General features: G+C 34.9%; 4 protein-coding genes across 15 annotated transcripts; 3 read left to right on the top strand and 1 right to left on the bottom strand.

Moving 5' to 3' along the window:
* Positions 1-6867: 6867 nt before the first annotated feature.
* LOC140800467 (vacuolar cation/proton exchanger 3-like) lies at positions 6868-28609 on the top strand. Of its 5 annotated transcripts, none has more exons than XM_073155281.1 (13): positions 6957-7217; positions 11845-11960; positions 14230-14487; positions 14957-15024; positions 15107-15135; positions 15285-15481; positions 15589-15801; positions 16704-16838; positions 22363-22479; positions 22571-22624; positions 24395-24511; positions 27773-27866; positions 28055-28609. In XM_073155281.1, exons 3-13 carry the CDS (start codon positions 14230-14232, stop codon positions 28063-28065), a joined length of 1293 nt encoding a protein of 430 aa, XP_073011382.1. In that variant the 5' UTR covers positions 6957-7217; positions 11845-11960; the 3' UTR covers positions 28066-28609. The 5 variants fall into 5 exon arrangements, 3 of the variants coding, with proteins under 3 accessions (XP_073011380.1, XP_073011382.1, XP_073011379.1); XM_073155278.1 differs by having other exon boundaries at positions 11845-11969; XR_012111197.1 differs by lacking the exon at positions 11845-11960 and having other exon boundaries at positions 6868-7217; positions 22363-22487; positions 28055-28452.
* Positions 28610-42809: 14200 nt separating this feature from the next.
* On the top strand, positions 42810-46426 carry LOC140800464 (uncharacterized). 2 transcript variants are annotated; one of them, XM_073155272.1, is made up of 5 exons: positions 42810-43050; positions 43261-43383; positions 44002-44104; positions 44294-44674; positions 46092-46426. In XM_073155272.1, the coding sequence occupies exons 1-4, from the start codon at positions 42956-42958 to the stop codon at positions 44663-44665; spliced, it is 693 nt and encodes a 230-aa protein (XP_073011373.1). In that variant the 5' UTR covers positions 42810-42955; the 3' UTR covers positions 44666-44674; positions 46092-46426. The 2 variants fall into 2 exon arrangements, with proteins under 2 accessions (XP_073011373.1, XP_073011374.1); XM_073155273.1 differs by lacking the exon at positions 43261-43383.
* Positions 46427-47389: 963 nt separating this feature from the next.
* LOC140800465 (uncharacterized) lies at positions 47390-50104 on the bottom strand. Of its 3 annotated transcripts, none has more exons than XM_073155276.1 (3): positions 50041-50104; positions 49544-49769; positions 47390-47918 (listed from the first exon to the last, which is right to left on the bottom strand). In XM_073155276.1, the coding sequence occupies exons 2-3, from the start codon at positions 49760-49762 to the stop codon at positions 47805-47807; spliced, it is 333 nt and encodes a 110-aa protein (XP_073011377.1). In that variant the 5' UTR covers positions 49763-49769; positions 50041-50104; the 3' UTR covers positions 47390-47804. The 3 variants fall into 3 exon arrangements, with proteins under 3 accessions (XP_073011377.1, XP_073011378.1, XP_073011376.1); XM_073155277.1 differs by lacking the exon at positions 50041-50104 and adding an exon at positions 49880-49949; XM_073155275.1 differs by lacking the exon at positions 50041-50104 and having other exon boundaries at positions 49544-49967.
* Positions 50105-67138: 17034 nt separating this feature from the next.
* Positions 67139-106627, top strand: LOC140799921 (DNA-directed RNA polymerase V subunit 1). 5 transcript variants are annotated; one of them, XM_073154472.1, is made up of 19 exons: positions 67139-67309; positions 67459-67579; positions 71464-71590; positions 71694-71809; positions 81663-81719; positions 82816-82983; positions 87920-88078; positions 88159-88314; positions 88449-90185; positions 90309-90484; positions 90898-90973; positions 92491-92618; positions 97089-97258; positions 101726-102000; positions 102527-102700; positions 102798-102938; positions 103083-104479; positions 105917-106025; positions 106184-106627. In XM_073154472.1, exons 2-19 carry the CDS (start codon positions 67496-67498, stop codon positions 106415-106417), a joined length of 5484 nt encoding a protein of 1827 aa, XP_073010573.1. In that variant the 5' UTR covers positions 67139-67309; positions 67459-67495; the 3' UTR covers positions 106418-106627. The 5 variants fall into 5 exon arrangements, with proteins under 5 accessions (XP_073010573.1, XP_073010574.1, XP_073010575.1 ...); XM_073154473.1 differs by lacking the exons at positions 67139-67309; positions 67459-67579 and having other exon boundaries at positions 71464-71618; positions 71714-71809; XM_073154474.1 differs by lacking the exons at positions 67139-67309; positions 67459-67579; positions 71464-71590 and adding an exon at positions 82677-82750 and having other exon boundaries at positions 71732-71809; positions 82816-82948.
* The last annotated feature ends 15269 nt before the right edge of the window (positions 106628-121896 follow it).

Raw genomic sequence — 121896 nt, 5'->3', positions numbered from 1 at the left:
CGAATCTGAAAATTATATTCGACTCGTATATGAATCCGTATCCGAGTTTTTTTTTTCAAAGATTATATCCGTATCCGAATCCATATCCAAATCTGATATGAATTTTTTATCCGAATCCAATCCAAATTGGGTCAGATAGCGGGTCAGGTCGAAGTTAATCTGACCCGTTTTCACCCCTAGTGCCAATGCATGCCATTGCAAGCATACAGAGGTACAACTCTTCCTAAAGCTGGCATATTATGGAAAGAAACTATTAACAAAATTGTTTTTAGTCAATCATGTCATAAACTACGACATGAGTACGAACTTAATCAAAGTATTTATCAAACTCTCTATCTAGATTTCTCGCGATTATAGGCTTGACATTATAAGGTTTTTGTGGCATAATTTCCCGTCCCATTTTGATGTGTACCCATTTATTGCGTACATGAGCAATATAGAGTCCCTTCCAAATTGACCTACAACCTGCATCATTGAAAACATCGGCAAGAAAGCAGAGTTTGTCGCCATCCAAGTCCGAGAGTTCATAAGTTAGTTGAAAGCATCCTTTTACTTGCCCTTCTTTATTTACCTCACGTTCATGCTGGATCTTCTCCAATTTATATTTGAACAGCTCATGTATTGGTTTAGAGTTACTTGGAAGGCCCTGTCCCACAGAAGAGGATGAACCTCTAACTACCCTTACTTGATCCAGTGCTTCATCTCTTAGTACTAGAGGAAATATGGAGACTATCATTATCTTCCAAATTTATAACTTTCAACGAAGGCGTATCCGAAGACCAGGTGCTTTCATTCAATGAAATATGTTAATTAGATGCAAAAGCATAATGGCTTATGGCGGTATCATTACCCACAAGGAAATCAACTTCTTCGAAGTGTATAAAGCCCTTCTCTCAACATTTGGTGGATTTTATCTAATTATTGGGAAAAAAATGTAATCAAATACAAGCTTATATTATAATCACACACATATATAGAGTAAATAATAAGATAAAATATATGGTATATTCTATACATTTATCATCATATCTCAATCTTCCTTAGACGATGCAATAGGGACATGGTTGATGTGATCCCAACCCTATCCACTTCTCTGTAAAAGGGCCTTGTAATTTCGGTGATTTTACGAAGGCTTTTCCATCTATTTTTTAAATACTCTACATTTAATTCCTTACCGGCCCTTTCAACATATCTTTTTGTTATTTCCTTCTAATCATTGGTGTAGATCCCTGCATCATGTTGTAGACAAAGTTGGTCTAATGAAATTGAATCTTGCTTAGTAGGCCAGTTGTCAATCCTTTAGTGATGGTAGGGATAGAAAAAAAGGGATAAGTGGGTCGTCCCTAAGGGTTTAGGATAGTAGACCGGTCAATGGGGGTTAGAAGCAACATAGTCGGAATGGTAGGGCTGCTACCGAAGGAGGGGGAACAAGAAAGAATTTAATTCATTCGATAAAACCCTAATGAGGCGCCTTTCACATATTTAGAGGCTAGCATATCCACTAAACAATTGAAAAAACTAGACCTAATACAAGTTTCCTCACTGGGCACGTTCAAATACATTGACTGATTTGAGAATTTTTAAAGTACAGTGAAGTAAAATAATTTTGAACATAAGTATATGAGTAAAATATATTTAATAAGAGTTTTTACATGCGAAATATTAAAATATTCTACCTTGAAGACCATCCATAGAAGGCTTTCATTGAGAATTTGAATTACAGGGCTTGAATTAAGGCTACTTAGGTATTGAGAGTGATTTATACAGTAAGTTTATTTTTAGTAACTTTTGAAGTATGGTTATCTAAATCTAAAACTCTAGTTAACTAGTTGAGATGTGCAACTATAGTAATAGTAAGATTGTATGATGGTAACAAAAGTGGTTAAATAAATAGTTTTGCTAAAAGATGAGGCTTTTAATAAAAGAAAAATATAAGGTAGGGTTTGAACCAAAATAAGTCTATTATGTAGAGTCATTTTTGAGAAGTTTTCTAAAAATTATACATGAGATTTTAAATAATAAAGAGTCTAAATAAAAAAAATAAAAAAAATTAATTTGAACTCGAAACTGACTTCAATTCTAATTAAGAAAAATCTAATACAAGATTAATGGGAATGATTTAGTCAAAACTAATGCTAAAAATTAATTACTAGAATTGATAATCATAGTTGCTGAAATTTAAAATTGTGCCGGTACTAGACAATTAAAATCAAATCGAATGCTAAAGGAAAAAAAAAGTTTCAAAATATTATTAAAAATTTAGATTGAATGCCAACAACATTGCTAAAAATTAGAATCTAAATGATTTATTTAGAATTTGAAAACATTCAATCTTAACATTGATAAGAAATTAGAATCCGAATAATGCTAAACTTACAATGTCTCAAAATTTCTATGAATAAACTTAATTGTTGTGCATTGAGCTAAAACAAATTGAAGTCTAAAATTCTAAAGAATCACACCACAAATATAGAAGAAATATCAAAAACTAAACAAAAATATACCCTAAGAAACATATTGCCCATCCTCTTACAAATCTATTTATTTATACATTTCTCAGATCATGCTGCTAGCGAAGATCTCGCTTAATTTTCATTGGAAATCTTTTGATCGTTAGCAATTTTTCTATTGTTTGATAAGTTATTGCTAAAAATCTATTGCTTGATGAAGAGATTTATTTATTATTAGAAATTTGCATGTGAAGATGGATGATTTGTTGTTGAAATTTTACATGTGAAGAAAGGTAATTTGCTGTTGAAATTCTACAGCTTGATAAAGATTTCTTATAAAAAAAATCTATAGCTTAATCAAGATTTGTTTGCTGAAATTGCTCTCAAAAATCTCCGCCACAGTTGGAAAAGACATAGTGGACATCGCTGGAAATCAGCTAGGTGGTCGAGTGAAAAAAATATTCATTTGGATTGAGTAAGAAAGAATGTGAATAGTGATTGGGTTTGATTATTTGAGAAGAAGGCAGATGATGGTTGCGATTCTAAGGACGAATAGGAAAACATATCTAATCCATCATGTATCTCATGCAGCTCATAGCGTATTTCATATATCTTTTAATTCAAGTAAAATATTTAATTTTACATATAAAATAGGGTAATTTATATATTACATAGGTGATGGATGACATTTTTTTTCAAATTAGAGCGTATCTTTCGTATACACAATGCGTATAAATTACATAAGTGATACGTATTTTTTTTAATCTCGATACTCATTTTTTTTAAAATTAGAGCGTATATTTTGTATAGTCGATACATATAAATTACATTAGTGATGCGTGATGTTTTTAGGACATGGCAGTCTTTTTGAAATTTGTCAAGGCTAAATCAATAAAATGACCCAAAATTGTAATTTGATAAATTAGGGATCTATTTCTACCAAATAGAAAAATGATGGGTTTTTTGCTACAAATTGCCTAAGAAAATGACACTAAAAAGACATATTATATTCTAACATAGACACTTTTTCTTTTATTATATATATAGTTTATATAAAATTTCATTCTCCCACCTCTCACGCTTTGATAATATTGAAACTAAGGCAACCACAGATTGTTCAGAAAAAAGTGTGATTGGTTTATTTTTCAATCGAATAAAAATAGGGTAACTTTGCAAAGTGCAAAACCACTAGGATTTTTTGTGTAAAATACTTAAAATCTGAACTTGACCTAGACAGTTTTTCTCAAAGTAATGCCTAACAAGTAATTTTAACATTACTTTTATCAAAATAACAGTTGATAAAAAATATTCTATTACTTTTAAAAATAAACAATAAGATATCTAAAATACTCTTTATTTAATCTTAAGATCTGGTTCTCATTTTATTTTACATCAATGTTAAAAACCTTATTCAAGAGTATTAAAGCATTGTATATTCATATTAAATTAACTTGTATGTCTAGTAACTATTCATTGCGAAAACTAATGGCATAGTGATTTTTAAAATACTAAAAGTAAACGTAAGAGTCAAATGATAATTATTTGCACAATAGGATAAATGATAACACATGCAAAATAAAGATGTTTTTCATTATTAAGTTTTCAAATAATGGATTGTATAGCTAAGGCAATCCTATCACAAAAATAAACCACATGAGTCAAAGATTCAATGCTTGAGTGTGACATATCACCTATTTTGTACCACATTAAATGGAAAACAACTCTCTTTCGAAGCACAAATATAAGTAAGAATAGATTAATCAAAAAATGGTACTATTGGATGATTTTGCAATGAAAAATATAAATAGAGAGAATATGCAATATGAAAAGTAACTTAGGGGCTTTGTTTGGTTAAAGAACAAGGGACCTTTAATCATATATTAGGAATCCATAATCTGTAGCTAAAAACCATCAAATCTAGTATAACTAATACTATGACTAGCCTTCTTTTGATATTATTAATACTATAAATACTAGACCTCTTGTCCTTGTTTCATATTCCAATTTATAGTTGGGATAAGGGAGAGGACCTTCTATCCTAGAATCACAACTAAACACAAAAAAATATAGCTCTCCTCTAAATCATAAATAAATAAATAAAAGTATAACACTATTTACGAATTATTTTATGCCTCGTTTACTTTACTGATGCAATCTAGGTCAAATCGGATCACATCATGGAGACATTAGGCTCAATGAATTGAGTCTAATTATCTTATTTGCTTATTTGGTTTAGTTAGATCCTTAGTATGTTAGAATTTTATTTAATTAGTTAAATCTAGCTCTATGCAGTTTTGAGAGAATATTCTAAATAATATCAAATAAGATCGCCAACTTTCAGATTTACAACTTTAGTATTCATGATTTCTCCATACAGAATCTATCTATCGGAAAACGAAGGCTTAATTTGAGATAGATAAGGAAAACTAATTTAGTTAAATTGTTTAGGACTATTTAGATTTAATCTCTATAAATAAGGTCTTATGACGTGTATCTTAGGTATGCTTGGAATGAAAAATTTATTGGCTTTTGCAATTGCATCTCTCTCAACTAGGCCGTGGGCCTCTACATCTCCCTCCTCCATCTTCACCAATCAGCGTCATCTCTTCTATTGACACGGTCTCATTTAGCTTCTAATCTCCCTCTTCCGCCGATCTCCCTAATCCCATAGAACAGGCCTGCTTCTCCCCCTTCGTCTCTCTATCTTAACCGTCTCTACCTTCCGTACGATTTTTATCTTTATCTACTATTTTTATATTTACCGATTATCACAGTTATGGGCCAATCATAGTTTTCAACCATCTATTGCATCCGCATCTACAAGCCATCACCACCATTATCCCTACCGGTGCCACCCCATCACTACCGGCCTACCACTATCATACCTCACCTTGGAGTCTGTGTCTCCACCCACGGATCCCAAATCCCATGCAAACCTGAATCTCATAGGTCTGACCCTTTGACCTTTGTTTACCTTTTCAAAGATATCTTCCAATTTACTTATCCGATTTATGTAAAACTAAATTCTTTGGAAAGTTCTCTTCCAAAGCTACCTCGTATTAAAATTTGACATTGATCTAATAGCTAGATCCTCCAAGATATCTTTCAAAAGTTTGGGTAAAAAATTTGTCCAGCTACGAATCAGATCAAGTCGGTTCATAACAAAAAAAAATTTGATGGTTTTGGACAGATTTGAGGATGTAATTTTCAAAAGATATTGTGGAAGATCTAGCTATTAGATAGCCCTAGAAGAGAAATGTCAAACAAATCTTGTTTCATGTACATTGAATACGTAGATCGGAAGGTATCTTCAAAAAGGTAGATAAAAGGTCGGAGGGTCAGACCTATGAGATTCATGTCTATACAGGATTTGAGATTCGTGGGTGGAGGCACGGACTCCAAAGTGAGGTATGGTGGTGGTAGGTTGACAATGATGTGATGACATCAATAAAGATGATAGTGGTGATAGCTTGCGGATGTGATAGATGGTTAAAGATTATGATTGGCCTATAAGTGTGGTGGTAGCAGATAAAGATAAAAACCGTACGGTAGGTAGAAACAATTAAGATAGAGAGACGAAGGGGGAGAAGTAGGCCTGTCCCATGGGACTAGGGAGATCGGCGGAAGAGGGAGATTAGAAGGTACATGAGACCTTGCCAATAGAAGAGATGGCACTGGTTAGTGAAAAAGGGAGATGTAGAGACCTGCGGCCTAGTTGAGAGAGATGCAAGGGGCAAAAGCCAATAAATATTTCATTATAGCATACCTAAGATACAAGCCGCAAGGCCTTATTTATATAGATTAAATCTAAACAACTTAATTAAACCAGTCTTCCTTATCTATCTCAAATTAATCTTTCATTTCGTAGCGCCGTAGATAGATTCCCAATATGGAGAAGTTGTAAATACCAAAGTTGTAGATTGTCGATCTTATCCAACTTGTTTGATATTATTCGGACATTTGCAGAATATTCTGCATCCCCATGATGTGATCCGGTCTGACCCAAATCGCATCATTTGCAAATGAGGTTAATACTAGAATAACTATTCTTATGCTTACCAGTATTCTGAAATAAATACATGAGAAATATTTTAATGTGATATAAAGTGAATGGAAAGATAAGGAAATATATTTTATTTTTTTATAAAATTATTATAAATATATTTTGATTCAATATAAAGTAGGTTGATGGGATAAATATCAAGGGTAAATTAGTAATTTGGTTAGTATATAATATAAAATATAATTTTAATAAATAATATTTGTATTTCATAATAAATTATTATGATATTTAGCTGGAATATTCCAGAATAAGTAAAAAATTATTCCGCTAAATTTTTCTAAAATCTAATATAAAAACTCAGATATGGAAATCTGATCAAATATAAGATATTATTCAAACCGACCGTGACCGCAAACGAACGACTCGGTCGACTCATTTCTCGACTCGCTCTGCAGCTTCGCGGAAGCTTCTTTCGATGTCTGGGGGCACGCCGTCTAATCTCCGTCAACTCCTAATCCGAGAGAGAGAGAGAGACAACGCGGACGGCGATTTGTGCGGGCGAATTGAAAGGTCGGAGCGGCGATAAAATAGCTGAGGAGACAACAACGACGAGTCTCCCGTTTCCATTTTAGAGATCTTTGGAGATTGGAAGTCGATTCTCTGCGATGATGCTTCCAAGATCGGATGCGACGAATCGGTTGTCTTTGTAAACGGTGAAAGAAGAGAGAGAGAGAGATTAGGATCGATCTTGTTCTCCGTGCTCGGTGCGTTGTTGGCTTTTGTCATTCTTCTTATCGTTTATTAGATTCCATCTGTTGTTCTGAATTTTGACATGCTGATAGATCTATGACTTGTCTATGATGTTAGTCGAATTGGATCCGCATTCATTAATGGTTAGGTAGCTCAATAGGTAATTAAAAAAGGTGGAGGATTAAGAAAAACAAATTGGGAATCAAGATGCTTGTTTTATATTATTCGATCAGTCTACCATGTGAATGATCTCTTGATAACTTCTTAAGACACATCTTGGGAAAGTTGGTTGCTGATGAGAGGAGCGCTGCTCAAAATGCAGTCTATGTGCTACTCATAGATGCGGCCATTTATTAGTTTGACACATTAGTATCAATCTTTCAAATTTACATTCCTTGTCAGAGTTTCATAATAAGTTCCTTGTAAAGAGAAATATTTTTGTCTTTGTGATCTTTCTATTTTCTTTCTTGCTTTGTATAAATTTATCAGCTCAGTACTTGGCATATGATGTCTGTCTTATGACTGCTTCAATATTTGAGCTTCCTTTTAGAACAGCAGAGAGGAGAAGAGCATACTGTGTCCTTGATGATGAGAATTTGCGGGCCACTTTCTAAGACTTAATATTCACATTTCCCATGCAGTATGTGCAGCAAAAGATATCAAATGGATCTACAAAAGCAATTAAAGCTCCTATATAACATTATCCAAGTTTTTGGCATTCTTAAGTTATCACTCTAATTTACAAATTTCATCATTTGCTTGAGTGCTTTATTTTATTTTTATGAAATAGTTGTTAGGCTTAGAACAACCTCAACCTCAGGTAATAAAGAAGAAAATACTTTCATCTCACATTTAATAATAGTAAATCCTATATAATATTATCCAAGACACGGTAATCACAGGTGTTCTAATTTTTTATTGTTAGTCAATTTGTGCTAGGATGATGATTGATGGCATAGAGAATATAAAGATATACACTGATGGTTGATGATCAAATGATCATAAATTTGGTGAGAGGTAGGTGTTTTTCCAAAGATTAATGGACTATTAGAAGATCTAAGTTAATATTATCAAAATAATTACAGGAAGCAACTTTTCGAGTATTAGGATAGGGATAGGCCATTTGAAAAATTGATATATAGGTTCATAACTCACTTCCCAATCTATTTGTTTATGAATGTCAAACTCCAATCTGTTGATATGTTTCATTAAAACTTTAGGATCATTAATGATATTTTCAAAGAATTGAATTCTTGAATTAAGGAAATACCTTGTTGGTATTATATTTTGAAATTTTTAAGCATTCAAACTTCAAAATACATATAAACTATGAAGCACGGACACTTCTCCCAGGGAGAGGTCGGACACCTCTCCCAGGGAGAGGTGTCCGTGTCAGACACGGACACGCGTGGGACACGTGTCCGACACGTGTCTAGAGTTTCCCGAAAAAAAAAATCGGACACTGTTGGTGGGACACAGGCGGGGACACGAGTGGTATTTTAGATATTGTTTAACGGGTCGGGTCGGGTTCCATCAAATGTTATTAACCCGAATCCAAACCCGATAATAAAACCTTACCTTCATTGTTGAGCGACGGAATCGTTCGATTCGATCGAAGCCTTAAAAGGCTAAAACCCTTGAGCAGCTGCCGAGCGACGATCCGAGGCGTGACGGGCTGCTGAGCGAGTGCGACGGCCGATGGAGCGAGTGCGGCGAGCTGAGCACGGCGAGGACGCAGGTTCTTCTCTCTCCCTGTCTCTGTCTCTGTCTCTCTCTCTGTCTCTTCCTCCCTCCATGCCCTCCCTGTCTCTATCTCTCTCTCCCTGTATCTTCCTCCCTCCCTTTCTCTCTCTTTCTCACATTCTCTGTCTCTTCCTCCCTCCCTCTTTCTCTCTCTCTCGCTGTCTCACTCTCTCACTCTCTCTCTCTCTCTCTGTCTCTTCCTCCCTCTCTCCTTTTCTCTCATTCTCTCTCTCTTTCTCTCAGTGTTTCACTCTCTCGCTATCTCTCTCTCTCTCTCTCTCTCTCTCTGTCTCTCCCTCCCTCCCTCCCTGCCCTCCCTGTCTCTGTCTCTCTCCCTGTATCTTCCTCCCTCCCTCACTCTCTCTCTCATTCTCTGTCTCTTCCTCTCTCTGTCTCTCTCTCTCTCTCTCTGTCTCTCTCTCTCTCTCTCTCGCTGTCTCACTCTCTCTCTGTCTCTTCCTCCCTCTCTCTCAATCTCTCATTCTCTCTCTCTCTCCGTCTCTTCCTCCCTCCCTCCCTCCCTCTCTCTTATTATCTCTCTCTGTTTCTATCTCTTCCTCCCTCTCTTTCTCTCATTCTCTCTCTGTCTCACTGTCTCTCTCTCTCATTCTCTCTCGTTATCTCTGTTATTAATTTGTTAAATTATATTAAAGCTTCTCTAATCTCTATCTGTTAAATTGTTAATCTGCTAATACATATCTCTTTACTAATGTAGTTTTATTGCGGTTGAAGAAAGGTGAATACTAAAAATAATTCTGATTCTAGTCAAAATATATCTTCTGTGGATGATAATGCTCCCTTGTGGAGATATGTTACTAAGATGGAGAAATTGGGAGAAGGTGGAGGAAATCATAATTTTAGATGCAATTATTGTCAACAAGTCTACAAGGGATCATATTATAGAGTAAAGGCTCATTTGCTGAAAATTAGTGGGCATGGAATTAGAGGTTGTCCAAAAGTGAGTAGTGAACATGTTATGGAAATGAAAAGGGTTGTTGATATGGCTGAGTTGAGAATTAAAAATTCGATGCCTAAACAAATTCCTTTGCCAAAATTTGGACAAGCGGCATCTTCTAGTAACTCAGTTGGAGATGTAGGTTTTGATATGGAAGGGACATTAAGAAAAAAAAGAGCAACAGGAATGACACCTATTGAGAAGTCATTTAATTCTGGTGCTCGCAATCAATTATATTGTGAGATTGCAAGAATGTTTTATTCAGCTGGGTTGCCTTTTCATTTGGCAAGAAACCCTCATTATGTTAAAGCCTTTCAATTTGCAGCAAATAATAATATTTCTGGATTTGTGCCCCCTGGCTATAATATGTTGAGAACTACACTACTTTAACAAGAGTGAGCAAATATTGAAATGTTGCTAAACCCTATTAGAAGCACATGGGGAGAGAAAGGGCTGAGTATTGTATGTGATGGTTGGAATGATGCACAAAAGAGACCGGTTATAAATTTTTTAGCGGTGACTGAGAGTGGGCCTATGTTCTTAAGAGCTGTGAATTGTGAAGGAGAATATAAAGACAAATTTTTTATCTCTAATTTGATCATTAAAATTATTGAAGAGGTTGGACCTCATAATGTAGTCCAACTGGTTACTGATAATGCACCTATTTGTAAGGCAGCAGGGATGCTTCTTGAAGCAAGGTTTTTTCACATTTTTTGGACTCCATGTGTTGTTCACACTCTCAACCTAGCTTTGAAGAACATATGTATAGCAAAAAACATAGAGGCAAATGAGATTGTGTTTGATGAGTGTAGCTAGATTTCAGTAATTGCAGGGGATGTAATGTGCATAAAAAATTTCATCATGCAGCATTCAATGAGGTTGGCTATTTTTAATGAATTTGTCAACGTAAAATTGCTTGCTATTGCGGAGACTCGCTTTGCTTCGGTGATTATAATGTTGAAAAGATTTAGAAAGATCAAGAAGGGTCTTCAATCAATGGTAATCAGTGATAAATGGAGTTCTTATAGGGAAGATGATATTGGCAAAGCACAGTTTATCAAAGATAAAGTCCTTGATGACATTTGGTGGGATAAAATTGAATATATATTTGCCTTCACAGAGCCTATATACAGTATGCTACGGGTTGCAGACACAAATAAATCATGCTTACATTTGATATATGAAATGTGGAATACAATGATTAAAAAGGTGAAGACAGTCATATTTATACATGAAAACAAGAAAGAAGACGAGGAATCTATTTTTTATTCAGTGGTGCACAAGATCCTAGTGGATAGATGGGATAAAAGCAATACACCATTACATTGCTTAGCACATTCTTTGAATCCAAGGTTAATTTAATTTCTATAGTCCTCTTTCGTATTATTAAAAATTTTATTGTTCTTTCATTGCTATTGTTTACTAGTTATATGATTATGTTAATAGGTATTATAGCTCATCATGGATTCAAGAGAACCCAAATCGTGTACCGCCGCATAAGGATTTGGAAATTTCTAATATGAGAAACAAATGCTTAAAAAAGTTATTTCCAAATGCAGAAGAACGAAAAATGGCATATCAAGAGTATACTAGTTTCTCCACATCAACCAAAAGTTTTGCTGAGTATGATTCAATAGCAGATAGAAATGAGTTTGATCCAAACATGTGGTGGGTTGCTCATGGTGCTTATGCTCCTATTCTTCAGAATTTAGCACTTAGGTTACTTGGGCAACCTTGCTCTTCTTTAGGTTGTGAGAGGAACTGGACCTATTCTTTCATCCATTCATTGAAAAGGAACAAGATAACTCCACAGAGAGTTGAAGATTTAGTATATGTGCATACTAATCTTCGCCTTCTATCAAGGAGGTCTCCAGATTATTTGAGAGAGGAGACTAAGATGTAGGATGTTGGAGGAGATTCTTATGATTCCTTTAATGGTGCAGGAATGCTGGAGTTTGCTGATCTCTCAATTGATGAACCAGATTTGAAGACTATAATGTTTGTTGATGAAGGCAATGAGGCAGTTGAAGATGAATGATCTACCTTATGTTGCTATTTTGTAATGATTGTTAGTTTTTAAACTTCTGTGGAACTCAGTTACTTGGACAGTTGGACATGTTTTACACTTTTGGGGCTTGTAATAATAATCTGATATCTTTTTAGAATTTTGAACGCTTTTGATTGTCTTTCAATTTTGTTATTATCTTTAAATTAGTTCTTACAGCTTGATGTGTACTTCTTAGTTCTTTGAATGATACTTCTTAGTTCTTATAGCTTGATGTATGTATTTAACACTATTAGATTGCAAACTTTTACTTTAGATGTATCAATTTTTTATATTTTATATTTATTTATTTATTTATTTCGCCGTGTCCTATATTTTCAAAATTTGCCGTGTCGCCGTGTCCGTATCGTGTCGTGTCCATGTCCATGCTTCATTGCATATAAAGATAGGTAAATTAGTAAATTAAAAACATACCTACTAGTAGCATTATATCTCGATGTTGCCATTTGTTTCACTTGGAATTCATCAACATCCGTCACTTTTTTTAACTTTTATCTACATGTTTACCTCCATGTATCACCATATTTATATCAAGATCTTTGACAATATTTGTCAACATGAAATCAAGACAATGTACAACACTTGGTATCTAATGTAAATATTGTTTATTTAACATAAATAATTATCCAACAGTCTTATAATTTACCCCAATATCAGTAACTACTTAGATTACTATTTTTTCATCTAATTTTTCTACTACTTCATCTATCAATCAAAAAATATAATTCATATTTTGTGTCGTCTACTCATCACGCATCAATGTACAACTAAATGCATCCCAATAATTTTTAAATGTCCTAATGTAGTGTAAAACTCAGCTACTTCCGCCTCAAAATATTTAGTGATAATATTATTTGAACTGGGAGCAGAACACCAAATTCTACTAATTGTCTAACATCCACTTTAATGTGATAATAATGACTATCAATTATATTAAAAGAATATGATTATAGAAGAAAATTTTAAAAATAACTCTACCAATGTGCTTCTTTGTATTTTTTATCCCTTTGAGAACTGTCTTAATAAAAGTATGCAATGTCCTTTTTTTTATATGCATCTATTGGTTCAATATTTTTAGACTCCTCTAGAACATTAGGATTTTAGAATTACTGTTCCCATATTGTCTTTCTCCCTACATGCGAGTTGATTTAGATCTATCAAAGCGACCACCACTTCTCATTTCCTCCTCCCTGTCCAAAAATAAATTATATACTCAAGGTCGCCGGAGGTCGAGGGAGTGGGATCTACATCGAAAGAGTTCATCAAATGTCAATGGAGGTCGGATTTGCATCAAAGAAGGAAAAAGTTGCTTGGGGGAGAGAGAGAGAGAAGTGGGATGGCTGGGCTCGAGGACATCAACTAATTAATGTCCTTAGGTCGGACACAAGTTGGATCCCTCACAGATTCGACCCGTTTAACTTAAAAATACTTGTATTGGATAGTTTCGGCTGAAATGACCGAAATTGACTTGATATGTACCGAGTATCAACCGACACTGCTGCGGTAAATACCACACCGAAACTAGTTCGATGACTAGTTTCGAGTTGGCATCATTTTGGTTGATCCGTATCAGGATCAGCTGAAAGTGGAATCCTTGACATGAAGGATAGGAAAAGGGATATGTGAAGAGAGGCTAATTTGCATGTTGTGATTAGTGGGAGATATTTTCCAAATTTTGGGGAAATAGGGTTTATTGAAAATTACTTGCTTTTTTGACACCAAGTTGGCGAACATAGAACTATTGAAACACCAAAGAACATAAGTAAGAAGGATTTTGTGTGTTCATCCATAATAATTTTAATATCCAGAGCAAAAAGGAAAATGGTAAGATAGTTAAATCGACAATATGGTATGCATATTCAATTTCTTATAATGCCAGAAAGGCACAAGGTCTGCCTGTATGAGAACAGATTAATATAACTATAATGACATCTTAGTGAACTCATATCCATTTACAGTAATATACAACAAAAAAAAAAACTGATATGGACATCCATCTTTTAGATGTATTATTTTCAAGTTTCTTGTTTTTTTTATCTCTGTGTATGTATTTGTGATTTACACAATTTGTAAGGATTGTCCCCCTTCTTCATCTCCCCCTATATCTTCCAGATAAACGAACACAAATACTTTGCATTTTATCTCCTGTAATGCATGCTGATGTTACATTTTAATTTTCCAGTTAGCGATAGTATCACTATATCAAATTTGATTTGTTTGCTTTGTTATGACTGAGTTTATGATGTCACTTTTGGATATGCAGATGGGACCCAGGGATGAAATGGACGAGTTTGAAATTGAGATGGAGACCCTTGTTAGTCCATCTATGTCCACAAAGGCACACAATTCTGAGATACCTCATTGTAGGCCACTTCCAAGTGCTGCTCAATCTTGGACCTTCTGGATAATAGTTGAAAGATTTTGCAGAAGTATTAGAATTGTTATATTTACGGCGAAGATTAACATATTACTACCTTTTGGACCTGCGGCAATCATTCTTCATTATCTTACCAGGAATCATGTATGATTTAATCGTGACAACTTCTTTTACGTGGTAGTTTTTAAAGTCATGGGATCTGAAAAATCCTTGGAATTCTTTCTAACTCTCTTTTCTGTATTGTTGCAAATGTTATTTCATAAGCAATCAACTGTAGCAAGTCCTTCATGATTTGTTCATCTATTACTTGGACCATTTGACTTTTCTGAAGAAGTTATTTTTAAGATTTTTCCAGAAAATATATTTCACATCCAGACGTGGAGATGTTTACTTATCAGTGGATTTGTTATTTTGGAACTCCAGTTGCATATTCAACATTGCAGATGTCTGCCTTTCATAGTGATGTGGTAGTGTGGGTCCCAGTTCACTAGAATGTCTGTTCAGCTAGTCTTAGGAATATAATATTATTTTGTATATGCATGTATGCTTTATCTTTTTTGTGAATACTGTCTCCAAAGCTCAGTTTATCATGTGTTATATCTAAAAATTGCAGGGCTTGGTTTTCTTCTTCAGCTTGATAGGCATAACTCCTTTGGCTGAGCGTTTGGGCTATGCAACTGAGTAAGTCTGGGTGATATTGATTTATCCTCTATCTGTTTTCCAGAAATGTGCTAAATAACTTGCTGACGCTTTTATTATGTAGGCAGCTTGCAGCATTCACTGGTCCGACAGGTTAGTTAACAACGTAAAAGTTAAAACAGTACCATTTTATGCATCAACATCTCATGGTGCATGCAGCTGTATATCTTCCTTTTCTTTTTCTTTTTCATCCTGTTTATCTATAGAAAGTTTAACCAGTAGTCATATATTTCTAATCACAGTTGGAGGCCTTTTGAATGCTACATTTGGGAATGCAACAGAAATGATAATAGCTATTTATGCATTGAAGAATGGAATGATTCGTGTAGTTCAGCAATCTTTATTGGGCTCTATATTGTCAAACATGCTTTTAGTTCTTGGATGTGCTTTCTTGGCGGGTGGTATCGTGCACTGCAAGAAAGATCAGGTCTTCAACAAGGTAATGGTTTTGAAAATCGTCAATTGATTGAAACTTGTAGTAGTCTCTGGTTTCTTGTAAACTAGTTGATATATGGATAAAACAAATGGAGCATTCATCTATAACAGGCAGCTGCTGGTGTAAACTCAAGCTTATTGCTGATGGCAGTTATGGGCCTAATGTTTCCAGCTGTGCTTCACTTTACACATTCAGAGGTGCACTATGGCAAGTCAGAGGTTTCTCTCTCACGATTTAGCAGTTGTATCATGCTTGTGGCTTATGCAAGCTACCTTGTTTTTCAACTGAAGAGCCATCGCAATCTTTACACTCCTCTAGATAATGTAAGTGGTTAGACATAATCTCAAGTTCGTGAGTTAAATATTCAATTTAGGACAGATATTAATGGGACAGAGATTGATTCCTTGCTAATCTCTTTCTTATTTAGTACTTTGTAGAACAGTGCATATTTTTTAATCAACAAGATTTTGGTGCCATTTGAGTACTTTTTAAGATTAAATATCAATATTAGAACCTTGTTGTTTTGTCATGGAAGGATATCACGAATTAAAATCTTTCTTAGCTTAAGCTTTTAGAAAATTTGGTAAGTTAATATGATATATGAACAGGAATTCCTGAGCTCAAATCCCATTAGGCCTATTTATTAGGTAAAATATAAAACCTCCACCTTTTAGTTCAAAATATACACCATGGGTCTATTAAGATGTGTTAGATAGCTAGTTGGCCAAAAACTCAAGCTTGTTAGGTAATAGACCGACAATTTATACCATGCCTTTAACAAAATATCTCAAGCCTGGATGTGAGAGAAAGCTTTAAAATATAAGGACTGAAACCGCCACTCTATATTAGCTTAAGCTTTTATATTAACTGGTGACCTATGTCAAAAGGAGGCTGTTAGTATAAATGGTAGTTTCAGTTTATTTTCTAATATGCCTGAGTATGGACTTCAAAGAAGCTTATGATCGTTCCTTCTTCCTTGAGAATAATGTGTCTTGTTTTGGAAGAAACAGAAGATACCAATGTAGTTATAGACATGATCAAGAATATCTATGGTGACTGGTGTCTTTGTAAAAAAATGCTTCCATAAACTTGGGTGCTTTTCATTTCTTTCCATGCAAGAAATTGTATTTTCTTCTTGAAGCTCTTTGGAAGAGGAATTGTGATATAGCTCCTTCATTCTTATTTTCATTCTTAGCTGTCTATTTTGATGCTATGGATATTATAGGAAGATGGGCATAATGAGGCTAACTCTGATGAAGAGGAAGCTCCAGAGATAGGTCAATGGGAATCAATATCATGGCTTGCTGTTTTGACCATATGGATCTCAGTCCTTTCCGAATACCTTGTGGATGCTATTCAGGTAGGTGAACTTTAGATTCACTTCTTTATTGTCGCTTTATACATATATGTATTGGCACATAAATCGCATAAATGCAATAGAAACTGAGATTCTGTCCTAACTGAAGGAGAATAGGTGAGAGTGGAAATTGTTATGTGAAAAGGACGATCTCATTTGAGCTGTTCTTTTGTTGGGTCCTATTTTGTGGAACTATGGGCAACTTATTTCTACATATGAATATAGGAATGTGTCATTACAACTTATCTTCATATTTTGGATTTCTCCATTGTTACGATCTAACCACATGGGTCGAGTCAAGTCAAGTTAGTTAGTTTGCTTTATCTTATTATTTTAAATTTTAAATAAATGGGATAATCCGTATGTGAATCCGATCTGCTAGAAATTTTTACTTGTATAAATAAAGAGCAGGCATGCGCTGATAATTATCATTAAATGAATTTGAGTTAGTCAAGTTAATATTTTTATTCTTATTTTTTACTGTAGCCGTTAGATCGTATTTATCTTTCTGGGAATAGATCATAGCCATAGAAGCATTCCAATCTTTCAAACCCTAACCATCTTCTTCTACCAGCAGCCACCCTACCTTACGGTCATTCACCACCACCTTTGGTCGTCCGTCACCGTCCAACGATCGCCGCAATATCAGATATTTACTATTCTGTCCTATTTCGACCTTTTCTCACTATATCATTTATAATTTTTTATCCAGATGTCGGATTCTCATGAAACCAGATCTATTAGAACCCTACTTTCGAGGCTACCTTCATATAAATTTTTACAATTTTCTTACATCTAGATCATTTCAGATCTTGTACTTAACATTGGTATTAGACTCAACGTTCCTCGGACAATAGTTATCACGCGATCCAAGACAAACTAGGAAGGAGCGACCATGGAGGACTAAGAACTTATCTCTGTTCCTGTGGGAGTTTCTCCGGTGCCCTTTCCACCACTAGAACTATCGGCGATGAGCCGTCAGTGTGCGCAAAAATATTTTTTAAAGAATTTTAAGCCGAGTCAAAAGAGATCCAAACCGCCCTCAAGGATGTGATCCAAGCCTTGGTGGAGGCCCTATTGGCCGCCCTCCACCGACCTGAGCCGCTAGCGCCGCTGGCCACGATAGAATCTAGCTAGACGTGGCTAGAAAACTCCACCCATGAGAGAGGTGGAGGGGAGCCCCAAACCGCAGCCTCGTCACCTCCAGCCGTGATGGAGGTCCCTCTACCACCATAGTCCCTGGCTGCCACCATAGCGACGTCGGAGAAGCTCCTAGCAGCGGCCCTGATGCCATCTTCCTCAGTCACGATGGAAGCTAGGGTCGAAAACCCTAGCTTTCCACCGGCAGCTATCCAGCCCGCTCCCGCCTCCTCCGCCACATTTGTTACCTTCCACAGGACACTAGCACTGGCCGAAAGACCGCCAGGGACGATAGTTAAGGCTACAGCGAACCTCCATCTAGTGGCTGCAGGTCCGACGCTTCCACGACCACCAACGGCCACAACTGGCTTCCTCAAGCCGACTGCCAGCTAGTGGTGGCCGCTGCAGCCGCCAGCGACCGTTGGGTGGCCGAACCCGACAACCACCATAACGGAAAGCTACCTTTACATCGGGGTGGCTCCGCCGCAACTTTCCACCGCTGCCACTCGCAAGCAGTGGGACCATGTGTCCTTTCCGCAGCTCGCAATCGTTCCGCCGTTGTGTGGACCTGTTGGATGGCAACTGCCACCAGCCATCTACCCTGCCCAGCCACCACCAAGGCTACAGCGGCTTGTGGCGGCGCCCCTAGGCCGAAATTCAATTTCAGCCCTAGGGTTAGGGCTAGGACAAGTTCATGAAGATGATGAAATACACGATTTTGAGGCAGGCCAGATATTCACGAATTGGTTCGACCACCCCGTGTGAACCAATTTGGCACCCATGAACATGACCCCGAGCATGAGTACGAGCTCGAGGACAAATGGTGGAATGACCCGGTGGGCCCGCGCCATCAAACTGAGCAGAACCCGTGTGCAACCCGCGGGCGACATAAGCCAGACTTGTGAGCCTATGTCTCACGTGACCAGCCTTGACCGCAAGGTCATTTGGCCTGCGATGACAGGTTACGTTTTGGGATCCAAGCTCGGACCGTCAAGCTTGATTTTCCAAAATTCTCTAGAGGCAACCCGCTAGACTAGGCCTATCTAGTGGAGCAGTTTTTCACGTACCATGGCATGCCAGACCACTAGAAGGTCCAGCTAGCCTTATTCCTCTTAGAGGGCATGGCAATTAGGTGGTACCGGTAAGCTGAGTGGACTCGACCATTCAAGTCTTGGCAAGACTTTGCAGATGCCTAGTACAAAGACTTTCAGACCATGTTGACTAAGCTGACTCAATCAACAACAATTCAAGCTTATCGAGAGGAGTTCGAGCGGATCTGCAATCGGGTCACTAACTGGTCTAACTTGGCCCTGAAGAGCACCTTAATTAGTGGGCTCAGGTCTGACATTCAGACTGAGGTTAAAGCTTTGAGGCCCACTACTTCTAACGAGGCCTTCTCCTTGGTTGTTTAGATGGAGTCCCAAGTTGGATCAGTTGAACTAGATTCACAAAGAGGAGAGAAGAAAGACAGCCTAAGCTCACGGCCCACTAGAGATGGCATCTGCCCCAACTCAACCTGCACCGACGGTTCAGCCTAATCAACAGATGATCTCACGCTGCTTTGTACCCAATGACTTAGAAGAGCGCGAAGAAAAGGCTTGTGTTTTTAACTGTGATGACCGATTTACTCCCGGTCATAAATGTAAGCGCCAACCCACGTCATGTTTCTAGGCAGACTCGAGGAAGATGAACCTAAATCCACTGATTGGCATGACAATTTGTACGAGTACAAAGACGTGAGAGACTAGTTATCTTGAGGATAAGGTGTTGGAAGCGTGGTGAATTATTACGATTCGACCACATGGGTTAAGTCAAGTCAAGTTAGTTAGTTAGTTTTATCTTATTGTTTTAAATTTCAAATAAATTAAATAATTCGCATGTGAATTCTATCTGTTAGGGATTTTTACTCCTATAAGTAGGAGTAAACATGTGTTGATAATTATCATTGAATGAATCTAAGTTTAACTAAGTTAATGTTTTCATTTTTATCTTTTATCGTAGCCGTTAGATCGCATTTATTTTTCTAGGAGTAGATTACAGCCAAAGAAGTATTCCGATCTTTCAAACTCTAGCTATTTTCCCTCACCAGCAACCACCCTACCTTACGACCATCCACCACCACCCTTGGTTGTCTACCACCACACTATGACTGCCGCAATGTCGAATTCTCGTGAAACTGGATTTATTAGAACCTTAACTTTTGAGGCTACCTCCATATAAATTTTTATAATTTTCTTACTTCTAGATCATTCCAGATCTAGTATGTAACACCCATCTTTTGTTCATTATTTCCTATTAAATTTAAATTTTAAGAATCCCATTCAAGCCATAATTGTTGGAGAACTCCTTAGGTGATTCACTTAAATGAATAAAGGTTTCATTGTCACGTGTCTGCATGTCCTTGCCATTTGCTTTGCAATGCTCAGATGCTGGGATCCCACAAGAGTTCTCTGGGGAAAGTTGCATTTCATTGCCATCTTCTTTGCAACTTATCTTTCCTTGGCACTAGAGAATGGTTATCCATGTAGGCTTATTATTTTATTTTAGGTCAATTTACATGTAATCTTGGTTAACTTAGGATGTGGGGTTGCATAATGTTGAGTTAGTCAAGTAGAAGTAGAAGCCAACTATGGAATACAAATGCTCTCGAGAGATTTGTTAAATTTCATGCTGACATGACTATCATCATATAACATGGTGGCTCTGCCATTCCGAAGAGTTCCTTTTTCTTTTTCCTAAAGCAGAGTTAAAGTGTTACACTATATAGGACTCAATCATTTTACTGTTTGGCGATAGAACCATTTTGCTTCAATTTCCAGAAGTCATGTGGACATCATTTTCAATTTGACCCAATTGAAGTTGTTTGAGTCATAGTTTCCAGTTTCGGCGTCTGGCCTGCAACAGCAGCTATGCTGCTAGCTGCAGCTATCAACTGCTGCTAACAGCAGCAGCCAGCTAGAGAGAGAGAGAGGGAGAAAGAGAGAGGGAAAAGGAAGAGAGTGAGGGAGAGAGAGGGAAAGATCAAAAAAAAAAGAGGGTGAGGGAGAGAGAGAGTGAAAGATAAAAAGAAAGAGAAAGTATGGGAGAGCATGGATACTTCAGACTAACAGTTAGAGAGATAGGAAAGAAGAGAGGGAGTAAGAGAGATTTTACTTTTTAGGCTTTATATGTGAGTAATTATTATTTCTTATTTTCTTATATTTTTTTCTAAATTTTTAAAAATTTCTTAACATTTTTAAATAATATTTAGAATTTTATATAATTAAAATAGTCCGATCCGATAGGCAGTCGATACGGCCAATACGTATTGTTTTTCTGACGACCGATCCCGATACCGATTTTCGGAACCTTGGTTTGAGTCGAATTGGGTCCAATCTTAGTCTAATTGATTTAATGAGACTCAATTTACTTTCACCTTTACTTTGCTGGTCAATTATAATTTAATTGATCAATTGGGTTAGTTACTTGATGGTTATGATAAGCCTATAGTGCAAGGGATGTCTGCATCAGAGTCCATTGTGCTTTTGATTACCTAAATTGAGTTAGTCAATTTAGATAAGACTTAGTCAATTAGAGTCTATTAGGAAATTAGGTCCAATTAGAATCATCTATAATCAATTTATTAACCTATCTAAGGGTAATTAGACGAGAAACATGGAGTATAGTGGGATAAAAGTTTGAATCAAAATCTTTTCTCTCTCTCGCCTTTAGTTTTCTCTCTATCTCTCTACTAAGGTTTCTCTCCCTCCCCCCACCCCATCTCAATCTTCTCATTTCTGACCTCTTCTCTTCTTTTTTTCCCTCTAAATCTCTCTTTCTTCTTTAACCTCTACTCTTCATTGTTTACTGTTTCTGTCTAGAAGATTCCGGCAGCAAAAAGATAATCTTTGGGTTGCCTGGACGTGAAGATGGTCACATGGCATTCAAAGCAGAAGCACTATTTTTTCATTGTCAATAAACCTAAAGTCTTATCCTTTCTACATATTTTCGGACTTTCCTGCTGTCCAAATATCTACTTTGAGAGTCGAGGGAACTTGTTCTTTATCTGAGTGGTTTCTCTCCTTCCATCTAATAGCATTCTTTAATTGATTGATTGGCATACCAGTTATTGCTAGTATTTTAGTTTAGTTACTTGTTTTGGGTCATTTGTTCTCCAAATCATTGCATTCGTACTATATTTTATTTAATAATATTCGTGAAGTTTTCATATGTCCAGATCCTGAGCATAATTTTATGTACTCCTATCTGCTTCGGTGTTCCTGTTTCAGGAACATTGAGGAATTTTACCTACGCTGTACATATTCTGCTATTCCTTCCTAAAAAAATTATTAAATTGCTTTGAATTGGTGCATTTTATTACTCACTATGTTCTTTGTTTCCCTTATAGGGAGCTTCAGAGTCGTTGAACCTTCCTGTGGCCTTCATCAGTGTAATTTTGCTTCCTATTGTTGGCAATGCAGCAGAACATGCAAGTGCAATAATGTTTGCTATTAAAGATAAACTTGTAAGTTTGTAAGTGCTATATGGTGCAGTACAGTTGTCTTCCTTTCTCTCTGCCTGTACAGTCATTTAACTAGACTTTCTCTCAATTTCAGGATATCTCTTTGGGAGTTGCAATTGGATCATCTACTCAAATATCAATGTTTGTGGTAATCCTTCAGCAAATTGTGTTGCTTGTTGTGTTAAAACTCTCTTAGCTATAGCTGCAGAGGATCTGCTACTCCTTTTGTATAAGAAGCTAGTCTATATCATATATGCAAATAAGTTGGTCTATATGATATATAGAATAATTTTATTTACATAAAGAATTTATAATGCAACTCTTTAGCTAAGCAGAATGAAATGAGATGAGAGTAGGGGTGTTTTACAGACAATGAAACACCTATAAGTTGATGATATAAAAAAACACCACTTGAAGAACGCAGTAAAAGATTATTTTTCAGTAGACTAAACCTTGAGTACATGTAAAAGAAGCTCTTTGTTTTAATTGAAGAAACTGTTTAGAGTTTGAGAATTGTTGAAGTTAAGGCTGAACTGAGAATGTCCATATTCATGAAATTCTAAAGAGCGGGATGCCAACTACACTTTTTTTAAAAGAAAAATTTTATAAAAAAAAGATATGAACGCTCTTTCTGTAGGGGTGCCTAGGAGATAAAGAGAAACTTGATTTGGCCCTTCTGTTAGAGTTGTGATATAACTCCGTATGCATTGCTCCGTTTGCTGCCATTATGACTTAAAGACCAATGGAGATGCAAAGACATTCAGTATGTCTTGCAATCTTGGAATTACTAATGTCAATTAATGATCGCTTACCTTTGATATTTGTCCTTTCAATTATTCCTTTTTCTTAAATGTTCTGTCTTTTATTATAAAGGCTTCAGGATCTTTCTAGAAGTATGAGACCACATAAAATAATGCCTACTACAATATTGCCATGTTAGTGCATCTGTCTTAACGATTTTCCTGGTTAATTTGAAAAGGGATAATTTGGTAATTGAGCAGACTTACTGAGTGGTGTCTATTGAAAGGACAATCTTCAACAAATGACATGTATGCTTTACTACATATAATGTAGGTTTATTGAAAGCTAATTATTTAATTATAATAAACAAATATTGGAGTGTGGACTATAAAATCTTTACAAGTCTTGCATTATTATGCTATAATTTTTCTTGCAAGTTCCAACTAGAAATGAGCGATAACCCAAATTAAATCACTCCTTGGTTTACTTCAATTTATATCTAGAGAGATATTTAAGAATTAGTGTTAAAGAATGAGCATTAGGCTTGTTGAAACTATTCAGAGGATCTACAAAACAAGAGATTGATTGAGTTCACAATTGACATGATTTCTTTCAAGATCTATTTTATGAACACATGATGCACTGAGTCATAACGAGTATCATTTGAGTTATATGCATATTATTAACTGTTTAACTTCACTATCTATATATACAAATCAATAGAGAAAGGACTAGAAAAGTCTGCCTGGTTCAATACAAGTGTAACGCTAGTTGAAAGATTTATAGTTTTTTGTCATGTTATTTGAAATGTATTCTTAATTTTGGATTACCTCAGGCATAAGCTAAATGTGACCTGTATAATCCTCAAAGATATCTGCTCAATAATATTGCAACAGAAGTTTGTGTTCTACTTAAAAAATTAATTTTATAATGATACTTGTTCATAAAAGAATAAAAGCTAATTTGAGGGAAAATGACTTTTCTGCAACTGTAAAAACCTTAAAATTTTAACTTAAAAAGGATTCCTAGAGATGAGAAGGCACAAAGACCAAGCTTCAGCGATATGATTGGAAATAGATTCTTCATTAGTTTAGCTATTGTTGGAAGATCTTTTGCTTCTTTGATCTTCATTTTCTTTTTTGTAGGGAAACTGACATTTGTTCATCTTTGTTTGCAGATTCCGTTCAGTGTAGTAGTTGGTTGGATAATGGGGAGAGGGATGGATTTGAATTTTCAATTATTTGAGACAGCTACTCTTTTTATAACAGTATTGGTTGTTGCATTTATGCTACAGGTATGCTGTCAAAGTTAATTTATTACAGAAGTCATATCTTTGTGTTTATCTTTGAAATTATTGTTGGTCATAGTTGACACTTAAATATGCCAAGTGATCTGGGTGCTGGGTTGAGATGATACCCATATATAGTGGTTGGAGTTCTTGTTTGTCTTTTCACTTCCGGATGTATTATCTCTATAAATAACAGCTGCTGTATACAGAAATATTGTTTGAGTAATTGATAAGTAACATCATGCAAAGCTTTGGCAAATTGAATTGTTTGCCAATTTAAGTTGGAGATAACAATTATTTCATTAGTATATGCATGTTTTGGTAGAGATATATTTACTGAGATAACTGTAGTCAGCATATTCTTAATGATTATTATGGTTGTCTAACAACAATTACTCCTTTAATCTTCTCCTTTTTGGTGACTCTTATTACTGCACATTTGTTTTTGCATCAAGTTAGCGGTTATCCAGAGTCAGTTTGTCCTTTGAATATTTTCATTATGTCTTTCCAAAATTTTCATTTGAGGTGGCCAAGTAATTATGCTTAGGTATTTAAGCACTAATAATATCCTTTCTTCCTTAAAGACTTATCGACTTGAAATATAAGAAAACATTGGGGAAAGCATATAGAATTGGCATACAATAACTAGAGGAGAATCAACAATATTTACTTATATAGAACCAAATAGATGGGAGAAACATCTAGATAGATTCAAAATTTTGGATAAAATCATGGTTCCTTTTATAGTCTATTTTGTTTTGTTTTTCCTTTTGATGCTCATCAAATAGTTCAACGACCCATGTTGTCCGCCAGGAAATATTTGGCATGGTCAATGATCTGAATTTGCTAACTTATTAAAGGCTCCATTTCATAGCTTACTTGATAAGAATTTTACTCTGCTCTCAAGCTACCTAATTCATGCTCTTTTATCTGGACCTGCAACTGACTGTTGACACATTTGACAAGAAGCATGCATGATAGAGTAACAACTAGGCAAATTATGAGTTAAATATGTAGAATTCTTACTCAATATGAGTATAACCTCTGGCTTACGAATTTGACCAAAACAAAAGCGTTAGCCTACATGTCTCATCCAATTTGCAGCTTCTAAGAGTCAATCAGCCAGTTGAGTTGGGTCAGTTTAAGCATGGACAAAGCAAACCCAGTATATATGGGTTTGGTAGACAAAATCATCAGACAGGTTATATGCCCATGGATGGTGAATGGAATCATCTGCATGAATTGTATGCTTTATGGTTACATTAGCTCTTGAGACACTGAGACTGCTATGGCAGTATCAACAGCAGCTAGTGAGATTGAGGTAATGCAATGATGGATTGGAAGATGGTTGTTGATGGGTTTGATTTGAGGTTAAGCAACACTTTTTCTTCCATACGTGTTATGCCAACTTTTAGTCTTTCGGTATCCTTGAGTGTGTCGTCATTATTGGAGATTTAGGATAGCAATAAAACAAAAGAGAGAATATAAGAGACTGAAAGTAAAAGGAAAGGAATAGATTTTTTTGAATTCTTAGTGCTAGAAGTTTAACTGAATAGAAAGGCAGTAAAGAGCATGAGAAGAGAAGAAAAAGATATATAGATGCTTATGATGAGGAATTAAGGATACTGTTCTTTTATTACTTCTGTATGTGTATTTGGTATAAATGATATAGAAACAATATAGAAAATGATGCTTAAGTACATTTTACAACATCAAACTACATATTAATTCTGCAGTTGCATTATCTCCGCCTGAGTGTCAGAGAATCCTTGACTACATCTCCCAGCCAATATCTTGACTAGGGGTGTCAAATAGGCCTATCAGTTTGCAAGCCGCTCAATCTGGGTTCATTTAGAGCTTGGCTCGAGATAGGCTCAAGGTCTTACTGAGCCAAGCTCGAGCTGACGTTGGCTTGATTGAGCTTGACTCGAATTGTTTCATATATGTTGCATATTTATACGTTATACATAATACACCCATTTCCTAGCATAGTTGGTTCAATGCTGCCTTAGTCCTTGATGACCTAAATACAGGGTTTGACCTGGGACTAAATCAGTAAAAGAGATCCAAAATTGCAATTTGATAATGCGAGCCTATTTCTTTTCATGCCAATTTAACAATATGCATCAACATCTATTTTTATTTCATAAAGATAGAAAGAGATGGAAATTTCAACATATACAAAGTAGGATGTTCCTTGTAAACTTAAAATAAGTTGAATTTTTACAAAACATACTGAATGTCTTTGCATATCCATTGGTCTTTAAGTCATAATGACAGCAAGCGGAGCAATGCATACGGAGTTATATCACAACTCTAACAGAAGGGCCAAAAAAGTCTCTTTATCTGCCAGGCTCCCCTACAGAAAGAGCGTTCATATCTTTTTTTTCACCAACCAGAGCCAAGCTCGAGCTGAGCTTTCCTTTTGCAGTCTCATCTTCGCCTCCGCCTCCAGCTTGTTGGCTAGATTGAGCTTGACTCGAATTGTTTCATATATGTTGCATATTTATACGTTATACGTAATACACCCATTTCCTAGCATAGTTGGTTCAATGCTGCCTTAGTCCTTGATGACCTAAATACAGGGTTTGACCTGGGACTAAATCAGTAAAAGAGATCCAAAATTGCAATTTGATCATGCGAGCCTATTTCTGCCAATTAGAAATTTTTTTTTTTTTTTTTTGCTGTAAATCGCCCACCAGTGTGTACTAATTTTTGTACCACTGTTTATTTTAGTTTTCATTCGCAGCTTTACACAATTTTTTCTAAAAATATCAAAATTATCTATGCACTAAATTTGATAAAATCTTCTTACATCAAAATTATCTATGCACTACATCCTAGCATGGTCCATTTTTCCATTTTTCCTAGCCTGAGGTATTATCTAATGTTTTTATTGTTGTAAGCTATGCTCAATGAGCCAATTTCGATCTGGCTTGGTTAGACTGAGTCAAGCTCAAACCCTGTCTTGGCCGGCTTGGTTCGAGCTTGGGCTTTGTGCTGATTACAGTTTCGAGCTGAGCTGACCCCGACTCAGCTTGCTCGAGCTTGATCCATTTATACCCCTAGTTCTTGATAAGATTAGCAGCAGTTTAATCTTCATGTCAGGCTCCACTACAATAACTTTGCCTTGAGGACCTTGCTTTATATATGTAATTTCTGGATCAAGCTTAATATTTGAAGTTATTATAAGCAGACTACGAGTTATCTATTGAAAGAAAAGTTGAATATTTCTGAGTTTGCCTTTGTGTTTTACTATTCTTCCAGGATGGCACTGCAAATTATTTGAAGGGACTAATGCTTATTCTATCCTACCTTATAGTTGCTGCCAGTTTCTTCGTTCATGTCGATCCTGCAGCTAGTAAGTGGAACAATATATTTTATGTCTATATATATGAGAACAATTTTGTAAGCTACCAAAATGGCCTTATTTTTTAGATCAATTCAGTTTGATTGTTATCATTCCATATTATAATTTTCGTTAGCAAAAGTGATTCAGGTATTCTTTTTTTCTTGAATGTGTACTCTCATTGACAACAATTTCAACAGGTGATGATTAATGACAGAGAAAGAGAAAGTCTCTCAGTGTCATCAATCCATGCAAAATATATGGCAACTATGCGGTGCTTCATCCACCGATGAGTCATATGTGACCTGCTATCCAGTTTGTTATTTGAGGATGCTGTTCATGTAGTTATTCTGTACAAACACAAGCAAAGCAAGGAGGCTGAAGATTATTTTAAGAAAAAGAAAAGAAATCATCAATTCATAGAAGTTCTTTCCAATAGGTTCAGGGTTCCATGTCCAGGAAAGTTTCATTTATTCTCACACATTTTAATGCTTTCAGAAAGTTGGTGGTTGTATACAGTCCAAACTGTAGATAGATTTATAGAGATAAAAGCCCAAGGAAATGAATATGATTATTACTTCTGGTATATTGTTCACCATCACCATGTCTAGTAGTGAAGTTGCTTACCCTGATATCTCTTTGTTGGAATTTTTGCACAGTATCTTTACCTCTGTGAATGCAAATCCACTCTGTTGTGAGTGAAGTTGTAAAAATTCAACTTATTTTCAAGTAATTTTTACATCGGTGAATGCAAATCCACTCTTTTGTGAGTTAAGTTGTAAAAATTCAACTTATTTTAAGTTTACAAGGAACATCCTGCTTTGTATATGTTAAAAGTTTCCTTCTCTTTCTGTCTTTATGAAATAAAAATAGATGTTGATGCATATTGTTAAATTGGCATGAAAAGAAAATGTAATGACAACAGGAAATTGGCATGACCATCAAGGGGGCAATTTACAGTAAAAAAAAATTCTTATTTTTAATAGGCAGAAATAGGTTTTTTTATTACCGAATTGTAAATTCAGATATTTTTTACTTAGACTTAATTATATTTTCTATAACTAAATTCAACCGTTTGATCTCGACGTGCATATCATTAAAAGTTAAAAGTATACTTTTGATATAAGTGATATTTATAAATTACATATATGATGTGTTGCCTTCGTTTTTTAAAAAAAATTTCGATACGTACATCATTAAAAATTATAGTTTATATTTTATATAAGTGATACCTATATATTATATAGGTTATGTGTTGCATTTTTAAAAAAAATTAAAGAATATATTTTATATAGGCGGGCTTATCAATTATATAGGTAATGTGACTTTTTTTTAATCTCAATACACATATTGTTAAAATTAAAGTTTACATTTTATATAAGCGATGTGTATAAATTATATAGGCGGTGCATAATATTTTGTTTAGGGCATGATAATTTTTTTTAAATTTATTAATGCTAAATCAGTAAAAAGGACCCGAAATTGCAATTTGATAATGTGAGCTGATTTTTGCCAATTAAAAAATTAAAATATTTTTTGGTGTAAATCGCCCACCAACATGAACTAATTTTTGTACGGCTGCTTATTTAGTTTTCATTTCTAGCTTTACTCAATTTTTTCTAAAAATATCAAAATTATCTATGCACTAAATTTGATAATATCTTCTTTATAACCTTTACAAAGTATTATTATATTTCTAGTTCTCTTTATCCGGCAATAACAAAGCTCAAATTCTCAAAAGCCATAATTTCTTCTCCACGTTACAATCTCATTCTCTCGGGTGATAAGGACATAGGGCCTCATAATGATCGATCTCCTTCATCGTCAGTCTCCTCTCTTTTCTTTCATTGTCAGCCTCCTCTCTTCTCCTTTATCGTCGATAATAAAATTAGGTAATAAATTATTCTATCTATTTAATTTTTTATAATATAATCTGGTACGTACTAAGTTTTATATTATCAATTTTGATTTGGATTAGTGTAAGTTTATGATGCCAAGTCAATCATTTTATGATCATATCCTCATCTAACTTAAAGATTAAATCATACATACATGTATACAGTTTACAATTAAAAAAAATAACCATAGACGGAATTTGCATACCCTTTATAAAAATGATCGAATGAGTATAAATAAAGCAATCTATTTTAGTCTTGCATATCATTCTAAATTTATTCTTTTGTTTCTTTTTGGTTAAATTTTATAATTCTATCAAATAATTAATATTACCTGACTATATCTATATAGAATTTGTTACAGTTTTACTCCCATCTTATCAATATTGACTGCTATTGATGAGCACTTTCTCTACAGAGTAGATTGGGTTATTTTCTTTATGGAGTATAAGAATTAAGTGCAAAATAGGACATCAATGTCGTCTATACAAGATGATATGGCTACACTTCGTGCAAAAATCACGTCAAAAATTATCATTAGAGTTGAAAAAAAAAGAAGCATTGTACGTTATCAAAAAACTAAAATAATCCAAGTGAAGTTACAATAACCTCAAATATAATTATCATACTAAGAGAGCTAATGCCTCACTTGTCAACACTTTAACGAATGAAGAGTATTGTAGTAATTAAGTGCGCAGACTGATATATTATAACGAAAGCTAATTTTACAAACAATGAAACATATAAGATCTGTATGACATATAAGATTTGTATGTCATATAAGATCTGTATCTGCTTAGAGAAGATAATCAACAATCAAAAAAAGTTCTCAATCAACATTAAACAATTCAGCGTCATGTAGGATACATTGGCCTAAAATTTTATTTGCCAACCACTTTGCTCATGCTCTCATGGTGACTATTATCTTCAAAAAGATAAAAGCCCAAACTATTATTCATGAGAAAGAACATACAGTTTCACCCACTAGTGGCTTATTGGAGAACATAGCTATGGTTAAGAACAGATTGCAAGTATATCCAATCAAAATAAAATATATGAGATGCAGTTAAAAAGACATTCTAGTGAGATTCATGTTTCAATTTGATCAAAGAAGAAGAAAAAATACAAGATAAGATCATGCATATGTGGACAGCAAACTAACAAGGAGCTGACAATATGGAAGAAATGAAGTTCCCTATGTAACAAGCTCCAAAACAAACTAGTGTGCAAAAAATATTAGTCATGTATGGATCATTAAGATAAATGTAGGCTAAAGTAATTAAACAGAGTAACAAGAAAATATTGTGACCTTTGTATCACGAGATTGTGTAACCTAACAAACTATCAAGGAAAGATAAATAAGATGTTTATATCTACTTTTTTACCAATTAATAATATGAGCTAAATGTTAAACATATACACCTCAAATTATGCCAAGCTGAAGGAACCAAAAAACAAAAACCTTATGATGATGCACACTATTAAGCAGGAAAGAGTAATCACGAGCGAGCTTCAATTTGTTGTGAGCTGCAATTTGATCCGATAGCGTAGCATTCTTGTGAAACTCTTCAACTATATAATCTCGGAAATGCCTTTTGCCTCCATCTCTACCTAAATGTTTATCCACAGCTTTTAGAAGTTGGCGATAAACATTCGCGATTCGCATGGTCTCAGACCCCATTTCTTTTCTGCTCAAAAACAACATTCCTTATCTTAGTATATCACACCATGTATAGCTTCGAACGGTGAACTTTGGAAAATTTCAAGAAATTTGGAAAATTTTGACAAATTCAATAACCCCTTCCAGGCAAGCTTCAGTTTCTCTATCACTCTACGATCATAAAAGTTAACCCTGACTAGGTCGTAACATTCACTGCGATTAAGTTTGAAAAAGTGAACTCTTTTTTATTGTGTAAAAGAGTAAAAGAAAACAACTGAAGTTACGAGCATTACTGTACCTGAAATTAATAATTATAGCAGTATACTTGAAGCCTGAGAAACTTCTTTGCACCGGAAGGATAGTTCCTCAATCACCAAAACCGAAGTAAAGAAACAAATAAGCAATGAGTATTCCAGTGATTGCAAGAAAAATTCTAAAAATTCAGAAAAAAAAAATAATAGGAAAAAAAAAACTCCCATCCCTCTCTCGACTGCTGTAGCAGTGAGGAGGAGAAAGTGAGAGAGAGAGAGAGAGAGAGAGACCTAATCTCACCGAAGATCGATATTGCCGAAAAACTACTCGCCGTCGGGCAGGGGAGTAGATGCGTCAGGAGAGCGACCATAGGGAGAGCGACCATAGGGAGAGCGACCATAGGGAGAGGACCCAAGGGAAGAACCAACCTAACCATAGGTTCAGATCCGGGTCGGATCCGACCTGGTAAAGAGCCAAATCTAAGGCTTCCCTTAGAAAGAAACAAAAGATTAGAATAAATTATTTACTTTGAATATCTTTATTTCATATTTTGAGGGAATTTGCAGCAAAACACTATTAGCTTTCTAATCCAAAGAAATAGCCCCCCCAACAAAAATTTATTGAATTGCAAATTTAGGCATTTTTTACTAATTTATTATTTTAATCTTGATGCGCATATTATTAAAGATTAGAGCGTATATTTTGCATAAGCGATGCGTATAAATTATATCGATGATGCGTGATATTTTTTTGAAATCTTAATGCGCACGTCGTTGAAAATTGCAACGTACATTTTGTATAAGCGATGCGTATATATTCCATAGGTGATACATGGCTTTTTTTTTAAGTAGAGAGTACCTTTTGTAAAGACGATGTATATAAATTATATAAGTGATACATGGCTTTTTTTTAATCTCAATACGTATTTTTTTAAAATTAGAGCGTACATTTTGCATAGTCGATGAGTATAAATTACATAGATGATGTATGACGTTTTTAGAACATCATAGTTTTTTTGAGATTTATCAGGACTAAATCAGTAAAAAAAAAGCTCAAAAGCGTAATTTGATAAATGTGGAGCTTATTTCTGCCAATTAGAAATCTGAATGGCTTTTTGCTAAAAATTGCCCATATTTTGGTTGGAATTAAAATTTTAGAATAACTCAACCACTTATTCTAAAATCTAAACACCCTTTTGCTCTCTTAGTAATATATTAAAACATAGTATAATATGGTTAGAATATATTTAATAATATATTAGAATATGTTTATAGCGAAAAAAAATTAATCTGGGGTTTCCATTTGTGATGCTATTTCTAGTATTTATGTTGTGTAAAATATCATCAATTAAATCAAATTATTTTGGGGCAAAATTATAAAGATAACTATGAGAAGATAATATAATATTTTAAAATAAAAGTGAAATGACAAATATCTATTTACATTTAACTAAATTTTGTCCGATATGGGTCGAGAATTTCTTACCCATCTTGATGTCCGGATAATATATGCGAACATGAATATAGTTTGAAGAATAATATATCTATCATATAGTTTAAGATATTATAAAGATAATAGTGATATAAAAGAATTGTTTATACTTTTATATAGTCAATCTATATTCTTATAGTTAATGATTATGCTCTAGATTTCAATTAGTATATTAGAATTTCTCGTGGATCCTAAAATAAAATAGATCTGCTCAATATTCAATGTATATCTAATAAAAATAATTTGAAAATTTTGTTAAAAATGTCATATTATCACACATACCCTAATATACTGGTTTTAATGTCTCAAAAATATCATGACATTAATTTTGTAAAGATAGTTATCATATAAATAAGGTAAAGTAACAATAGACGCAAAATGACTTTAATATCTTAAGAATGTGTTTCGAACCAGCTTGATCTGATTCGTAGTGGTTCTACACGGGAGTTGGGATCCGCGGGTGGAGGTATGGATTCATAGATATACGATGGAGGTGATGATGGAGTAGAGGCCGAGTAGTTGATGGAGGTGGCTCGACAATAAATGATGGTGGTGGTGGTTTGCAGATGCAGATGCGGATGCGATACATGGTTGAAGGCTATGATTGGCCTGCAACTATGGTAAAAACTGTATGGAAGGTAGAAATGGTTAAGATAAAGAGACGAAATGGAAAAAATAGGCCTGCCCTACAAGACTAGAGGGATCGGCGGCAGAGGGAGATTAGAAGTCAGACGAGACCATGCCAACGGAAGAGGTAGCGCTGGTTGGTGAAAAAAAAGATATGAACACTCTTTCTATAGGGGAGCCTGGGAGATAAATAGAAACTTTTTTTGGCTCTTCTGTTAGAGTTGTGATATAACTCCGTATGCATTGCTCCGCTTGCTGCCATTATGACTTAAAGACCAATGGAGATGCAAAGACATTCAGTATGTCTTGTAAAAATTTAACTTATTTTAAGTTTACAAGTAACATCCTATTTTGTATATCTTGAATGTTTCCATCTCTTTCTCCATCTTTATGAAATAAAAATAGATATTGATGCGCAGTTTAGATGAAAAGAAAATATAATGACAATAGTAAATTGGCATGACGCAAGGGACGATTTACAGTAAAAAGAATTTTAATTTTTTAATAGGTAGAAATAGGCTTTTCTATTATTGAATTGTAAATCCAGACATTATTTACTTAAACTCAATTATATTTTCTCTCACTCAATTCAACCGTTTAATCTCGATGTGCATAATGTTAAAAATTAAAGCGCACTATTAATATAAGTGATATTTAGCGATATTTATAAATTATATATATGATGCGTCGCCTTCTTTTTAAAAAAAAAATTTGATGCATACATTGTTGAAAATTGTAGTTTATATTTTGTATAGCCGTACGTATCTATTACATAAGTGATGTGTTGCATTTTTTTTTTTTAATTAGAACATACATTTTACATAGGTCGGCTTATAAACTATATAGGTAATGTGTGACCTTTTTTTTAATCTCGATATGCATATTATTAAAATTAGAGCTTATATTTTACATAAGCGATATGTATAAATTACATAGAAAATGCATGACATTTTGTTTAGGAGACAACAATTTTTTAAGGTTTGTTAATGCTAAATTAGTAAAAAAAATCCGAAATTGCAATTAGAAAATGCGGGCCTATTTCTGCTAATTAGAAAATTAAAATATTGTTTAATTTTTGTACCATGTAGTTTTCATTCGCAGCTTTACGCAATCTTTTCTAAAAATATCAAAATTATCTATGCACTAAATTTGATAATATCTTCTTACATTAAATACAATTAAATTTTATAACATTTACAAAATATAATTATATTTTTAGTTCTCTTTATTCAGCAGTAACAAGAAGCTCATTCTCAAAAGCCATAATTTCTTCTCCACATTACAATCTCATTCTCTCGGGTGATGAGAAGTTCAAGTATGTCCTACTAGGACCTCACAATGATCGATTTCCTTCATCGTCAGCCTCCTCTCTTCTCATTCATCGTCGATAACAAAATTAGTTCCAAATTGTTCTATCTATTCAATTTTTCATAATACAATCTGCTACGTACTAAGTTTGACATTATCAAGTTTGATTTGGATTAGTGTAACTTTGTGATGCCAAATCAATTATTTTATGATCATATCCTCATCTAACTTAAAGCTTGGGATAAATCATACGTACATGTATACGGTTTACAATTAAAAAAGACAACCATAGACGAAATTTGTATGCCCTTTTATGAAAATGATCAAATGAGCATAAATTAAGCTATCTGTTTTAGTTTTGCAAATCGTTCTAAATTTATTCTTTTATTTCTTTCTTTGGTTAAATTTAATAATTCTATCAATTAATTAATATTACCTGAATACTATATCTATATAAAATTTGTGTTACAGTTTTACTCCTATCTTATCAGATAAAACTTTGATGTGAAAAATAAACTAATAAAATAATTAGTTTACTTATCAATATTGCCTGCTATTGATGAGATCTTTATCTATAGAGTATATTCGGTTATTTTCTTTATAGAGTATATGAATTAAGTGCAAAGTAGGAATCGATATCATCTATACAAGATGATATGGCTACACTTTGTGCAAAAATCAAGACAAAAATTATCATTACAGTTGAAAGAAAAAGAAGCATTGTAAGTGATCAAGAAAAGAAAATAATCCAAGTGAAGCTACAACAATCTCAAATATAATTATCATGGTGAGACAGCTAAAGCCTCACTTGTCAGCACTTTAACGAATGAAGAATACTATAATAATTAAGCGCGCATACTGATATATTGTAACGAAAGCTAATTTTATGAACAATAAAATTATATGCGGGACAATCTGAAGTATATGAAACAATGATTGTGAAATGTTATTTTCTAAAATCAAGTCCATATATGCTATTTCCTAAAATACTTGCAAAACAAATATTCCTTAGATGTTATTTTTTTGAAATATTTGTGTACAGCGTTTAACAGCAAAGTATTTTGACACACAATCTATATAATTTTATTCACAGGTACAAATCCTTCCAAATTCTTTTTGGAGACCATCAAGAATCGCATTAATAGCTTTGCTATTCCATCCCAAAATATCATGATTAGTTTTGTCCCACTCTTTGATAGACTTGAAAATATTAGTTTCTCCAAATTTATCAAGAAAAATAATCATAAACAACTGAAAGTCAAACTCCTTTGTCAATAAATTTAAGAAAAGCTTTCATCTTAGCTTAACAATAAAAATAAGAAGCGTAACAATAAATAAGTCTTCTTTAGGTAAATTTATATCTCTATAATTTCTCTAAATTAAGAGTAACATGCTTTAATATCAATTGAGGTTTCAGGAGAGATATAGAAACCCAGATCAGCTAAGAGAAAGAGATATAAAAGTCAAAATCAAGCTAAACTAGAAAAGGTGAAAAAATTTAGAACCAAATCTAAATTGGTTTAGAAAACCGAATCCTATTAGGTTTAGAAAAACCGAATAAGAATCGAACTCTAAAAATTAAAATTAAAAGGAGATAAAAATTTGAATACTACTCTAACCCCGTCCAGCCGAGGTCCTAAAAACTTAACCATTAGTCTTATTTTCTTCTTCTTTTTGACTTGATTTATCTGCACAATCCATCTTTATGAAATAAAAAGAGACATTGATGCATAGTTTAGTTGAGAAAATATAATGACAATTTCAACTCCCATCTCAATAGGATATGGGCATGACCAGCAAGGGGCAATTTACAGTGAAAAAAGTTTTAGTTTTTAAATCGACTGAAATAGGCTTTTCTATTATCGAATTGTAAATTTAGATATTTTTACTAACTTAGACTTAATTATCTTTTATATAATTCAATCATATAATCTTAATGCGCACATTGTTAAAAATTAAAGTGTACCTTTTGTATAAATAGTATGTATAGATTATATATATAATACGTGGTCTTCTTTTTTTAATTTTGATGCGCACATCGTTAGAAATTGCAGCTTATATTTTGTATAGGTGGTGCGTATATATTACATAAGTGATGTGTTGTGTTTTTTTTTTAAATTAGAGCATACATTTTGCATAAACGAGCCTATAAATTATATAAGTGATGTGTGACTTTTTTTTTTAAATCTCAATATGCATATTGTTAAATTTTAGAGCTTATATTTTGCATAGGTGACGTATATATTTTACATAGATGATGCGTGACGTTTTCTAAGATGCTAAATAAATTACAGCTTGTTGAAAACATATTTCTTTTATTCTAAATCTCTTATATGTTATTAATGCTAAATAAGTTCTTCTTTCTTTTACATTAAATTTGTTGTTTAGAATTTAGATATTAGTTATTTTTCTTAAAAAGGATACATTTAATTATTTAAAATTCTTACTCCATATTTTCTAAAAATGAAGGAAGAACTTAATTTTTATGAAAATTGAATTGTTCATTCAAAGATAAAGATAATCTTCCGATCCACTAGTTATTGAATTCTTAGTAAATGTAGATAAAGAAGAGATTTATGTTATCTAATAGAAATGTAATTTAATTTGTCACGACAATTTCTCTAAATTTCTCAAGGAGAATAGTCATAAACAATTGAAAGTCCAACTCATTCATCAATAGGTTTAAGAAAACCTCTCATATTATCTTTTCAATAACAATGAGAAGCCTAATAGTAAATAAATCTTCTTAAGGTAAATATATATCTCTAGTATTTATCTAAATTAAGAATAACATATTTTAATACCAATTGAGGTTTCGCGAGAGATATAAAAACCTAAACCGACTAAGAGAAAGAGATATAAAAAGTCAAACTAGAAAAGTTAAAAAAAATTATACTAAATCTAAGTTAGTTTAGAAAATTGAATCCTATTAGGTTTAAAAAAATCAAACAAGAATCAAACTCTAAAAATCGAAATCAATTAAGAGATGAAAATCTGAATACTACCCTAACCCCATTCCTAAAAACTAAAGCTTTAATCTTCTTTTTTTGACTTGATTTATTCGTACAATCTGATATTTCATAAACTATGTGATCAGACCATACATCCGAATCTAACTCGTACAACTCAAATAAAAGTTGGCATTCCAAGAGCAACAGAAATTTAAAAATTAAATATTCCTTTCTAAATTCTTATATGTTAAGATGACATGAGCTAACTCAACCCAAAATTTTAAATAAATATTTTTTTATAAATGTCGAGAAACTAAAACCCTACCGCAAGGGAGGGGCAATTTGCAATAAAAAGTCATTCAGTTTTCTAATTTGCAGAAATAGGCCCCAATTTATCAAATTACAATTTTGGGCCTTTTTAACTGATTTAGTCCAAAAAAATTCCAAAAAGACTACTATGTCCTAAAAGTGTCACGCAATCACTTATATAATTCATACGCATCAACTATACAAAATGTACACTCTTTTTTATAAATATATATCAAAATTTAAAAAAAAATGTTATGCATCACCTATGTAATTTATACGCATCGCCTATACAAAAGGTACGCTCTAATTTCAAAAAAAAAATGTCACACATCACCTATGTAATATATACGCATCGCCTATGCAAAATATATGCTACAATTTTCAACGATGTGCGCATCGAAATTTAAAAAAAAAATACTACAATCACCTATGTAATTTATACGCATCATTTATATAAAAAGTACGCTCTAATATTAACAATGTGCACATTGAGATTAAAAGGGTAAATTAGTCTAAATCAGTAAAAAAAACTAGGAAAATTTGTATATAACACCCTGCCTTTTAGCTAAATTTGCATTTACACCCTACGTTTTCACTATTTGCATATCGAGCCCTATGATTCAATTAATATTTGCAAAAAACACCATGGGTTAGATTATAACTAACACCGTTTGGGCAGATGAGAATATTCCATCAAATTTACAATTAATTTTCTTAAATGATGAAAATACCCTTATACTTCTTCTTCTTCTTCTTCCTCCTCCATATTTCTACTTCTTCTCTCTTCCTCTCTTTTAGGGCAGAACCCTATAGTTTCTTCAGATCAAGAAAAGGTAGGATTTTCTCTTCTAACAACTCTCTCTTCTCCTCCTCTATCTTGGGTTTGATATTTTTTTAGATTTCGCTTTAGATTTGGAAAATGGCATAGTTTCGATTTTTGAAAATGGCACAGCTTGGGTTTTAGTTTTTACAACAATTTCAGTGATCAAATCCTAAACATACATCCTATTCGAAATGTTAAAGTATGGATTTCAGAAATGGCATAGCTATTAGCTAATTAATGAGCTCAAATTTACTTTTTATGTAGCTCCCAAAGGATTAATGTCATCATCAATGAGCTCAAATTTGAGTTGCAATGATGTGGGCGAAAATTTTAGTTGCCCTTGTGGTAGGGGTGTTTGCAAAATTCGAGTTTCTAATACGAAGAAGAACAAAAATAGAAGATTTTACTCTTGCCCTGGACATAAGGTATGATTTGCAATTTAATTAATATTCTACTGGTGTTTGATTGAAGTATTAACAGTCTCAATGCATGATGATCGTTGCGATTATTTCACATGGTGCGACGATGTCAATTTTCGCCCGATAGATCTGAAATACCAACTAACTAGAATTGAGTTGAAGATGGATATGCTAGAGAAGAAGATGGGATGGCTCTTTATGTGCATTTGCCTTGGTGTAATAGTATTAAGTGTATATGTGGCAATCTTAGTATAGATAATTGATGAGTGATGTATCAATGACAATCTTAGTGAAATTAAATGATGATTGTGTTATGTATCAATTTGAAAAATTTTGTGTTCTAAATAAAATTTGTAAATTGATAGTAGTTGTTGTTGTTGTAAAGCTAACTATTGATAGTAGTTGTTGTTGTTATAATTGATAGTAGTTTTCTGTAAAAACCTGAACTAAACAACTACTATCAAAACTAAACTAAACATACAAAACTAAACTGAACTTTACAACAAAACTAAACTGAACTTTATAATAACCAAACTAAACTTTACAACAACTAAACTTAAACTTTACAACAACTGTACAAAACTAAGTTTATAACAACTAAATATACAACAACTAAACATACAACAATTTGGATTTATAGATTATCCACATTTACAATAACTAAACATACAAAACGAAACTAAACTTTACAACAAGTAAATCTGAACTTTACAACAACTATACAAAGCTAAGTTTATAACAACCTGGATTTACAGATTACCCACATTTATAATAACTAAACATACAAAACTAAACTAAACTTTATAACAACTAAATCTAAACTTTACAACAACTGTACAAAGCTAAGTTTATAACAACCTGGATTTACAGATTATCCATATTTACAACTAAACATATAAAATTTGTAACCAACCAAGCTTCTGATACTATAAAAATTACACAACTTGTTATGCTAAAAGCTATTATAATCTGGTACTAAGCCATTGAATTAACAAAGCTTCTGATACAATTACTAAGCCATATATTTTCTCCAAAGCCATCTCTCTTCCCCTCCATACTTTCCAATACCCGAGCTCAACTTGATATGCATCCTTTAAACGAGCCTTGATAACTTTAGTAGAAATGTCTGGCTCAACCCTAATACAATCAATTATCTTGTTGCATATCCAACTAGCTTTGGCCATCTTATTTCCACAAATATTGACAACCTCACATGTATGCTCCCCTTTCACTGTTTTCACCTGGATTAGTGTGCCACCATGTATAGTTGAAGCATGCAATCTCTAAGAACACTCTTCTTTGGCACATTTAACAGTTACCCTATGCTTCTCATTATGAAGATAGATTGTTTGAAAATGGTGTTTGATTGCATAGTCTCTAAGGGCATCCCTAAACATGTAAACATTGTCAAACATGCTCCCTACTGCAAGTGATGAATCCTCCGCCTCTCGCTTATATGTGTGGATTCTAAATTGTTCAACATCATCCTCAGAAGATAAAATATTATCAACTTCTTGCTCATTTATAGCAGCATCTTCATCACTATCACTACTAGTAGAGCATTCTGAAGCACTTGTGGAAAATTCAACATCATCTCCCAAAATACCTGCAATATTTATTTCTCCAACATTATCTTCAACATTATCTCCAGCATCATCTCCAACATTATCTAGAGATATATTTGGATTGTTTGCCACTGACTTTGAAGGTCCTTCTCCTAAGGCTTTTGATGAATTTATGCCACGGATCTCAGTACCAACTACAAACATATCAATATGATCTTCAGATTTACATAAATCAATCATTCTAAGAACATCATGATCTGAAAATACAACATTATATACTTTCCTTGGACCCGGTCTCCTATAACATATACGTAAGGCAACTTGCCTATCCATCTTTGTTTGATCAAAAATATAATCCAACAGATCTATGAAATTTATGTAGTCTCGTTCTACAGTGAATGTCATTTGTCTCCCATTAACATATTTAGATTGTAAAATACTTCGATTTGTCTTCCATGATCCACCATAGTGGAGCCGTATTGTCGAAACATCATCCTCCATCTGAAATGAAACCCATGACCAAGAATAAACAAATCGTTTAATAGTAAGAGAATAATTTATTGTGTTGTGTTGGGACCACACATGAAATATAATTAACAAACTATACTTTATAGGGACCACAGAGAAATATTTAACAGAAACAAATATTTAATTGCTCTATGGAGATCATACAAGAAATATAATTAACAAACTTATGTAGAGGGACCACATAAGAAATACAATTAACAAACTATTTACTGTATATAAACTACAAAGATAACAGAAACAAATATTTAATTACTCTATGGGGATCATACAAGAAATATAATTAATAAAAGGATCATATAAGACCAAATGCTTTACAACTTGACGGCAAGAAATATATCATCCTTAAATGTAGTATGTAGGGACTATATAAGAAACATGACAGTATGAAAGATGCTTTACAACATTATTTTTCCCTATTTGAGCAGAATAAGACCAAATGATTTACAACATTACTTTTCCCAAATCTAATGGAAGATCTAGCGAGGAAGACAATAAACCCTCTCATTACTAACCTTCACCTCTGTGAAAAGATACGACTAGCCGGAGACTTAGCCAGGAGAGAGAGCGTCACCAACTTTAGTAGAGAGTGGCCAACTAGACAACCGATAAGAAGATAGCGCAACCTACTACAACTGAGAAGAGCAGCCGGAGATCCACCATTAACAATGATCCCATTGAGGGTTTTCTGAAATCTGAGATAGATTTGGGTATTCGTTGGGTTAAGCTTGGTTAGGTTAAGTTAGGTTAGGTTAGGTTAGGTTAGGCTGGGTTAGGTTGGGTTGGGTTGGGTAACTTAGACGAGGGTATTTTGGTAATCATATTAGTGTAGTTAATTTAACCGTGGGGTTTGGTTAAGTTAAGCTAACAGAACTAACAGCAGGGTGTTTTCTGCAAATATTAATTGAATCATAGGGCTCGATCTACAAATAGTGAAAATGTAGGGTGTAAATACAAATTTAGCTAAAAGACAGGGTGTTATATACAAATTTCCCAAAAAAACTAAGTTTGCTATTTGATAAATGGGGAGGCCTATTTCGCTAAAAGGTTTTTACTGCAAATTACCCCGCAAGGAAGATATTTTCTTTTTTTTTTCTTTTTTGCAACTTTTCCTTTATTCTATTCCTTTCGGATTGGATAACGGATTTCGAAACCAGACCCGCACCGCAAGCCCCCCTCTCTTCCTGCGAGCTGCGGCCGCTCCATCTCCTCCTCGTTCGCTCGCCTCTTCCTACTCTAGAGAGAGAGAGAGAGAGAGAGAGAGAGAGAGAGAGAGATGTCGTACATGCGAGGAGATCTGCTGACGAAGACGAGGAAGCTGGTGAAAGGCCTCGCGAAACCAACCCCAGTTTGGCTCAAAGCCATGGAAGAGTAATCCTTCTCTCCTTCTCGTTTCCTAAGCATCACAATCGATTTCCTTTAATTGGTCTCAATCAAAATGGAGTCTTGGTTAGTTACGCCCTCCCCTCGAGAATGAGTCTAGATTAAGTTGATTTATCCCTCGGTTGTAAGTTGTAAGTAGATTGTGGAGCGAAAGGTGCTTCCTTTATTTAGCTGTTCTTAGTTTGAATCATAAACCAGGGCGCCCCCTGTGACGTTTCCTCTCACGGATGGGAAGATCAAGAAGATTGAAATGCCAGAGGATGTCTATGTCAAGAGATTCTACAAGAAGCATCCGGATTCTCTCTACCACGATGCGGTCAAGTAAATCCTATTCCATGTTGTGTTCCCCACCCTTGTTTTGATAATTCAAATTATTTTTGTAGTTGATCATCTTGAAATTTTGATTGGGCAGCTCGATTGGTGAGTAGAACTTTTGTTTGATAATTGCGATGAAATGTGGAGCATTTTCAATGGAGAATGCACTGTTTTCTGGTTGTAAAAGCTATATGTTTTAGTTCTTTCTGGATCATTAAGCTTTGTGTGTGTGGACCAATCATTCACTATTTTTCCGCTCTGAACTCAGTCCAATCACTTGAGTTCTAAATGCATCTCATGACTCGCATTATAAGTTGTAGTCGTGTAGTCGACCTTCAGTGCCTCATTAGCCTTTCTAATGTAGAGGCATTTTTTTTACTTCATTCATTTTTGTAGCTTATGCACCAGAGAAAGGAGTTACTTAAGCCGATTAATTAATTAAAAAATTCATTGTTTTGATGGTTGGTTCAAATTTTTTTCTAGAAATGCAACTTTGATGATGCTAACCTTTCTCCTTTCACTTGTTTTTCATGTATTATTATTCTTTTGATCTTCTCATAATCGTTGCAACAACATATTTCTTCTCTGAGTGAACATACTAAGTTTTGTCTCCATCTTCAACAGGATAAGTGGATTTGATCCACCTCCTTCACGAGTTTTTGCATGGCGTGTATTGGAGCTAAAAGGGCAGGGAGTCAGGGAAGATGAAGCTATGGCTGTAGCTGATGTAAATACTTGCCATTAGAAGTTTTCAACAAAAAATAAATCATGATAAGAATGGATGATAGATAGTCTGTGCTTTTTCTCTATTTCTTATTAATGCATGAATCTCCTACCTGGATTATGCTTTTATCATTTAAATTTGAACATTTGCAGAAGATCTACTCCTTTATACGTTTATCCTTTTCCATTTTAGATGGAGTATCGAGCTGAGAAGAAGGAAAAGAAGAAGGCATACACAGAGTTGAAACAAATTGCACGCCTTCAAGGGAAGAAGCCACCTCCAAACCCATACCCAAGCGCCATTAAAGAAATACAAGCGGAGGAGAAGAAGTATGTTAGAGATCGTTTCTTTAATCCCAAAGTACTTGAGATTGTGGAAAAGATGAAAGAAGAAAAAGCTGTCGAGATGCAAGAGCAACAAAGAGGAGGAGGAGGTGGTGGTGGTGGTGGTGGCGGCGGCGGCCGTGGCGGCGGCGGCCGTGGCAATCAGTCTGGTGGTTGGGGCAATCAGCCTAGTGGTTGGGGCAATCAGTCTGGTGGTTGGGGTGGTCGTCAACGTTGGTGAAATCCCTCGGTACCTAAATCAAACTTATCATGCTCTTTCTTTGTGATTTGCTTGCTTACAAGTTGCTTAGCTGTCAAAATGAATGATGGAACACAGCAATGAAATATTTTCAAATGGTTTTAGTGTTTTTTTTCCTGTCTGTGTGCAATAAATATAGAATGTTTTGCATCATTTGGTATCAGAATTTAAAGATAACTTTCCAGTGGCATATGTAGCTCTGTGATACTTACTTTCCTCAAAGTCAAGCGGAAATTACTTTTTCTTTATCTTGGATTTCTCATTCTCAATTTTGTGGAATATTCGTTTCCACTTGTAGTTCCTTACTATCAGTAAATTTTCTTGTTTATTAGTAGCATATTTAAGCTTTGAAGTATTGAAATATAATACATGTACTTTAATCTGCTTGATCCTCTATTAGGAATGAGAGGGAGACTGATGTGAGGAGAAATGCATAGATGTTTTGGTCAAATATTTCTACCTGTTATGTATGAGTTGCATCACGACTATACTGCATGTATTATGATGACAATGCACAAGAAACTTATTTCTATTTCCTGGCGAGCATGATGGATGATACCATGGCCTTTTGGCAATCTTGATGTCATTCAGATATCAGAATATCCAAATAATCACATATTTTGAGACAATAAGAAAGGTTTTTGTGCCTGTGTCAAATGATTGCTAAAACATCTTGGGCAAGGCCGGAATCATACATCAAACTGATAGAGGTTCTTGCATTGGCAATCTGTTGTAAAGAGGGACCAAAAAAAATTCGGTCAAATTGTTTCCACATGTGTACATTTCTTCAGTGTGATTCACCAAAACTTGTAGTTGTTCAGAAGATTTGATATGATCACAGTTCTTGAATAGACTCTTGGAGAGGCATTCAGAAATATACCTTTTTAAGGTTTTCTGCTGCAAACTTGGTATCATACTTTAGCTTAATGGTATGTTCTCAGTCCAGCAATGTCCAAGCATTTAACAGAAGTCCTATAGGAAGCACAAGCAATGGACAGGAATAGTAAGAATTTAGGTGCATTGACCCTTTATTCTAAATCCATATGATGTAAGTATGTAACATTCTATATAACATATGATTAACAATTATTATGATTCAAAATGCCTTCTTATGACCACTAACCTTTCCATTTAGTTTTTACTCTTAGACATTTTTCACTAATCCCATAGCATCCGGCCCTCTTGTCCAAATAAATGGTGAACTTGTACCAACTTGGAAAAGGGAAAAAGAATGGAGAAGAAAAGAAAGTGAACCTTCGGTCATTATCTTTTATGTTGGATTTAGGATTATGAAATACGCATATTGCATGTGTCATTTGAGTCCTTTTTTTTTTCTTATATTATTTCACTTCTTAAGTGGATACCTCCATCATCTTGCTTTAATCCTATAAATCTCTGCTGATTGCAGGTCTTCAGAAGCTCTACTAAGCCAGGAACATCACCCATCAGCAGTTGGCCAATAGGGCTAGCAGCAGGCAGACCTTTCCAAGAATGCCGATAAATAAACATGACTAGTAACCAGGGTGCTCACTGCTCGCTGGATCTCTCAAGACTAGTTCGCAGAAGCAACTCGTTATTTGATCTTTCATTTGCAGATTTTGCTCCTATTTCTGTGATGGTATTTAGATGTCGATGTTCATTTTATAATCATATTTCATACTTTCTTTTTAAAATTCAAATCTCTATTAGAAGCTTGTGATACATCCTTGTTGATTTCTCAATGAACATTTCGATTTTGGAATATTTTCTGTTGTGGTTTCTATAGATAATGGCTGCAAGTTATGCCACAGTATGGACAAATCCTGCATGTTAGCCTAGTCTCCAGATGTTGTAGCTCCTTTTTTGGGCCAATATGTTTGGCTGCAGGATAACTTCTCGATTATAGATTTGAGAAAAACAAATAGAAAAAATTAAAAACTCTTAAATATTTATTAATCAATAAAAAAGAATTATAAGCTTTTATATAGGCAAAATAAAGTAAAAGATAAAAAGAAGAAAATAGTCATATAAAGCTAGTCAAAGCTCTCGTCAAGGTGTAGCTCTCTTATGCCCACGAGAATAAACATGACGAAGTGATGTCAATACTGGGTTTTTGATGGGCCAATTTTAAATTATGTACTTCAGCCTCCCCTTAAAGAGCTTAGGTGGTGGTTAGGGAGTGCATGACTGGTTTAATCTTTCACTTCTTGTTATGTGGTGGTGGAAATTGCTCAACTTGGAACCCTTCTAGATGGAATGATGTCGTGCTAGAGCTTAGAACATTCCACTCACAGACATCCCACCTACATGCCGAGGGTAGTTACTCTGTTTCAGGTTAGGGTCTCCTTCAACCCGGACATTTATATTATTCTTTTTGCACACTTCATAGTTTTATTACGAAATTCACACTTATTGAGCACTTAATTTTTTCTGTTTTACAGCTTTATTAGAAAATCTACCAAGTGTATTTTTACATGTTATTTAACACTTGTATTTTTACAAATTTTATAACTTTATTACGTAATTCACACAGTTATTAAACACTTAATTTTCTATCTCATAGTTTTATTACAAAGTTTGAGTGTCAGGAAAAAAAAAACTAAAACATGCATAACTCAAAAAAAAAAAATGCACTGTGTTTTTTGTGCAAATCACCCCTTCAAAAATATGAAACAAAAATAGGCAGCTTAAATTAAAAAACATTATTAATGAGTTGAATGCCCAAAGTCACTCAACATCCAGATCAAACATATTCCATATAATGATATAACGACCAATTGGTCAAAATATCATAGCATCCAATGTTACAAATCTCTATGCGATCAAACTACAAGATGAGGGGAAATCTATAACTGCCTGGCATCTATAAATCCTTTCATATGCAACTGAAGGTGGTGGTGAATACCAGAAGCGCATAAGATATCAAACATATAAGATCCATCTGAGCAGAGTTTCTGAGCTGAGTTTCTCGACGGACGTTTGTAAGCAAATAGTTTATTAGACAGAAAGAAAGAAAGAAGCCAAATACAATGCACACTCCTAGTTAACATAAAGATTGTAGGACATGTACAGTCCTGCCTTGAGCTTGCGAAAACATGTTAAAATTTCCGCTACCTTAGTTGTAAAGGGATATAGCCAATTATCAAGGTTGGTAAACATCAGGAAGCTTAAGGCCCACACTGGCAGCAGATTTGTTCAGTATCTTCTTCATTTCCTCAGATCTATCCACCGCTATATTGTATGAAAAAAGCAAATCCTGAAGAACAAAATTATTTGCTCATGAAAGTTAGTTTTCTTGGAATACATACAAAAGTAATGTACAGTAAAATCTACATAATATTATTAGCAGCAAATTGATCCATCCAACTCGTATGTCGCATGTGGACTGTCGATCAGATTAAAAAGAAAAAAAAAGTAAAATTGATGGTACAAATCCATGCAAAGATCTGTACTGTTCTAAATTAACAGGCTAGTATCAAATTAGAGATAAACCCCGAGAAGAAATTATTTCAACATCTGTACTGTTCTAAATTGACACAGCATCATTCGGTTGGAGAATTTAACGAGAATGCACTTAAACTGTGGTGAATCAAATTGAGCCCATTTATCAGGCAGAAAAATCCGTCTATCAGATACTAATTCTATTTACATGTGTCAGACAAGTATACAGACAATTTGGTACTGAACATTCAAAAAATCAAATATAACAACACTTCAGTTTTAAGGAATGTTCAGAAAAGAATAACATGGTTTACTGCAGAAAATTGTAAGATCACATATATAGCTTGTAGTAGATGCCATCACCGATCCAGTAAGTGGTCCATGCGGCAGTATGAGCAGCTCTATGCATAACAATGAAGGTAATGGAGCTTAGTAAAAGATATGTGCAACTAAATTCATGCCACGTCCTCTTAGAAACTTCTAGAAAGGGTACAAATTCAAAGGTACTAATATTTGTCTGGTAATTATAGGAGAAATGGAAAGTATCCCATAAGAGCCATTATATAATTAATGACTATCTTTAGCTTTGGCCTTAAGATAACTTTGATTCCAATGGGGTGAAGGAAGGGAGATAGCTCCTTACATATTCACAATTACATTAAAGGAATGGGGATCTCAATAACTCTGCTTCAATGTTGAGAATGCACCATCTAATAGATGGTGATATCCAAATGATATATAAGATTTGTATGACATATAAGATCTGTGCCTGCTTGGAGAAGATAATCAACAATCAAAAAAAGTTCTCAATCAACATTAAACAATTCCGCGTCATGTAGGATACATTGGCCTAACATTTTATTTGCCAGCCACTTTGCTCATGCTCTCATGCTGACTATTATCTTCAAAAAGATAAGAGCCCAAACTATTATTCATGAGAAAGAACATACAGTTTCACTCACTAATGGCTTTATTGGAGAACATAGCTATGGTTAAGAACAGATTACAAGTATATCTAATCAAAATAAAATATATGAGATGCAGTTAAAAGGACACTCTAGTAAGATTCATGTTTCAATTCGATCAAAGAAGAAGAAAAAATACAAGATAAGATCATGCATATGTGGACCGCAAACTAACAAGGAGCTGACAATATGGGAGAAATGAAGTTCCCTATGTAACAAGCTCCAAAACAAACTAGTGTGCAAAAAATATTAGTCATGTGTGGATCATTAAGATAAATGTAGGCTAAAGTAATTAAACAGAGTAACAAGAAAATATTGTGACCTTTGTATCACGAGATTGTGTAACCTAACAAACTATCAAGGAAAGATAAATAAGATGTTTATATCTACTTTTTTACCAATTAATAATATGAGCTAAATGTTAAACATATACACCTCAAATTATGCCAAGCTGAAGGAACCAAAAAACAAAAACCTTATGATGATGCACACTATTAAGCAGGAAAGTGTAATCACGAGCGAGCTTCAATTTGTTGTGAGCTGCAGTTTGATCCGATAGCGTAGCATTCTTGTGAAACTCTTCAACTATATAATCTCGGAAATGCCTTTTGCCTCCATCTCTACCTAAATGTTTATCCACAGCTTTTAGAAGTTGGCGATAAACATTCGCGATTCGCATGGTCTCAGATCCCATTTCTTTTCTGCTCAAAAACAACATTCCTTATCTTAGTATATCACACCATGTATAGCTTCGAACGGTGAACTTTGGAAAATTTCAAGAAATTTGGAAAATTTTGGCAAATTCAATAACCCCTTCCAGGCAAGCTTCAGTTTCTCTATCACTCTACGATCATAAAAGTTAACCCTGACTAGGTCGTAACATTCACCTGCGATTAAGTTTGAAAAAGTGAACTCTTTTTTATTGTGTAAAAGAGTAAAAGAAAACAACCGAAGTTACGAGCATTCTTGTACCTGAAATTAATAATTATAGCGGTATACTTGAAGCCCGAGAAACTTCTTTGCACCTTAGGAAGGATAGTTCCTCAATCACCGAAACCGAAGTAAAGAAACAAATAAGCAATGAGTATTCCGGTGATTGCAAGAAAAATTCTAAAAATTCAGAAAAAAAATAATAGGAAAAAAAAAACTCCCATCCCTCTCGACCGTCAGTAGTAGCGAGGAGGAGGAGAAAGTGAGAGAGAGAGAGAGAGAGAGACCTAATCTCACCGAAGATCGATATTGCCGAAAAACTACTCGCCGTCGGGCAGGGGAGTAGATGCGTCAGGAGAGCGACCATAGGGAGAGCGACCATAGGGAGAGGACCCAAGGGAAGAGAAAAGGCCAACCTAACCATAGGTTCAAATCCGGGTCGGATCCGACCCGGTAAAGAGCCAAATCTAAGGCTTCCCTTAGATAGGAACAAAATATTAGAATAAATTATTTACTTTGAATATTTTTATTTCATATTTTGAAGGAATTTGCAGCAAAACACTATTAGCTTTCTAATCCAAAGAAATAGCCCCCCCAACGAAAATTTATTGAATTGCAAATTTAGGCCTTTTTTACTAATTTATCATTTTAATCTCGATGCGCATATTATTAAATATTAGAGCGTATATTTTGCATAAGCGATGCGTATAAATTATATTGATGATGCGTGATATTTTTTTGAAATCTTAATGCGCACGTCGTTGAAAATTGCAACGTAAATTTTGTATAAGCGATGCGTCTATATTCCATAGGTGATACGTGGCTTCTTTTTTTTTAAACTAGAAAGTACCTTTTGTAAAAACGATGTATATAAATTACATAAGTGATACATGGCTTTTTTTTAATCTCAATACGTATTTTTTTAAAATTAGAGCATACATTTTGCATAGTCGATGAGTTTACATAGATGATATATGACGTTTTTAGAACATAATAGTTTTTTTGAGATTTGTCAGGACTAAATCAGTTAAAAAAAAAAGCTCAAAAGCGTAATTTGATCAATGTGGAGCTTATTTCTGCCAATTAGAAACCTGAATGGCTTTTTGTTAAAAATTGCCAATATTTTGGTTGGGATTAAAATTTTAGAATAACTCGACCAGTTATTCTAAAATCTAAACACCCTTTTGCTCTCTTAGTAATATATTAAAACACAGTATAATATGACTAGGATATATTTAATAATATATTAGAATATGTTTATAGCGAAAAAAAATTAATATGGGGTTTCCATTTGTGATGTTATTTGTAGTATTTATGTTGTGTAAAATATCATCAATTAAGTCAAATTATTTTGGGGCAAAATTATAAAGATAACTATGAGAAAATAATATAATATTTTAAAATAAAAGTGAAATGACAAATGTCTATTTACATTTAACTAATATAAAGGCAACAAGATCAACTTAATCATTATTATCCTTTGTTCCAATTATCACAATCAAATACTATTTACTTCATATTTTTATTCCATAGCGCATCATTGCCAAACACCATATTGAAACTAGAATAATTTTTTATTCCAGAATATGTCCTCATTTTATTCAATTCTAATTTTTTATTATTCTACAACACAATAGGCGACTTTAGGCCCTATTAGGGATGAAGGCATTACCTGATCCTAATTAAATTTTGTCCGATATGGGTCGAGAATTTCTTACCCGTCTTGATATCCGGATAATACATGTGAACATGAATATAGTTTGAAGAATAATATATGTATCATATAGTTTAAAATATTATAAAGATAATAGTGATATAAAAGAATTGTTTATACTTTTTTATAGTTAATCTATATTCTTATAGTTAATGATTATGCTCTAGATTTCAATAAGTATATTAGAATTTCTCGTGGATCCTAAAATAAAACAGATCTGCTCAATATTCAATGTATATCTAATAAAAATACTTTGGAAAATTTGTTAAAAATGTCATATTATCACACATACCCTAATATACTGTTTTTAATGTCTCAAAAATATCATGACATTAATTTTATAAAGATAGTTATCATATAAGTAAGGTAAAGTAACAATAGATGCAAAATGACTTTAATATCTTGAGAATGTGTTTCAAACCAGCTTGATCCGATTCGTAACGGTTCTGCACGGGAGTTGGGATCCGCGGGTGAAGGTATGGATTCATAAATATACGATGGAGGTGATGATGGAGTAGAGGCCGAGTAGTTGATGGAGGTGGCTCGGCAATAGATGATGGTGGTGGTGGTTTGTGGATGCAGATGCGGATGCGATATATGGTTGAAGGCTATGATTGGCATGCAACTATAGGAAAACTGTATGGAAGGTAAAAATGGTTAAGATAAAGAGACGAAATGGAAGAAGTAGGCATGCCTTACAAGACTAGAGGAACGGCGGCAGAGGGTGATTAGATGTCAGACGAGACCGTGCCAACGGAAGAGGTGGCGCTGATTGGTGAAAAAAAAGATATGAACGCTCTTTCTGTAGGGGAGCCTGGGAGATAAATAGAAACTTTTTTTGGCCCTTCTGTTAGAGTTGTGATATAACTCCGTATGCATTGCTCCGCTTGCTGCCATTATGACTTAAAGACTAATGGAGATACAAAGACATTCAGTATGTCTTGTAAAAATTCAACTTATTTTAAGTTTACAAGGAACATCCTACTTTGTATATGTTGAAAGTTTCCATCTCTTTCTCCATCTTTATGAAATAAAAATAGATATTGATGCACAGTTTAGATGAAAAGAAAATATAATGACAATAGTAAATTGGCATGACCGCAAGGGGCGATTTACAGTAAAAAGAATTTTAATTTTTTAATAGGTAGAAATAGGCTTTTCTATTATTGAATTGTAAATCCAGACATTTTTTACTTAGACTCAATTATATTTTCTCTCACTCAATTCAACCGTTTAATCTCGATGTGCATAATGTTAAAAATTAAAGCGCACTTTTAATATAAGTGATATTTAAACGATATTTATAAATTTTAAATTCTAATTCTATTTTTCTGGTAAAGACCATGTATTATTTCTTAAAATTAAAAATAAATCTAAAAATATCATGACTAAAATGTATTAGAACCTCAAGTCCTCAATGTATAAAGACAGATCTGGGTTAGATTCATATGAACATATCAACAGGAAATGGTCTGACTGCATTCTTTGGTAGCAATAGAGAAGGCAATAAAAAGTTTCTTACTTTACAAAATTGTAGCTTCTGAAATTTCTTTGGCAGCGAGGGGCTCGGGTGTCCGGCGGTGCGAGGGGCTCGGGTGTCCGGCGGTGCGAGGGGCTCGGGTGTCCGGCGGCGCGAGGGGCTCGGGTGTCCGGCGGCGGGACGCAAGGGGCTCGGGTGTCCGGCGGCGCGACGCAAGGGGCTCGGGTGTCCGGCGGCGCGAGGGGCTCGGGTGTCCGGCGGCGCGAGGGGCTCGGGTGTTCGGCGGCGCGACACAAGGAGCTCGGGTGTAGATGGGAAGGGGGCGACGGCGGGCTGGTGTGGGGATTGAGGAAATAAAGTTGGGAGTTGGGACTTTGGCCAAAGTTTTGGGTGACGAGTTTTGGGGTACGAGGGTATTTCGGTAAAATTAGAAATTTAGAATATATATGTGTGTGGTGGGTTGGCGGGTTCGTGGGTCGACCCGACCCGTTTACTTAAACGGTTTAAACGGGTCAAGCGGGTCAGAGTCATAAACCCAAACACGACCCGATTAATAATCGGGTTAGGCGGGTTGACTCATTTATGACCCGAACCTGATTAATCTAAACCCAAACCCGATTAACAGACGGATTATCGTGTCGAGTTATCGGATCGGGTCAAGTTTTACCACCCCTAAAATTATATATATGATGCGTCGCCTTCTTTTTAAAAAAAAAATTTGATGCGTACATTGTTGAAAATTACAGTTTATATTTTATATAACCGTACGTATATATTATATAAATGATATGTTGCGATTTTTTTTAAATTAGAGCATATATTTTACATAGGCGGGCTTATAAACTATATAGATAATGTGTGACATTTTTTTTTTAATCTCGATATGCATATTGTTAAAATTAGAGCTTATATTTTACATAAGCGATATGTATAAATTACATAGAAAATGTATGACGTTTTGTTTATGAGACAACAATTTTTTTAAGGTTTGTCGGTGTTAAATTAGTAAAAAGGATCCGAATTTGCAATTTGAAAATGCGGGCCTATTTCTGCTAATTAGAAAATTAAAATATTTTTTAATTTTTGTACCACTCCTTATTGTAGTTTTTATTCGCAGCTTTACGAAATCTTTTCTAAAAGTATCAAAAGTATTTATGCACTAAATTTGATAATATCTTCTTACATTAAATATAATTAAATTTTATAACCTTTACAAAGTATAATTATATTTCTAGTTCTCTTTATTCGACAGTAACAAGAAGCTCATTCTCAAAAGCCATAATTTCTTCTCCACGTTATAATCTCATTAGGAAGATCAAGTATATGTCCTACTAGGACCTCATAATGATCGATTTCCTTCATCGTCAGCCTCCTCTCTTCCCTTTCATCGTCGATAACAAAATTAGTTCTAAATTGTTCTATCTATTCAATTTTTCATAATACAATCTACTACGTACTAAGTTTGACATTATCAAGTTTGATTTGGATTAGTGTAAGTTTGTGATGCCAAGTCAATTATTTTATGATCATATCCTCATCTAACTTAAAGTTTGGGATAAAGCATACATACACGTATACGGTTTACAATTAAAAAAGACAACCATAGACGAAATTTGTATGCCCTTTTATGAAAATGATCAAATGAGCATAAATTAAGCTATCTGTTTTAGTTTTGCAAATCGTTCTAAATTTATTCTTTTATTTCTTTCTTTGATTAAATTTAATAATTTTATCAATTAATTAATATTACCTGAATACTATATCTATGGTTAAGAACAGATTGCAAGTATATCCAATCAAAAAAGTGTATGATATGTAGTTAAAAGGACACTCTAGTGAGATTCATATTTTAATTCGATCAAAGAAGAAGAAAAAATACAAGATAAGATCATGCATATGTGGACAGCAAACTAACAAGGAGCTGATAATATGGGAGAAATGAAGTTCCCTATATAACAAGTTCCAAAACAAACTAGTATGCAAAAAATATTAGTCATGTGTGGATCATTAAGATAAATGTAGGCTAAAGTAATTAAACAGAGTAACAAGAAAATATCGTGACCTTTGTATCACGAGATTGTGTAACCTAACAAACTATCAAGGAAAGATAAATAAGATGTTTATATCTACTTTTTACCAATTAATAATATGAGCTAAATGTTAAACATATACACCTCAAATTATGCCAAGATGAAGGAACCCAAAAACAAAAACCTTATGATGATGCACACTATTAAGCAAGAAAGTGTAATCACGAGTGAGCTTCAATTTGTTGTGAGCTGCAGTTTGATCCGATAGCGTAGCATTCTTGTGAAACTCTTCAACTATATAATCTCGGAAATGCCTTTTGCCTCCAACTCTACCTAAATGTTTATCCACAGCTTTTAGAAGTTGGCGATAAACATTCACGATTCGCATGGTCTCAGACCCCATTTCTTTTCTGCTCAAAAACAAAATTCCTTATCTTAGTATATCACACCATGTATAGCTTCGAACGGTGAACTTTGGAAATTTTCAAGAAATTTGGAAAATTTTGGCAAATTCAATAACCCCTTCCAGGCAAGCTTCAGTTTCTCTATCACTCTACGATCATAAAAGTTAACCCTGACTAGGTCGTAACATTCACTTTGCGATTAAGTTTGAAAAAGTGAACTCTTTTTTATTGTGTAAAAGAGTAAAAGAAAACAAGCGAAGTTACGAGCATTCTTTGTACCTGAAATTAATAATTATAGCGGTATACTTGAAGCCTAAGAAACTTCTTTGCTTAGGAAGGATAGTTCCTCAATCACCAGAAACCGAAGTAAAGAAACAAATAAGCAATGAGTATTCCAGTGATTGCAAGAAAAATTCTAAAAATTCAGAAAAAAAAATAATAGGAAAAAAAAAACTCCCATCCCTCTCTCGACGGCTGTAGCAGCGAGGAGGAGAAAGTGAGAGAGAGAGAGAGAGAGACCTAATCTCACCGAAGATCGATATTGCCGAAAAACTACTCGTCGTCGGGCAGGGGAGTAGATGCGTCAGGAGAGCGACCATAGGGAGAGCAACCATAGGGAGAGGACCCAAGGGAAGAGAAAAGGCCAACCTAACCATAGGTTCGGATCTGGGTCGGAACCGACCCGGTAAAGAGTCAAATCTAAGGCTTCCCTTAGATAGGAACAAAAGATTAGAATAAATTATTTACTTTGAATATCTTTATTTCATATTTTGAGGGAATTTGCACCAAAAGACTTAGTTTTCTAATCGAAAGAAATAGCCTCCCAACGAAAATTTATTGAATTGCAAATTTATGCCTTTTTTACTAATTTATTATTTTAATCTCGATGTGCATATTATTAAATATTAGAGCGTATATTTTGCATAAGCGATGCGTATAAATTATATTGATGATGCGTGATATTTTTTTGAAATCTTAATGCGCACGTCGTTGAAAATTGCAACGTAAATTTTGTATAAGCGATGCGTCTATATTCCATAGGTGATACGTGGCTCTTTTTTTTTTTAAACTAGAGAGTACCTTTTGTAAAAACGATGTATATAAATTACATAAGTGATACATGGCTTTTTTTTAATCTCAATACGTATTTTTTTTTAAATTAGAGCATACATTTTGCATAGTCGATGAGTTTACATAGATGATATATGACGTTTTTAGAACATAATAGTTTTTTTGAGATTTGTCAGGACTAAATCAGTAAAAAATAAAGCTCAAAAGCGTAATTTGATAAATGTGGAGCTTATTTCTGCCAATTAGAAACCTGAATGGCTTTTTGCTAAAAATTGCCAATATTTTGGTTAAGATTAAAATTTTAGAATAACTCGACCAATTATTCTAAAATCTAAACACCCTTTTGCTCTCTTAGTAACATATTAAAACACAATATAATATGACTAGAATATATTTAATAATATATTCGAATATGTTTATAGCGAAAAAAAATTAATATGGGGTTTCCATTTGTGATGCTATTTGTAGTATTTATGTTGTGTAAAATATCATCAATTAAGTCAAATTATTTTGGGACAAAATTATAAAGATAACTATGAGAAGATAATATAATATTTTAAAATAAAAGTGAAATGACAAATGTCTATTTACATTTAACTAATATAAGGCAACAAGATCAATTTAATCATTATTATCCTTTGTTCCAATTATCACAATCAAATACTATTTTACTTCATATTTTTATTCCATAGCGCATCACTCCTTCTATTACCAAACACCATATTGAAACTGAAATAATTTTTTATTCCAGAATATGTCCTCATTTTATTCAATTCTAATTTTTTTATTATTTTACAACACAATAGGCTGCTTTAGGCCCTATTAAGGATGGAGTCATTACTAGATCCTAACTAAAATTTGTCTGATATGGGTCTAGAATTTCTTACCCGTCTTGATATTCGGATAATATATGCGAACATGAATATAGTTTGAAGAATAATATATGTATCATATTGTTTAAAATACTATAAAGATAGTAGTGATATAAAAAAATTATTTATACTTTTATATAGTCAATCTATATTCTTATAGTTAATGATTATTCTCTAGATTTCAATAAGTATATTAGAATTTCTCGTGGATCCTAAAATAAAACAGATCTACTCAATATTCAATGTATATCTAATAAAAATACTTTGGAAAATGTGTTAAAAATGTCATATTATCACACATACCCTAATATACTGTTTTTAATGTCTCAAAAATATCATAACATTAATTTTATAAACATAGTTATCATATAAATAAGGTAAAGTAACAATAGACGCAAAATGACTTTAATATCTTGTGAATGTGTTTCGAACCAGTTTGATCTGATTCGTAGTGGTTCTGCACGGGAGTTGGGATCCACGGGTGGAGGTATGGATTCATAGATATATGATAGAGGTGATGATGGAGTAGAGGCCGAGTAGTTGATAGAGGTGGCTCGGCAATAGATGATGGTGGTGGTGGTTTGCGGATGCAGATGCGGTTGCGATAGATGGTTGAAGGCTATGATTAGTTTACAACTATAGTAAAAATTGTATGGAAGGTAGAAATGATTAAGATAAAAAGATGAAATGGAAGAAGTAGGCCTACCTTACGAGACTAGGGGGATCGGCAACAGAGGGAGATTAGAAGTCAGACGAGACCATGCTAGTTGGTGAAGAGAGAGGAGGGAGATATAGAGTCCTGTGACGTAGTTGAGAGAGATGCAATGGAAAAAAGCCAAAGTCTTTTATTCCAAGCATGTCTAAGAACCAAAAAGCCCTATTTATAGAGATTAAATTAAAACGTCTAAAACAAATTTAATTAAACCAATCTTTCTTATCTTATCGGAATAACTCTTCATTTTTTCGCTGGTAGATTCCGAATATAGAAAAGTCATGAATAGGAAAAATTGTAGAGCTGGAGGTTGGCGATCTTATTCAACTAATTTGATATTATTTTGGTATCTGTAAAATATTCTGCGAATATTTTTCTAAAACTGCGCAGAGCTGAATTTAGCAAATTAAATAAAATCTTAGTATACTAAGACTTTGACTAAACCACATAAGAATAATAAATAAGATAACTATACTTTTTTAATCAAACCCAATGTCTTTTGAGGTGATTCGATCTAGTCTAAATCACATCAGAATATTTTACTGCTAATGTCAAAATAAAAAGGAAAACTAGATTTGAAAGTTTTTATTATTTTTTAAAGTAATATAATATATTCTATTTCATTAGCTATTATGGTATTTTTAATACATTAAAAGTAAAATGTAGAGATTGAATAATAAATATTTATATTGTAAGGTGTAAATAATTGTATATGCGGGAAACAAACCAAAATATATATTATATTTATATATATAGTCATGCCCATGCACATCCATAAAATTCACATCATACTACACTTTTTTCTTAATAAGAACTACATAGTAATATTGTAGGTAAATTGTTTTATTAATTCAAACATGAATACATTAGTTATAACCTAATATATAGAATGAGAAGAAAAATAGGATACCACCCATTGACATAAGCTTCACACTTGATAATATTAGATAGTACTATAAAAAAACCAAAGTATAAAATTGAGATATAAATAAAATAAAACAAATAAAAACACAAGTCTAACGGATTCACAGATGTAACGACCTTAAATTTTTTAGCGACTCCGCTGCTGTCCAACAAATAGAGATGCACAATTATTTTAACTTCTAAAGGCATGGGAAGTGAGAATCACCGATTAATGTCGTTGAAAGCCTCCTTGCCACCAAAATATAATGAACTTAGAACAACGCAAGAAAAAAAAAACAAACGCCCAAAGTCAGTAGAACTATTGTCAATATTCTATTACATATACTTTTGTTATATTGTTGAATAAACTGCTCTAAACTTGATAGATATTTTATAACATTATCTAAAGCATTCTTCACCAAATGAATTTTTTTTATTATGATACGATCACACCTCTGGCTTTGGAGCTCTGATACCAGCTTGATACGATCTCTCCTTTAGGGCTAAAGATCGATCTTTTCTAATTCTCAGATCTGGACTAGATCTGGCACGGAACTTTGAAATAAGATCTCGAAATGTTCCGCCGTCGGATCGACGTGAAATTTTGATATGTTGTAGTACCGAAAAAGAGTTGGGGATCTCGAGATATCATTCATTTAGTGGACGAACATCAGAATGCTCTGTTTTGAATCCGTGGATGGAGGCACGAGATCCTAGGTAATGGTGGATGGTGGACCAGCGTTAATGTGGTGGCACCGGTGAAAAGTGCTGGTGGAAGGGTTGTGGTTGATGGAAAGGTTAGGGCAAGTATTGGATAGATTGGAAGAAGGGGGAGGAGAGGGCCACTCCTAAGGGACTAGGGTGATTGGCCAGTCGAGGGAGATTAGAAGCGGCGTCGCCGGGGATTGAGGGAACGGGAGCGAAGAAGATGAAGGAGGCAAGGCAAACTCAATTCCCAATAATCAATAATCAATTTGGTTGACTACCACATCCTTTTATAGGCTAACTAACAACTCAAATTAACCCTAAAACACAATTTTCGCCGACCGCGTTCGAACTCACTCCACCCGCGTTCGAACACGACTTACAGAAAACTTATTTTAATAGAAATTAAACACTAAAACATGAAACAAAAACACTCCTAAAGTGAATCCATGCTCGAGACGACGTCGGTGAAGTCCGAATCGTATCATATTAACAACATAATCACATGTATGAGATCAAAGCATTTCAAAAGTATAAAAATTGTTGACCAAAAGATTATTTTATTATAGTAGTTCTTTTTTCATAACTTGCTTTAATTATTATTTACTAGATATATATTTTTTCTTCAAATTGTAGTTTTGGACCTCATTAATACCTGCTTCTGATATGTTGTTCATATAATTGGGAACCTCAATTACAAGATCATCATCATCGGTTATCTTCTAATTTCTTCTTATTCTATAACAATATTTTACACATAGTAAAATTAAATGAAGTAATTTTGACTAGCTAAGTTACATATTTTATAAAAAAATTTTAATAAGTAAAGCATATTACCTCTTGATTAATTTTGCGTTCCTCATATTTAATTATTTTTTTGAGTCATATATATTCTGTAAAAGATTGATGTGTTCAATGCATCATCATGTACTTAAAAAGTGAGAAACACAAACAAGAAAAAAAGTATTAGATATATAATAAGAATTATTTGAATATCTCTCCTTTGCCCATATTTCCTATTATATCAATCGTTAGAGTTTCATTATCAATTCAATGCATCACTAGTGGATACTTAACTATTGCATTCAAATTCATCTTTAGTACCCCTGATATGTTCTAAGTACTAAATACTATATTTAAGAATTCAAAATTAGTTAGAATATATTAATTAAGTATAATATAAATTATAGAATTTATATTTAAGAATATACACCTTAAATTTTAAAACTATTTAAATCACATCATATGTCTATTAAATGTGTTAAGTACAAATATCTCCATATATATTACACCAAGTTTTTTCTTTAAACATTTTCTTTCTTAGGATTTGCATAATGTCATGTATCAAGTAAATACTCAAGCATAAAATCAATCTAATTTAGAGTTTGAATACATAAAAAATAGGTCATACCTTATCTTTTACATTTAGTGCCGGTAGTGCATCAATCGTCATTAACATAAATCGATGAATAAAATGTACACTATTTTTTTAATATATTTACTAAGAGTAATAGTTCTCTTAATTTGGTCCATTGTGCAAAATTTATTTGGTTTTTTTAATATAATTTCTAATTTTTGTCTATAGTAGGTAGACTTACCAAACAATAAGAATAAAATCCCAATCTCCTAAATTGCATCTTTTGAGATATAATTTATTAATAATATTTTCACAATGTTTTGGTGAATATAACCTTAATTTCAATCTTTGGTATCTTTTGATAATAGCAAAAATATATGAATACAATAAAATAATTAATCGATCTTATATATATATATATTTATTAATCTTAATGAGATTCATTAATACGATTAATATTTATGTTAAACTATATCATGTTAACTAAGCAAATTGAAACCTACAAATAAAGAAAAAAAATCAGAGATAATTTTCTTTTCGTCCCTGAAATATCACCATTTTTCACGATAACTCCCTAAACTCTTTTTTTTAATACATAATGAACCTCTAAACTATCAGAAATATCTCGCTAGATCAATTGGGAAGAAACCAAAAACCAAGATACTTAGGTACTAAATTACTACATTCCTTTAATTGTATTTGCTGAATAGAATATTTGGTTCAATCTCTTCAATCTATATTATTAATATTCAAATATAAAAATTAACAAAAGAAGATAATAAAGAAAAATATTAATAGAGAATGATAGATATAGACTTGTGGTTTTGATAAATATTCTGAAAATAATTTGGCCTGAAGATGGAGAATGTGGAGAGATGAATTGTCTTGAATCGGTGAATACTTTTAAAATTCTAATCAAATTTTAATTTAATAAGTATTTAATAAATGTATACCTATAATATCATATTATTCCTCAACTAAGGTCTCTAGTTGAATATCTCGCTAGATTCCTTCACCTAAAGTTTTATAAAGAAATAACAAATAAGTCATTAACTAAGGAACTCAATTAATAGATTTTACCTCGAATCAGGTACTAAATAGTAAATTATTTATTAAATAATATAAATTAGATCGTGTTATCATTCTCAAAAGTTCAAAACACGATCCATTATCAGAACGAGCCTAAGCTTTTTGAAAGAGAGAGGTTCTGGTACCTGTTTCATATATAGCTAAAGCAATGGAAGCAGCACTGACTCAAATCATATCGTATCATATATTAAAAATATATCAATCATACGCTAAGTATATACAAGTCATAATCATCTTCTACTATATACTAAGAATACACCAATCATTGTGAAAATATTTATAATGTATAATATTAGTATTTTCTGTAATTATAATTAATTTGAATAAAAGATAAGATTATCATCATAATCACATATTACTAATTCAACCTAACTATCTAATTTTTCCTTAGGTGTTTGTTATATAAAAATGACTAAATTAATCTTATTACTCTTTTTCTAGTTTAATGTAAATATATATTTGTTCTTTCTTTAAGAAAAAAATACTATATAGTTTAAAATTAAATATTAATATTAATATAATTTTATTTTATAATTATTATATTATCTTCTTATATTTATTTACAAATCTTGGGCAAAAAAAAATAATTGATTTAATTCATCATAATTCACATGATGTAATATAATCATAAATAGCATCTATTTTATACTATAACCATATTCTAATATATTATCAAGTATAATTGCATTACACTATTTAAACTAAATCTAAACCAAAATATAACACCATATATGATACATAAATAAATGTGGATAAATTGATTATTTGCAATTTGGAATAAGTAGGTAATATATTCCAAAAAAAAATTTCCTAACTAAAAATGGGGATGAAAATATCCATAATAAGGGGATTTATTCTATTTTTCAATCCCAAAATTTTATCTCATATTTGCCTTAAATATTTTACAGAATAAAGAGGATTTATTTTGGAATAACTCACTTATTCCACTCAATAAAACGATCTCTAGATACTTTTTGATATGAATTCAAAACCCTAAAGTGTGAAGCTTAGAGTATTTTTCTACGTATCTCTATTTTTCAAATTTACCTTCTTCAACATCTTCAGAAGATAGCAAAATTTCTATGACTCTATTAAGAGCCCAATCTTTTAGGTATTTTACATCATCTCTTTTCAAATAGGATATTCACATTATGTTTCAAATTATATCATTAGATGCAGTGTTAGCATAGGCTTCTAATTGTCGATTAAATTTTATCTTCTTATTTTTTCAGACTCAATTGACTGGTATAACGATTAGTAATGTCCTTTTGGAATTTATTAAATTTAGATTGATTATTGTTATAGCCATATCTCTTACATAAAAATATTTGTTTCTCACATTAACTTTTTCTTATAATAGCATTTGCTAGAATTTTCTATACTAGAATTTGTAAAATTGTCAATTAGTCTTAATCTACATTCTTCTTTATTATTAATTTTAATCTCAATTTTGAGTGAAGACCCTAGTTAGAAGATGTTCCTTTGCTCCAACAATCTAGATCATTCTCGAAGCGAAGGTTTTCAATCTTATCCAACTAGTTTGATATTATTCGGATATATGTAGAACATTCTGCGAATATTTTTTTAAAACTATGCAGAGTTAAATTTAGCTAATTAAATAAAATCCTAACATACTAAGACTTTAACTAAACTACATAAGAATAATAAATTAACTAATTAAATAAAATTCTAACATATTAAGACTTTAATTAAACTACATAAGAATAATAAATAAGATAACTAAATTTAATCTATGAAGCCCAATGTCTTTCAAAGTGATCGGATCTAGTCTGAATCACATCATTTTGATATCATGATATGTGGGTCAATAAATTTATCTTAGAATTGTTTTTTCTAATTGTCAGCCAAACTTAACACTATTAAGTCTATTTTCAACACTATCTATATATTTTATTTGTCTCTTCCTTACGTTCGTTCTGTGAATATTCTTTTAAAATCTTAAAATTTTCTTTTGACTTGGATATGTCAAAAGATATTTAGTTACCTAAATTATTCGAGTAATGACGGTGTAATTAATAATATAGTTTTTTCTATTAAAAGAAAAAATATACAATTTTACATTTTTAGTTCACTTTTTCCAAATCCAAACATTTAGCCCCTATTTACTTCAAGAATATCATAATAATTCTAATTTTGAATACAAATATTATTCATCAAAATTACATCTTATGCTATATAGTAACTCAATTACTAATTTACACATGATATCTATCCATTAACTTAATTTATATTAAATAAAATAGTTTTTATAGTAATTTTACAAAAAAACTTTTTCCTATCTTTTTCACTTTATATTATATTAAAAATAATTATTATATAATTATTTTAAAATATAAGTGAACATAAGAATAGTATTTTCTAGAATAAAATTTTCATTTTGAGCATAACAAAGAGGAATACATATTCTAAAATTGACTTAATTCCTAAACAAGTCCTGAGGTATATTCATAACATTTATTTCCTTCGTAATTAAAACATATGAGTATAAACAATTTCTTCATATTCAAATTTCACACAGCTATAAGTAATAAGTTGAATCATGTTGCTATGTGTAATGTGAACAAAATCTAAGTCACAATATTTTAGATTTGTTAGGATCTATGATGCGAACCATGACATCACATCACATAAAAAAGAGATTAGACTTAATGGATTGAGTCTAATTATTTTATTTGATTATTTGGTTTAGTTAGAGTCTTAGCAGTTAGGAATTTAGTTAATTAGCTAAATTCAACTTCGTGTAGTTTTGGGAAAATATTTTAAAAATATTCTACACATATTCAAATAATATCAAACTAGTTGGATAAGGTCTTCAACCTCCAGATCTACAACTTTGATATGTATGATTTCTCTAGATTCAGAATATATCTATGGCGAAATGAAGGGTTAATTCGAGAACATAAAGAAGACTGGTTTTGTTAGTTTTTTAGGGATTTAACATAGTTGTTGATTTGTTAGGCTTATTTGGAGTTGTTTAACTTAATTAATAGAGTAAGCCTTTATATATACGTGAAGAAAACCCTAATAGGAGAATGATGATGTTAATGGAATTGGCTTTAGCCTTATCTCATTCTTTACTTGACTCTAGCCATTAGCGCTCTCTCCCACTTCCCTTCTTCCACTGCCCAAGTCTTTGGTGGGTCTCTTCCGACCTCTAATCACCATCTTCTACAATAACTTCTCCCCCTTCATACCAAGATAGCTATTAGAGGGCTATCAAGCTAGGATCTAATTGACCTTCGACCACTATACGGTCGATATCTTGAGATCTAACTGTCTAAATTCGGTGATCTTGGATTCGTTGGAAATCCATCTTCAAGAGCAACAACATATTCAAAATTCAGAATTAGTTAAATTATTTGTAGATTCCCTTGAAAGTTACGTGCTTTATTGAGTCCAGAACCATTGCGGATCGGATTAGGCCGGTTCCTAACAATCTATCTCTAAGTTCTAGAGATTTGAAAATGAATTATTTCTATTTGTTTTAAAAATCGGCCAAGGTGTTTTCATCATATAATAATATTCTCAATCATTTATGCTAGAATAATGAATGTGTTGCGTTATATTTTGTTCAATATAATATATATATATATAATCAACTTTTCAATTGCATTATCACTGTAATAATTACAGATCTTACTTTTCTTTGATATTTTGCTGCCAATAACCATTTATAAGAGTTTGCTATCTACTACTACCACATATAAAAATAATAGTCCACGATAATAATTAACACGTATGAAAGAAAAAGAATGGTATTTTATAACGGCTCACTTAATATGTGTTATAAAACAAAATTGATAATTAATTTGAGATTAGGCGTCATACAAAAAATAAGATAGTCAAGTGATCTTTCACATCTGCTTCATATATTTTAATATTGTATTAGCATCATCTTGGAGGATTTTTAACTTTTTATTTTTAAGAAAATAATCCACATTTTCGAAACCATTATTTATTTGGGATATTACATAAAATTCATAATACGATATTTATAGAGACTTGTAATTTCTAATAATATTCGACTTTTACATTACTAATTTTGCAATGAGATTGCAAAAATGAAACACCTAATCTAATCTAATCAGCTCATGGTTATATTTTTCTATAAAATTATTCATAAATAATAAATACATATTAACTTAGTTTAGAACTAACACAAAATTACATTAAACTAGTTAAAGATACCAAAATCAAGACTAAGAAATAAAACTAACTAATCCAGTTTGAGACGAAGCCTTACATACTCATAATACTTTCCTATTAATTTTATGTCAGATCAAATATAATTATTACTTGTTATACGGAGTATCAAACGAAATATTAGAATAACTTATACTTAGTATCACCGCTCATCTTCTAATATTATAATTAGGTGACCCTTATTCCAAGAGCGAATTTATGATATATTTAAAAAAAAAATTATAATCGCCAAGCTTTTTATTTGAAAATGACTCTTGATTCCTGTTTTGGCGCTTGGTTGGAGCCTGACCGTAGCGGTGAATTGGACGCTCCCGTCTCAGTCCAGACTCTTTTCCGATCCGCCACGTTACTAGGCACACCCGATCGTTCCAATCCACCAACCAGTACTCCCCACGTGTCGTGTAGTTCCTCTCTTTCCACCTGGCGTACACGTGGCGAACTGCCTCTTCTCACAGCTCGGATCAGTGGGAGGTGACGTGGGACGACGCACCCAAATGAGGGCACTTCAGTCATCGGGGACGGTAATCTTACCGTCATCCATATACAAAAACTCATATAGAAAGCATCGCCCAATACTTTACTCACCTCTCTCTCTCTCTCTCTCTGTCTCTCTCTCTCTCTCTCTCTCTCTTAAAAGCGAGCGAGCGAGAGGGAGAAGACAAACGAAGGGTTTTACTCTCCTGGGGGTGGGGGGGGGGGGGGGGTTTACTTCTTTCTAGAGGGCTCGAAGAAAGGAAGGAGAAATCGCAGGCATTGTTCGATCTCCGATTGTTCATCCTCCTCCATTTCTCTTGCATTGTTCACCCCTTTTCTTGTTGCTGTAATTTAGTGGATGAAACCCTAAATGCGGCTCCTATTCCCTTCGAATTGGTGCTTGACTTGAGCATTTCGTGTTGCAGCCTAGCTATCGGTTTTGCGGGAGCAGTGGGCGACGCGATGGAGGAGGATGTCGCATCTCCTCTTGTGTTGGATGGGTCGATTCGGAGCATCAAGTTCAGCGCCGCGACCGACGCGGAAATTGTATGTGTTTTTGCCTATCTTATGCTTGTTTTGGGCGACGGAGTTTAGTGTTTGGTGTACGTTCTGATTATATTTGTGAGCTACCTTAGTGCTTTAGGCGATTCGTGGGAGTGTTCGGATAAATATTTATGGGAGTTCCGATTGTTTCTTCTAAAGACAAAGCGAGGATTGAACAGATTGCCGCTATGTGTTGAAGGTTCATTGCAGAAGGATTAATCGTGTTCTGATTATATTTTTGAGCTACCATAGTGCTTTAGGCGATTCATGGGAGTTCCGAAGAGCACTTCTGCTTCTTCAAAGACCAAGCGAGTATTGAACAGAATGCTGCTATTGCAGAAGGATTATCATGGATGATGCATTTCTCAGATTTCGTTTAATGTGTAACTTTCTGTGATTGTGGCCTTCAAGCTCTTCATTTTTTGAGTAATATCTAATGAAAGATAAAAGATGGGGCATAAGCTCAAATTTAGTCAGGACTTCAAATCAACTCTCTTGCTAAAACAGCAATTGATTGCTCTAAATTATCATGCATTGTGTTACTGCAGTAGATCCCAATTTGCGTGCTCTGTTCTATTGATTTCAAAAGTTCTTAACTAGGATATGGTATTTTTTTTTATAATTTTATACCGTGTCAATATTTGTCCAGACCCAACTTAGGTGTGCAACCTAATATCTTCTGCAGCAATATTGCTAAGAATGATATTTGATTATTAGAAGAGGAAGATGGAAATGATGAATGAAGTTGTGAAAGGATCAATTTCGTTGTCGGCTGTCTCCAAACAATAGGATCGTAGTAGTGTGTAAGCAATTAGTAACTCAAACTAAAACTTAATAAAGTTGAAATTAGCAGTAGTCTTTCTTGCCCGTCAGTATAATCAGTTAACAGGACTCCACTTAATCAAGTTGGTTGCAATATTCACAAAATAGATAGCATACAACTAGTCTATCTTTTGTTGGACTATATTATATGCATGGTGGACCCGTTTGATGATATAACTACTCTATTGAGTTTTACATGATCATGAATTGATTTTCATTCTTTTGAGAATGGTATATATCCTCCCACCTGGACAACATATACAAAGAAATCATGCATTCAGCAATCACTGAAGTTTAGAAAACCTAACTTGGCCTCTTCCCATCTAGAAATAAAAGCCAAGACAACCAATAATGCTAGGGTTCCTTCTCATTTTGCTATAAGAGAATCTGAATCTTGAGAGATTAACTTGGAATGACAATTTTCTTTATGAAGGCGTATAAGTTTTTCTATAGCTAATCTTGCTTAACCTTCCTTAGACTATCAATAATTGCAAAATTGATGTTGATGGTTGACAACTACATATTAACTGTCTTTCATAAGTATCCTTAAAGAGAACAGCTCTTCAGCGGAAAGTTTCTTTCATATAATCTAGGCTTTTGATTTACTTTTTGCTATATAGATTTTCTTTTTGCCATCCTCATATTTTGGTAATAAGTAATAATCCTTCAAGCATCTTCCATTTTAATGTTTTTTTTTTTTTTGATAATCCTTTAATTCCCTTGTCTTTGTATATATCAATACTATGTTACTACTATTGGCATTTAAGGTGGAACAATGCACATTTCTTAGAGGTGTTACATGTTATGAACTAGATCTAGACCAATCTGCACGTGATAAAATTATGAGATTTTTATAGTTGGTAGCCCCACGAGTTACGAATCTAACAGCTTTGATTTCACGTGAATTCAAGGTGTGAAAAATTAAAAATAAAAAAGTGAGGGGAGGTCGAATTTGGACATATCAGTAAATATCCGATGCTGCGGTAGTCGTCAGAAGTGGCGGATGACTATGGGTGGTAGTAGAACAACTGTAAGATAGGATAACTCGTTGAGGAAGAGGGTGGCTAGAATTTGGATGCTTGGAATGAATCTATGGTTACAATATACTCCAATGAAGATAAGGACGATCTAATGACTATAATAAAAGATAAATGCAAATTATAAAATTAGCTAAACTCAATAATCATTTCACGATGATAACTAACCCATGATCTCTCCTATTTATAGGAGTATAATTATAACGGGTTGGATCCAATTTGTTTTATTGGGCTTACATATGTTTTATTTGAAATTTAAAATAATAAGCAAATCTAACTAACTAACTCGGCCCGACTCGATTGACTTGACTTTCATGGTTAGATCATAACATTACAACTTGCAAAATTTATGATGACTTGGTTTGATTATATCTATAATATATTATGTATATCTATATATGAGCATAGATACATATGCACCAATAAAATAAATAACTAATGTAATAAGAAAAGACTCTGATACACCTTGTTAGAGTCTTTTTTTATTGCATTAGTTATTTATTTTCATCAAAATAAATTTTCTGTAGGTTGCATTGAATGCGGAAGAGGGTGCGTTTGAACGCCTGCATCGGGTTCGCAAAAACAGAGAACACCTTTTATACGTTCGAACGCGGTTGGGCGCGTTCGAATGCGATCGGCGGGAGTCCACTAGAATTAGGATTAATAATTATTATTTTGGCTTGTTGGCTAGCCTCTATAAAGATGTGGATGACAACCAAAATTATTATGCTTATGGAATATTAGTTTTTTACCTCTCTATCATCTCTCTAATCTCTCTACCTTAATCTCCCTTCTTCCTTTTCACCAACCAGCCACCTCTACTGTTGGCAAGGTCTCTTCTAACTTCTAATCTCCCTCGTCTGTCGAGTCCTCCCTCTTCCTTGAGATCTCGACCGCTTCTTCTCCTTCGTCTTTAGCCCTTAAACAACATCAACCACCCACTTTCATCTCCATTATTATCCATAACCCTAACATCTATTTCACCCGTCACTATCACCATCATTCATACTATATTGTGCTTTCATCCTAGTTGCGGTTCAAATTTGCGAAGGGCATAAATACGAAAAACATAGATCAGGGAGTTATGGATCGATTTCACTTAGTTTCGTAATTTTCTGACTACGGGTGAATGTTTGGGGAATATTTTTTCTCGGTTGCGTGGACTGCTTCCTACAATAAATTTAGATTTTAAAAGAATCGTTCCGTAACCTGTCACAGTAAACTTAGTTGCTTGTTATTAAACAACCACGATGAAATGGTGAACACATATTTACTATTTATATTATTAGATTTTAAGGATGTATAAGGTGCAGAAGCCCATGTAATTCTGGTGACACATCATTATATATGTGTATTGGAGCTCATTTACAACTTCAAATCTAAAATTTCTATTACTGATTCACAGTACTAAAAGATTAATCTTAGCAGCCAATGATCTTATGATGATTGACTGTTATGCTAAACGGTTTTGTTGGACTTTCTTGGCATTCTTTTATTTTAATTTTTCTACTTATACAGTCAAATTTTATGCAGGACAAATATATATAGTCTTATGATCTGAGTATCCTCTATAGTCAGTAATTCCTTTTCCTTTTCTTTTGTTGTGCCACAAAGGAAATATCGCAGTGCATAACTATATGTCAATTGATGGTGTAAAATATGTGATGAGTTGTCAGTCCATCTTTCCTTTCAAGTTTTCTCCATGGCAACTGAAGGAATTTTCTCCCTTTCTGAGTGTGAACCTCGTGAATATTGTTTGAACTGAAATCACAAAAAAGATGAATAGTTTCTTAGTTTCTTAGGCAACTTTCCCAAAGCTTATTAGCCTAATTGCTAGGCTTCTTAAACACAATGAACATATTTAGCTTCTTCTTGATTGATAAAATAGCTCCTTATTTAAACAATCATATGAATTCAATCATGAATCATATCACCCATTGGGGTTACGTAATATAAAGCTCAACTTGTTCTTTCATTTGCTCCAATGTTTAGAAGATAATGTTTAACATGTGATTATCTTCTTGGCAGTGTACATACTCCATAAGTGAATGCCCAATATCGCATCCAAGCCAGTTAACAAATCCTTTCCTTGGTTTGCCATTGGAATTTGGGAAATGTGAATCTTGTGGAACTGCTGAACAAGGGCAATGCGAAGGTTTGCAAGTGTTAGCTATTTATTCATGGTAACTTACGTTGCTAGTAGGATAAGAGATCTTTTAAGAGCTTTTAGGTAACAGATTTCCATTTTAACAACTTAGGTCATTTTGGGTATATACAGTTGCCCATACCTGTATATCATCCATCCCATGTCAGTGAATTGAAGCATATTTTGAGCTTGGTTTGTTTGAAGTGCTTGCGAATGAAGAAGGGAAAGGTATCCATAAGCATATTAAAAAAAGTTACTTTGCACTGGTCGAGTTATTTCTCACTTTGTATCTCATACTTTTCTATCTTTGCAATACATTTCTATCTTGTAACATTTTTTGATTCTTGATTTTTTTATCTTTCATGAAATGTGTCTGGCAGGGTTAAAGTTCAAAGTTAATGCTATATATAGAAAAGATATTGCAATTGTTAAAATGTTGGCTGCATTTGATTTTCGAAATAGGAAATTATAACTTTTCAGAGTGTCAAGGACAATAACTCATAGAACTATAAGCACATTTTTCTTTGTGGTTGTTTGGTAGTCAGCATAAGAATTTAACTGATGTATTGTAAGAGGATTTAGTGCATGCAAGTGTTGCAAGAAGCTAAACACGTCCATTTCTTGCAAGGATTTCATGTAGGAATATTTGTTACGTTATTGATTTACTTGCATATGGTTATTTTTATTTTCCAACATGTACTACAGAGAATATAATTGGAATTTGCTAATCTAATTTTTTTTATCTGTGCATACTTTTATTTGGTCTCCACTCCCCAAAGGTATAAAATTGCAGAACTTGTCTGCTAGAATATGTTTGATTGTCTAATATGTTCTTAGTAGTTGTCTATCTATCTGGTTAAGCAATGTGATGTTGAAAGTAGATATATTAAAGTTTTGTCCTTTCATTCCTTCTTGTATTTCTTGCTTGTGTAATTAAGCTGTAACTTATATTTATATTGTTGAAAATCGTTATCATATGTTTTGCCTAAAATATCGTTATGTGACCTAATATTGAGAATTGAAAAGTTATACATCTAGACAAATATATATTAAGAGAGTCAAGGCTTGCCTGACCTTTCTAGATCACTTAATTTGGTCACTTCTCTTTATGCACATGTGAAGCAATGTCCTTTGAGGTTAATAGACAATTAAGCTTTAACATGTTGATACAACTCTTAGTGTCTATTCCTTTGCAACTATTGCAATTATATGCCACCCAAAGTAGCAGAAAATGATAGACTTCATGTTCTTTCCTTATCTCAATCTATGCCTTAAGTTATAAACAATGTATTAAAAGGTGATTGTTGGTGGCGGGTGGTCATCCTAATGCAGGACAAACTTCTTAATCGCAAATTTGAGAAGAAGCATAGTAAAAATATTCAAACCTGAGGAATCCACCAATCGGGGTGTTGGAATTCACCTATAGAACACCTAATGTATCAAAACTCTCAAAATATTTATTAATTGAAAAGAGAGGATAATCTAATAAGTGTAGTACTTGTCGGGATATCGCACTTTAGTTAGAAATTTCATGGCTTACCGCTCGATAGCGCCTATGGTCGAAATAAAAGAAAAGTACTAACAGATTGGGCATTGAGCTTCATCGTGACCACTACAAGTCTATATATAGGTAAAGCAAAGCAAAAGATCAAAGTAACCATGATGCCTTAATAAGCAAAAAAACAGAAATAACCTAATAAGCAAAATGACAAAAATAACCTTGTAAGGCTAGTCTAAACTCTTGTTAAGCTAGATGATGGATAGTGGTGTCCAAATCAACTAGTAGTAGATGTAGTATATGGTTCAGTAGGAATATTTTTAAGCGGTTTGTAAGCCACTAAATCCTTAATATTAAAAGTAGAATTAATGTCGTAATCAGAGGGAATGTCAATGATATAAGCATTAGTTCATACACGTTTCAAAACTTGAAAAGGTCCTGCACTACAAGCATGCAACTTTCAAACAACTCATGAAGGGAATCTTTCGGGTTTGAGACAAACTCTCCTATGTTAAACTCCTTGGCACGCTTGTGCAAGTCAACCTGTATTTCATATTGAGGATTATTCGTCTCAATTCAATTAGTGATCTCCTAATTCAACAAATGAACATGATGTGCAAATATTTATGAGATGATATGGGCAAAATATTTAAATATTTGCGTGCTTTAAAACCACGAACAATTCCAAATGGACTCATATCTATAGACCTATTGATAAAGATATTGTATGCAAATTAGGTTACAGGAAGAGTGACATCCCAAAATATGTTATGATCACCTGTGGGGCATTGTAAAAGATTTCTAAAACTACAATTGACGACCTCAGGTGGACAATTGGTTTTATAGATGATAGGTTGTGGTGAACTTTAATTTTGTGCCAACCATGTGCCATAAGGCTTTTCAAAGTCAAGATAAAATGTAGTCTTTTCTTATTTTGTCAAATCCAGTGACTTTGATGTTAATAGCAAATAGAAGGCTAATCTGTTAGCTAAGCGCATCAGCTGTCTTATTCTTAACCCTACTTTATGTTTGAGTACAAAAGTGTGCTTTGTGACTTGTGAGAACTCAATCCAATGAACATGTCTTGTACTGAGTTTCTTTTGAGAATTCAAAAATCGAAGAGCTTTATAGTTTGAATAATTGATAAATTCATGGGGGAGTAAGTAATGGCTTCAATAGTGCAAAGCTTGAATAACCGCATAAATTCTTTATCGTATGTGGAGTACTTTTGTTTGGCCTCATTTACTTTCTTGCTGAAGTAGGCAATAGGATAATGTTTTTGGCTAAGAACACTACCTATCTTGATTTCTAAGGCATCATATTCCACCTCAAAGGTTTTAGAAAAGTTATGAAGACGCATTACAGATGTCACAATCATTTTTTTCTTGATTTCTTTAAAAGCCTTACATATTTACCGCAATGAAAATTCTCTTTATTCGGTCAAACCATGATTGAAGACATGATAGTGGTAAACCCTTAAATGAAGCATCGATAAAAAGTAGCAAGGCCATGAAAACTACGCACATCATGGATGTTTTGCGGTTTCTGGTCAATCAATGATTGCTTTTATCTTTTCAAAGTTGGCGCAGACTCTTTCATATGTAACCACAAACCCTAGGAATATGATTTGATCCAAGGATGGCCGTGTCGGTTGGCATGCCCCGTGCCGATCCGTGCCGGTCCGGCACAGCCTCGTGTCGGTTATATGCCAATGTAGAGACTTTTTTTTAATTTTTTTTATTTCCATCAATCTTATTTTCTTAAGAAACATGATATGACATGTAGAACTTATTTTTTATTTTTTTCTTATTTCTATCAATTAACTTTTGTTATTTGTCATTTTTGAAATGACAACTTATTTGTCATTTTTTAAAATTGGAATGACATTTCATTTACTAGACCTATACAACCACAAAACCGAATTTATCAGAGACAAAAGAAAGGAAACAGACATTCTCAAGTTTAATATGATTACAATTAGATAAGGAAAGGATTTGAGTTTATAGGTAGCAGGACATTAGGAGAGGTGCGCCCATAGGATGATATGAGTTCATCATTATTACCATCATATTAATCGTATCCACCAGAGCCACAACACTCTTATTATACTTCATATTCACAATTTGCATATGTTTATAGTGTGCCTGTGCCGGTCGTGTATATTTAATATCCATATCATATCATCGAATAATTATAAAATTCTTATTTTTATGAAGACTATGTGAGACGTTATAACGAGTAATATTATTAGTGGATAAGTTTTGAAAAAGATCGACAGTATTTAATGCAACATTCTCGTGTTATTCTTGTGTCAGCAAATGAAGTTTTTGATTATCCTCGTCATTTTACGTTCAACTAGATATTAGTTTTAATTATTGAACTATTATCAATTATGTATTGAATAATCAATTATGTATTGAATGTTATTATGTGCTCAATTATATTATGGAGTATTTAATCATTAATATTAATTTTAATAAATGTATTCAATCATATTATGTGTTGAATAATATTTATATTCAATTGTTATTTTATCTTTAATAAAATAAGTTATTTACAAAAATAATCTAAATATAAAACATTGTAATGTAGATTTTAAACAAAGATTGATATGCCAAAGACCAAAAAAATATCTCTAAATATCCTAAATAATTTATTAAAAATATTATAAATGTGTGCCACTAGCACCGGGGGGCGTGTCGCTCGATCGATGGTGGCATGGCCATCATTGATTTGATCCACAAGAAAAGAACACTTTTTTCTATTGGCATAGAGTTGTGCGGCACAAAGCTCAAGACATACTTGATGCAAATGGTCTAAGTGAAGTTCCTTTGATCGACTATAAATTAATGTCATCAAGGTATACCACAAGAATTTTATTCATGAATGGTTGAAGCACTTGAGTCATAAACGTATGAAAGTGCTTGGTGCATTAGATAGATTGAAAGATATCACCAACCATTCATACAATCTGTTTTTCATTTTAAAAGCGGTCTTCCACTCATCAACTGGTTGAATTTGGGTTTGATGATAATCACATTTGGGATCAATTTTGGAGAAGATTGAAGCTCCCGCTATTATGTCTAACATGTCATCAAGTTGCGGGATGGGAAAACAGTATTTGATCGTTATTCTATTGATGACTCGATTATCGAAATATACGCCATGACCCATCTTTTTTTGATGTGAGCAAGACGAGAACAACACAAGGGCTTAGAGAACAACGCAATGGCTTAGGCTCTCTTGAATGAAGCCTAAGAAATTTATTCCAAATCTGGGAATTCACCAATGAGATGTCAGAATCCATTAACATTGCATATATCAAAACTCTCAAATATTCATTAATTAAAAAAAGATTACAAGCCTTTATACCAGCAAAGCAAAGGAAAGCAAAAGACCGCACTAACCATGATGCATTAATAAGCAAAAGACAAAAAAAAAGCTTAATAAGCAAAATGATGAAAATAGCCCTGCAAGGCTAGTTTAATCCCTCGTTAAGCTAGAGAGCCACGGGTAAGTTCTCTTGCACATACGAGAGTGAACATACGGATTGTGGTGTTCACACCACATCGCACCGCCGAGCGCCTAGTTGGATATCAAGGAAGTCTAGTATATTTGCTATATGAAAAATAAAAAATAATTATATATGATGTAATTGGAAATGATATGGCAAACTGTATCAATTCACCTATACTGAATGACTACCAAAGTAAATAGTCAAAGATCACAAAAAGTATAAAATTGTGCTAAATACAAAGAACTTATGATTTGTTTGAGAAGCCTTCTACGAAGATAAGATCATACGTATGTAACTTGACAGAGAAGTATAGAACTAAGCAGGGATTGGGAATTAGTGGTTCCTACAATAAAGAAGAGAGAGCAAAAGAAATAGAAGAACCTCTGGAGAGTGGAAGGAAGAAAGAGAAGAAGAAATAAAGGGGAGTGAAAGGGAAGAAAGAGAAAAAACAGAAAACAGAGAAGATCCCGAAGAAAGAGAAGAAGAAGAGGGTAGTTGTATCTGCCATTGCTTCTCACTGCCGTCTCTCGCTGCCGCTCGAGAGAGGAATGCAATGCTATAGGGGCTTAGGGCTCAGACACCAATCAAGAGAGAGGGTGCGAGGTGAGATTGGATTTTTTTTTTTATTAATAAAGTGGTTAGTTCACTTGGCATTGACCCGTTAGCTTAGGCGGGCCAAACACCAAAGTGGGCCACTTGGCCTGCTAGGCTCCAAGGCAGCCTATCATGACTGCCATTGTGCTCTCTTGCCATTTCCCAGCTGCATTGCCAGTTTGTGGGGTGGTTAGTGCACTGCCCTGCCAAGGGCTGTCTTGGACCCTTTCTAAAACATTGATTACAAATGGTCATTGAAGCAAAATTGTGTATATGATGTCATGAACTTAAATTCAGCAAAATTGTATATATGGTCGTTGAAACAATTATTCCCTTAACCTGATAGGCTATTTAGTTTGTGTCTCCATCTCCTTGTTCTTAGAAAAAACTCCATTCATTCGACTGGTTCTAATCCAGAGCTTCTTTCTCAAAGAAGTTGAAAACTAAAATCAAGTTAAAGAATCAACTAAAATATTGAGGTAAAAGTTATCGTGTGAGTCTAGTGTTTAGGCATAGAATTAATAAGGTTTCTTGGGAAGTAGTGAAGTTTTGAAGATAGGCTTCGAAATAGATAATTTAGGCCAACCAAGGGTATATAAAAATAGACACTAAGTATGGTCCTATTCTCCAGCATAGAGTATCAACAAGACTTGCTACATTGTGGAAGCTCAGCCAAAACTAGGCCTGGAGGACAAAACCAGTAATGGAGGAAATAAGGCAACAGTAGCAGCATGATTAAAGGGAGAAGGAAGAGTTAGCAATCATAACAACATGATAGACGTAAGAAGGGCAGTGGAAGCAACTACTATAGCAAAAGTGGGAGTATAGCCCAAAAGATTAGGCCACTCCGAAGTTTGGCTCTCAAATTGTGTTAAAATGCTGATTTCTAGGCCTTAGTTGGACTCTATGTGGAATCCATAATTGATTACAGAATGCAGGCCCAATTAGGAAACAAATAATTGGCTCAAATAGGAATAGGTTGGGATGCTGATAGAAACAAGAGAAGGATTCACACTTTGTGTTATGATTGCCCGCGCATCATGGTTAGAATTCAGTTAGGTTAGAATTGGTATTTACGTTTGATTATTAGCTAGACACAGCACATCTGGATTCCTTCCAGTTTTAGATTATCACTCCACTCTTTAGACTAAAATTAGGGCAATTGTACTTGAGAAAAAATATATGAACCTTCCCTAAATTCCTAACTAAGTTTGATCCATGACTAATATCAATCTGTTGAAGCCCCCATACTTAAGCTAGCTCAACTAAGAAATCAAAAGAAAGACTAGGCATTGGTTCCTATATCAGATGTTGATATGATCTTGAGAGTGTCTTGAGAGTGTAGCGGCTGTGATATGTTGGTACGCCAAAATAAATAATGATTGATGACTGTCCTTAATGGGAAGATTAGGATATGCGTATTGTCATCAGTACATTTTTCTATAATAAGAGAAAGAGAAGTGGCAGAAAAGATAAAAGTGACGGTTAGGTGCTATATCTAACTTGTGTCGGATAAAACATTTTTCCTAGAAAATAAAACCAAGAATACATAAAAGTGCTTATGGAATCATGAAAGTATGATGAGATTTTCTTCTATGGTTTTAGACAATTGTAAATGCCTATATGATGTTAATCACTCTTTTGTTGGCTTCAATACATTGATGTACATTAAGGGGTCCTGCATGTGACTTGGACTGGTTAAATATGCTTGATTTTCTGGCTTATTTGCATTCCAATGGTGAAGATTGTAAAAGAAAATCCGAGAAGTTGGTAGGGCAAATATAAGGTTAATGAAATTAATCAATCTTTAGTGAAGAACTTCTAGGCCTTATTTTATATACAACTTGTTTATTTGCTTTTGTTAAATCATCTATGTAGTGACTTACAACTAGTAATCTCACTTGGAAAAGAGAACTGTCACGACCCAAAATAGGAATCATAACCGGCCATGCATCTCAATATGCTTGAGATGCACGAAGCCTTACCAATACTCTCTACGTATAGATGACAAGATAAATAAATAAAATAAGAATGTGCTTTATTAAAATTTTATTACTAAATGCAATTAAAATAAAAACAATGTTAATGTTTTTGAGTCTCTAAAATAAAATAAAGTAAAATAAAATATTCTAATCTAAAGCACAAAATCTAAAAGAGCGGAAGGGTGAATAGGTGAATCCTAAGTGGAGGTGGAATCCGGGTACATCACGCTCAGTCGCCCCGCTGTCTATTACCTGAAATAAATAAACAAATACAAAAAAAAAACAATAGAACTCGTGAGCCAACAACTATAGCTCAGTGAGTGGAATCCACTCGAACCAAATAAATTTTAAAACATATTAATGCTGAATAAATTAAACTAAAAGCAACAATATCTATCATAATATGCAATAGGCATGCTCTCTACATAGTAACAATGATAACGATAGAGAAATGTCACAACTTGTAACCTTGCACGTTTTCAACATATTAACATCTTTTTGATATTTATACTGTCATATGTCTCAATGGGGCTAAACCCTGTGGATCCACATCAACTAGAAGTCACCTCGAGATGACGCTCGGGACTTTTCTTCATAGCTGATCCGGTTAGGGTCAACAGAGGGTATCACCCTGTGATCAACACACTCTGTCTTTTCCTCTAACCGTTGAGAGAAGTTAGAGTCACCTAGGAAATTTCTCATACTTCCTAGGACTGTTCCCTAACCCCGCCAGAGTCACCTAAGAAAGTCACCGCAGTGATCTAATTTAGGATTTTCCCCTGGATTTCCAGATAGACTTGAGTCACCACGGAAAAATCGCAAGCGATTTATACCGGGATTAGACTTGAGTCACCACGGAAAAATCGCAAGCGATTTATACCGGGACTGTTCTCTAAGTCGTATCAATACTAGTCTTATTTTTCTTTTCACAATTTTTCAATATTTGCACGAAGTATGGTGATGCACTGAATATAATAATTAAATGCACACAGAAAATAAAACAATTAAATTTTCGCACGTACAGATGAAATAAATAGATTTGCACACAGAAATTGTAACAATTTAATTTCTACATATAAGGGTGAAATAAATAATTTGCACACGTAAAATTTACATGGTCCGACAAAAATACGAAATACAATAAAATAAATATGTGAGTGAACCCACTCACCTGAGTCTAGGCAAGACAACCAAAATCTCAAATCTCTAGCCCACGAACTAAAAATCACCACCTTAAATAATAAACAACAATAACATTTTTAATTAAAATAATTATTACAAATGTTTATACAATTTAACCTAAGAATAATTAAATTGGGCTAAAATGAGCCCAAAACAATTGGGGTGGGCTGCTGGTTGGCCCATGACCCACCCAAAAAAATTCTTAAATGGATTGGGCCAAGGCCCAATCCAAATAGATAATGGAACCGGGTCGGGTTCCTTGGATTCGGATCCAATCCGACCCGAATCCAACACTAAAAGGGAGAAGATCGGACTCGGGCAACCCGAGTCCTGTCTTCCCCAAACCGAAGAGAGAGAAAAAGAGAGGGAAGAGAGAGAGAAGGAAGAAGAAGAGAAGGAGGAAGGCGCGGCGATCGCCACGGCGAAGGTTCGCCGGCCGCACCCGGCGTCTCAACACCCATACGGTGCCGCCGTCCTCGCGAGGTGGAGGAGAACTCGCGAACGGCGATCGATCCCATGATCGACGGCGGCCAGGAGCCACGAGGGCTCCAACGGTGGATCGCCCACGGCACGAGGCCAACGGCAAGGCGCTTCCGGAGGTAGCGGCTGCGACTCGAAGCCGCCGGTCGGCCGATTTGCCGACGTGGCCGAAACCCCCCCCCCCGCCCGAAATTAGGTATTTCGGATTTACTTATTTAATTTTAAATTAAACTAGAGGGATGAGAGAGGGCTCACCTGGGGAGGAGTGTGGTGGGTCCAATTTCCGGCGACGCTCCGCCTGGCCGATTCCACGGCGACGACTCCGACGGTGAGGAAGAAGCGACGAAGGGAGGAAAGAGAGAGAGAGAATAGGGCTGGGGGTTATCGGTATTAAGCGAGAGAGAGAAAAAAGAGATTAGGGTTTAATTTATAGTTTAAATGAGGATCAAATCTAATCCGATCCGGATTAGATGAAATCCCTTCTTTCCCGCTGCGCACCGGAGAGGGAGAGGGGAGGGGCTGCACGTGCAGAGCACGTGCACCCTCCTCTCTCAACCCAATTTATTTATTTTATTTTATTTTTTATTTTTTTTCTGGTCCTAACAAGAACGGAAAGAAGAATTTTTCATTTTTATTTTGCATTATATTGAATGTTATCTAGGTTCATAATCATGTTTTATTTGATATGCTAATACATTTTCAGTTTGTGGATTTCAGACAATTCAAGAACTACACCATTGATATGACTGTTTTAATTTACTTCATTGCTTCTTAAATATATGATACTCTTTTAAATGCAACTTTTCTGCCTCTGGCTTGAATCAACAGGTCAAACAAAGCCTTGGAAAAGACAGCATCTCAACTACTTCATGTTTCTATTGTCGGGTATTCATTAGATCCCATGTTCCCTTTGCATTTTTACTATTTCTCTATACCAGAATTCTGTGGTGAATACATTTCATTGTCAGATATAAGTTCCATGAATCTTTTTGTACTTCCCCCAGACAATATTTATTAGGTAATCTTAGCAGACCTTTTCTTTCTGATAGTGCAATAGCACTTGACCACTAAACAGATGTAACTATGTGTTGAGCAAGAACCTTAAAGGTCAAATTCTATATTGACGAAGTATTTTAGATTAATGACACTCTTGCTTGCCACATGTGACACTCTGATACCGCATGCCACATGACATGGCATCGATGGAAGCAACATGAAGGGAGTTAGGGGGGAGGGATAAGCAGAAAGTTTCCTAATTGCAGGAAATTTCTACAGAAATTACAGTCATACTTACTAAAGTGTAGTCTATAATGCTTCTTTCATGATTAGATGTGCAATTTACATCTTAAAATCTACTTTGTCACTTTCTTAGATAGTTTAATACTCGCTAAAATGTGGTGTACAATTCGACTTTAATGAAATTTATGCCCTATTATCTACTATGTCATTTCCTTTTTCTTTCTTTCTTCCTCTCGAATGTGTATAATCTTATTACGTACTGATGTAATCTCATACTACGGTGCAATGTCAGATGAGGGACAAAAAAGTTGGTTGAGCACCATGAAGTTGATTAATTTTTCGCACATCATTGTTTAAGCACCATGAACTTGATGAATTTTCTTGTAATCTTGGGTCATATTTACTCTCTAATGTATCCTGTCTTTATTGACTTTTTGATTTTAACTCAGCAGAGGAATTCATGTGTTGAAACTGTATTTCATCTTGATGTCTGTAAATTTTTTATAGAAGTTAGCATTCTATTTCATCATAGTGACACCTTTGCAATTGCTTTAACACCTATGATGCAACTGGTCAAATTCTGACTTGTAAAATTTGTCTTAGTGTCATTGTAAAGCACTGATGGAAGCATTGTAACTGCACGGTTTCCTGCTTATCTGTTTATTGCACTGAATTAGGTGAGTTCTTGTTGTTCATAATCTTAAATTTTTTTTATGTTTCCCTACCACCTTTCATATTTCAGGATCTACCACCATTATCTGTTAAAGAGGTGAAGACAACAGATGGCGCTCTTTTCTTAGAGCTGAGAGCACCATCTAGGAAAAAATTACGTGATGGCTTCTGGAACTTTTTAGATCGCTTCGGCTGTCATTATGGTGACTCCTCTGGTCGCCCCTTGCTTCCCCTTGAGGTTACAAGTTTTTCTAGTTTCCTTGCAGAAATATTTCTTGTTTCCATTGCAATCATGAAGTACAAGATTGTGGTCTTCTTTGTGTCTAGTTATATTTCTAGTATTCTATTTTTTCAGTAGTATCGCGACACTAACCCTAAAATGATTTTTGTGGTCCTCTACTATGTCAATTGATTCTTGGCCTACCATGTAGGCTTGTTGGTTGTCTATCTAGATTCTTCTTGTTATATGATTAGGCTTAGCTAAATTTACTAAATATCTGTTTAGCTGATTTTTTTTTACTTTTTCTGATACGAGGTAAATAATTTTCCAGCACATTTCCGCAACTCACATCATTATCCTAATTTGGGAATTTGATATGAACTTTGTGTGAATGAAGGTTTTTCTTCTCAGGTGCTGAGGTTTCTTTGAGCTTTAATAGGTGAAATTCTAGGATTGGGAGTGAGTGTATTTGACTATTTGTTTTGAGTAGGTTGCGCAAATTGTGCAACTACTATATTAAATTATTAATCATATTCTTATAGCTTTATCTATAATCATTTAAAGTCAAAATTCATGCAGCTTATTAACTGTAAAGCAAGTTTGTAAAACCACATAAGGAAAATGAATCCTTATATCATTCTATTGCTGAGGTGAAACTTACTGGATAGATAGTAGTTGTCTGATGAATTTAGAATGAGATCATTAAGATGTCATTATCTCCCAAACCATTGTTGAGAAAGAGTAGTCTATGAAGGTGGCAATCTTTTATCCAAGACTTATAACTCAGGCGTGTATAGTGTAAATGGGCTCACGTCGTAAAGGTCATTTTAATTCGACTTTTAACCATTCCTTTTCTAGGAGAAAATTTTTGCATTGTTTTGGTATGTAGAATTGGCTAAAATGTTAGTGCAAGAGCTAAGGATACGGTATATACATGGCTAAATTGGACTGACTGTTGGGTATTACGAATTGGTGGAAATGCCAGCATGGTGTTCGGCTAATAAATCCCAAATTTTCTTATTAAATTTTATGACCATATTTAATTATAACTGAAATAATATTGTGTCACAAGAAAACCCACCTTTTTGTGTTTGCATAAAAATCAAAATTTGAACATTGGCGCTATCATGGGCCTGCAGCTCGTGAGAGTCTCGTGAAGGTTGTTCAGCAAGGTTCTCAAATGAATCTCAATGCATGCACAGTTGGTATTCAACATGTTATCCTGGAGGCAGTATTTACCCAAATCTTTGCATGTAAGGGCAGATAACTGTCTGAAAGAGAATGTTGGCCTGCCACACTATAAAAACACTTCAACTAGGATAATTAAATTATGTATAATTTCATATATTAGTGTTGGACTAAAAAGTTTTATGCTGGCAAGTTGGATCAACGAAATTTGGTAGCACCACACTGTACGTGCACCACCAGCTTTAGGGTGTTAATCAAGTGATGAATATTTCTCTCTTCATATTATATTTCAACTATCTTAAGGATAATTAAAGTTTTCTTTCTTCTTGTCAGTTTTTCTGAACTTTTTAAGATTCTAATATGTTAAATCATTTTTGAGAATTTAAGTAATTAAAAAATGATTTGATATAATGGCCCGGCTGATATTGATTTTCTCCACATAATGATACTGATACCGATTTTCAGAACCTTAGTGTTTGTTTGTGTCCAAGGGATGTTTGTTTCATACTTGGGTCATGTTCAGGTCAATTCATTTAATCACTGCATGCTTGTACAGATAATATACAAGTTATGTATGGTATATTGGTTATATACAAGTTATGCGAGTTAGTTGTGTAAACCATGTAATAAAATGTTGTGTTTGTTAAAAAAAACTCTTAACCCATTTAATATAAGGGTCGTGTTCGGCTTTAAATGTCAAACTTAATACTATGTACTCAATCTGACACAAACTGTCTAATCCTTGACCCTATTGCCGCATGTAATAATCTAGGCCTTCAGGCAGCCCTAGCAAGCAAGCCACTTCTGCCTCCATACGTAGGCATTGCTTTGTCTTCTACCTTATTTGAGTGTTTGAGTGCTTAGGCCAACATTGAATTACAATTTAATATTGGATGTTAAACTGATGGTTCATGTGTTCTTATGATCTATTATAATTTTTAACATGGTTTTCTTATTTATAAAGTTCAAGTAATTTAATTATTTATCATACTTGAAACTCACCAGTAATTTGAACCTTTGACGTCAGTGTTTCCAGTCTTTCCAGCCCTTTAAAGATGTTGCTTGTAGAATATAAAAAAATGAAAAAAATCATCAAAGTACATGTGAAATGACAAGCAATATCAGTATAACACATTCACCTGTATAGCAAAAACATTTGATTCACGAAATGTCAAGTATCCATATTTTTAAACAATCAGAAAGTGGATTTCTTTTTCATGTAAACGATAGACTGATAGTGCATATTTGATTGCTGAGTACAAATGATGAAAAACATAATTATGTTGAAAATGTGATGGCAAAACATTTTGAGTCGAAGTCATAGCAAGCTAGCAACACTTTCATTCGCTGTACAAATAATCCCCCAAAATCAATAAGATAATATACCATTCCATAACATAGTTCAGTATAAGTCACATTTCAAATAGTTGATCTATCTTCTTATTGAATCTCCTGAATTGCTATGTTCGATAAGCAATCGTCAGAGTATCTTGCTATGTATTTAATATTTAAAAACAAGAGGACTTAGTGAGAGAATATGTTAGATGTTTGATCTTTCTTTGTGGATCTCCTGAATTGCTATATCCAATAAGCAATCTGTAGAGTATCTTGTCATTCTTTAATTTTTCAGAAACAAGAGGATCTATGGAGAGAATATGTCATTAGATGCTTGTATGGACATATAGTGGCAGTAAAGGTGCTTGATTTTTCCCACGTGCCTAGATCCTTCCGAATGTTTGCTGTGGCTACAACTTCTTGCGAGTTTATGTATTACTTAGTCTGTATGCTCTTCCATCTAGGGTGCTTCAATACGATACGCTATTTCTAGTTTTACTATATTCTTGTGCGAGTCTTTGGCAATTAACAATCTAAACTGAAGGGATAAGCTTTTCTATTGGTATGACAGTGACAAAATGGTCATCTAATTGTTTAATTGGAGAATATAATTGATTCTAGAAGGAAAGTTTAAAGTATGAAGTGTATTTCTTTTCTGCATGTTTTTATGCACGTGCATATTCTTGTGTCACCAGCATAAAGGTTAGATAACATTAACTTGTTTTATGGACTTTTATTGTGTAGCAAGTAGTCAACGCTCTAAAAGACGTGTATGCGGTAGGTGTATGAGCAAGGGTTGCATAATGTGTAGCAGTTAGGCAGGTGCCCTGAATTAAGATGGTCATACAATGCAAAATCTCGAAATATTTCATATAACCAAGAGAATAGTTGGATTACAACACCGCTGTTTCTTGTCTAGTAACTATGCAACATCAAGAAAAGTATAAAGAATAGATCTGCAAACAAACTTGTCTTTGATCCTCCTAGAATGACAGCAACATCGCTGTTGCTTTCAAGGAAAAGTAATAACAAGAGTCCTTTTAGACATTGCTCTTTATAGTGGTCATGACTGCTGTTACTAATCCTCATGGGTGCATTGTGCCTGTGATCAACAAAGAATAAAGCTTCAAAATCACTTTGCCCCTAGCGAGTGACTGATCTCCTAGATGCCACCTCACCATCTAGGTAGGTGTTCTAGCTCAAACTGCGTAAGGAGTTTACTTATCATATCAATGCCATCTCTTAGTAACTTATCAATGACATCTCTTGGTGGCCACCCTCCCTAAGGTGGCTGCCTTGACTGCTTTTGTAACCTTACAAGGAATAACCTGAGATTCTAGTTGAAATCAATATGTTCTGGTTGACAACAATGTGATTCGTTTGAAACCAATCTGTTTTGGTTGGACAAATGTTGACTGCAAATTTTCCCACATTTCATTCAAACGACTAGTCAACTGGTAATTCTTGTCATGGTTTCATATGTTGCAAGCTTGTTTTCATTCATCCCTATCAAAATTTAAAATATCAATTATTGTTGGGTCGGATTTTGGGTTACATTTGACTCAAATAAGACCTAATACTTGTCACATTTTTTGGTTCTTAATACTAAAAAGTAGACCAAAACCAACAAAGCTAGAATAATATGGGCAGAATTGATTGAACTTAATTTTGTTTTTGCAAGACCAGACTCACATTTAAAACTTTGAATATGTTTAGACTTATCGCATCTGTGAGCCAAATAACTCTTTAACTTATTATAGGAATCATTGGATACATTCACTCACTTATTTCGTCTATATGCATAAAGCATCAGATATGATATTTTTGAGACATTAGACTAAACAAAGTTTGTTCCCAAATCTGTACCTTCATCATTAACTAAGCATGCTCTTACATATACCAGTCAAATTGATCGGATCTTTTAAGTCATTTCCTGAGATAGATAGCTGAAACTTCTAGCTATTAATATATGTTCCTTTGATTGAACTGCAAAGTGTAGACTTTTAGTGAGCATATTTTTTTCACTAACTTTTTGGCAGGTCGAAAATTCCTCTTAATGTCTAGCTCATGGTGATCTTCCATTATATTCTCATTCTCTCAAACCTATTTTGCAAACATTGCTCCCGGTGATGTTAGTTCTACTGAACTTACGTTCTTTAGTGCCAGATATGCCAGACAAAATGAATGGGATAAAGGAAGCTTTTACGTTTTATCCCAGTTGTTTGACGCAAATCATTGTTGTTAAGCATATGGAAAGCTACCATGAGTAAATGGAGTTACTAGCCTGTATATATTAAGACATTCTTAAGTTAACCTACATGTTTGGTTGAATGCAATCTTTCGGTCTCTCCTCTTTCCGATCTTTTAGTCTTTCATTTCTTTCCTGTGGATTGAATTATAGCCTCGTTTCTTTCCTTATTTTCTCCTTTAGGTCCTTAATATTTTGAAAGAGATTCCAGAAGAAACGAGGAGAAGGCTTGCTGCAAAAGGATATTTTCCTCAGACTGGGTATATCATGCAGCATCTTCCTGTTCCTCCTAATTGCTTATATTCGCCAGAAATTTCAGATGGGAAAACTATAATGTCCTATGTGAGTTTTCTCTGTTCTTTATCTATAAAATATAAATTACTTGGAAGATTAGTATTCTTGACATTGTTTCGACTACTTAGGATATTTCTGTTACATTGCTTAAAAGAATTCTCAACAAGATTGAGCTGATCAAGAGGTCAAGGTCTGGCTCTCCAAATTTTGAGTCCCATGAAGTCGAGTCCAATGACCTACAGTCATCTATTGCACAATATATGCATCTAAGAGGAACCACAAAGGTACGTATTATGCTGTATGAGTATGAGAACTACCTCATTCTATGCATTTACGATTTCATTTTGCTATGCTAGTTATGTGTCTTGCATTTCTTATACATTTTCAACCTTTATAATTCATCTCACATACTGTGAAGGGACCTCAAGAGATAACCAGAAGATTTGCCATTGGTACTACTGAAGCAAATGAATGTTCTACCAAACAGTGGCTTGACAAGATAAGAACATTGTTTATCAGAAAGGGGTCAGGTTTCTCTTCACGCAGTGTGATTACTGGAGATGCATATATAGGAATTAATGTAATTGGCCTACCATCAGAAATAGCAAAAAAAATCACATTTGAAGAACGAGTGACAGAATATAACATGGATCGCTTACAAAAAGTGGTGGATGACCGACTTTGCGTAACATATAAAGATGGTTCTTCAACATATGCAATTTCTGTGGGCTCAAAGGGGCACACTTTTCTTAAAGTTGGTCAGATCATCAACCGTGTAATTATGGATGGGGACATAGTTTTCATCAATAGACCACCGAGTACCCATAAGCACTCACTACAAGCATTTTATGTATATATTCATGATGATCACACTGTAAAGATCAACCCACAAATTTGTGCTCCTCTTGGAGCTGATTTTGATGGGGACTGTGTTCATATATTTTATCCACAGTCCCTTGCGGCCAAGGCAGAGGTTTTGGAGTTATTCAGTGTCGAAAACCAACTGCGTAGTTCACATACTGGGAAGTTAAACCTCCAGATAGTTCATGATTCACTGTTGTCATTGAAGATCATGTCTGCAAGAACCTTTTTAAACAAGCCAACAGCACAACAGTTGGTAATGTTTGTATCTCCAGTCCTCCCACCACCTGCCATTTTGAAGGGTCATAAATCAGGTTCATTTTGGACTGTTACTCAAATACTAGAGAGTGCTTTCCCAACCTTTCTTGATTGTTTTGGGGAGAAGCATTTGATAAGAAATAGTGAGATAGTCAAACTAGATTTTGATAGGGATTTTATGCAGGAATCTTTTACAGAGATCCTTTCTTCCATTTTTATCATTAAGGGTCCAAAGGAGGCTTTAAACTTTTTGAATGTGCTGCAGCCTCTATTAATGGAGATATTGTTTTTGGAAGGTTTTACTGTAAGTTTAAAAGATTTTGATGTTCCAAAGGATGCTATTGAGGAAATTCAAAAAAATCTCCAGGAAAGCTCATACATACTTGATAAATCATCATCTTTTCAGAATCAATCAGAGTTACGAGTTGAAAACCACCTTAGAAGTATCAAACAGCCCATTGTCGATTTCATCCTGAAGTTTTCTTCTGTGGGTTATCTGATCGATGCAAAAAGTGATTCAGCTATTATGAAAGTTGTCCAACAGCTTGGGTTCTTGGGCCTTCAACTGTATTCCCAAGGAAAGTTCTATTCAAGAGGCTTGGTTGAGGATTGTTTATCAAGCTATGTTAATAAATACACGCTGGGTAGAGGGGTTTATCCATCCGAGGCATATGGCCTAATTAAGAATTCTTTTTATCATGGTTTAAATCCCTATGAGGAGCTGGTCCATTCAATCTCTTGTAGAGAAGTTATGGTTCGATCATCTAGAGGGCTAACAGAACCTGGTACTCTTTTTAAAAACTTAATGGCAATTCTTCGTGATGTTATCATATGCTACGATGGCACTGTCAGAAACATATGCAACAATTCAATTCTTCAGTTTGAATATGGAGAGGATGAAACAGACGACCTCCTTGGTCTATCACCTCCTGGAGAACCTGTTGGAGTCTTAGCTGCCACTGCAATATCAAACCCTGCATATAAAGCAGTATTAGATTCCTCTCAAAGCAACAACTCTTCTTGGGAGTTAATGAAGGTGTGAATATCATTGTTTGATCTTTATTCTATTGTTACCTTTTCAAATTTACAAAAAGTTTCTGGGCATTTGAATGCATCCTTTGTATAATTGTAATTGAATACTACTTTTCTATGTCCACAGGAGATATTGCTTACAAAATCAAGTTACAAAAATGATTTCAATGATCGAAGGATAACTCTGTATTTGAACGATTGCTACTGCGGTAAAAGATTTTGCAAGGAAAAGGCAGCAATTGCTGTTCAAAGTTTTGTGAAAAGAGTCATATTGCAGGACTGCACCACAGAGTTTTCCATTCAGTATGTAGATATGCTACGGCTCATTTTAAAGATAAATAAATTCTATCCTATTCAATCATCAAGTAGGAATACCATATTATTTTCCCTTACGAAAGTCTCTTTGAAACTGTATATTGTATCCTTCAGTTCCTCTTTCTTGTTTTTCTTTGTTGGGTAAAAAATTTTGGATGTCAAGTGGCTGGTCTTCATCCTCACATTATTGTAGAGTAAATTGGTGCCAATTATTCTGTGTTTAGCACTGTTATCATCAGTTTTACATAGGATTATTAACTTCTGACAAGCAACATTTTTTTTTTGTTCACTTTTACATAGGATTGTAATTAGCTACCTTGATTGTTTGGTTCCTATATATTCACAATATGCATTATATTATCTTTCTGCTTTGACAAACTTGGTATCAATGCTAACTTTAGGTATCAAAAGGAAATACCAATACGTGGAAGTTCTGAAACAACTTCGGGTCTTGTCGGCCATATTCACCTTGATCAGGTCTGTTTATTCTATTATCATTCAGCTGTAATTTGTTCCATTATTCCAGAAGCACTAAGAAGCGATGATAGGGGATATGGATATGATGTGATTGGGATATTCTGATATAACAAAGCAAAAAACAAGGATATCATATGTTAGGGATACATATTCATATATGCATATGTATATAATTAAAAAGTGACTTCCTGTAGAAAATATATTCTAGTGTATTTATATTATTTAATTAATTGTTGTAACATATGATAGTATTGCAAGCATATGTCCAATTTATTCACCTTCAGAACTAACTAACTATAATAAATTGTTAGTTACTAAATCAAAAGAATTGATTTGTACAATTGTACTTCATGAGTTTGATTGTGACATAACATCCTAATGTAAACCTACATATTAATAACTCATGCTGCATGAAATAACATCTAAGAGTCATCATTTATTACGAATATAATTGTGTAGAATATTTTCAACATAAATTGTTCTTAAACTCTCAATTATCTACGCTCGTAAAAGTTTTAAACTCTCAATTATCTAAGTTCATAAAAGTTATCCAAGGGCCCGCTTGGTTGCAGGATAAGGAAAAATTGGAATTGGGATAAAATGAGGATTTATTTTAAGATAAAGGAACTTTTTATTCCTATTTCTCATTGGGTGTAATAAAAAGAGGGATAAGTGCTGGGATGAAAATATGGGATACGATATTGTTTAGTTGTGATAATTATAATAAGAGATGAAAATGATCAAAGTGACTTTATTTCCCTTTTCTTAGTTTAATATAATTATATATTTATCATTCCTTTTCTTTTGAGAAAGATAGGAAATAAGCTTAAAATTATATAAAATTTATAATTTTATTTTACAACTGTTATATTATCATAACATGATTATTTTTAGAATTTCTGACCGAAAAATAATTTAATTTAATTCATCATATTTACAGAATATAGATACCATCACAAATAGACATCCCATATCAAATCATTTTCATTACAAATGTATTCTAATATATTATATTATATTATACTTACATTACAATTCAATAATTATATTTTAGTCATATTATGATACTGCAATCTGTTCTAATATATTATTGGAGATGGCAAATGAGTAATTTGCATTTTGGAATAACTTGGTGGAATATTCCAAAATATTATTCCTTCTAAAAGCTAGGATAAAGATATCGAGATAAGTGCCACTTATTTCGTTTTCTTATTTTATTTGCTTATTCCACGGTTGGCGTGGGTTTTCTGGACTGGGCCCTAAAAGTATCCTAGAAGTATTCAAACTGTTTCCAACAATTTTTTTATTTTATTTTAAAAAATTGGATATGTAAATGTAGTACCGATGTGGATCCAAGAATTTTTGATGAGTATTATATCTTAAGCATATCTGATACAATTATTGGTAGGGTATAGAAGTACCCATGCTTCCTAGTATGGGCATGCTATTGATATCCTGCTCATCTATTTCTAATGATTTTCATTTACGGAGATTGTTGCACTGGCTTTGTTGGACAGATGCAATTAGAATTATTAAAGAAAAGTACAGATGAGATTCTTCAGAAGTGTCAAGAAGTTATTCTTAGACATGGAAAGAAGAAAGGCCAGCTCAGCCACCTATTTAGGAGAATTACTTTGACTGCTAGGTAATCCTCTTCTACATTCCAATGTTTTTTCTTAGATTTGGTTTTATCTATATATATAGTGAAGTTGATCACATTTTCTAGAGTGAATTCCTAAAATTTCTACTCTGAAGCGGTGAAGCGTTAAAGCTTGAAACTATTCAAACTCCATTTCATGACTAGTGTGTTGAGAAGTATATTATTGGTTCTTCTAATAATGTCCTTTTTAATTGTGATTTTCTTAGTGATATCTGAAAATGCTATATTAAAAAAGACTGATGAATAATCTTTTGTAGTTCATATAAGCATGTCTCTGATTTACTATTCTAATATTCTATTTTCTCTATTTGGGGCACTTATAATCTTTTTCTGCTTTTACTTTAGTAGACTGTAGCAGTAGTATAACAACTGTAATTTTCAAAATACTGTAGCAGTTACAAATGGTATATCTCCCCTCCCTAAACCCCATGTAGGTGGGACCTTGTGCAATGTGAATTTTAATAATCCTATTAGGAGTCAAATTGCCCTTTTTTCATCCTATCAGTCTGCAATAAATAAATAAATAATAATAATATATACATTCTAATATATTTTCAAGTTAATTCCAATTTTATCCCTAACACGACTTAAATCTATCAATTTCATGTCGTGTCAATCTTCACTCTCCTCTTTCTTCCAAAAAATATATTTTTTTTTATTGTAAACATCCCTTGTTTCACCATGGCTAACAAAAAAAGTAACAGGGAAAAATATTCGTACACATAGATAAAAAAAATTATTATTTAATATAATTTACTGGTAGGTTTAATATGAGTTTAAAATGGCTAACTTGCATTTATTAATTAATTTAATAATAATATTTAGTACTATTTGCATGACACGCTCAATTCTTTAAAAATATTTTTTATTTTTTCATGTCACATCAAAGAAATAACTACACTCCTATTTTAAATCTTCTCTTATCTGTTTATAATTTCCCTTCAAAATAAATATAGTTTTCTCCAATTGTTTTTTTTTATATTTACAAAGTTTAAAATAAATTGTAGAGTGGTTGCAAACTTGTGAGCTTTTAAGCCCGTAATAGTTCACCTTTTTTTATAAAAGTTTGCAATACAAACAACTTAAAAAATATTTGAAAAATAATTTGTTAAATAATAAATTATTAAAAATATCTTAAAAAATACTTACATATTATGAAAAAAAATTAAGAAAATAATATAACCTTAAACGTGGGCTTAAAATCAAAAGAAAACGAAAATAAAAATAGTATTATTACATTATAATTTGAAATAAAATATTAACCTTACATTATTTTGAAAAAGAAAATATGTAAGCTCGCAAATAGGTTTGCGTGCTACATGAAAGCTTGTTTGTGGGCATGTAAGTCCGCAAATAGGCTTAAATACTACAAATCAATATTAAAATTCTTTTAATTGATTTAAAAATAATATTTTTAAATTTTATCATAAAGTCAAATGACATTTTGGTCCATAAATTTAATGCATCATTTATTTGTCTCCAAAATCAATACTTTTTTTTAAATTTTTTCACATCATTTCAAAAGTAATAACTACACTTTAGCCTAGTACATAATCAAACGTCCTATTTTTTAGCTTGGTTTAAGGTGCTTAAATTAAGATTAAGAAATGGGGCCAACTAATCAATTTCAGGGCTTACCCTCCAATCAAACAAGGCCTTATATTCTCCCTCTCTTTGTCTTTTTGATCCCTCTCAAGTTTCATTTATGCGCAACATCAAGTAATGGCTTTCAAGTCTATATTGAACATTGAGCTCGATGGAAAGTTTTCAGAACTGTCAAGCTCATTTCAGCATGAGATAAGTCAATATCTCTATGCATCATAAAGCCCATATCCACTAAAATTTGAGAAAAGTAGTAAACAAGAACTGCATCCAAGTAATTAAAGAGATTAGCTCATGACAAATCCAAGTTTTAATAGTTGTGAACATGTTTTCCCAAAACATTCGCATACATAGGTGGGGACACTGATCTATACACTTGTGCTATAATTGTAAAAGTTTCCAATTCCACTCACCTTCAGAAATATCCTTGGATCTTAGCTTGAACAATTCAGATACATACTTGAGGTACTCACCTTTCCATCATCAAAGCTAGCCATTTCATCCTATCTATATATAGTCCATAAATTTGAATGTTTTCAGCTAATTCTAGCTGAATTTCTCATGATATTGATAATTCCTTGTGCCATTTTAACTCAAAGTAATAACTTAATCAGTAGTATTTGAACAACCCACTGTAACAATTGTACTCCTACAAGACAATTAGTCCCTTTAGTCAACAAGTATCTGCATAGAAACCTAGTAATGAATTAGGAACAAGTATTTGCATAGAAAGCTTTAATACAGAATCCATCAATCTGATTGAAGCCTTATTTCTCTGTATCTAATCTGTAGCTACCATTGACTGCACACCTGGAAAAGTGAGAATTTATGATTTAGCAATGCTTTGTGAAAGATGCTTTCATAATGCAGGCTGTCATGTGATTGCATAGCTCCTCTGCTGTATGTGGGTGCATATGGTAGCGCATATGCAGTCTAGCAATAGAAGTATTAAAAATAAGTTATATATAATTTACCTATCTAGTTTATTGAATATTTTAGCATAACAAGCAAATAAATCTGTCAACGTTGCAAAGTAATATATGGAGAATCATTTTCGTAATGTTATATCCACTGAAGATGCTACTTTCTAATCATATAATTACTGAATAAATGTTCTCAAGTGTGAGTCTGGTCTTGCAAAGTTTAAGTAACAAAATTAAACTAAATAAATGTTCTCAAGTGTTGCACGAACAAAATTAACCAATAGAAAATTAATATGAAGCACTATAAATATATCACTATTATGACATAGCGTTTCATATACATATGTGATCTTTGGCGGTTAATATGTGGGTGCATATGGGTATATGATTCACATATGCAGTTAATGTACGAGTGCATGTGTATACGGTCTGTATATGTGGCTCATGTGCGGGCAGACTGCATAATTCATATATGTGGTGGTTAACCCACCGACATTGCCTATGTGGTCGACTTTTCAAAATAATGAGATTTAGCATCAAAAACATGTCCAAGTGAAAGATTGCTTGGGTGCTATCTTTTCTTCTCTCCATCTCTAGAGAGAATCAACATGTTTTTGGTTGTCCGTTGGTACATTTGCCTTCCCTAGGAAATTTATCATGAGGTGTAATATTAGCAACTAGCTCGGTGCCCCTTGGAATTATATTTGTTTGGTAAATCATACTAAACCCCAAATATTTCAGTCCTAACATCTAAAAGGCACCTGTGCCATTTTAAATTTTAGGGACATGAATGAGACAAATGGGATTGCCGTTAAATTTCGGACCTGTTCGTGTCACTAGAATTTAAAATTTGATATTATGGCAATTGTTTAACCATACTCCCAATTTAGAATTGCCATTATGGTTAAATTTTATAGGGATACTATTAACTCTTACTAACAGGTCTTTGTTTAAGTAACATGCATCTTAATGGCCAAGATATCCTACTACGTTGAAGTTCAGAGTGTAAAATATTTTTCTTGCATAAAGATTTATTTTCTTGTACTATAGTATTGAGTATCATTAGATTTTGAACCATCTTAAACAATTTCTATGAGGTCAAAATCAAGGATTGTTGTATAATAGGGATGGCCTGTGCTGGTCACTTGTTGACATGGTATGGCAGGGCATGTGTTGCAGGAACGATAGATAAGTTTACTTTCCTTTGTCAATATCCCTCATCTTCTCCTGGCTCTGCCTTCTTCCGTTCTGTACCCAGCTCCGCCTTTGCCTCCTTTAAGCTTTTTTAGGGGTTTTTTATAGGAGGAAGATTGGAGGAATAAGATGATCTAATTAGATCGTCTTCTATGTTGCAATCCACTTGGGAATAAGGTAGGATCTGCTTGTGAATCCAAACTTATTCTCATGCGGATATTGTTTTGAGAGTATGTGAACATCTGTTCTCAGATCCTAAATTATCTCATGCAGATCATGAGAACAGAAGATGATTCAATTAGATTGTCTTCTTCCTCTCGACAAAACCTTAAAAAAGTTTGATTCAAGGGGTGCTGACGGCCCCCACCAACCCCACCCCCACAGTCCTTCCTCAAAATAGTCTTTTCTTAATCTAGGTTTTGTTTTAATTGTGATTACTGAATTACTGAATGACATTTCTGAAATAGCTTAATGATTTCAGTGGCGATTATGATATTTTGAATAATATTGTGACAATTATGATATTTGAGTAGTTTTTAGTGGTAATTATGTAAACATCCCAAAGATTTATCACAGATTCAGGGTCGCCACAGTCTACAAGCTTAAAGAAGTTTTGTATTTGCAACTGAGATTTGTTCCTTTTTCTTAAGTTGACATTACTTGTGTGGCTATGCTTGTGATTTTTGATTCTTTAACAGTTCTCCTAATTTTTTTTTCTGTTTCCCTCATTTTGTAGTGAATGTTGCAGCACCCAGAAGCCAAATAGTGATATACTCTCTCATGTTCCATGCCTGCAGTTCTCTCACTGTGACGGGAATGCTACTCCATGTTTTGAATCTTTTGAGAGAGCAGTCCATGTTTTGGCCAATACTATCTGTCCTATTCTATTGGATACAATTATTAAGGGTATCAATAATGCTCACTCATTTTGTATTTGATTTTATGAAAATTGCATATTTGCTCTTTTACAACGTACTGCTTGATCCCTACACGCACATATTTTGATGTATTCAGTCTTATCTGCACATGCAAATTGAATAGACTAGTTCATTAACTACTGTTTCCAATTACTACTATAGTACTATGCTTTTTGTTCCAACAATTAAAATTGACGTACCTTCTATTGAATAGTGCTTAATTGCTAGATGTTGGTCATTTGTGTCTGTATTTCTAGATATAGTGGGTAAACTAATGATAAGAGTTTTCCTAAGTTATTAATACAAATTTATCAACAAGATTTTAAATAAGAAGATTCTACCTGAACAAAAATATTTAAGGTCAGGAGAAGATTAAGCCTTTAAGGTGCTTATATGCCATATCCCTTTTTCCTCTAGCACATGTGGCACGAAAATGAAGTGGACCTCACACTTAGGCAGTTGGAAGTTATTGGTAGAAGGTGAAAGTAATTTGTGATTATGAAAATAACTTTGAACCTCCTATTTATTGAAATAATCAAATAAGGGGTGAATCAGACAGCGGTACATCTAGCCTGCTTATGGTGACATGGCTAATTGGCAATTCTAGTCAATCCCTTGAGTATTATGGTAAAATGTCTTCAGATAATTAATTCTATCTATAATATACATTTATTCCTGATCACTCCTATTATTTATGAATGCCACCAAATCACTCATCAAAATGCCCTTTCTTATCTAAACTTTGATAACATGCGGTCTAAATTGACCATTTTATTCCCAAGGAAGTACTACAGATCTTTCCAGGTGTGGGGGTTACATTGAAGGTTTTAAGTCATACCACTTGAAGATTTGATAGGTTGTGAGCACTGTTTAAAAAAACTTTCGTGTTAATGATTAGGCTCTCACCTTAGATAGAATATGATTAATCTCTGCTTAGATCCTGCCTAGGTGACCATCTTAACATCTCATATCATATTTAAAATTTTTAATATATAAATTGACTTTGAAAATTCACAAGTACTGTACATATTGATGAATTAGTGGATTTAAATAGCTTACTATAGATTTAACAAGAATACATTAATATATTGTTTAGATTATAGGTATTAATTTTTAACTTCCTTCTCTAATTATTATTTATTATTTATTATTTTTTATTTAACCATCTTAAATTCTGGACGCCCGCCTAGGCACTTGCCTAGCATCTAGGTGCTACATGATTCCTTGTCCGCCTGTCTACCACTTACGGTCTTTTAAAACCTTGGTTGTGAGGTCATCATGAACCAAGCTTAACTTGATTGTTCACAAATAATTGTGATTGCAACACTTCAGTACCAACCATCATTGTTGGTCTGAATATACTTTTGCAAAACACATGCTTTTCTCCAAAAAGGAACAGAAAATATTTTTGCTAAAGAGCATGCAGTCTTTGCATATAACTGAGAAATCATTATCTTGTTAGTTCATGATTTGAAGCACGTAGATATATTTAATCCTAATGTTGCCTCTTCTGAATCTCAAGAACCTTAGTAGGCTTTGACGAGTTCATGACACTATTATCTTATAATGGGATATGTGGTTATACATCATAATGAAGACCAATCTTATTATATTTTGTACTAATCCTTACTTGCTAACCCTAAAGTATAGCTACCATTGGCTAATATAATTGTGAAGTTTTAGTTAAAATCCCAATGGAAGATATAATCATTTTGATCAAGTATCCTTTTGATCTTGTAAATCTAAAACTTAGTGTTCAAACATTTTGAAATAGTAGGAGATATGATAAAATTGTTAGAGGCACCACTCGTGTTGATTGTCGGCATGGTGTTGCCTAAGGTCACTTTGTTTTATCAGTCATTTGGTGCCTTCTCAATGTTGACCGAGTGCAATGCTGGAAATAAAACATGCTCTTCCTTTTCACAATATGGGCTAGGTCGGTGGCATTGTTGGGGCATGTCTAGGAGATCCAATAACTCCATCAGTTTTCAGTTTTCAGACATCTTGGGAAGACAGTTGTTCGTTAGATTTGATGACCTTTTCCTATACCCTTATACTGATCCACACTAGATTTGGGTCTGTTTTTGTAACACTCTAGTCATTGGGGTCATGTGAGTTTCGTCATTCACTACGAAAACCAAGCCATTGCTATATCTGAGATCATTCTAAAATTGATTCAGCTATCTTGTTTCCTGCTAAGTTGTGCTGGCAATTGTCTGTTGTACTTCTAATCATGTCTTGAATAATTGGCTTTTCGTCTTTGCTTTTATCTGCAAGGACTTTTGGAGACAGTAATAAACTATACCCTTGGCTTTCTTCTTTTGTACCTGCCAATCTTAACGTTATTATAAAACACATGTGTAAATAGGGCATAATCACTTTCTTTAGCCCATTGATACAAATATTGGGTTGCTCTGTAGGTATTATTACCAATGGCTTCCTTAGGTTCTTATTACATGTTAATTTTTTCTTCTATTTGTTTTGCTTACAAGAAATAGTCAAGTTCATGTCATAACACATTCAAGTGTTCAGTGTACATTACTGTACCATGAAACATTCTTTTATTGTGCTTAACCTTGAGGCTAATTAATTTGCTAATGTTTCTCATTGGACCATGAGAAGATGTCACGACCCAAAATAGGGATCATGACCGACCATGCATCTCAATATGCTTGAGATGCACGAAGCCTTATTAAATTTTATAACTAATTGCAATAAAGATAAAACAATGTTAATATTTTTGAGTCTCTAAACTAAATGAATAAAACTTCTAATCTAAAGCATAAAATCTAAAAGGGCGGAAAGGTAAATAGGTGAATCCTAAGTGGAGGTGGAGTCCGGGTACATCTCGCTCAGTCGTCCCGCTGACTATTACCTGAAATAGATAAACAAATACAAAAAAATAATAGAACCCATGAGCCAACAACTATAGCTCAATGAGTAGAATCCACTCGAAACTAAATAAATTTTAAATCATATTAATGCTGTATAAATTAAACTAAAAGTAACAATATCCATAACAATATGTAATATGCATGCTCTCTAAATAATAACAATGATAACAATAAAGAGATATCACAACTTGTAACTTTGCACATTTTCAACATATTAACATCTTTTGATATTTATACTGTCATGTCTCAATGGGTCTAAACCCTGTGGATCCACATCAACTAGAAGTTACCTCGAGATGACGCTCGGGATTTTTCTTCATAGTTGATCCTGTTAGGGTCATCAGATGGTATCACCCTGTGATCAACACACTTTGTCTTTTTATTTAACCGTTGAGAAAAGTTAGTCACCTAGGAAATTTTCTCATTCATCCTAGGACTGTTCCCTAACCCCGCCAGAGTCACCTAAGAAAGTCACCGCAGTGATCTAATTTAAGACTTTCCCCTGAACTTCCAGATAGACTTGAATCACCATGGAAAATCGCAAGCGATTTATACCGGGACTATTCTCTAAGTCGTACTAATACTAGTCTCATTTTTCTTTTCACAAATTTTAATATTTGCACGAAATATGGTGATGCACTGAGTATAGTAATTAAATGCACACATAAAATATAGTAATTAAATTTTCGTACATACGGATGAAATAAATAGATTTGCACATAGAAATTACAACAATTAAATTTTTACACGGAAGGGTGAAATAAATAATTTGCACATAGAAAATTTACATGGTCTGACAAAGATACGAAATATAATAAAATAAATATGTGAGTGAACCCACTCACTTGAGTCTAGGCAAGACAACCGAAATCTCAAATCTCTAGCTCACATACTAAAAATCACCACTAAGGAGTCACGTGGTGGTCTCCGCTGGCTCCAGCGGCGCTCCGGTAGGTCGATTCCATGGCGTGACTCTGACGGTGAGTAAAAGATAAGAAAACGAAGGAGGAGAAGAAGAAGAGAGAGAAGGGGAGGGGGCTGAGATGGTTCAATAGAGAGAGAGGGGATTAGGATTTTTAATTTATAGATTAGGGATAAAAAAATCCTAATCTACTCCGATCCAGATTAGGTGCGATTCTGCCCTGCGCCTCGTCGCGTGTCGGAGAGGGAGAGGGGAGGCTCTGCATGTGCAGAGCACGTGCACCCTCCTCTCTCAACCCCAAATTTTTTTTTTTTTTTTGATTCTAACAGAAGAGTTGTGTCAAAGTATACTCATTCATGAATAAAGATAACTATTCACTTTATATATTTCTTCTTTTTCCCTGTTTGTTGTACTATTGGACTGAACTGATAATAACAAGGAAACCGTGCTTGTTATTCTGAATGCGTGTTAACTTGAGTCCCCATAATTAGCTAAAATCTGGAGATGTTTATTGGGCCATATATTCACCATCTCATGGTAATTCACAAGTTATTTGCACTCGTTTTGATGTTTGTACTATTTTAGCTTTTTGTGTTTACCCTAGAAATTTTCGTAATGTCATTTCTCTATCAATCTGCAGGCGATTCCCGAATTCAGGAGGCTAAGATTGTGTGGGTCGGACCAGATTCAACTTCCTGGGTGAGAAATTCATGCAGAACATTGAAAGGGGAGCTAGCTGTTGAACTTGTGGTTGAGAAGGGTGTGGCTCAACGTAATGGTGATGCATGGAGAACAACAATGGATGCTTGCTTACCTGTGATGCATCTCATTGATATTAGGAGATCTTCTCCTTACGGTGTCCAACAAATTCGAGAACTTCTTGGCATCTCTTGTGCCTTTGACCAAACGGTTCAGGTTAGTTTTAGATATCTTCATAGACGAGCTATTAATGTTCCTTATGCTTATGTTACTAATAACTTATTAGTAATAAGTTGGGCTTTCATGCAATTCCCTTAAGTAATTGATTTGATGCTAACGTGGCGTAAATTTTACAAATGTGTGCTTCTAACTAGTCCAACACGACCCATGACAAATGCCTTGTAAAAAACTGTTTATGCCATTTTCTTCCTGCTTCAAGGATATCATTTTCTGGTACATACATTACCCTCTATTTATAGGTAAAATGCATGTTCAATTAAAATGAATCCACTTTGGCATTGTTACGTGGTTGAACAACGTTTGCTTAGTTTATGTGTTCAGTTTTTTTTTTTCCGCTTTAAATAGAAGACTGGTATTGCAGTACTGGATGGGTTCCTTTTCTTAATTTGATTGTATTGCTATTGTTTACCTATGAAATACTGTTTCCTTGTCCTTTCTTTTGATGTATAATCTACAGTCAATGAGGCTTTTCATACACAATGCATTACTTGACCATTTTCAGCGTTTGTCAAGATCAATAAAGACGGTTGCTAAAGGTGTTCTCAAAGATCACCTAATTCTTGTTGCAAGTAGCATGGCATGTACGGGTAATGTAAATGGTTTTAATACTGGTGGTTTTCGAGCACTGTATCGTTCATTAAAAGTCCAAGTACCATTTACGGAGGCCACATTATTTGTAAGTAATATTTGTCCTAGTTTTGCTGATTTTTTTACATGTCATTCTGTTCATATAATATTTCTGATATTCAATCTAATGAGAGTTTTCTTTTCAGACACCTATGAAATGCTTTGAAAGAGCTGCTGAAAAATGTCATTCTGATTCACTAGACTGTGTTGTTTCATCGTGTTCATGGGGCAAACGCGTGGCAATCGGTACGGGCTCACATTTCCAAATCCTTTGGGACAAAAAGCAGGTTAGAATGAGATTTCACTGACTAATAATATCATCTCGATGTGTCTTTGTGCATATTTGGTTTTCTTTTTTTATATTATACTGGTAATTTCCTATTACTTGTGTCCTTTCTGACAAAACAAGACTTATATTTCCTTTCTGATAGATGGCAAATGAAAAAGACACTGGAAAGGGCTTGTATGACTTCTTGTCTTTGGTAAGGACATCCGGTCAAAGAAAGTCAAATGGTGCATGTTTTGAAGATTTTGATGACCTTGAGGAGGAGAATGATTTTGAAGAATGCTTATCCCCTGAATTTGATGGTGGTTTTGGTAAGCCCACATTTGAGGACAATATTGAAGATGACTACAATATTCAGAAAAGTATTATCTTGGGAGATGAAAAAGTTGGTAGCTGGGAAAAACTCTCAGTTTCTGGTGTTGAGACAAATAATTGGGGAGGATGGGGAAATGGAGAGCCAACTGACTCTGCGAAGTCTGGATTAATATCAGCCAAATCTAGAGAGCCAACTGATTCATGGAACAATAAAAATTGGAATAAACATTCAGACACTGGTATGGATACAAATAATTGGGGAGGTTGGGGAAATGGAGAGCCAATTGACTCAGGGAAGTCCTGTTTGTTAGCGGAGAAATCTGGAGAACCAGCTGATTCAGGGAACTTCAAAACAGTAAATAGCAGATCTGGAGTTTTGTCTAGTTGGAGTTCTACAAAAGTGCAACGAAATACCATTGAATCTGAAAATTCAACAAAAGAGATTGGACAATATAAGCCTTGTGATAAGATGGATGTCCAGAAAGAATCAAACTCTATAGACCAGCCTGACACTTCGGAGAACTGGAAATCTGACGTGAAGAAAAATGCCTGGTTTTCTGCAAGTCAAGCTAATACAGTGATTGACACACATTCTTGGAATGAGGTGGAAAATGATATGGTGGAGCATCATGATAAATCACCAGTGTGGAACAGAAATTCTGGAAGCCCTAAAACTGAGCCAGGTGATTCCCAAGTTTTGGGATCAGAAACCTGGGGCAATGAAAGTTCTAGTAGATCCCATAATGTGAAGTTGGCAGATGGTACATGCAATAGTAAGGATGAAAAGGCGTGGACTGAAGTGATAGAATCACCAAGTCAACAAATGTGGGATAGTAATGTAACAAATAGTTCATACGAAATGGGTAGTCAGTGGAATGCAAATGCATCTTCCACATCAAATAATTGGAATAGTAAGAACTCTGGTATTCCAGATAATGAAAGATTGTCAAATACAAACCCATGGAATGAGAACAGAGGATCTGATCTTGGAAATCAAGCATGGAAACCTGATGCTTGGGGTTCTTCAAATTCTGCTAACTGGAGAGGACATAAAAATCCTCCTGGCAGGCCGCAAAGGAAGAATGATGACCGGAAAGGTTGGAATCCTAATTTGAGCCTCACGTCCACAAGACGACGATTAGAATCATTAACAACTGAGGAAGAAAAGATACTTGTTGAAGTCCAGCCAATCATGCAGAATATTAAAAGAATTCTGCGTGATTCGAGGTAAATTATATATTCGCCCTTGTGACTGCTTGCTTTAGAATCACATTTTCTCCTTTAATATTAATAACAAAGCTTGGCAAGTAGCACGGATCTTACCAAAAAATTCACTTTAAGTTGCACCTCTTTTTCTTATAAAATATTGCTATCTAGATGAAGCTCGCCACTGTATTGCTACTTGTTAGTTTATAAGTGTGAACTAGAGATAGACTTGCAGCTATGGTCTCTGAAAAATATTTCCATGATTAAACAGTTGAAACAACCATGGTTTGAAGTATCGATACATATAAGTATCAGCCAATGCCTATCCAAAACCATGGCCAGAACTAGGAAGATTGCTAGTTTTGGCTAATCCAGCTTTTGTATCGGACGAGATGGCTGAAGCATACTTTTCTTTTCTCTTTTTAGATTGGGTCTTGTCTGGAATGGATATTGCTGGATCCAACTCGAAGTCTACCTTTGACAAGATTATTCCCTTCTTCAGTTCCCCTTCTTGTCAGAACTCGACTGATCATAGGTTAATCCGACAAATTGAAGGTAGATCCAACTAATTAGAGAGATATCCAGTGAGTTTGAAGCTTTGAAAAAGTGTCCTTGATGATGTGAGTTTTCTTTTTTCTCCTTGTTTCCGTTCTTTTTTATCCTTTAGGAACCCGTTTACCCCCTCTGCTCACTGCTGGCAGCAGTGGTTGTTGAGAAGTTATGCTTCAAAAATTTTTAGGCTCGGCGAGGTTTCCCTGCATTGCTGAGGGTCTGTTTAGTTACCAAGTCCTAGGTTGTTTAGTTGCGACTAATTTAGTCATCCATTCCAAAACCATTGGTTGAGTTGTTTTTTCTGACATTCTTGAGATTTATGAATACAATGAATTACTAACATGATTTGTTATTGTTCTCCAAAGAAGTGTATAGAACTCCATAACAGTTCTTTATAAATATCTGTTTTGACTAAAATAGTCTAACAAAAAAGATTGAGTAAAATGAGAGTATAGATGTTGGTTGGTGATATATTATTTCTTTTGAACGTTTGAGAATGTTATTGCACACCTTATGTTCTAAAATTTTAATGGTATTGCAGTTCAGACCATATGCCATGTTTTTGCTCCAAAAGCACTCTGGTTTTGCTCTAGCTAAACATCTAGTGGAAAGAGATAAGAATTGATAAATTCTGACTTGTTTCATGTTTATTTGTCTTGATTACCTAAGTTAAACCTAACTCCCTCTCTAAGAGAGGGTCTCTCCATTTCTTTCCAGTTTCCACTTCATTATTTTGTCCATCCACTGGTTAGATCAAGACTCACTGAGAATTTACCTGCACGGCTGTAGTCCAGAAATATAACAGTAGTTTTTGTAAAGTTTACCCTGATATAGAAGAGTGATGTACATGGTTCTCTGAATATAATCTGCTCTTAACATATGCATTGTTTACTTAATTGTTTGCAGTGACGGTGACAAGCTCTCCCAGGAAGATGTAAATTTCATTAGGGATAATGTTTTTGAGTATCATCCCGATAAACAAGCGAAGGTTGTTGAGAAGATTGACTACATAATGGTTAGCTCCATGAACTTTAAATACTACAAAGAGATGAAAAGAATGCTTTTGGGGAAACGAATATGATTGTGACGAAAAGAATGCTGGATCTACTGAATTACTTTTTCCATTTGCTTGTCAACAATGAGTTTATTAATGCAAATCATTTAATCTGATAGGTCGACAAGCACAAAGTTTTTCAGGAAACAAGGTGCTTTTATGTGGTCTCTTCTGATGGATCTAGTGCTGATTTCTCCTATAAGAAGTGCATGGAGAATTTCGTCAAGCAGAACTTCCCAGAGCATGGGGAGTCCTTTAACAGGAAGTACTTCAGAAAGCCAAATCCAGCACCCAACAATGGTGATTGGGGGAAGCCCAATCCTGCACCTGGTAATGGTGATGGGGGCCAATAGCTACTCTAGATTAGATCAAGAGTTTGAGAATACCCTGGCATTTGTAAATTTGTTTGTATATTCTTTCTACATTCACATCCTTGTGATCAAATTTCTGTAATTCATGTCGTAGAGCTTGATAGTGTTCAAATTTTGAGTTGATCATCCTGGTAGTGTCTAACCGATGCATTGTAAATTACCCAGTAACATATGGTAATCACATTATTCTCACCTGCTGTTAACATATGGTAGTCACATTATTCTCAGTTTCTCACCTGGTGTTAATGTTTCAACATGACGAATAATAGGCACATGACATGATGGCTTTTAATTCGGTATATGATCTCTAAGGCCCAGTTTCACTAGGAATAAGGTCTATTATCAGTACAAACTTTTATAATATCTAGTTGAATACTAGTATAATAAATATTGATGACATAAAAGTTGATGTTAATATCTTTAATTAGACGCAATGTGGTGCTAGTAATATATATTTCATGACAATTGTGAACTTAAATGTGTTATATATTTTTACTACATTGTATTTAATTTTTTTTCTCAAGTTCTCACTTAACTAAGGCTGTGTTTACTTTTGAAATAAGGGTGTAATAAGTATAACCATTCTAATTTTTAATATTACAAAAAATTAATACTAGTATAAGGAGTGATAAATATATTTGATGTGATATAAAGTTAATATTGAAGTATTGAATGTGGATTTATAAATGGATGAACACTTGTTAGGACATGGATCTGACTATTTTTTTTGAAAGAAAGACAAAATTAACACCCACAAAGCAGCTCAATATTTGTAATGAGCTAAAGAAAGTGATTATGCCCTAATTACGCATGTTCTTTATAATAATGTTGAGATTCGTAGGAAGAATCACATTATCTTAAAGAGGTATTCACCCTAGTCACAAGCAAACAATGGTACTTCGGTGATTCCCTAGCAATTTTTCAACCCTCTCTTCCGAGCCCTAATTCATATAGAAATGAGTGAGGCTGCCACCGGCGGGCCTCCCCCGACTCCAAGCCCTATCGTCACCTCCTCTTCATCTCTCTTGAAGGATGAGTCCAAGGATAACCCTAGAGATAATGGTAAGCAGGATCCTTCTCCCAAGGCGACAAGCACTATGGTGGAGCAAGGAATGGCTAAAGGATGAGTATCTCGCATTTCAAGGTTTCGATTAATCTTGGAGGAGCATTGGCCTAGGTGAAGAATTCGATCACGAATGTGGTGGAAATTGACCTTGGCCTCTTGGTAGAAAGTAGAATGGAATGGAGGAATGCTTTGATTGGTAGTTTTTTTGGGTAAGCCTCCTCCAATAAACTTGGTTAGAATAGAGTTGGCCAAACAATGGCACACCTCAGGCCCAGTGACGATCGTTGACAAAGTTGAGGGTTTTCACTTTTTGTTTGTCGTGAAGAAGACATGACGTAAGTCTTTACTGAAGGCTCTTGGATGTTGAAGGGAATGACCATGCACTTGATAAGGTGAAAATCAGATTAACTAGGAGGGCAAGAAACGGGGAAGACTGTTCATAAAGGACATAGCTGTTCGAGACTTTGCAGACTGTCTGGTTAACTCTCATCTTGTTGATCTTGGCTTTAGTGGTCCCCCTTTCACCTGGCCTTACACTATGATGCGGGTTTCAAGGTTTGTTGTCATATTGAAAGAATCTTTGCCAACCCTAATTGGCTCCAAAAGTTTCCTTTGGCAAAAGTTACTCACACTGATCGACTTTTGATCATGCTTTGTTATTCTTTGAGGTCTTTCCTAAGGATAAATTTCGTAAACGACCTTTTAGATTTCAACATTTCTGGTTTGAGTACTCTCTAATGGATGAGATGGCTAATAGTATTTTTCCTTTTGGTAATATTAATATGTTACAAACCGGCTTAATCCAATTCGTAGCACTTCTGGACAAATTTGAGGACATAACTTTTGAAGGGAATTTCATAGGATCTAGCTATTGGATTGAAATTTAGATATGTTGTCGTTCTTGAAGAAAGATCTCCAACGAATCCCAGATCTGAAGGTTTGGATGGCTAGATCTCGAGATATCAATCAAACAGTGACCGAAGGTCGAATGAACCATAGCTTCTTAGCCCTTCAATGGCTAGATAGGTTGAAACACTCAAACTTCCAAATATACGTGTATTCCGCGTGGATAAATCTCCCCACACGGTGTATCACGTGACCTATCAGTAATAGGTTTCCACAAGCCATATAGAAATAAATGTTCATATCATAAATAATCTTAAGCAAATATGAGTCCGGATACAAGTTTTACAGGCCACAACAAGTCTTCAAAGATACACATCCAAAATACAACCCTAATATCCAAAAATACAACGCCAATAATAACATCCTCATAGGGGCTCAATACAACTAATAGATATGGTCATAACTAAAATAAAGACAACTACTTCTCGCTACCCACACCTGCTTTCCTTAGCTCTGAAATGATGCCACTAAGAGGTGGTGAGCACACATCCTAGCGAGTAGAATCCATACAATTTATAATAATGAAATCACATGTGCATATCCAATGCATGCCTATAGTTGCTAGCAGCAAAATAAACTTATTTAAATAACTTATAATGAATTACTAAGTCAATGCAATCAATAAAGACTACGCGTCACTATCCTAAAACATGCCAATTCCTAATCATATAAGGATAAGTCCACACATGTATAAAGCTTAATACAATCTCTTATTCATACAAATCTCAATCATAGTATTTACATGTTATGCTTAGAAGTAAAAGAGTGGTTTTTTTTCGTATTCATACAAGTAAGAGAGGTTTAGTCATTATATGCTCAAGGCATTAATAATGTTTTATCATAGCTCACCGAGCCATTCACCACATAATGTAGATATTCTTCAGAAAATCATCCATCACATAACCATCCATCATCTCATACATCGAGGAGGGATATATACACATCTAGCGGTAATGCCACCCAAACATGCATGGCGATACTGCATGTGATCGATTGTTTGTAGCCATCAAACTAAGAACCCCGGTCGTCGGCCTATATCTCACTATCTCTAAATCATCACCGCCCTCAGCGAGAGAGTCAAGAGCCCTCAGCTCATCAATGAAGGCTCTAACCCTGTGTCGTCGAGTACCGCTAAAGATATATCTCCGCCTCACAATCATGTTCTTACTATCATTATAATCTAATCAAGACTATGCAATATAATTACCTGAATGCCACACAGGCTCTTGACCTCAGGTGTAGGCCGCTAATAATATAAGTCATATATGATACACTCTACCCTTAAGGGCTGAGCGAGTAAGGGTATTGCCTAATTAGAATCTGACTACTAATGATAGGTAGAAGTGCTGCAGTGTTTGTGAGTGTATAAGTCATGTCATAATTATCATAGTCATTATATTCTATATTCACAACAGATATTTATGCAAGGGATTCTCATACATGATATATTTAGATCATCGTTACACTAATGCATGTGCTAACATTAATATTCTTATAATATTATGATGAGTAAACTATCAATAACTGCACATGTCAAGATATATCATAGTACACTAGATGCATGTTTTAATACTAACATTCCTACAATGTCATAGAAGGTATAATAACTGCAACTATATTATTCTAGTTGTATAAACTCTACTCGCCTGGGGGATCATCATAGTACTCTAGTTCTCCTCAGCTAGACTACTTCTCTAGAATCCCAAAATCCTCTTCACGTAAGTAAAGCCATACGTAAGGTTAGCGAATTAATAGAGTTAATTACTTTATTAGAAAATTTAGGTTTAGGCATATACATGAGTCAAGGGTCCCTTAGGTGAGTTTCATGTCATCATAAAATTCACTATTTAGGTGATAATAATTTATCTTTAAGGGAGTGGTTAGGCTAATTAATGAGGTGGAATAGAGAAATGAGGCTATAGGATCCGAATGATCCAAAATGGGCCTAGGCTGGGGTGGGGGTTGTTTAACCCCCACTGTTAGGTTTTTATTTGTTGGCAATTGTGTACAAAATATTCTAAGTGTATTTTTTCATGTATATGAGCTTTACACAAGTCTAGAATATCTTTGGTTTGAAGAATTGCAAGATTATTGGAGAAAAGTCGTTGAGTTCACACCGCGTTCACAAACACGTTCGAACGCGGAATCTGCGTTCACACAGACAGAGAGAGCCGCGTTCACAAACGCGTTCGAACGCGGAATCTGCATTCACACAGACAGAGAGCCGCGTTCACAAACGCGTTCGAACGCGGGTACTTGCGCTCACATAGACTGAGAGCTGCGTTCACAAACACGTTCAAACGCGGGTACTGCGTTCACACAGACCGAGAGCTGCGTTCACAAACGCGTTCGAACGCAACCTGAAGAATTCAAGTTGTCGCGTTCGAACGCACTCGGGCCTGTTCGAACGCACTTGAGATCAAGTCATGCCGTTCGAACGCACCCGGGCCGCGTTCGAATGCACCAACGAAGTTTGATAAAATTGGACTTTCGTGAGTACAGATAAGACTTGGATTTGGCTCTATCTTGGAGATCATATATAAGGATTGTGATGCCCTATCTCTAGATGGTTATAGAAGCATTATTGAAGGAGACTTCTTGAGGTTACATCGGTTCTTCAACTAACAAGGTTCCACTCATCATTAAAAAGTTAATCTTTCGTCTTAAGGGTTATCTAGATGAAAGATTAATCTCGAGGGTTACTGAGGTTGGACTTCAATCACGAGAAGCAGTGAATTGTGGGTTCTAGCAAGTGAGACTAAAAAGAACAAAGTCGTTTTGATCGACAGGTTGTTTTGTGAGTCAATGTTGTAACTGCTATTATTCTAGTGATTGGTTTTGATCCGAGTTTGGATCCGTGGTTTTTTTTCGTTTGGATTTTTCTACGTTAAAATCTTGGCGTTCATCTCTGCTTTCGTTCTTAATATTTCTACGGACTTTTACTTAAGCGAACGAGTAATATTATTGCCTAGTATTTAGATACATACTTGTGTCTAGGGGTTTTTCACCCACCTTCCCTCACCATCCCCTTCCAAGGGAAGGAGACAGAGGGGAGAGAGAAAGGGCCTGTGACCCTCATTGGGGGGGCGGGGGGGGGGACAGAGGAGGAGGAGATCGAGAAGAGAGACGCGGCCACCACCAAGGTCGACGGTGTCGGAGGCGCAGCCACGCGGTCGGGTAAGGCATGACAGCCGAGAGGGGATTTACCGAGGGGGTCGCGCGGTTGGCTTTGTTTGCTCCGGCATCGGCAACCCAAGAGAGAAGAGAGATAGCAGGGTGGAGGGAGTAAAAGGGCGGGGGCATCGGTGGTGTGTACGACAAGGAAGAAGAAGAAGGAAAAGAGGACGGGTGGCTGGAATGCATGCATGCGCTCGGTGCGTGCGCGAGTCCCCTTTTTCTTTATACGCACCTGAGTCGATAAATAATTGAGGGTAAGTAAACTGAATCTCCTCCTCGGGCTCCCATGTAGCTTTCTCTACTCCATGGTGCCACTAAAGAACCTTAACTAAAGGTACAACTCTTCTTCAAGCGTCTTCACATATTTGTCAATGATCCGTATTAGTTTCTCCTCATAGGACAAGTCCTTCCTCAGCTGGATAGGTTCTTCTCTCAAAACATGTGATGGGTCATACAGATACTTCCTCAATACCGACACATGGAACACATTATGAATCTGAGACAGCTCCGATGGCAAATCCACCTGGTAAGCAACTGATCCTATTCGTGCCAAGATCTCATAAGGGCCTATATATCGAGGGCTCAGCTTGCCCTTCCTTCCAAATTAAACTAACCCTTTTCACGGTGAGACCTTGAGGAAAACTTTGTCCCCGACCTGAAATTCTAGGTCTCGATATCGACGGTCAGCATAACTCTTCTGTCAACTTTGGGCGCCCGCAATTCTCGCACCTTCCGCACCTTATGCACGGTCTCTTGAATCAACTCTGAGCTCTCTATCTTCCATTCTCCCACTTCGTCCCAACTGATAGGTGTCCGACATTTTCGTCCATATAAATCTTCATGTGTGGGGGGGGGCATCCTAATGCTGGAGTGATGACTATTATTGTAGGCAAACTCAATTAGGGGAAGGTGTCGGTCCCAATTGAGTCTGAAGTCTGCAACTGAAGCACCTAGCATGTCCTCTAAAGTTTGGATTGTCTGCTCCGACTGACCATCGGTTTGAGGATGATAGGTAGTGCTGAATTACAGTTTGGTATCGAGTGATTTAGCAAAATGATGCCACAACCTAGAGGTGAACTTGGGGTCCCGGTCGGAAGTTATAGAAACCGGTGTCCCATGGCGGGCAAAGATCTCATCCTAAAATAAAGTGGCTCGATGATCCATAGAATTAGTGGTACTAACTAGGAGGAAGTGAGCTGACTTGGTCAATCGATCCATGATTACCCATATAGTCCTTTTTCTTCAAGGTCTTCGGCAGACCCACCATAAAGTCCATAGTGATATGCTCCCACTTCTACTCAGGAATGGGTAAGAGTCTGAGTGTCTCAACAGGCCTCTGATGTTCAATCTTGACATGCTAACAAATCAAGCATCGAGATACAAATTCTGCAATGCTCTTCTTCAATCTCGGCCACCAAAAGTATCTACGAACATCTCGGTACATCTTCGTCTCTCTAGGGTGCACACTATAAGAGGTCTGGTGAGCTTCCTCCAAATCTCCCGACGAAGTTCGCCCACATTAGGTACACAGAATCTATCTTCATACATTAGGGTTCCCATTCCATCAAGGCAAAAACCCTTTTTACCTGAGTCTTAAACTTACTAGAGGATCTGCAATAAATGTGGGTCTTCTGCCTGTGCAACTCTGAGCCTTTTCACTAGAGTCGGCCTCATAGTTAACTAGGCAAGCAGTCCAGCACCACATATCTAGCTATGACGTGCATGTCCATCTTCTGCAAATCTCGTAAGATGCCCTGCTTGCTCGTAATCAAACTAGCCAAATTTTCCATTGATTTTCTGCTCAAGGTGTCAGCCACCACATTTGCCTTCCTAGGATGGTAGTTAATAGTGCAGTCATAATCATTCACCAGTTCAAGCCACCTGTGCTGTCTCATGTTCAACTCTCTCTAGGTGAATAAGTACTTTAAATTCTTGGGGTCAGTGAAAATCTCGCACTTCTCCCCGTAGAGATAATGTCTCCAAATCTTCGAAGAGAACACTACAACTGCTAGCTCTAGGTTGTGGGTAGGGTAGTTTCTCTCATGGTTTTTGAGCTGCCTGGATATATAAGTGACAACTCCGTTCTCCTGCATTAGAACACAGCTCAAACATGAGAATGAAGCATCACAATAGACCTGGTAGCCCCTCCCACTATGAGGAACTATAAGGATGGGTGCAGATGTAAGTCTCCTCTTCATCTCTTGGAAGCTCTCCTCACAATCAGGACTGACAATTTTTGAAAACCCTTCCATAAAACGCTGGTAATACCCGGCCAAACCTAGGAAACTATGGACCTCTGAGACGGTACTCGGCTGCCTCCAATTGAGAACGGCGGTGATCTTGGATTGATCAACCCATATGCCCTCTCCTGAGACCACATGCCCAAGGAACACCACTTCCTCCAGCCAAAATTCACACTTGGAGAACTTAGCAAATAATTTTTCTCTCCTTAAAACTTGTAGTACCGACCGAAGATGCTCTTCATGCTCCTGTTATGAGGCCGAGTAAATCAAGATATCATCATTGAAGACCACTACGAACTGATCTAAGAAAGGGCGAAAGACAGTTCATCAAGTCCATGAAGATAGTTGGTGCATTGGTCAAGCCGAAAGGCATAACCACTCATACAATCCGTACTGAGTTTGAAAATTAGTTTTTGGGACATCCGCTTCCCTAATCCTCAATTGATGATACCTAGATCTCAGATCAATCTTTGAGAAGACGTGCCCCCCACACAATTGATCAAACATGTCCTCAATGCGAGGCAAGGGATATTTGTTCTTCACAGTTAGCTGGTTCAATTGCCAATAATCAATGCAAAGGTGGAGGGTACCATCCTTCTTCTTCACAAACAGGACTGGAGCGCCCCAAGGGGATGAGCTAGGCCGAATGAGTCCCCTACTTAGCAAGTCATCAATCTGCTCTCTCAGTTCTTCCATTTCCTTTAGAGCCATACGGTAAGGTGCCTTGGAGACCGGTCCTACCCCCAAAACCAGGTCGATGTGAACTCAACTCCCCTATTTAGAGGAAGCCCCTAGAAGTCCTCTAGAAAAACATCTGGAAACTCCCGTACCACTGGTAAGTCAGTCAGGGTTTGGGTCCCAGCTGACTCGATGGACATGATTGGCACTAACTACGAATGGTCCACCTGTCAATCCTTCCACAGTCGACACTCCATGCCATCATTAAGCTGTAAGATAACCTCTTTGCTGTAACAATTAATACTGGCATGGTAGGCGGCTAACCAGTCCATCCCTAGGATTAGATCAAAGTCATGCATCTCAAGAGGTAGGAGGTTCGCCTTAAAGTCCCACTCGCCAAATGTCAAGGTGTAAGATCGATAAATATGGCAAACTTCTAGAAAGTCACCAAGTGGGGTGGCTATGACCAAGGGCTCAATAAGAGGTCCTGGCACCACATCCGCATATTCCAGGAAGGACGTAGAAATAAAAGAGTGGGTGGCCCCGGGGTTAAACAAAATCCTAGCGGTGTGTGCAAATAAGGTCATAGTCCTGCCATTGCGTATATAAGTTTTAACTAAAATAGAAAAATGCAATTTTCACATTATGCAAGTTTGCACAGGATTGGGAAGGAGGATCTAATATCATGTATAAGTAGAGCATACGTAAAACTTAAATAACATGATTAATTTACTCTGTTACCTATGGCCACCTCATTGGACGCTTTAGCATCCTGCAGGTTCATTGTAAAAACTCGGCCAATACGTCCGCCTCGCCCTCTGTTGGAAGGTCCCGATCGTGTGCTACCGCAACCCCTAGTCGCTGGCTCTCGATGCTCCAGATATAGATGGTGTGGCAGGAGTGACTGGCGTTCTGACTAACAGGGGACACTGCGTGCGGACATGCCCAGACTCTCCATACTGGAAGCATGTAATGCGAGCACTAAGGCAGCCATGAGATATGTGACCCCTCTTGTCGCAAGCATAACAGGTCCTACCCTCAGGGGTAGACGGCCGTGCAAAACCACCATTACCAGAACTACTCGAAACTGTTGCCGACCTCCCACCACTAATAGCAGGTCGAGCCTTACTAGGCTCACATCAACCCTAAGGGCTGGGTCTACTCGAGGTAGCACTAGCGCCTGCACCACTAGCATAGGGATGGCACCTTGGTCAGGAAGGTCCCACTAGAATGACCTCCACGCAGACACCCATCAAAGCGGCCTATATATCCTGCTACTTGGTCCTAACGCTGCGAGCGCTCCTCGAGTAAGTCCCTTTCAACTATCCCAACATTCTCCACCAGCTTTGCATAGGTCAGATTCTTCACCATATTCACCTACTTGCATATCTCGATTCGGAGGCCCATTTTGAACTAGTCAGCCTTACTAGCATCATCAGGTATGACTCTGAGGCAAATATAGGTTAAGACATTAAACCTGTCCTCATACTGTGCCACTGTTATATTTCCCTGTCTCAACTGGGTAAATTATCTCGTCAGCTCGAAATGCATGGATGTAGGGAAATATTTCTGATCAAAAGAATCTAAAAACATCTTCCAAGTGATGTACTCTCTAGCAAGGCAATCTAGTATCATACGCTCATTGGCTCTCCACCACTCTTCCGCCTCTCCGTGGAGAAGGAAGGTGGCAAAGGTCACCTAACGACTCTCTGGGCACTTAAAAGCAGTCATGATCTTCCTCACATCCACTATCCACCTATTCGCCTCCATGGGGTTCGTCGTGTCGCTGAACAAAGGGGGGTTGAGCTGCATGAAATGGTTCAGCGACCAGGTGGACCCACCTCTAGTCTGCTCGGCTAGAGCAACTTGCAATAATGGCTCCCTTGGTATGTGCATCCTAGGCATAGCTGTAGTGCGCTCTCGAAGTAATTCTTTAATGATCCTCTCTTGCTATCTGACAAGCTGTCCAAGGGCCTCGATGCTGGCTGAAGTACCGGCAACTGGTTCGTCAATGGGAGTTGAAGCCCATCCACGAACAGTCGCACGCACAGACCGAGCACGTCTAGGCAGTATTCTTGGTAAGTTCAATGCAGTTTAATTCTCAATTCACAAGTATGTCAAATGTCGTACGTGACTTTGATGTTCATTTATTACTAGTTATTCATTATTATTATTACTTTCCTATGCATTTGGATAGTATCTAGGAAGACCTGCCGAATTTATAGTGAACCTAGGCTCTGATACCAAGTTGAAACACCCAAACCTCGAAATACACGTGTATACCACGTGGGTAAATCTCCTTATGCGGTGCATCATGTGACTTGTTAGTAAAGGTTTCCACAAGGCACATAGAAATATAAGTTCATACCATAAATTATCTCAAGCAAATATGAGTCCGAATACAAGTTCCACAAGCCACAACAAGCCTTCAAAGATACACATCCAAAATACAACTCTAATATCCAAAAATACAACGCCAATCATAACACCATCGCAAGGGTTCAATACAACTAATAGAAATAGTCATAATTGAAATAAAAACAGTTAGTCCTCACTACCCACACTTGCTTCCCCTAGCTCTGAAATGATGCCACCAAGAGGTGATGAGCATACAACCCAGCGAGTAGAATCTATACAATTTATAACAATGAAATCACATATGCATATCCAATGCATGCCTATAGTTGCTAGAAGTAAAATAAGCTTATTTAAATGACTTACAATGAGTTACTAAGTCAATGCAATCGATAAAGACTACACGTCACTGTCCTAGAACATGCCAACTCCTAATCATATAAGGATAAGTCCACACAAGTATAAAGCTTGATACAATCTCTTATTCATACAAATCTCAATTATAATATTTACATGTTATGTGTGGAAGTAAAATAATGGTTTTCCTCGTATTCACGCAAGTCAGGGAGGTTTAGTCATTACATGCTCACCAAGGCATTAATAATGTTTTATCATAGCTCATCGAACCATTCATCACATAATGTAGATATTATCCAGAAAATCATCCATCACATAACAATTCATTATCTCATACATCGAGGAGGGATATATACACATTTAGCAATAATGTCACCCAAACATGCATGGCGACACTGTGTGTGACCGGTTGCCTATGATCATCAAACTAAGGACCCTAGTCGTGGGCCCATATCTCACTATTTCTAAATCATCATTGCCCTTAGTGGGAGAGTCAAGAACCCCTAACTCATCAATGGATGCCCTAACCTTGCGTTGTTGGGTACCGCTAGAAATATATCTCTGCCTCACAATCATGTTCTTACTATCATCATAATCTAATTCTGACTATATAGTGTAATTACCTGAATGCCACATAGGCTCCTCACTTCAAGTTAGGCCGCTAATAATATAAGTCATATATGATACACTTTACATTGAACCTTAGGCTGAGCGAGTAGGGGCACTGCCTAGTTAGAACCCGACTACTAATGATAGGTGGAAGTGGTGTAATATCTATGCGTGTATAAATCATGTCATAGTCATCATGGTCATTATATTTTATATTCACAATAGATATTTATGCAATGGTTTCTCATACATGATACATCTAGATCATCATTACACTAATGCATATGCTAACATTAACATTCTTATAACATCATGATGAGTAAACTATCAATAACTGCACATGTCAAGATATATCATAATACACTAGATGCATGTATAATACTAATATTCCTATAGTGTCATGGAAGGTATAATAACTGCAACTAAATTATTCTAGACTTGTATAAACTCTACTCGCCTAGGAGGTCTCCACAGCTAGTCGGCTCCTCCGGAATCCCAAAATCCTCCTCACGCAGTGTCGATCCTATTAATTCAAGTAAGTAAAGCCATACGTAAGGTTAGCGAATTAATAGAATTAATTATCTTATTAGAGAATTTAGGTTTAGGCATATGCATGAGTCAAGGGTTCCCTGGGGTGAGTTCCATGTCATCCTAAAATTCACACTATTTAGGTGCTAATAATTTGTCTTTAGGGGAGTGGTTAGACTAATTAATCATGTGGGATAGAGAAATGGGGATATAGGGTCCAAATGACCCCAAATGGGCCTAGGCTGGGGTGTTGGGTTGGGCTCAAGCCCAACCCAATAGTCAAGGGAGGAAATAGCTCGTGGGCTGCGGTCCAAACTATAGCCCACAAGCTTCATAGGCGTCTAAGCTGAAGCCCACCAAGGGCGTGGGTGGGGATTGTTTAACCCCCACCCTCCCTCACCATCCCCTTCCAAGGGAAGGAGACAGAGGGGAGAGAGAAAGGGCCCAGCGCTACCGGTGGCCCACAACCCTCACCTGGGAGGGGGATGGCTAGTCGAAGGGAAAGGGGGAGGGGATATAAAGGAGGAGGAGATCGAGGAGAGAGACACGGCCACCATCGAGGTCAACGATGCTGGCGGCGTAGCCACGCGGTCGGGTAAGGCATGACGACCAGAGTGGTAAGTAATAGGAAAGAAAGAAAAAAAAAGAGGGGATTTACCGAGGGGGTCGCGCGGTTGGCTTCGTCGACTCCGAGGCTTCGTTGGCAACCCGAGAGAGAGGAGAGGGAGAGAGAGATAGCGGGGTGGACGGAGTAAAAGGGCGGGGGCGTCGATGGCATGCACGACAAGGGAAGAAGAAGAAGAAGGAAAGGAGGACGGGTGGTAGGGGCTGGGACGCACGCATGCGCTCGGCGCGTGCATGGGTCCCTTTTTTGTTTAAAAAAAAATTCCGAGTGTTACATAGGTGCTAGGAGAACTTTTCTTTAGAGTGAAGGGGGAGAAGTTATTGTAGAAAATAGGGATTAGGGGTTAGAGGAGGCTTACCAAGGACTTGGATGGTGAAAGAAAGGAGATGGGAGAGGGCGTTGACAGCTAGAGCAAAAAGAAGGGAGATAGGGGTAACAATGCCAATGCAATTATTAGATAAACTCTAATTAGGGTTTCCTCCACATATTTATAGAGGCTCACCCTTTTGACCCAAACAACCAAAATAAATCCCTAAAAGCCAAGCGTTCTTGTCGCAACGCGTTCGAACGAGCACGTTCGAATGGTTTCAAGGCTGTTTGAATGCGCAATTCCCATTTTCTATTTTTGAGAACACATGTAGGCATTCGAATGGTGTGTTCGAACGCGGGTCCTTGGCATTCAAACGCCCTCCAACAAAATGTCTTATTTTCTCAAGCAACACAAACTAGATAAATAGGCTTATCCCAATAAACCCAATGCCGTGAGTGCATCCAATCCGACTGAGTTGTATCATAATAGTTCTAGCAACTTAAACGACAAGTTGTCTGAGTTAAAAAGGCATGTCTATAACTAGAACCCCACAGACATAGGAAAGACTGAAAATAGAATTGGTAAGGTAGTTTACCAAATTGCTAAGTGTGAATTAATGGAATAGCAAGGGCCCTTGCTTCCCTCTAACAACCCTCATCTCCAATGCCTCTATAACCAGCGAGCTACTTTGATGAGGTAGTTGGAAGTTAAGTGGATGGTTAAGGGTCGGGACAATCGGGTCAAGGCTAGGGATAAAAACTCTGTATTTTCATACTATTGTCATCATAAGATGTAGACGAAATAGGATTAACTCTTTGCTGCTTGACCCTGGATTTCATGTTTCAAATTTTGAGGATATTCAAAATGGTTTCATCGACTGTTATAAAGATAATTGGGCTAATTCTGAGGATGTGGATGTCTCCGAATGGAATTGGCCTTTGTTGCCCCGAATACCTTCGAATTGTTGTGATGAGCTAATCTTGGCCTTTTCGAAAGATGAAATCAAGAATACTCTATGGAGTAAGCCCTTGGGGAAGGCCCCTGGGCTTGACGGTTTCTATATGGAGTTTTATAAAAATTATTAGCACCATGTGGGGTTGGATGTGTGCATTGCCCTAAGACAATCCCAACTCAATGGAAGCCTTTCGACTTCCTAGAACCACACCTATGTGCAATGTCATATATACTGTTAACCAAACTAATGGTAAATAGAATGAATCCTTTGCTTCATCATATTGATAGTCCTGAGCAATCAGCTTTTCTAGCTGGGAGGACAACATTGCTTTAGCTCATGAAATTGGAATTTAAACATGTTAATTAAGTTTGACATAGAAAATGCCTATAATATATTGAATTGTCATGCTATTTTCACGGCTCTTCATCATATGGGCTTCTGGATAGTTGGATTTCCTAGATTAGTTCTTGCATCACTTATGTTAATTACTCTTTTTTTTTTGATAAATGGTTCTACTTCTTGCTGGGTTAAGGGTGAATGTGGTATCAGGCAGGGGGACCCTATGTCTCCCTACTTGTTTATTATTACTGCTTAGATTCTTTAGACTATGTTATGTGCAAAAATGAATGAGAGCTTGATTGATGGCTTAGCTATTGATGCTAATTGTAAATTATGTCACATGATGTATGTTGACGACCATTGCTTAGAACCGCTATAGTATTCTAGACATTTTTCATGATTATAATAAATTAGCTAACCAAAGAACTAACAAAAAGAATCTGCTTTCTATCTGCCATCCTGGACTAATCCTTATGTTATTCCTGATATTAAAAATAGTTTGCAAATTAATCATGGTAATTTTCCTTTTCGCTATATTGGGGTGGATATCTCTCTTAAGAGCTTGGGAGTAAATGCCTTCAAAGATACCACTGATAGCATTTAGGCTAAACTCGGTGGCTAGAGGAGAGATACTTTATCTCAAGCTGGTAGGATTATGCTTATTAATTCTACTTTCTTTTTAATGCTATTTCTATCTACGAGTTGAGTAATTCTGCCATTCCCTTGTCTATTATTAATTCTATGACTAAGTACACTAGAGATTAAATGTTAAACATTTGATCAATTGGGATATTGTCGAGCTGCCTAAAGATTGTGGCGGATTAAATATTAAACATATAATAAGGTGGATCTTTGGGGGTAAGAAAAGTAGACTAGAAACTTAATTGATAAGGTGGCCGATGATTTTAAGGAGGGTTTCTCTAAGAACAATGGATGATGAAAAAAATAACCCCTAGATTTTTTAACATGCCACTGTCTTGAAAACCAACCTACATCAATATGGACATTAGGTTTGGCGCTAAGAAAATCGAATATCTCCGGTTTGGGCCTTCCCTAGCGCTATCGGTGTCTTACCATTCTCGAGTGATCCTAAGATTAAAGACAAATGGGTTTGGACTCTGGATTCTAAGTGTCTGATCTTAAGCTTATCGTTTCTTGAGAAATAAACAATCTCAAGAATGTGATGATAAAATCTGAAAAATATGATATTGAACATTCTTGCCCAACAAAATTCGAATTTGACTATGGGTGATTAGTTGAAGGAGGGTGACATGTATGACAAGGATACCAAATTTGGCTTGATAAATTCCCTA

This window comes from Typha latifolia, chromosome 13 (genome assembly GCF_019914945.1).
Source record: "Typha latifolia isolate L0001 chromosome 13, TyphaL0001v2, whole genome shotgun sequence".
Lineage (NCBI taxonomy): Eukaryota > Viridiplantae > Streptophyta > Magnoliopsida > Poales > Typhaceae > Typha > Typha latifolia.
This window is presented reverse-complemented; position numbering and strand designations above follow the sequence as displayed.

What these genes read in the sequence shown, in the direction of transcription:
- LOC140800467 (XM_073155278.1), top strand. An exon ending in TTGCTATTAAAGATAAACTT is followed by an intron (nt 22,480 to 22,570) that starts GTAAGTTTGTAA and finishes TCTCAATTTCAG; the next exon opens with GATATCTCTTTGGGAGTTGC. An exon ending in CTCAAATATCAATGTTTGTG is followed by an intron (nt 22,625 to 24,394) that starts GTAATCCTTCAG and finishes CTTTGTTTGCAG; the next exon opens with ATTCCGTTCAGTGTAGTAGT.
- LOC140800464 (XM_073155272.1), top strand. Translation starts at nt 42,956, where the DNA reads ATGTCGTACATGCGAGGAGATCTGCTGACGAAGACGAGGAAGCTGGTG. An exon ending in CTCTACCACGATGCGGTCAA is followed by an intron (nt 43,384 to 44,001) that starts GTAAATCCTATT and finishes CATCTTCAACAG; the next exon opens with GATAAGTGGATTTGATCCAC. An exon ending in AAGCTATGGCTGTAGCTGAT is followed by an intron (nt 44,105 to 44,293) that starts GTAAATACTTGC and finishes TTTCCATTTTAG; the next exon opens with ATGGAGTATCGAGCTGAGAA.
- LOC140800465 (XM_073155275.1), bottom strand. Translation starts at nt 49,786, where the DNA reads ATGTTGTTTTTGAGCAGAAAAGAAATGGGATCTGAGACCATGCGAATC. An exon ending in ATAGTGTGCATCATCATAAG is followed by an intron (nt 47,919 to 49,543) that starts GTTTTTGTTTTT and finishes TTTGTTCTTCAG; the next exon opens with GATTTGCTTTTTTCATACAA.
- LOC140799921 (XM_073154472.1), top strand. Translation starts at nt 67,496, where the DNA reads ATGGAGGAGGATGTCGCATCTCCTCTTGTGTTGGATGGGTCGATTCGG. An exon ending in CTTCTTGGGAGTTAATGAAG is followed by an intron (nt 90,186 to 90,308) that starts GTGTGAATATCA and finishes CTATGTCCACAG; the next exon opens with GAGATATTGCTTACAAAATC. An exon ending in AGAATTACTTTGACTGCTAG is followed by an intron (nt 92,619 to 97,088) that starts GTAATCCTCTTC and finishes CTCATTTTGTAG; the next exon opens with TGAATGTTGCAGCACCCAGA.